Source organism: Anabrus simplex, chromosome 2, assembly GCF_040414725.1.
Source record: "Anabrus simplex isolate iqAnaSimp1 chromosome 2, ASM4041472v1, whole genome shotgun sequence".
Lineage (NCBI taxonomy): Eukaryota > Metazoa > Arthropoda > Insecta > Orthoptera > Tettigoniidae > Anabrus > Anabrus simplex.
The window spans coordinates 772,971,455-773,115,633 of record NC_090266.1 but is presented as its reverse complement, the minus strand read 5'-3'; the positions used below and the strand labels follow the sequence as shown (position 1 = coordinate 773,115,633).

At 41.4% G+C, this 144,179-nt stretch overlaps 1 protein-coding gene across 2 annotated transcripts; it reads right to left on the bottom strand.

The window, feature by feature from the left end:
* Positions 1–35,690: 35,690 nt before the first annotated feature.
* Positions 35,691–129,381, bottom strand: LOC136864448 (cytochrome P450 4g15). Of its 2 annotated transcripts, none has more exons than XM_068226284.1 (13): positions 129,310–129,381; positions 54,094–54,311; positions 53,896–54,005; positions 53,529–53,619; positions 53,145–53,333; positions 52,766–52,835; positions 51,383–51,509; positions 46,646–46,823; positions 46,446–46,555; positions 45,090–45,158; positions 44,792–44,960; positions 44,516–44,701; positions 35,691–36,002 (listed from the first exon to the last, which is right to left on the bottom strand). In XM_068226284.1, exons 1-13 carry the CDS (start codon positions 129,351–129,353, stop codon positions 35,824–35,826), a joined length of 1,740 nt encoding a protein of 579 aa, XP_068082385.1. In that variant the 5' UTR covers positions 129,354–129,381; the 3' UTR covers positions 35,691–35,823. The 2 variants fall into 2 exon arrangements, with proteins under 2 accessions (XP_068082385.1, XP_066997554.2); XM_067141453.2 differs by lacking the exon at positions 129,310–129,381 and adding an exon at positions 64,505–64,633.
* Between the last annotated feature and the right edge of the window lie 14,798 nt (positions 129,382–144,179).

The window sequence follows — 144,179 nt, the reverse complement described above, 5'->3', positions numbered from 1 at the left end:
ACGACAGATTAAGGAATGTGCTCGTGCAGCAACTTGTGGAACTACAGATGGTAGAGAGGTTCAGTGTACTGCAAGGTCGTCGAAAGGAAGTGAACAGAGAGCTGTACTTGCAGAAGTCGTGGACGTCGGAATTTATCCACAAATAGTGCCGACCCTAAGTAGTTGGGAAGAGACCAAGATGATGATGATGATGATGATGTTTATTATTATTATTATTATTATTATTATTATTATTATTATTTATTGGCCAGGAGATGAAAGGGGTAACTTACATATACAACAGAAACAGGAGGAAGTGTTATAGACCTAGTACTATGTTCAAAGGGGGGGGGGGGCATTACCACTCATCAGAAGGATAACAGTTAGAGGCTGTGCAGAATACCACCAATTACCACTATTATCAATCTGATAAGTATGAAAGAGCATTGTGCGAAATATTAAAAAGGGTTTAGTGCCCAAATATGAATGGAGGGAAGACCTCAGCAAAGACTGTGAGGATTATTTTAATAAATTTACACCAGCTGAAACAAATCTGCGAGTGCAAATAAAAGGCGTTATTCCTTATATAATAACGTGCAGCTTCTCGAATCGAAGGCAATTAATTATAAGAGTTAAAAAAGGAATAATTGAATATTTAACCCAGTTCTCAGCAATTATCTTCCTTCACACGAAACGTTTCGTAATGAATAATAACCAAATATATCGTGGTTTAACAAGATTTAATATTAACAAAATTAATTCATATAATTCGTATTGGGTTTGTAATTGTAATAAATGACTACAATATGATTTCTACAAGGTTAACAAATAATACATATTGGACGATCTGTTCACGCCATGTGCGTTTGGCCCAATAGGCATTCACCGTTTTCCCCAGCAGTCCTCCAGTTTACCTCACGCTGGAAGTCCGAGAGCGCAGGACCGCTGAGTCCAACAGTCGGCTGTGTCTGATGAGTGATGACAGACTGCAATGTGTGACTTTCCCGGGGGTCGAGCCCGCAAGCCCGCGCGGCAATCAACACATGCTAAAGGTTCCCACATCCCACATGTCATCTTACATGTCCTGGATTTCTTTACGATACGAAGTATTGCCCATCCAGTCTTCCTCTATGAGATTTTAGAATTCCAACCTGGCGTTGAGATTTGGTATGTGCCGATTAGATGCCATGATGATTACGAGTGATAAAAGAGATACATGTCTCGTAGAAGTCTAGTAGATCGGAAATGTGCATTTTTGGTGGGGGCAAGATCCCCAAAATCATGGCAAGAAGGAATCAACTGTCCTGTAGCTTACATAAGAAATATGGTGACAAATCTAATCCAAGTAACTATAGAGGGATAACATTGTTAAATTCATTAATCAAGATATATACAGGGGTGTTGGCAAAAAAAATTTACAAGTTGCGTTACGTCGCACCGACACAGATAGATCTTATGGCGAAGATAGGACAGGAAAGCCCTAGGAGTGGGAAGGAAACAGCCGTGGCCTTAATTATGTACAGCCCTTGCATTTGCCAGGTGTGAAAATGGGAAACCCCGGAAAACTATCTTCAGGGCTGCCGACAGTGGAGTTCGAGCCCACTATCTTCCGAATACTGGAAATTGGCTGCAGTTAAGCGACTGCAGTTATCGAGCTCGGTATTTATTGGTAAAAATATTAATGAATTGGGCAGAGGAGTCCTCGACGCTGTCAAGACTCCAATCAGGATTCAGAAAGGAAATGAGGACAAATGATAATACCACTGGTAGAAAAAATAATAATTGATGCATATATTAGAAAGAAAAGAGGCAAGATGTACATCGTTGCAATCGATTTAGAGAAAGCTTTTGATTCGTTGAGCAGACGGGCTGTCATCCGCAAGCTGGGCAGATCGGAGTATCAATGAAAATGATCAAGAGCAATTGAAAATGTCTGTCTGTCTGTTAGGTCATCAGCCCAGAGGCTGGTTGGATCCTCAAATAACACCATCAAGGGCTATGCGGTTATAAGGAAACCGCAAAAACCAATGGTAGCACCAACATGAGGCGTACTAGGAAAAATGAGGAGTGAGGTAGTTTGCCATTGCTTTCCCCACTGGGTCAGAAAGTACTATTGCAGCAAGACTGACCCTATGAGCAACACCTTTCATAACACTCAGATGCACTCGTCGTGCTCTGAATGTCAGTACTCAGCACTACCCATATCCCAGCAGCTTCCATATTGTCACAGCCATGGATGTTGGCTGGGACTTCAGCGGAAGCTACACTTTACTCTGGCCTGTGCCAAGAGATGGATGCAGAAGTACTGTATCCATCAAGAAACGGCAGCAGGCAGCAATTGAAAATACATATTCGAACTGTAAATGTTCTATCAAAGTAAAAGATGGTGTTGTAGTGGGGGTGGGGAAATAATTTCAAAACTGGATCCTAAACAAGGCTGTAAGCTGTCACCTATATATTTTAAATGTTTATTAATGATATATTCCAATCGAAAGGCTTTAAGAAAGGAGCTTCTGCATGCCTCGTGAACGAAGATATTCCAGGCCAAGATATTCCTTCTACTCTCATTAACACCTGTCAAGCTACAAAATAGTATAGAAAACTATTGTAAAGAGTGGAATCTACAGGTTAATCCACAGAAAACCAGAGAATGGTTTGTAGAAAGAGTGAACAGCGGTGGATGGGTAAGACAAAGGTAGCGACATGTGGTCATCCTTGACTGGGAGTGGTGGCTGTTCGGTCGTATGTAGTTTGGTGTTTTCTAAAGCTAACAATGTAACGTTCCAGACGTTACAGTGTAATTATGTTAATTGTATTATGTGTAATTAATTCAGGAATTTAACGTCATGATATTTATTTTGGTATGTAATTGTATTATAATTCATGTTTAATCATTTGCTCACTATCATTTCATTACTTTGTAACTACGACTTGTAAACTAGGGCTGAATATCCTAATATTCACTTAGATTCTTGCAACATTCGTTTAAAATTAACTTGCAGTAGATTTCCTCTATCTTGCCACATCACCGAGGAAGAAGGAAGGACAAATTTAGACACCAAGTTCTGGGAAAAGCGAGCACGTGTTCAAGCGTTCTAACGTAAGCTACCGTATTTCGACCAGAATTATTCAAACTGATCACCGCCTATATTTTCAAAGGAGCGTCATGTTGCCATGGATACTGAGTGAAAGGACTAATAGAAGAACAGTTGATATCAGGGTTAAGACCCGTCAACTCTAATATCTGGAGTGGGGAGAGACGTGTCATCTGATTGGACCACGTGTAGCGACCTGTAATTAGCGCCAGAGAAGGTTATAAAAGGGCGTGTTGGAGCTCTTGGCTTCATCTTCTACTGGTCTTCTACGAGAATTCTACGTGATTCTGATCGATATTATTCTACATTATTCTACTTGATCTTCTACTTGATTCTTCGTCTCGATACTTAGAAATTCTGAATGAGGGGTGTATAGCCACTCTCATCAGGAAGTACGTACAGCTCGGCTACAAGACCGGTTTGAACCAGTCTAAGTCAATAGGTAGTATTAATCTAGATAGAAATGAAACTTCAGAGAACATTTTCAGTAAAGTTGGAAGGATTCTTAATTGAGTATCCTCTCCATATAACCCAAGGTGGTTCTTCTAACTATGACTTAGGGCTTATCTCCAATATACGGGATAAAGCATAATAGGGAGTGTTAGTTTTGAAGTCATCTTCCAATTAGTGGTGGGTGCAATTTGCAAGGTAGGAATGGTACTTAGCTGCAGATGAAGAGATCTCAAAGACGACCGGTGATGTTCCCGCTACAAGGATGGAAGCTTTCCAAGGACCAGCAGAACAAGACAACATGGTGAGCAAGCGAGTTAAAGATATTGCAAGTTTTCGCGAAGTAGAGTCATTCAATTTTTTGTTAAATTCATTTTCTATTTTAAATTCAGTTCTCGTTAAACCGTCGTCATTTATATTAAATATAATAAATAGTATTTTTCTAGTTCACTTTAATCAATCTGTCTTAATTAGCCTTTTGATTTCTAATTCTCCTGCTTAATGATTAGTGCACTATCACCCCACCCCTGTGATAAGAGTCCGTCCAAGCTTGATTATAAATTTTTATCTTTAAGTCCTCAACTTAAAGATTGGCGCCCTTAGCTTGAATGGTTGCATTTCTCGTTCGATGATTGTTCTCCGAGAGGGGAAGTTACATAAATGCCGCTCCAACGTGTGGCGAGAAAATCATTAAGTACGGAGCAGTTAATGACAGTAACGATATCAGAATTCGTATTAAGGGCAAAATTTGGATATCCACGTTGCATTAGGAGTGTTTGATTGTGGGAAGGGTCATGGCTGATCAGACGAAAGAGGAGAGGATGTTGCGCAGTGGACGGGCGATAAAAGGCAATAATGTATTGAGTTCAGAGGAAGAGTTGTGTAGTCTAGTAGAGGAAATTGAAGATAGAAGTGTAAGTAGTATGGAGAGTGAAGGCAAGCAGAAAGAAGTCAGTATGGAGTCAGATGATAGTAGGATGGGGGGCGAAGCGGAAGTAAACACTAACAATGAAAGTAATAATAATGATCAGTTAATGGGAATGATGCAGTTAATGTTAAGTAAGATAGAGGACAGTAAAACTGAAATAAAAAGTGAATTAGAACAAATTAAAACAGATGTAGAACAAACTAAATCTGAGCTTAAAGGTGAATTAGAACAAACTAAATCTGAGCTTAAAGGTGAATTAGAACAAACTAAATCTGAACTGAAAGAACAGTTAGAACAAACTAAAGCTGAATTAAGCAGGGAGATGAGGGAAAATAAGGAGGAAGCGAATCGGAGAATGGACGAACACAGTAGGCAGTTACGCGATCTGGTGGTAAAAAATGAACATTTTAATAAGCGATTAGAGGACCAGAAAAATGAATATGTACGGCAAGGGAAAGAGGTAGAAGAAAAGTTTGCGGAGCAGAGAAGTGAATTCCTGGAATTAATGGGGAAGGAAAACAACTCTACTAGGGAGGAAGTAATGAGGCAGGTCACTAGTATTGATAAGAGAGTTGAGACTCAAAGAGGGGAAATACGGATATTCAAAGACCACGTCCAACAAGAGATTGACACGGTAAAGCTTAGAATAGAAGATGAGACCCGGGCAAGTGAAGAAAGGTTTGCGATAGCTGAAGAGAATAAGATTGAAATTAGGACATTGAAAGAGAAGCAGGTTAATTTGGAGAGAGAAATTGATAGGAGAGACAGAGATGTAGAATGTCGGATGGAGAAAGCAGAAAATAAGTTAAAACAGGTGGCAAAGGATAAACAGGTTTTCACGGGAAGGCAATGTCTAGGAAATAGCTACATTAGGGAAATTGAACTACCTAAATTTAATGGGAAACAAACGAACCCGCTAGATTTCCTTAAGATGATAGAAAAACGATTTGAAAAGCGTCTAGAGGAAGGGTCTATGGACTGGGAAGACGTTATGGAAAATATTGACCATGCTTTTGTAGGAGAAACTCGGTCTTGGTTCATGGTATATAGGCAGACGATGACGAACCTGAAAGAATTCAGAAATAAGTTTAGAGAGAAATTCTGGAATGAAGCGATACAAGCTCGGGAGAGAGAAAGGGTGGTATTTGGGAGGTACAAACAGCATGAAGGAGTTACTATGACCGAGTACTTCCTGGCACATGTCATGATTTGTCAGAACTTAGATGGTATAACCGAGGGGTCTGATGTAGTAAGACTACTTTTGAGACATTTTCCGGACAGGGTGAGAGAAGCGGCCTGCATGCAAAAAGTTGGAACTATTCAGGAGATGGAGAACCTACTAGGCAGTTTTGATGCGTTAGGTAACCTTAGGAGTAGAACGGAGAATATTCAGAACTTTAGTCATCACAACGGAATGAGACATAACGGTAGAATACAGAATCACGAAGCTCGCAATCAGTTCAGACCTCAGCAGAACAGCAGGAGCGGAGCACCTGAATATAGGACAGGAAATTCCCAACGGAGGCCAGAGCAATGTACTAATGAGTCCAACGTCAATAAACAAAGGGAACCTTTAAACTAACTAGAGGCTGTAATGTTAGGTCAGAATTCCAGCCTAGTACGAAGGTAGCGAAGTGTCTTGCCATGAAAGTGTTACCATATGACCTAGATGTTAGAGACGATTTGTTGTATGAACACGAGCAGAATAATGGAGATTCAAGTAATAAAGTAGTCAATCCCGTTGTTAAATTGAAAGTCTGGGGGGCGTGGGTTAAAGTTTTGATTGATTCTGGTAGCCAAATATCATGTATTAGTTCTCAGTGGTATGAGTCATTAGTGAAACAGGGTATTCAGTTGGAGGAAATGCCTGTTAAGTCTACTTTCATCATTACGGCTGTTGGAAAGAGGTCTAAGCAAATTTGTAAACAAGTAGCTGTCCCGATCTGCATTAATAATTCTATTAGCGTTCAGATATGTTTGGTAATTCCGCATTTAATATTTGATCTTATCTTGGGATCTGACTGGTTAACATTAAAATTGGCTCAGTTAAATTACAATGATCTAGTGCTAAATTTGAGGTGGAATAATGAGGATATCAAGGTCAAGTTTGAGGAGGAAATTCAGAGGAAAACGGAAGTTAGTACAGTGTGGAGAATGAGAGAGGTTTCTAAAGTAAATGAAGAGGCTAGTGAGGGCCTGAAGTTGTGCCAGTTGTGGATTAATGAGGATAAAATATGTGGCTTGAAAGAAGCCGTAAGTAGAAATCAGTTGAATGAAATCCAGAAGGACAAGTTATATGAAGTGTTATGTGAACACGTGGAGATTTTCTCCGAGAAACCTGGTGTTACCCATCTGTATGAACATTCTTTTTCTGTGCTGGATAAGACTCCATTCAGCGGACCGCGGTATCCGATACCACACAAATATGCCAAAGCCGTAGAGGATCAAATTCAAGCTATGTTAGCAGACGATGTGATTGAATTATCAAACAGTCAATATGTTAATCCCTTAATTGTCGTGCCGAAGTCTGATGGATCAATACGTTTGTGTATTGAATGCGAGAGCGTAGTGAGAGTGTTAGGTTTGCCTGAGGAACCACCTCGTAATGCTGAATTTTTCGTCCGACTGGCACGGGAGAACCTGATTAAATCTGGAGGTAAACGTAAAAGGCAGCAGAAACGTAAGGTACTGGATAACTTTGAGGTAGGTGATATGGTTTTGGTGAGAGTTCCAATGTTGTCAAATAGTGAGGATAAGGTAACAAAGAATTTTTTTCTTTTATATCAAGGCCCTTATAAAGTACATAGAAAACTAGGACCCTGTGCTTACAAGTTAGCGGATGGCGAGAGCGTAATGAATGGTTCATATAACATTAGTAGTTTACGGAGATACCTGTCGTGTGAGGTGGCTGAACCGGATTGTGAGATATAGGTCAGTAACTCGGGGAAGTTGCTACTTGTTATGTCAGACTACGAGCGGAATGAGTTTACGTCTCAATTGTGGTGGTATTTCCTAGTTGTGTTTGTAAACAAGGGAGGTGTTTGTGTGGCGGTAGATTTACGCTCGTTCATTGACGATAGATCATCTGTTTTCCGTATGTGAGGCCATGAAATTTTATATATTTGTTTTCTGAGATGTTACAGAAGGCTAATTAAAGCTGACGACGGCAAATAATTAATTTTCCCGTATGTGCATTTCTAACTTGCAATAATTTTACCGTGAGCTTAAATCACGTGTGTATTCATGTGAAGTGTATTGCATCCTGCTTCAAGATAAGGTTGAAACATTCGAAAGAGTGATAAAAGTGTAAATTGTTTGTATCATTTGTTTTCCATGGTTCTAATTTAAAAGATTGGAAGAGAACGTGTTACTGCTATCTAGCAAAGAATGTCGGAGAGATGGGGAGTAAAAGGACAAATAGACACTCGGCAGAGTCTGTAATCTGAATTGTATATATATTATGTTATATTCTCTAGGATAATCTTGTTTTTTACAAAAATGGAAAGTTGCTTGTGTTGGGCATAATTTAGTATCTAAACCTCAAGATGAACTGAAATAACAGACATTCGCAATGGTAAGCAGTCTAAGAGAGATATGGAAACAGTGAGATATAATTAATTGTATGAAAATAATGTCGCTCGTTATGGGCAGGTAATAGAGGTATTTCAAGTCAATGTGGGAGTAAGTGTGTGAGTTCTCAACTCATGTGATATTTGTTAAGAACTCATGGGGGCGTATGTAACGTTCCAGACGTTACAGTGTAATTATGTTAATTGTATTATGTGTAATTAATTCAGGAATTTAACGTCATGATATTTATTTTGGTATGTAATTGTATTATAATTCATGTTTAATCATTTGCTCACTATCATTTCATTACTTTGTAACTACGACTTGTAAACTAGGGCTGAATATCCTAATATTCACTTAGATTCTTGCAACATTCGTTTAAAATTAACTTGCAGTAGATTTCCTCTATCTTGCCACATCACCGAGGAAGAAGGAAGGACAAATTTAGACACCAAGTTCTGGGAAAAGCGAGCACGTGTTCAAGCGTTCTAACGTAAGCTACCGTATTTCGACCAGAATTATTCAAACTGATCACCGCCTATATTTTCAAAGGAGCGTCATGTTGCCATGGATACTGAGTGAAAGGACTAATAGAAGAACAGTTGATATCAGGGTTAAGACCCGTCAACTCTAATATCTGGAGTGGGGAGAGACGTGTCATCTGATTGGACCACGTGTAGCGACCTGTAATTAGCGCCAGAGAAGGTTATAAAAGGGCGTGTTGGAGCTCTTGGCTTCATCTTCTACTGGTCTTCTACGAGAATTCTACGTGATTCTGATCGATATTATTCTACATTATTCTACTTGATCTTCTACTTGATTCTTCGTCTCGATACTTAGAAATTCTGAATGAGGGGTGTATAGCCACTCTCATCAGGAAGTACGTACAGCTCGGCTACAAGACCGGTTTGAACCAGTCTAAGTCAATAGGTAGTATTAATCTAGATAGAAATGAAACTTCAGAGAACATTTTCAGTAAAGTTGGAAGGATTCTTAATTGAGTATCCTCTCCATATAACCCAAGGTGGTTCTTCTAACTATGACTTAGGGCTTATCTCCAATATACGGGATAAAGCATAATAGGGAGTGTTAGTTTTGAAGTCATCTTCCAATTAGTGGTGGGTGCAATTTGCAAGGTAGGAATGGTACTTAGCTGCAGATGAAGAGATCTCAAAGACGACCGGTGATGTTCCCGCTACAAGGATGGAAGCTTTCCAAGGACCAGCAGAACAAGACAACATGGTGAGCAAGCGAGTTAAAGATATTGCAAGTTTTCGCGAAGTAGAGTCATTCAATTTTTTGTTAAATTCATTTTCTATTTTAAATTCAGTTCTCGTTAAACCGTCGTCATTTATATTAAATATAATAAATAGTATTTTTCTAGTTCACTTTAATCAATCTGCCTTAATTAGCCTTTTGATTTCTAATTCTCCTGCTTAATGATTAGTGCACTATCACCCCACCCCTGTGATAAGAGTCCGTCCAAGCTTGATTATAAATTTTTATCTTTAAGTCCTCAACTTAAAGATTGGCGCCCTTAGCTTGAATGGTTGCATTTCTCGTTCGATGATTGTTCTCCGAGAGGGGAAGTTACAACAATACTAGTTGGATGTGACTGTGATGCTTGCGATCGACGGGTGTTCTCTGCCCCTCTCCAACAGTTAATGCTCATCCGTGACTAGGGGGAAGGGGGAATTCTGTCCAATTTCTTCGTCCACTCATATACAGTATGAATATACAAAATGAGGTATTCTGGACTCTGTAACATGGTCAATGCCTAGGAAATGACTCAGAAGGCTAAGGTTGTAAAATATTTATTACCGAGCTCGATAGCTGCAGTCGCTTAAGTGCGGCCAGTATCCGGTATTCGGGAGATAGTAGGTTCGAATCCCACTGTCGGCAACCCTGAAAATGGTTTTCCGTGGTTTCCCATTTTCACACCAGGCAAATGCTGGGGCTGTACCTTAATTAAGGCCACGGACGCTTCCTTCCCACTCCTAGCCCTTTCCTGTCCCATCGTCGCCATAAGACCTATCTGTGTCGATGCAACGTAAAGCAACTAGCAAAAAATATATATATATTTATTGGGTATGTAACATAATTATATTTCAAACATTATTGTAACATTTCACTAATTGGTAATTTGTAGTACTATCAAAACTAATATGACACTGTTCCAAAACGTAGCACACGAATATTTACACTGTTCTCTACTACTATTCTGCGTTGGCAGTTTGTTATAACAAAGTACCTGACATTTTCAATGACCAATAAATGCACTTCTAAAAGTGTTCATACGCTCACTCACTTAAAACACGCACTCTCAAAACCTCATTTCAACCTCGTGGTAACACGATGATCTTCACTTACATGAACCTTCTTATCTTCCAGAATTCTAGGGTGAAAACTTGAACAATATGAGAGCGAGCCTCTATTGTACGGCAGCTTTCCTCGTGGACCAAACATATTATGAGCAAAGATATTTGACTTCAATATCGGTTCTGACATCGTTTAAATGAATATATTATAGTTATAGTATACTCTAGAAACACGTGTTAAATAAACATCATCATGGAACATTTATAAGACGGTTCATTTGAGGATACAATACCTACCAATCGAGAAGTCACCCTTACTACTCCGTCGATCGAGCCTCGAAGTGGAATGAGAGGTACAAAAAACAATTAAAGTCTTCCCAATTCAAAATTAGCATCAACCCTCACGGTCAAGTATAATTAACATTCTGTGTCCAGGAACTTCAAAATCAAGAAGAATCAATATCCAAAGTCCAGAAACCTCAATCACGGTGTTAACGCACGAAGAATTGTCAAACCGATCCAAAGAATGAACTTGTTAAAGAAGGAGGATGTAACATAGATGGTGACACTGCTCATGTAATTATTATTATTATTATTATTATTATTATTATTATTATTATTATTATTATTATTATTATTATTATTTTTGTTATTTTTGTTAAGTTTTTCGAGGACTGATTTTAGAAGCTCAATATCGCCCGCATTATAGCACGCCATACACTGTTTGAATAAGCTCACACGACTGGGTTGTTTGTTATTTTTGCCAATAGTTTTACGTCGCACCGACACAGATAGGTCTTATGGCGACGATGGGATAAGAAAGGCCTAAGAGTTGGAAGGAAGTGGCCGTGGCCTTAATTAAGGTACAGCTCCTCAATTTTCCTGGTGTGAAAATGGGAAACCGCGGAAAACCATCTTCAGGGCTGCCGACAGTGGGATCTGAATCCACTCTCTCTCGGATGCAAGATCACAGCGGCGCGCCCCTAACCGCACGGGCAACTCGCCCGGTAACTGGGTTCTCTAATGAACACTTTCTCCATGGAGCTCTTACTCTCATCACATTTGGAAAAATACTCCTCACTGTTTCAGCAACACGGTGCATAGCGTACGCTAAACAGTTAAAGGAATTATTTTGCTATACGTAACTTTCAACCCTTGGCGTGCTTTAAACATGTAAGGTGCAACGACTGTAATTAATAGATGCACTTTATCATATCGAATGTCATCAGGTCAATGATGAACCACAGAGTCATTAAAAATCTTTAGTTAGTGTACGGCTGTTAGTTTTCTCAAGATAACCGTTGTCAGATTTATCAGCAGCAAGGAATGCTTGACAAATATCTTGTGCAGGTTTCTGGACCAGATCGCACATCTTACATTTCGGGAAGAAAATGTGATGGATCGCATTTTAACGCACAGGCCGTGACGTTGGCTACGTAATGACCAGTAGCGTCAGTTGTCTCCTCCATTGTAATCCATAATTTGTTGTCATCAATTTCACCACCAATTCTGTGTAAAGAGTAAAGTTTTGGTAAATAGTACTTTTTCAGTACTAAGTCGTCAGCGAGAGGAAGTTTGACGTACCGTATATCACTAACATTTCACGTAGTACTCGATTATGCAGTTTAAGAGATTTATCAGCAGCAAGGAATGCTTGACAAATATCTTGTGCAGATTTCTGGACCAGATCGCACATCTTACATTTCGGGAAGAAAATGTTCTGTCGTCTTCTTTAACGATGCGCATTTCACGTGTTTTGCTCTCGCAATATGTCGCGTAACTTGCGAACGCATGTCTACAGCTATGTTGCAAAACAATACAGTTCCATCAGTTTTAAAAACGTTTCCAAACTCCCGCACAAAACGGTTAAAAGTAACTCTCTTCACACTTCTGGGACGCATCTTATTCGCGGAAGCGAGAACTACACACTGTCAGTCTGTCCTACAAGTTTGGCAGACCACTGCAATTTCAGGTAGAATTTCCTGTCAACGTACCGACCAGTGGAGGAGCAAAGGAGGCTCAATGAGACTGATGGCTCCAGCCCCCTGCTGTCCTTAATGACAGGGGAATTCCTGACTTGAAAATACACAGACAAGGGTTCACTGAACAAACAGAGATGTCCTTTGCCAGAATTGCCAATGTTCGAAAATGTGAGTGGGAGACATATATGAAGTAAAACACACCACCGAATATAGGATATATATGCTTATGAATAAATACGCCAGAATATATACTGTATTTAATTATGAAAAATGCAAATAGATAGTGTTACGGAGTTTCCGTGGAACAGAAAGAGGTGAAAGAAGGTGCTGGGTGGAATGGGTCTATCTACTATATCAAAGCTTAAGTTAAAACTTTAACATAGGTTATATTTCTTTTCCAATCATAACTTAACAAAATTTTCACTTAGTGAAATAATAGGTTTACAGGTACAAATAGCAATCTTGAAACAAGAATTGGAAAACCCAAGATTAGAGAATTTAACAGATTTGGGCTTCGAGCCCCTAATTTCCAACTTTACAATATCGCCAATTACTGTTTACATAGACAAGGAGAAATCTCCCAAAACAAGAGCACATTGCTCCAACCGATACAAATTTACAGCCTTCCAGAGGCACCCCTCAATATTACAGTTGAATTTAGAAATCACAGAAAAGAGCTTACATGCTCTCCCACTTTAACCAAGGAGACTGCGCTCCCAATTTCTTACAGCCTACTCAAATCGACATTATACCAAAAATCTTACAAATTTCTGGCCTCTCTAGGCCCAACTTACACTTTTACAATTTTGTACACAGGGGTAACTAGTACCCACACTACTGGGCCTTCGTGGAAAAGAAAAACAGGTTAAAGTACTGGCCCGAACACAAAATGAATGGAGGCGTACAATTGCGCAATCCCCTGAAAAATTTGAAAGCATTCTCGTAACAATAGAATCACCAGAACATGTACTGTAGATATAACTGAGAAACACCTCCAACCAATAATCCCAAGTATACAAGCCCACAGCACAAATGCAGTTATCAGCACAGAACAAATACCGTCAACTTCAAAGGGGATACAATTTAAAACACAGCGACGATTATTTTCCACGAAAAAGCCCCATAAGAAAACTTCTTCGTCGTTGTCAAAGCCTGCCGATAGCGAACAACAGATAATTGCTGCAAACTTGTTACTCCGCTAAACAAAATGTGTTATAGGCCCTAATTTAATACAATAAACTGTTTTATAGGAGCAATCCTAAAGACTACAGCGACGGTAACAACTACTGTATGGGTGAATTGGGTAAATATTTTGTGAACTATATCTATAAGCTGTGACAAAACTAAAGTATTCGTGAAAAGAACTTCTGATGAGCAAACAATGTTAAACAGCAAGCATTGTTCAGCTGAAGGGGCCCAGAATTGTATTTACGTAAGTTTCATGCTATCACATTCAATTTGTTCTGTTGTATGTTATGTGCTTACATAACATGATTTAGTATTTAAGTTATTAACAACAGCGCTTTTCAGATTTACAAGTGACCCCACGAGGTAGTCTGTCAAGTGAAATACACTAGTGTCCCAAAGTTAAGCATAAGTTACGAGTAAGCAGGGCAACAGGAAATAGACCGCAAATTGCACGACATATGCACCTACCAACCTTACGTGTACGCTCTGTATAGGAAAGGAGTGTTCCCTGCTTCGACTAGCGGCGTAACCGCAAGGTAAACACAGCCAGTGCCTGCGTCCAATATTCCCTCACTCGTGTTTGCCCTGTTATAGCGTGCGGAGTGTAGCCTCGTGGTGAACGTGACAACATAATGGCACAACGACGCCATTTGGACCCCGTTTTGCAGGGTAGAATACTCGGCCGCCTGGAAGCAGGCCAGACACTGGCCGAAGTCGCCGTATCCTTGAATGTGTCGCAAAGTGTCATTTCCAGGCTTTGGAGACGATTTCGAGACATAGGAGATGTTAGTCTTAGGCCAGTACCAGGTCGACCAAGGGTAACCACCCCTCAGCAGGACCGAGATCTGGCCTTAACTGCCCGACGAAATCGGAGTGCACCTGCTTGCAGCCGTCTCAGGGGTTGCCGTTTCCCGGCAAACTGTGTACCGGAGGTTCAGAACAGCAGGGCTGTTTGCCCGGCGTCCAGTGGTGTGCGTCCCGCTCACTCCAGGACAGAGACGAGCCCGTTTACTGTGGAGCCGTCAACATTGAAACTGGACCATGAATGAATGGAGGCATGTGCTCTTCACAGATGAATCTCGCTTCATTTTGCTGAACGATTCCCGTCGCACTCTAATGTGGAGAGAACCGGGTAGCCGATACAACCACAGGTGCAATGGGACCAGAATGGTGGTGGTGGCGTCATGGTGTGGAGCGGCATCATGTTGAATGGCAGTACGGACCTACATATCTTCATGGGTGGTCCGAGGAACACTGTTAATGCTCGGAGATACAGGGATGAGGTACTGAGACCACATGTTCGAATCTTCAGAAGTGCGGTTGTTCCAGACTTCCTCTTAATGGACGATAATGCCCGACCACACCGCGCTGCTCTGGTGGATGAATTTCTGGCCGGGGAAGACATTCGTCGCATAGACTGGCCAGCGAGGTCTGCGGATCTGAATCTTATAGAACATGTCTGGGATGCATTGGGGAGGTGAATTGCATCCCGTCAGCCTCCACCAAGGACCCTCCAAGAGAGCATGCAACGTCGCTGCGAAGCATGTGTGGCCGTTAGGGGTAACCATACACCCTATTAACAGCATATTATGTTGTGGAAGACATTGCCAAATTTTGTTAGTTGTTGTCAAAGGTGTACCTTAGCTATCAGAACCTTTCTGACTCTGTTTTTTGGACAAGTTGTGTGACATATGGTGTGTGAGTCAGCTTCCGTTTGTTCAGCAGTCCGTCTGACATTCCTATCAGGCGGTATGGCCTCGTTTAGTGATTATCCTTAACTTTTGGACACTAGTGTAGAATGTACTCTCTCACTTGTGTCTAGGGAATGACGAGACCAACATAGGAATAACTGAAACATACTTATATAAATTACACTATCAAAAGAGATTCTGTGACTATTACAATGATTACCTAATTTTAAAAACTAACAGCTGTTTGCACTCATGCTACTGGCCATTGAATAAGTGCTGCTGGCTGCACGTACAGCTGTATCGGCTGCACTTCGCGGAAATGCTTGATGGGAAGGGCTAATTTCCTAGATTCCTCGAGCAGTTCCGAGTATAGCCGATTTTGGCTGCACCTCGTCATTCCCTAGACACAAGTCCAATGAATGCGCTCGTCATAGCCATTTCATAACAACACTGTCAGCGTATGAGCAGACAACATGGAAAGCAACCGTAAGGAACAGCGCTATACGACTTGGTTTCTATGGAAAGAAGGCGTGACCGCTGCAGACATTCATCGGCGCTTTGTAGCAGTCTGTGTAGAACATGCGCCATCACGAAAAACAGTTTACAACTGGGTGGAAGGTTGGAAAACAGGGCTCATGATAATGGAGCCAAGTCTCATCACCAGTCACAAGCCTAGCCATGAAGTCGGCTGGATCTAGATCATGGCGTACCAAAAGTTCTCTGCACTCGTCCACACGCCTCTGCTTTTCGTCTACAGACAAGAGTCTAGGCACACACGTGGATGACACCTTCCCCAACTGTAAGTGGCCGTGCACGATCCGCTGCAGGTGTGTCGGCTAATTCCCGTGGCTGCCTCCATTTCTGTAAATGTGATGCATTTGTTTCCTTGGATGGCCTGTTCGACTCGGGCAATGTTGGCTGGTGTTGATACTGACACATTTCTTCCAGAACTGGTTCCCTTGTCACCGATGTGCGCCTCGTTTTCCAATCTTCCACCCAGTTGTAGACCGGTTCCATGACTAAATGGTTAGCGTGCTTTCCTTTGGCTTCAGGGCTCCCGGCTTCGATTCCTGGCAGGGTCGGAAATGTTAACCATCATTGGTTAATTTCGCTGGCAGAGGGACACTGTTTATGTGTCATCTTAATCATCATTTCATCCTCACCATGGCGCGTGGGTCGCCTACGGGCGTCGAATCAAAAGACCTGCACCTGGCGAGCCGAACTTGTCCTCGGACACTCCGGGCACTAAAAGCCATACGCCATTTCATTTCACCCAGTTGTAAACTGTTTTCCGTGACGGCGCCTGTTCTCCACAGACTGCCAACAACAGCTGATGGATTTCTGCAGTAGTCACGCCTTCTTTCTATAGGAACCAAGCCGTATAGCGCTGTCCCTGACGGTTGCTTTCCATGTTGTCTGATCCTACGCTGACAGTCTTGTTATGAAATGGCTTTGACGAGTGCATTCGTTGGACCCAAGGTCTGTCTAGGGAGGTCAAGTCACGAATGCTACTTATGGAGCCGCCATATTGGGTCCTTCAGCGAGCGTAACCAAAGGTAAGTGTATTCGAATTTAGAGGATTTCGGTACCGTGCATTAAAATAAAAACAAAATACCAACCAATTTTGATAAAGAATTTAATTGGGCATCTCCTGGCCATGTATATATAACTGTATAACACTTAAATGATATGAATACATTCACAGCTATTTGAATAGGAAGATAATTAACAGAGCCTGAATTTCTTTTTCTTTTTTCTTTTTTGAGAAACAAGAATCAACAGAAAAGCTCATGTTCTTCTCTTTTACTTCCTTACAAGTTGGTCTTACTGTGTTTCTTATTAATATCATCTGTCAAATACGTAATCTTATTGACAGAAACATAGAAATCTGTACAGTACCTGTGTCATATTATGATTACCGGTACATGAAATACTGAACTTGAAGTACTGTATTTAAAGTACTAAACGACGGTTGTAATAAATTACCTTCAGTATTTTCTTTATTCATCATCATCATCATCATCTGTTTACCCTCCAGGTTCGGTTTTTCCCTCGGACTTAGCGAGGGATCCCACCTCTACCGCCTCAAGGGCAGTGTCCTGGAACTTCAGACTCTTGGTCGGGGGATACAACTGGGGAGTATGACCAGTACGTCGCCCAGCCGGCCTCACCTGCTATGCCGAACGGGGGCCTTGTGGAGGGATGGGAAGATTGGAAGGGATAGGCAAGGAAGAGGGAAGGAAGCGGCCGTGGCCTTAAGTTAGGTACCATCCCGGCATTCGCCTGGAGGAGAAGTGGGAAACCACGGAAAACCACTTCCAGGATGGTTGAGATGGGAATCGAACCCACCTCTACTCAGTTGACCTCCCGAGGCTGAGTGGACCCCGTTCCAGCCCTCGTACCATTTTTCAAATTTCGTGGCAGAGCCGGGAATCGAACCCGGGCCTCCGGGGGTGGCAGCTAATCACGCTAACCACTACACCACAGAGGCGGCGTTTTCTTTATTAAGAGAGTAATTTTCGATACTGCGTTTCTAAAAGGTTACCCCAGTATGTTGACAAACTATGAATGCCTCTTGAGTTGAGTGCATTAAATTATGTATTGTAACTATTGTTATCCATTCGTGTGGTATTTCTTTCGGTTCTAAGGCAAAAATATTCTGCACGTATACAACAAGAGTGATGTTCTTAGCTACTCTTAACTAGTTTATTGATAACCCATGCAGCTATATAGTACAATGTGGTGGTGGTGATTATTGTTTTAAGAGGAAGTACAACTGGACAACCACCCTCTATAAACACCAATCAGAAGAAAACAAATGGAAGGGGACCAAAACTTCGAAAAATGAAGGTATCGGCAAAAGAAAGATGAAGGTCACAAAGTGCGTGGAAATGAAAAAACTTCCTAGGCCTCGAATGCGCTAATGCCTTCGAGGTCGGAAAAGAACAAGTGTTGACCAGGGGAGGTCGGATGGGCTAGAATAGTGAAAGGAATGTCAAGACTCAGCTAAGGGCCTAGTAGTCACAACCCAAAATAGATTTCCCCCGTGGGTGGGGGCAATAGAACAACAACCACAGTATCCCCTGCCTGTCATAAGAGGGGACTGAAAGGGGCGTCAGGCTCTCCTAACCAGGGAGCGTGAGTTGGCGACCACGGGGCTCTTAGCTGAGTCCTAATATTCGTGCATATAATAATGATATTAATTGTTAAGAAAATTAAAGCCATTGGTAGACACGATTTCATAAGAAATAGAAATTCAGTCACTATTAAGTTGAGTTAACCTAGGTTAGGCTATTTTAGGGATTACATCAGGATATTATGTTAGGCTACGGTACATTAAATTACAGTAGTTGGTTAGTGCGAGTGAAGCGAGTGTTGTGATCTTTAAGTATTTGTCCAGCCATATAATGTACTCTATAGAGCATTTAAGATGAATGAAATTTAGCTCTAAATAATAACTGTAGTACAGTATAAGACTGCTATTATCAATACAATTGTTGTAATGATGGCCAGCTGGACATAAATTGTTGGTTTGAAGTGATAGGCCTATTGTTTGTTGTGATTATAATTGGTAACTGAACAGGAACAAGCATTTCAAATATCTGTGAAATATTTCTACATTGCATGTAGGGTTAGAATGATACTGTCTGTAGTTTACATGAAAAGGAATGGAATGAAATGGCGTTTGGCTTTTAGTGCCAGGAGCGTCTGAGGACAAGTTCGGCTCGCCAGGTGCAGGTCTTTTGATCTGACTCCCGTAGGCGACCTGCCGTCGTGATGAGGATGAAATGAAGATGAAGACGACACATACACCCAGCTCCCGTGGCAGCGAAATTGACCAATTATGGTTAAAATTCCTGAACCTGCCGAGAATCTAACCTGGGACCCCTGTGACCAAAGGCCAGCACACTAACCATTTAGCCATGGAGCCGGACACATGAAAAGGAAATTTTCATAAACATCAATACTAGTATTACACATTACCTGTTACTTTTCTTGCTTGTTTTGAAAGACAACTCTCTTTCTTTGGGAGGTTTCCTATTATATGTCGAAGACTTAGGTGGATTAGGGACTTTGAAAATTGTTGGGATGGAATTCCACTTGAGTAGTTTCCGTCCATCTGCCCTCTTTAGTTCAAATTGCGATTCTTCAAAATGATGCTAGAAGAAAATACACCGGGCGAGTTGGCCGTGCGGTTAGAGGCGCGCGGCTGTGAGCTTGCATCCGGGAGATAGTTGGTTCGAACCCCACTGTCGGCAGCCCTGACGATGGTTTTCCGTGGTTTCCTATTTTCACACCAGGCAAATGCTGAGGCTGTACTTTAATTAAGGCCACGGCCGCTTTCTTCCAACTCCTAGCCCTTTCCTCTCCCATTGTCGCCATAAGACCTATCTGTGTCGGTGCTACGTAGCCTAAAGCCACTAGCAAAAAAAAAAAACCCACAATCAAAACATAATAAGACCTATAAATATAAAACATCGTTCATATAAACATACTGTTATTCAGGAATAATACGAATGTATAACTTCACTAACCTCGCCCAAGAAGCAATTATCTGTAGGTTGCCATTTGTCACGCCTACAGTTTTGTACCCACTGAGCTCTCCTTTGCTTATCTCTCGGGAAGCGAAACATTTTAATTCCGTCAGTTGTCTTATTTTGACAATTTGGCGCGGCGCAGTATCCCGTTTTCCGTCAAAACACAAGTAATAACTCACATCATTACACCGGGCACGCCCACGTAACAACGATATTTGAGACCCAATATGGCCGCCACCGCAAAGGATTGTGGTAGCGTGACCAGACCTCCCTAGACAGACCTTGGTTGGACCCTGTGCGTGTGCTGCTACCAAACGGTGGAACAATACACTACTTACACGTCACCACCTTCAAAAGTAAAATGTGGACCATACCCGGACGCACAAAAATGAAGTGTAAAACAATGTAGTACGCCCTTCGTATTTTCAAGTTCCAAGATATTAGACTGCAGGCTTTCGGCACAATCTGCCATTAAGACCAAGTCGCCAGCTTAGGCCAGACTGCTTACTATATTTTCACATAATTGAATCCCTCCCTGCCAGTTAATATCTCTCAGCAGATGATCCATGTAAACTACGAACAACAAGGGCGAAAGAATACAGCCTTGTCTAACCCCTGTAAGTACCCTGAACCAAGAACTCATTCTACCATCAATTCTCACTGCAGCCCAATTGTCATCATAAACGTCTTTGATTGATTTTAATAATTTATCCTTAATCCCACAGTCCCCCAGTACGGCAAACAACTTTTCCCTTGGTACTCTCTGATACACCTCCTCTAGATCTACGAAATATGAACATAACTGTCTATTCCTCTAGTAGCATTATTCAATTACCTGGCGCATACTGAAAATCGGATCCTGAAAGCCCCTCAGTGGTCCCCTCAACCACTGATCGCACCCTCCCTTCCAAAATGCCAGTGAACACCTTGCCTGGTATACTGATCAATGAGATACGTCGATAGTTGTTGCACTCCTTCCTGTTCCCTTGCTTATAGACAGGTGCAATTACTGCTTTGTCTAATCAGAAGGTACCTTACTCCATGCTACTCTTATTACTCTATGAAGCCATTTCATCCCTGCCTTCCCACTATACTTCACCATTTTAGGTCTACTGTATTCCTGCTGCTTTATGACAATGGAGTTTATTTACCATCCTTTCCACATCCTCAAGCGTAATTTCAACATCATTTTCCTCCTCACTGTGAGCTCTGTTGTTCGCGATGTCACCAGGAAGATTTCCTTTCACGCTGAGAAGATTTTCAAAATACGTATTCCTTTCACCTCTTCAGTAATTCCTTGTGATCTATTGTGAGTTCACCTGATTTACCCAGAACACTATTTCTTTCCTTTTTCTCTAACAGTCTTTATTACTGTCCAGAAAGGTTTCCCTGATGCTTAACTTTGCCTTTCCAGGTTATTACCAAATTCTTCCCACGACTTCTTTTTGGATTCAGCAATTATTTCTTCGCTCTGTTTGTGTCATCTGCGTAAAATTCCCTGTCTGCATCAGTCCTTGTTTTTAGCCATTTCTGAAACGCCTTATTTTTACGTTTACAAGCTGCTCTTACTTTATCATTCCACCAAGCTGTTCGCTTTTTCCCATCTTTACACACAGTTGTTCCCAGGAATTCCCTTGCCGTTTTTACTAGAGCATTTCTGTATGCCGCCCATTCCTTTTCTATATTCTAAACCTGCTTACTGTCCATTGTTTGAAAATTTTCACTAAACATATCTATGCACTTCTGTCTAATTTCCTCGTCCTTGAGATTTTGTGCCCTTGTTCGTCTGCAGACAGATTTTACTTTCGCTGTCCTAGGCCTAGAGATACTTAGTTCACTACAGATGAGATAATAGTCTGTATCAACAAAAAATCCCCGGAATACCCGCACATTCCTAACAGATTTCCTGAATTCAAAGATGGTTTTGATATAATCTATAATGGATCTGTACCCCTATCCTCCCATATGTAGCAGTGAATATCCTTATGCTTGAAGAATATATCCTTAACTGCTAATCCCATACTAGCACAGAAGTCCAACAATCGCTTCCCATTCCTACTAGCTTCCATATCTTCCCCACGTTTACCAATCACCCTTTCATATCCGTTAGTTCGATTTTCAACTCTCGAATTGAAATCGCCCATTAGCACTATCCTATCATTGCTGTTGACCCTGCCTACGATGTGAGTGAATGCTTCATAAAACTTGTCAACTTAATCCTCGTCTGCACCCTCACATGGGGAGTACACCGAGAAAATTCTCGTCCTGATTCATCCAACTGCCAAATCTATCCACATCATTCTTTCATTTACGTGCCTAACATAAACTATGTTGTGTGCAAATAGTATTTCTGATGAACCATCCTATCCGTAATACTGTTTGTAATGTCCGTAATAATGCACGTAATCTTTTGATTGTAGACCTTCAACAAATCCTGACAGGCGGCTCCCAATTTGTAAATGGATTAAACAGGTTTTTACGGATTTTCGTTACTCGCCTTGTGCATTAAGCAGGTTATGCAGCGGAGCCTCACATTCAACAGTCTTTTAACATGGCTAAATAAATGATTTTGATACAGACGTTCGCGTACTTCAGTAGCTTACGTTCCTGACTTCCAGTCACCAGTAGTAACCCAAATTGGCTAAAAATACATTAAACAGGTTTTTGCTCCGGAACCCCTCAATTATCCAAACCTAATAATAAATGCATGCATATCGAACTTGAATTAATTCAGGCAATTAGTGGTTTACGGCATGCTTTCTTTGCTGCAAATTCATCGATCACATCTTCATAGTCTAGTGGTTGTGTTATGTCGGAATACATGGAGAGGATGGCAAGACTGTTGACTCGATCTTGAGACATGGGTGATAATAATTTTTGAGTCCATTGAGGAGTGAGAAAGAGAGCTGGGCCGAACAATTGGTTGCAGCCGTTGACACAAATATTCGTAATGCAGTCTTTAAAGTAGGAAACATTTCTTGAATGTGATTTCCAGACAACACTCTATATAATGCACTTGATTTTTTTTTACTTCTTTGCTCTTAATATATGTTTTAAAATGAATAGCCTCGTCACTCCAAAATTCTTCCTAGTTGTCTTTGTAACGCTCTTGCAGTTTTCTAGCACATTTTAATAGTTCAGTATTGTCTCGTCCAGGCAAATTACTAAGGAGCTCAAATTTGCTATGAACATCTCCCAACGTTTTTTTCTTTAATTCAGATATCAGTCTGTCTATAAGAACCAGAATTGTATCTTCCTTTCCTTCAAAAGTAGTATCAAACTCGACTGTTTCGTCCAGTTTCAGTTGTCTTGACTTTTTCCACTTTGTGGCAGTTCTGTATATGTGTAAGTTTCTCTGTTCATATGTCTCATACGTATAACGATTTTCTCGAAAATATTCAACTAAAGACTTGTACAAGTATATTACAGTGCCAATATGGATATCAATACTTCGCAACAATTTATTAATCTTTTCAATATCGGTGACCAAACAGTTGTCACTATCGCAGTCACCATAGCATTCCAGTCGCCTCGCATCTTAGTGAAGCCTTTTATATTTCTTCATTTTGAATAACTTCCCAAATTACCCAACTGACATATAGCAGGTATCGTGACTCTCCGAACATTGTATTTCTGAAGTTCCTTTTAGGGAGACTAAACTATTTCATTTTGACTACAAAATATTCAAACGACTAGTCAAAGCAAGTCAGAAGGTGTAAATATGTTGCAATAAAATGAAAAAAGGAACTGCTTAAAGACAGCATTCTGCTGCACATAATCCTACTAAGTTTATCGCCGTCACAAAGACGCACACATGGGATGCTGTCAATCGTGTACACTATTTTATTTTAAAATGATATGCACATTATACGTGCATTCGTGATGGCACTATCCTGTTATTGATAAGTTGTTATCAGTCAACTGCTGTAAGTCAGACAGTTAAGCGAGACGTGCAGAGAGGACTACGTACAATACGAAGCACCCGCGATACCTCGCAGACGCGTTATAGACGCGTTAATGAACCGCCATCTTGAATAAACACTTGACTGCTACATTAGCATGTCAACGATTACCAACACAACAGAATCACAACATGAGTTCACACACTCGACTGACGACTTTCACTAACTAACACCTCAAGTTTCAATACGGTCCTTTATATACCTTGCCTTGCCAGGCTTCTAGAAAAGTATGACACAACATGCTTTCTCGTATTTTCTCGAACCTCCAATAACCTATGTACAAATGAATAGAACATTCTGTAAAACTCTAGTGACGAAGGTGTATTGTTCTAGAATTTTACCCTGTGTTGCCCAACATTACATCGGATTTATACATCATATTTACAGGTAATAATAAATTATATAGACTACTATTAATTACGTGTTCTTACATTAAATAAAACCGAGCTCGATAGCTGCAGTCGCTTAAGTGCGGCCAGTATCCAGTATTCGGGAGATAGTAGGTTCGAACCCCACTGTCGGCAGCCCTGAAAATGGTTTTCCGTGGTTTCCCATTTTCACACCAGGCAAATGCTGGGGCTGTTCCTTAATTAAGGCCACGGCCGCTTCCTTCCCACTCCTAGCCCTTCCCTGTCCCATCGTCGCCATAAGACCTATCTGTGTCGGTGCGACGTAAAGCAACTAGCAAAAAAAAAACATTAAATAAAGTCTTATTAATATACATACAGCAGACGAATCGCGACATGACCTCACATGTTTTGTTACACAAGACAGATCATACAACACACACATAATAAATGATACGACCACGATTTATACCAAATAAAGTCCGTATATGACTACGTAAATAATAATAATAATAATAATAATAATAATAATAATAATAATAATAATAATAATAATAATAATAATAATAATAATAGACGTAAGCAACTTCATAAACACATCTCACAAGTATTAATAATAGTAATATCACCTACTAATCGAGCTCGATATTTCACTACTTACCCATGGATATAGTGAATTGTTTCCAAGTTATACTAGTCCGTTACACACTTGCATCAAGTTAAGGGAGTGTGCTGCACACGGAATATACAAAGCAGCAGGGTTGGTTTGTTTAATTCCAGCTTAGAAACCGGAGTAAGTACCAGCCATTATTGCTGGCATTTCCATAAGATTGACCCCTGCTCAATAGAATGTCCAAATAATATACACTGCCTGACAAAAGAAGTTAAGCACCCAGAAGGAGTGGTCCAATATTATCCCATTTCGATATACATGTATACCATTGATGTATGAGCAAATGGTTAGATTTACAAGGATCTGTAATGTGTAGAACGCCCACCAGAGTTCATTCGTGATGGCACCGTCCTGTTGTTGATAGGTTGTTACCAGTCAACAGCTGTGAGTCAGACAGTTAAGCAAGACGTGCAGAGAGGACTACGTACAGTACGAAGCACCCGCGATGCCTCGCAGACGCGTTAGAGAGCCTATCCACCAAGTGACAGCATTTATAAGAAGCCGCATTGTGGGACTACATGACGCTGGTTGGTCGTATTGTGCCATTGCCGGGCATGTGGGTCATTAAGATGTCACAGTGGCCCGATGTTTGACTCAGTGGGCACATGGAGGCATCCAATCACGTCATGCAGTTTCGGGTCCACCAAGAAACACCACCCCGAGGGAGGACCGTTGTATGGAGAACCAAGCATTGCGGGATCCCATAACTTCGGAACCCGCTATCCGCGAACATGTACTGGAGACTCTACAACATCCTGTGAGTTCCCGCACAGTGTCTCGACGACTCTTATTCGCCGTATTGGTGTACTACCGCCCCATGCTTTGGTTGTCATTGACACCTGAACACCAACGCCTGCGTTTGGAATGGTGCCTTGCCCGGGAGGCATGGACAGAAGCCGACTGGCGTCACATCATTTTCAGTTATGAGTCCCGCTTCTCCATAACCTCCGATGACCATCGTGTGCGGGTTTGGTGGTGTCGAGGGCAGAGGGCAGACCTGCCCATATTGTGGAAAGACACAAAGGCGTAATCCCTGGCATCATGGTGTGGGGAGCCATAGGATATGCGTTCAGGTCACCTCTAATAGTGCTTCGGTAGACTTTGACGGCACAGCGACACATCACAGACATTCTACGTTCGCACGTCCTACCCCTTATGCACAGCACCCTGAGACAGTGTTCCAACAAGATAATGCACGTCTACACACAGCACGTATGTCTATGGACTGCCTAGAGCATATTGAGGTCCTCCCGTGGCCAGCAAGATCCTGGGACCTCTCCTTCACTGTACACGTGTGGAATAACATTAGAGGGTACTCCGTCTCAGTACCAACCTGTGGGATCTGGAGGGACAGCAGCAACACCTGTGGACGAACTTGCCCCAGGAGAGGATCCAAAGGCCCTTTGACACCATTCCAAACTGAGTAAGGGCATGCATTGAGGCCAGGGTGCGGGCGGGGCTGGGGCGACACCCTACTGACCTGGTGCCAACGTTCCACCTGTAACTGCCAACAGCCTTGTATTTTTCATCCCATATTGTAATCAGTTCAATAAAGGCATATGGTCTTTCAGCGTACGTAGTTTCATTCACTTTCTACCACTCCATCTGGGTGCTTAATTTTTTTGTCAGACAGTGTATTTTTTATAAAATATGAATGCTTCAGCCATTTCTTCTGATTTGTGCCCTGAATTTGAGACAAAACAGATAAATCCTGTAACAGCAAATCCATATTTTGATAACTATCTTATAACAAAAAGACAGCTGATCTACATGTGTAAGATCGGGATGGAGTCTAATACGGTGGAAAAATATTTAATTTCCTTCAGTTCATCTATCTGCCAGAACTGATAACTTTTCACACGTTTGAAAAGAATGATGTGATGTGCTCCCTTTTCCTTTGTTTACATAAAGTTCTGTATGTTTAGCTAGAAAAGGATCGAATTCTGCTATCAGCTCAAGCATCATATTGAAGTATCTAGCATTTGTTGATGCAAACCCATAGTTGTAACCCCTGAAAGATAGGCCTTTTATGAAAGTTCTCTTGTCCAAAGCAATGACTCTTTTTAATATTCCCTCCAACACTTAACTTCTGTCTCATGCCTAAGATGTTAGATTATTATCTATTCTCCCCATGATTTTTCCTATAGTTTTTCTATGTTCCTGTGTTCAGCTGAATTTACATAAGTAGTTAATGGGTCCTTACATGTCTTTCAAACTGCAATATTCCATTATAATTTTTTTTTTTTTTGCTATTTGCTTTACGTCGCACCGGCACAGATATGTCTTATGGCGACGATGGGACAGGAAAGGCCTAGGAAATGGAAGGAAGCGGCCGTGGCCTTAACTAAGGTACAACCCCGGCATTTGCCTGGTGTGAAAATGGGAAACCACGGAAAACCATCTTCAGGGCTGCCGACAGTGGGGCTCGAACCCACTATCTCCCGATTACTGATACTGGCCGCACTTAAGCGACTGCGGCTATCGAGCTCGGTCATTATAAAATAAACATGGGAAACAAAATACACTACTCTTGCTTTGAGAGTATAATAAAAATTGTTTCTGTTATTCCTAGCCATTTTTCACGGATCTTAAAAAACATTTAAGTACCTCTGAAAGTCAGTATATTGCCTGCATGACTTTCTAAAATCACTAAAATCACTGCCCATATTTTGCGAAACAAGACCTTGTTTGACGATATGATCTCGAAGGAATTCATTATTTTACTGTCTAATTTGCAGGATCGTTGGAAACTGAAACATTATAATCGTTTGCTCTGTACGTGTCATTGGGCCGATGACCTAGATCAGGGCCTCTCAAAGGCCCAAAATCTCACGCGTGCAAACTGAGGCGGAGAGGTCCTGTGCACAGTGCATCGGCCCCACTCGGCTCGGCTCGGACCAGCGCGTCGTTTCGGGGCGATTCGTCTAAGCTCGGCTTAACTTGGTTCGGATTTGGAGCGCTACGGAGCAAGTGAGGAATAGGGAGACAGGCGGAGCGAGTGAGATAGGCGTGGGGGAAGAGAGAGACAGCGCTATTGCTCCAAATCGAGGAGTGGGGGTCTGCACTCTGGTCAACCAAGCGAAGTCGTCTTTTGCACCGTGCACCACGCAATGCACTGGTGCATGCACCCTGTGAGGCCCTGACCTAGATGTTAGGCCCCTTTAAACAACAAGCAAGCATCATCATGTATGTGTCATTTAGATAAACTGAAATGATTGTTTCTGCGTCATTATTATTGTTTCCAATATCTGAAATGCCTGACTCAGATAAACCACACACTCCAACATTTTCGATGCTTTTTGCCACATTACTACACACTGACGTATCTGGACCAAAAAACTGGAACAAGCTGGCTGCGTTTCTTTTTCAATCATTCATCAATGATCCGCATTTAGGTCTGTCGCCCAGGTGGCGGATACCCAATCAATTGTTCACCTAGCTTTTACTTACGCTTTTTCAAAAAACCTGAAAATTTATCGAACATTTCCCTTGATAATTTATTTCAATCCCTAGCACATTATAAAGACAGCTTCGTGATCAATTATACCATTTACCACTTCAGTTTCCCTTCTCGTTTTATCAGCACCACGTATAGAATATTTTCCCCTCTAGCTGGTTCAACCACTTTCTGATTCAGCTATCCATCCCAAAATAACTAATTCACCATTTATTGATCATGCTTTCTGTCATTCACATTCCCTTTCCAGTTAACATTTGGCAAGTTCAGATCACCTGCTACAATAATGTTCCTTTCTGTGTCGTTCCCCACATAGCTGATTATCTTGTCAAATAATTCTGCATCAGCGTCAGCCTTGCCAGGTCTGTACACCCCAAAAACATCACGTTTAGAGATGAGTCTTACACCTAGAATTTCATGATCCCCGTCCTTAAATTTTTCGTAATTTACAAATTATTCTTTCACCAGTATAGATACTCCCCCTCGTATCATTCCTAACCTGTCTCTACGATAAACACTCCAGTTCTGTGCAAAATTTCTGCAACCATGATGTCAGTTTCCAACAATGATTCACTTCCTGTTACGATACTTGGTAAATAAAAATCTATCAAATTACTTAATTCTATTCCTTTCTTTGCAATACTTCTATAGTTTAACACTAATTATTTTATGTCATACTTACTTGACTTCCGAAACCATGTATTGCCCATAATAATTCCATTCCTCTCACAAAACTCAAGTAGTTTCTCTCCTTCTTCATTCCTTTTCCCATATCTATATTGTCCATTTTATTATTCCTTTCCTTGTCTTTCGTTTCCAACATGTGCATTTAAGTCTCCCATTACAATCACTTCCACATCAGTTATATCCTTTTCTAGTTTCTCCAGGAATTCCTCAATATCCTCCTCTTTGTTCCCTGTCTGTGGTGCATCCACTTTAATGCAGCCCTTCACTTGGTTCCTCATTCTCAGTGTAATTTTCATTATCTTGTCGCTGATGTACTCTACCATATCCACATACTCCCCCAGCTCTTTTGAAATTGTCAAGCCCACCCCATTTTTTGCCTCTCGGCCACTATTCCAGTATAGTGTATATCCTTTCCTCATTCTCTTTTCTTCTTTCATCTACCATTTAACTTCGCTCAAACCCATAATTTATATACCTTCTTTCTTCATAAATCCACCCCTTCTTTTGCCCTTCCCGTGATTATGCCCACTTTGATGATGTTGGTGAACAACAACAACAAAGACTACAAAATTCAAATATCGTGGTTCAGTCATTAGCTGTGATGGCAATATCGTTCCCAATGCCTGCAGTAGAGTTAACGCAACCTGGATGAAATGGCGACAAGTCACTGGAGTAAGTGTGATCGACACCTGCCTGAAAGGCTCGATGCCTGTCGCCCTCTACGGAACCATGTGCTAGCCAGCAATATCAAAGCAAGAACGAGCACTCCAAGTGATGGAAATGCGGATGCTGCATTGGAAAATAACACATCTACTTTTGTACTCTTTCTCACAATTTCATCCTTTTCCCCCTTTACTTTCGCGAGTTTCCGGTGTTGAGGACCACTTAGCCTTTTCCAACAGTCGCTCATTTTAATTAAAACCACGTAGGTACTAAACAACTGAACTCTTTCCCGTTTTAAATTAAACTGAACTGCCGGCCAAGCACTCGGCTGCTAAAATGACTGGCTAGTACTTGATTTGAATTTGAAGTCTGGATGGGCATTGTTGAGTGTCCATTTTCTCAACAGTCATTCTCATCCTGAGACGAAGGTTTTCCCAATTTAACTGTATACGTTTTTAAAATTTGAATAACCTTGCTACTTGGATCTATAATAAGCTCATATAACATATTGTAGGCCTGCATGTCAAACATTTCCACGGGACTTCCAGTTTTACGTGGTAACTTACCCACAGACACATGATTTAAGATGTATTTATCTCTTTATACATTTTCTTACAATTTGCTTTACGTCGCACCGACACAGATAGGTCTTATGGCGACGATGGGATAGGAAAGGGCTAGAAGTGGGCAGGAAGCGACCGTGGTCTTAATTAAGCTACAACCCCAGCATTTTCCTGGTGTGAAAATGGGAAACCGCGGAAAACCCTCTTCAGAGCTGCCAATATTGGGGTTCGAATCCACTATCTCCTGAAGCAAGCTCACAGCTGCGAGCCTCTAACCGCGCGGCCAAATAGCTCGATACTTACGATTACAAATATCTCACATACATTGGCCGGGATTCGAAATGTGGCCACCTGAGTGAGATGCCAGTCACTGTATTACTCGGCTCTCACGTATCCCTCCCCATTTCTAGGCCATCTGGACGTTGCTATAATTATTTTCCTGGGCTCGGTCCCTGATATCCTTGAAATACTCTCTAAGTGTATTATTTATTGTTCGGTATCAATGTTCGTACGCGTTATTCAATTTTAAATACTTCCCTTATTTGATTACAGCTGTGCATCCTTCTTTTCTACTTATTCATTTTCATTTTCTTGGATTTTTCTTGCGATACATTCTCTGAATGTCTCCAAACGTCGTAATTTCGAGCGTTATGGGTTCCGCATATATTTTGTTTTGAATTTCAGAATTCAGTTTGTGCATGTTGTCAATTGACGGCAAATGCCTACCTTAGTTAATTTTTTTTTTGCTAGGGGCTTTACGTCGCACCGACACAGATAGGTCTTATGGCGACGATGGGATAGGAAAGGGCTAGAAGTGGGCAGGAAGCGACCGTGGTCTTAATTAAGCTACAACCCCAGCATTTGCCTGGTATGAAAATGGGAAACCGCGGAAAACCCTCTTCAGAGCTGCCAATATTGGGGTTCGAATCCACTATCTCCTGAAGCAAGCTCACAGCTGCGAGCCTCTAACCGCGCGGCCAAATAGCTCGATACTTACGATTACAAATATCTCACATACATTGGCCGGGATTCGAAATGTGGCCACCTGAGTGAGATGCCAGTCACTGTATTACTCGGCTCTCACGTATCCCTCCCCATTTCTAGGCCATCTGGACGTTGCTATAATTATTTTCCTGGGCTCGGTCCCTGATATCCTTGAAATACTCTCTAAGTGTATTATTTATTGTTCGGTATCAATGTTCGTACGCGTTATTCAATTTTAAATACTTCCCTTATTTGATTACAGCTGTGCATCCTTCTTTTCTACTTATTCATTTTCATTTTCTTGGATTTTTCTTGCGATACATTCTCTGAATGTCTCCAAACGTCGTAATTTCGAGCGTTATGGGTTCCGCATATATTTTGTTTTGAATTTCAGAATTCAGTTTGTGCATGTTGTCAATTGACGGCAAATGCCTACCTTAGTTAATTTTTTTTTTTTTGCTAGGGGCTTTACGTCGCACCGACACAGATAGGTCTTATGGCGACGATGGGATAGGAAAGGCTTAGGAGTTGGAAGGAAGCGGCCGTGGCCTTAATTAAGGTACAGCCCCAGCATTTGCCTGGTGTGAAAATGGGAAACCACGGAAAACCATTTTCAGGGCTGCCGATAGTGGGATTCGAACCTACTATCTCCCGGATGCAAGCTCACAGCCGCGCGCCTCTACGCGCACGGCCAACTCGCCCGGTCTTAGTTAATTTACGGTGTGCAATATCATTGTTAAACATTCGTGTATTCATGTTGCTGAATATTTCCATTGTCCTTTTCCTTATCGATCGATTGAATTTAAAACTGTTGCTCATTAATCATTTCACCGAAGCAATGCTTGTCTGTTACGCTTAGAGTGAAAGGAATTGTGTTGAACATACAAAATAAACATATTGTATAATAAGGAATGATTTCCGACAATGTCTAGAAGTGATAGAAAGAATGGTTCTACTTCACTGTATCAACATGTTATGTTAAAGTAGCTAGGTATCATACTGAAAAACGTCTGATATATACTGTATACAAAGTCCACCCAAGAATACGACATAAATAAATTAAAATTCATCCACAAAATGTGGGGGTAAATTAGTATTGAATGATGAAGAAGAGAAAAAACGGGTTTGAGATATTATCAAAGCTCCTCGCTCGGAGGAAAAAATAAGTGTTAGTGTGGAGGTGAGTGACAATGTTGCTAGGCTTTCCTTAGGTATAGTCAATCACTTAATCTTAAATTACAGTTTATCAGACGATATTCATATTTTGTTCACGCTGAAACCCAGATTCTGGTCTGTAACATCGAGCGAATTGGCTGCGTGGTTCCCGCCGTGTAGCGGATGGTTTTCATTCGGGACATTGTGCGTTCGAATCCCATTATCAGCAGTCCTGAAGATGTTTTTCTGTTGTTTACCATGTTCACGCCACACAAGTGTTCGGGATGTACCTTAATTAAGGTAACAGTCACGTCATTCACCGTCTTAGCCCTTTCCCAACCTATCGTCATCAAAAACCTGAGTTAGTGCGACAAACATCAAGCAAAAATATAACATCGAAATATTCATTGAATTCTGCCTCTTTCCTTTCTCTTCAATACACAAAATATAAAGCTGAAAGAGAGAGAGAGAGCGAGAGAACTATTTTCATTTTAATTCATTCGGATGTGTGTGGTAAATTCAGACATTTACAGTACATTCATTTTCAGACATAAATATATTGAGATAAAACTTTTGGTAATAGCGTCATTGTAGTCAGTATTTACATAGCTTCATTATTTGGAAAAGGATGAATACTGTGTGATAGTACATATATCACACCCTCGCACTGTATTTAGAAGTGAGAGATATTATTGTCAATATTCGATTTATTATTATTATTATTATTATTATTATTATTATTATTATTATTATTATTATTATTATCATCAATATTTCAGTTGTATTTTATACTTATTACCTTATGCTGGAAGGTATCCATATGTGATATGAGTAATTTCCTTTGTACAAACTTATGGGAAATCATTGCTATTTTAAGTTGGAAATTCAAATGAGTCATGTGTATATCCCAAAGTCTGATGAGGTAGTCTTGTTTTTGTAGTCGAAAAGTTCCGATGACTCATGTGAAACACCCCAGTGTCCGTTGATGGTGTTATTGTCTTGGGGCCAGGAAGAGATTCAGGCCGTGGTCTTGACTAGAGGATCTACTCATGATTGGCTGGCCAGGATGAACCCTGACGGATAATGTGAGAGGAAGGGGAAGGCTGAGATCTATATGTGCAGGTGTCATACGGCGAGGGACGACGACACTGGTACACTTACAACTACTGATACGGTACTGGAGTTACACTGCTGCACTATACTGGACTGGACTTCAAACGTTTGTGGAACGTAGTCTTTTTATGTTCGTGGAACGTGATTGACCTACCAGCTGTGGAGTGCTTAGGCACTTGGTATTTTATCACTCGTGGCGGCTTGGTATTATATGTCGGTGAGAGATATGGAGTGCTGTCTTTCAGACTTTCCATGATGTGGGTTTTGGAACCACAAGCGTGTGTTGCTCAAGTGAATATATCTTTAAACAAGGGCTAGAGTCAGTGAACACAGTGTTATAAGGTACAGCATCTGTGTGATATGTCTGTCTGTTAGGTCATCAGCCCACAGGCTGGTTGGATCCTCAAATAGCACCACCAAAAGTTATGTGGTTATATGGAAACCCCAAAAACCAATGGCAGCACCAAAATGAGGCGTACTAGGCAAGATAAGGAGTGAGGTAGTTTGCCATTGCTTTCCTCACAGGGTCAGAAAGTACTATTGCAGCACGACTGACCCTATGAGCAGCACCTTTCATAACACTCAGATGCACTAGTCGTGCTCTGAATGCCATACCCCAGCAGCTTCCATATTGTCACAGCCATGGATGTTGACTGGGACTTCGGTGGAAGCTACACTTTACTCTGGCCTGTGCCAAGAGATGGATGAAAAATTACTGTATCCATCAAGAAATGACAGCAGGCAGACTGTGTGATATAATAAGTGTAAATTATGAGAATCTACAAGTCGTGTTAATACACAGAGACAGTGAAGGGTACTTATCTACATATATGTGCAGTGTTCAGCGGACCAACTGTTAATTGTGGCTTGGTTCTCGCTTTCGTTTTCCCACTGTTTTCATTGTTGTTGTTGTAAATATGGAGTCTTACAGCAATGTATTGTGTGTGTATTTTATGTATATTTTGTTGTGTTGATGAGGTGCTCATGCACGGATTTTTCTGAGAATATAGTTAGTTATTTTAGAATCAGTGGAGTTATTGATGAGCCTACCTATTTAGTCGTTTTCAGAAGGTAAGGTAAGACCTGAAGCAGATGTACCAGTACGCACCTCATTCTATTTGAAGTTAAAATATGATAATAAATGGCATATGTAATTCGTGAACCTGTGTTAGTAACTAAAACAGCCACAAAAGAGACAGAAATATTTATATTTTCTCTCACTTAAAAGTGTAACAACCGGTAGGTTGTGTTCAAACGTACGACCTCATATACACATACCAGTCCAACTTGTTACCACTGCGCCACAATAGTAACATGCAGAACTCGTCCATTATAACTATAGACATCAGGCCACACCAGACCGTGGCCCAACAACACGTAACAATTCCTGTCTCCGAATAGTAGCGAAGGGACCTGAAGGGGACTTGCGTTCAAGAGAGCGGCAATGCTTTTCTTCCTGACAGTTGTACCTTTTTAGCACATACCAGCCCTCCTGCCAGTCTAAAATTTCGGACAGTACCGAGAATCGAACCCGGGTCTCAGAGGATGACAGCTAATAGCACTAACCACCACGGAGGTGGACGTGAACTCTACGAAATGCATCTTCTGTGCCCTGTAAGATATTCTTCCAATTCAGAGGCAGATGTCTTCTGCACCATTTAAAAGATATTTTTCGCATCATTCCCCTGTGAACAGTTTTCAGTTAACAGGTTTTTACATCGCAGTATCTCACATAGGTTGTCGGCGATGATGGGATAGGAAAGGACCAGGATTTTTGCGAGTCTCCTGAATTTAATCTTTCATATCCGACCACCCTTGGTCAACTCTTGCTCTTCCGAGACGGACGGTATTAGGTTTGCAAGGTGTAGGGAGGTCTTTCATTTTCATGCCCTTCTCTTTCCTTTGTCGACACCTTCATTTTTCTGAGGATGGGATCCTTCCTTTTTCCTCTGATGTGTGTTGATAGAGGATGGTTGCCCAATTATACTTTATCTTAAAACAATAATCGCCACCACCACCTTTCCTATCCCATCGTCACCGAAAACTTCTCTGTGTTAGTGCGACATTAAACCACTAGAAATAAGCAACCACGGAACATTCACCATCTCCCGAATTATAGTTTGCAGCAACGCGGCCCATAGCACGTAGCTACTCCCTCGGTGCCCATTAGCAACTGTAAGCACGTGCTCTAGATGTTGTGTGACACTTTCATCAACATTTTACTTTGCCAATTTTTAAAGTAGGGTGCTGTTACCCCAGTGACCTTTTCACGAAGCAAGTCAAATCCATTTTAACTGATGTTGTTAAAGAGGACGTGTAAATTGTAAGAAGTGAATTCAAGACAATATTAATAAACAAACATGCTTTTATTTTATGCACACTTACATTAATGGAACTATCTTATTACATAATCACGGTAAACACAGTCTTACAGTAAACAACTAATAAGAAAAAACGAATATATTTAACAATATTTCTCATTACGCCGTCACCTTGGCAGGACGACGTGGGACAATTTGCAAACGAAAACCGTCCGTGCGTTTCAAGATGATGTCAGCCTGCAGCCTGAAGTCTTTCTCCGTCAGGTTGGATACCATCTTGTAATGTCTTAGTACTGTAGACAGCAGGACCTTCAGTTTCAGCATGGCATATTTGCGACCTTGAAAAAAGAAAATTCTTGTTACTAGGGGCTTCTTATATAATTTTTATTTTACATATTATTCATAGCCTACTTTAAGAAAATGTAAGAAGCAATATAATAAGAAATGATATTATTTGGGAGAGTCTCCGGCTCCTTGGCCGAATAGCTATCAGTTCCGAGAGTCCGGAGTTTCATTCTCGGCCGGGTCAGGGATTTTAGCCTCATCTGGTTTAATTCCCCTGGCTCACGCCCTGGGTGTGCTTGTCTTAATACACATCAATTCATTTACGTACAACAAGCGTCTTACAGACCACACTACCTACCGTCACTAAAATACGTAGTAGTTGAATAATAATAATAATAATAATAATAATAATAATAATAATAATAATAATAATAATCCCGCAGGAGTTACGTTACGTGCCAGCAATTCTACCGATACGAGGGAGATGTATTTGAACACCTTCAAATACCATCAGACTGAGCCAGGATCGAACGTGCCAAGCTGGCGTCAGAATGCCAGCGCCTCAACCGTCTAAACCACTCAGCCCGGCAATATTAAGTAGTAAGCAGGGTAATACTACTAGTACTACAGTCCTACTAATCATGTTATACGCCCCTATAACTGGTATTGGAAGAAAAAGAGAACAGCATGTTGGAACTTTTTTTTTAAGATAAACGCTATTTGACAAGTCCGTTACTACCGGGCGAGTTGGCCTTGCGGTTAGGGTCGCGCGGCTGTGAGCGAGATATTGGGTTGGAACCTCCCTCGCTGTCGACAGCCCTGAAGAGAGTTTTCTGTGCTTTACCAGGCAAATGCTGAGGCTGTACCTTAATTAAAACCACGTTCGCTTCCTTCCCACTCCTAGGCCTTTCCTATTCCATCGTCGCCATAAGGCCTATACCGGGCGAGTTGGCCGTGCAGTTAGGGGCTCGCGACTGTGAGCTTGCATCCGGGAGATAGTGGGTTCGAATCCCACTGTCGGCAGCCCTGAAGATGTTTTTCCGTGGTTTTCCATTTTACACCAGGAAAATGCTGGGGCTGTACCTTAATTAAGACCACGGCCGCTTCCTTTCAACTCCTAGGCCTTTCCTATCCCATCGTATCCATAAGACCTATCTGTGTCGGTGCGACCGACGTAAACAAATTGAAAAAAGTCCTTAACTATGGTGTCGCGGATATCTGACATTTAAGTATTTGTAAATCCCGTCCAGCTGTGTAGGGTTTCAATATTTCGTTTTAATTGCTATATTTGAGAAGAATATAAGTTAAGGAGGAACGAATAAATAACACTTAATGTAGAGTAATCAGAGTTAAAATATGATTTTAATACCTTGTTAATTTTCTGCATATTAAATAATTAATTCCATTGCGGTGTTATAGTTTTATAATAATTAGAACTTCAGTAATAATAATAATAATAATAATAATAATAATAATAATAATAATAATAATAATGGTGTATGGCCTCCGGAGAGGCCTGGCGCGGGTCTCTTTCTCGTAGACAGCCTATTTGGCGACCTGCATGTCTGTGAGGACGAGGGCCCTACCTAGGATGATTTCTAATGCTGAATACAGCACTGGAATTAACCAATTGAGGTTAAAATCCCCGGCCCGGCCGGGAATCGAACCCGGGACCCTCTGAACCGAAGGCCAGTTCGCTGACCATTCAGCCAACGAGTCGGAGAAGAACTACAGTGATGTTAAATTATAGTTTACTGGATGTGATATTGCTCTAGCTCAACCAGAAGTATAAGCTAGCTGCACATTATGCTGTCTCATTCGCCTCTCTAGTTTGTATTCTGTGCAGTGCCTCAACCGTGACTAGAAATCAGTTCGCTAAGAATGCTTCTGGCGCAAATGATTTCAAAGAAGAAAATCTACGAGATTGAGCTTCTAAAAGGATCTAGATTAAGATGGTAATGTCCTCGAGACAACACGTTAGCTGAGAGTAAACAACACCCAACAAGGCCTATTACATAATTTAAGCTCTTCAAACATCGTGCAGTCTCTCTTACTCCTACTTCATGGGGAGAGGAATTGTTTTTCTCATACACTGCTGACCATGAGCGATGCTACACGTTTTACAAGTAGTACATGTTGATGTTGTCCGCCTCTGTGGTGTAGTGGTTAGCGTGATTAGCTGCCACCCCCGGAGGCCCGGGTTCGATTCCCAGCTCTGCCACGAAATTTGAAAAGTGGTACGAGGGCTGGAACGGGGTCCACTCAGCCTCAGGTCAACTGAGTAGAGGTGGGTTGATTCCCACCTCAGCCATCCTGGAAGTGGTTTTCCGTGGTTTCCCACTTCTCCTCCAGGCGAATGCCGGGATGGTACCTAACTTAAGGCCACGGCCGCTTCCTTCCCTCTTCCTTGCCTATCCCTTCCAATCTTCCCATCCCTCCACAAGGCCCCTGTTCAGCATAGCAGGTGAGGCCGCCTGGGCGAGGTACTGGTCATGCTCCCCAGTTGTATCCCCCGACCAAGAGTCTGAAGCTCCAGGACACTGGCCTTGAGGCGGTAGAGGTGGGATCCCTCGCTAAGTCCGAGGGAAAAACCGAACCTGGAGGGTAAACAGATGATAATGATGATGATGATGATGATGATGATGATGACATGTTGATGTTACATGATGTTACAGAAACCTCACTCTAACATCTCAGTTGTTAAAACTTTCAAGGGTTTCAACTGAAACATAGACCGGTGTCTATAGACACAGTATATCAAAACGACACCTTACTCTGGGGCTTGAGGGAGTCTACAGATCATTCAGGCACCTGTCCCAACACTGAACGAGCTCCTCTAAACCCTCCACCAAGGACTTTAATATTACACAATGTAGGGCGCTGATTGCTGATTGAAACGCTCTTCCACAGCATTAGGAACCGCATCATCGATGGTGAAATGCGTACTCCTCAGACCCCAGGGCTTTTCAACAGACAAAACGTGTGGAAATCTTGGCTGTTAGATGGGTAAGACCCCAGTGAAAATAGCGCCGACTGTCCCTTGTTGCGTTGACAGCGTATTGTGTATAGGATAACAAGCAGCGCCTCAAAGGACTGTCTAGAAGTGAGTGCGACGGGAAGAGGAGGAAGAGGTGTTGTCAGATTTTTTTTCTGTAGTGCAGTGTTTATTTGTTTCAAGTTTGCTGCTCACATAATATTTATTTTATGGTTTGATCAGTTGAGTTGCACATAGTGAGTTGTGAATTCCTTAGTAACGGTATACAGGTCATTTATATCGAACTTGTGACATATATAATAACGACTCGATTGACTTAATAACCTGTAACTTTAATGTAATGGGATCAGCATTTATTGACATGGCAAACAAGACCAATAAGGTTGATGGGCCAAAAGTTGGCGCATAGACCCGTGGTCTATGCAGTGAACATGGGGATGGCATCGCCCCTAGTGCAATGAAGCTGTCATTCGCGCGGCACAAGGCAAGGGACATCAGAGCCACACAGCATGATAACGTTTAGAGAAGCACAAGCACGCTTCGTGACAGTTCCACCGGTCGAAGTATCTTCATTGCAGAGGAGAGAAAAATCTTCGCTGTAAGGTGGGTGATCCATAAGAACCCAGCGAAAATATCCATGTTACATTGTATTCGTTTGGACGTAACTATTAAACACGAATGTTGCTTCAACTTTATTCTCTACTTAGCGAGCACGTGTATCAATCAATCAATCAATCAATCAATCAATCAATCAATCAATCAATCAATCAATCAATCAATCAATCAATCAATCAATCAATCAATCAATCAATCAATCAATCAATCAATCAATCAATCAATCAATCAATCAATCAATCAATCAATCAATCAATCAATCAATCAATCAATCAATCAATCAATCAATCAATCAATCAATCAATCAATCAATCAATCAATCAATCAATCAATCAATCAATCAATCAATCAATCAATCAATCAATCAATCAATCAATCAATCAATCAATCAATCAATCAATCAATCAATCAATCAATCAATCAATCAATCAATCAATCAATCAATCAATCAATCAATCAATCAATCAATCAATCAATCAATCAATCAATCAATCAATCAATCAATCAATCAATCAATCAATCAATCAATCAATCAATCAATCAATCAATCAATCAATCAATCAATCAATCAATCAATCAATCAATCAATCAATCAATCAATCAATCAATCAATCAATCAATCAATCAATCAATCAATCAATCAATCAATCAATCAATCAATCAATCAATCAATCAATCAATCAATCAATCAATCAATCAATCAATCAATCAATCAATCAATCAATCAATCAATCAATCAATCAATCAATCAATCAATCAATCAATCAATCAATCAATCAATCAATCAATCAATCAATCAATCAATCAATCAATCAATCAATCAATCAATCAATCAATCCTAATCTGCATTTAGGGCAGTCGCCCAGGTGGCCGATGCCCTATCTGTTGTTTTCCTAGCCTTTTCTTAAATGACTGCACACAAAAAAATTGGAAATTTATTGAACATTTCCCTTGGTAAGTTATTCCAATCCCTAACTCATCTTCCTATAAACGAATATTTGCACCAATTTGTCCTCTTGAATTCCAACTTTATCTTCATATTGTGATCTTTTCTACTTTTAAAGACACCACTAAAACTTATTCGTCTACTAATGTCATTTCACGCCATCTCTCCACTGACAGCTCGGAACATATCACTTAGTCGAGCAGCTCGTCTCATTTCTCCCAAGTCTTCCTAGCCCAAATTTTGCAACATTTTTGTAACGCTACTCTTTTGTCAAAAATCACCCAGAACAAATCGAGCTGCTTTTTTTTTGATTTTTTCCAGTTCTTGAATCAAGTAATCCTGGTGAGGGTCCTATACACCACAACCATACTCTAGTTGGGGTCTTACTAGATACTTAGTTACCTCTCCTTTACACCCTTACTACAACCCCTAAATACCCTCATAACCAGGTGCAGAGATCTGTATCCTTTGCTTACAATCCCGTTTATGTGATTACCCCAATGAAGATCTTTCCTTCACCTAGGTACTTTCAATGATTCCCATAAGGAACGTTCACCCCATCAACGCAGTAATTAAGACTGAGAGGACTTTTCCTATTTGTGAAACTCACAACCTGACTTTTAACCCCATTTTGTAATCATCCCATTGCCTGCTGTCCATCTCACAACATTATCGAGATCATTCTGGAGTTGCTCACAATCTTGTAACTTATTTATTGCTCTATACAGAATAATATCATCCGCAAAAAGCTTTATCTCTGATTCCACTTCTTTACTTATATCATCCGTTCGGCGCTGTTATTACAAACACCAAATCATGCAGTGCTCCCACTTCTTGGCTGTCCCTATCGTTTATCTGAAGTGTTGCCAGCTCTGTCTAACTATCAGTTGAACAGTCTTTACAACTGTCATATATTTATGTACAGAGTCAGACAATAAAGACGTAAATGGAAGCGATACGGAGATCAATATGTTACGGCGTTTTTCTGGAAGATGTTTGTACAGACGTACGACCAGGTCACCTCAGCTTTGCAGCTAAAGGCAGTTGTACACGATCACATTTTTCTCAAATGCACGAATTTTCAGTACTTCACAAGTTTACTTGTCAAATCACTTACAGTACCTGAGAAGTCTTGAGAAGTCTTCAAAACTCTGCAAAGTGAATTAGAACGTGTTCTAATCGATCAAAGAATTGCCAAGTCTTTGACAGAATGACCAATGGAATTCGAGTATTGACGGTGCGCGCTAGGTCGCTAGGCATGATGGGATCGCCAGGAATTGTAACAACAAAAATGGCTTCGTCTTCATGACCCAAGAATGTTGTGTGTATTAGTTGCTAAGTATGAGGCACAACCCTGCCAATATTCAGTGGGCTCCGTACAGTACCACAATAAAATGTTAGCCTACGAGGAGATTGCAAGAGAAATACCTCAAGGAAGTGGAGAGCTTTTAAGTTTATTACCGTAATAATAGTTAACACTATCAGCCATGTTCAATTTATGATGATCGTCGCATATTATTATTATTATTATTATTATTGTTATTATTATTATTATTATTATTATTATTATTATTATTATTATTATTATTATTATTATTATTATTGAATTCCTAATATGTTTTCATGTAAAAAGATATGAATTTACGTTGCATTGCTATCATTTTTATTTTCACTTGAGTAAATGGAATAGGCTATTTATAACATACATACATACATACATAAATACATGTATTTCTAAATATTTTTAGTGTGATTTGATAGAATCTGATGCGGATCTTTTAAGAACGAACAATGTCATTCTATTTTAATTAAGTTGTTTCTTTTTCAGGTATATTTCTGTTACCATACGTTTTCTGTTTAAGTTAGTTTATAAATTTATTTATTCAAAATTAGATTCGGGAGACTGAGGAGCCTAGCAGTTATAAATTAACTGGGTCGAAACTGAAAAATCATGGCTTCAGATATCACAAAAAAATTTAACATAACATAACCTCTGAAAAACCGAGCTCGATAGCTGCAGTCGCTTAAGTGCGGCCGGTATCCAGTATTCGGGAGATAGTAGGTTCGAACCCCACTGTCGGCAGCCCTGAAGATAGTTTTCCGTCGTTTCCCATTTTCACGCCAGGCAAATGCTGGGGCTGTACCTTAATTAAGGCCACGGCCCCTTCCTTCCCACTCCTAGCCCTTCCCATCGTCGCCATAAGACCTATCTGTGTCGGTGCAACGTAAAGCAACTAGAAAAAAAAAACCTCTGAAAATATGTTGCGGCAGTAAATGGATTGCAAAAATTATGTTCAAAATGATCACATCAATATTTCCCCGTGTAAATGATGGTTTACTGCGTGTTTTTTCTGTTTTTAAGGTATATATCCCACTGCTAGACCACAAACCACAATTGCTGTTAAAACAAAATGCTATCAAACCTTGCCAAATCTTCTGAGATCTTGTCACATCTTCAGTAATGTTGAACATTCTTTGACAAGATTTGACAGTTTCTCTTGTAAAGTATTGAAATGAAGACAAATTTGATGGTGTACAACGGCCGTTATACTATAACAAAGAGGCTTAGCAGTGAGCAGGTGCAAGCTGCGCTCGACGTCGACTCGCTAAAGTCACAAATGGCAGTGATTCGGATTTAGTGGCATGAACGCTACAGGACGTCTGGCTCGGAGCTGTTACCCAAGTAATCGATTTGTTACAGTTCACTGTGTCACTCTGGTGCCAACTGAAGCTCTACTGTTTGGTGCAGATGCAGTACAATCCACCATAGCCATGCGGCGATACGGTGGTTTTCCCTCTCCATAGTGGCTCGTGTGCGGCCGGATCCCGATCTTCTTGAGACAGTACCTTCCTGTGATCATTGTTGCCAACACTGATACATTGTGGATACATTGTTGCCAAGGCTTTCTGCAATATCGCGGAAACAACACCCCCCTTCTCGTAGCCCTATTACACGACCTCGTTCAAACTCAGTAAGCTGCTGTTACTGCCTTCTTCGTCTTCTTAAATGCATGTTTGACTCACATCTACCTCACGTCAACCGGACAATGACTAGCGCTCACGAAGGGCACGGCGCGTATTTAAAGCAAACTTACTTTGCAGGAGCATAGCGGCGCTACTAACTCCACTCTTCGTCGACTAGGCCTAGCGCGCAAATCTTGCACGTGTGCAAACATGCCTCCCAAATTTCGTTTATCTAACACAGTTGCTTGTTGATGTTGGAATTTCCCAGTGTATTAAGGAGGATACAATTTGAACGAATCCGAACAACAGACGTTGGGCCTTTGCGTTTGTTTTTGACCCTCCACTGCAGGTCACGTCTTCAGTGATGCAACTTATCCGGAAGATTAACTTCTTTGATGATACTTGTCTCAGCCTTAGGACAGATGGCCTTATCAAGGATTAACACCACGTAGGAAACATAGTTCTTAAAATGTTACTTTTGAGTGGGATATTTTCTGTACAACACACCAGGTTTTATGGTTTAGAATGCTAACAGTTTTGATCCTGGGTACTTCTCACGTTCTACGAAGGGGTATAGAAAACAGTGATATGTTGATCAACATTCCTGTTTACTACTGTATCTTCAAAAAATCCCCAATTCTACAATTCAACACGATAGTGCACCCTAATCTTTGCATCACTTATCACACAGTCTGCGAGATGTTAACACTGTGGCGTGCATAATCATCGGACTTTTATTTTATAAATTACGTCTGGGATGAGCTAGGACAATATATACTCTAACATACTGTATTCTGTACGTGTGCTATTTCTGAAAGAATAGTAAAGTGTTCATGATAGGATGCTTTATCATGTGAGTACCTTCTTTCTTTTTTACTAGTGGTTTAATGTAGCCGTAAAACATCGAAAGTTTAATTCCGTATTAGGATAACAAGACCATTGTAGGCTCATCTCTCTGTTTATGAACAAGTGCCACCTGATTTTAATATGCTGTAAACTTGAAAACCAACTATTTATCAGTGAGTATGAGGTATAAATCTACTCACCGACGCAACTACGGGGGCCAGCGCTGAATGGTATGTATGAATAGTAATGTCTGCTGGCCATTTTCTCAGGTAAGAAATTGTCTGGATCGAACACATCAGGATTTGGGTAATATTCTGGGGAGCGATGTAGTTTCAGGGTACTAATGACAGCCGTACATCCTGCTGGCATAATGTAGTCTCCTGACACTGCAACAGAATAGCGCAACAAGTAGAAATAATTTCAAAAAGTCACACAACTTTAAATTCGCAATAAGTAATCTTTCAGATGTTCCTCACCAAGTTTAACGTCATGTTTAGGGCGTCTAGCAATGATGGGCACAGGAGGGTACATGCGTAGTGTCTCCAGGATGACTCTCTCAAGGTACTTCATCTCAAGAGTGTCTGAGAAAGTAACGGGCCGATCAGAGTCACCGAAGATCGACTCTAGTTCCTCCATCACTTTAGCCTGAAAACGAAATCATGTTAATAAAATTTTCCTACGAAGTACGTTTGAAATTTTGACTTGTCCCGGATTTTTAAAAGATATTCATTTATATTCTAGTCGAACATTAGATACTATTTTGTTTTTACAAACCTGAACGTCCTGATGGATTCCTAGGAGGCATAGTACGAAGCTTGAGCCGGCAGATGTTGTATCATGACCCTGAAACACAATATACTTCTAAACAACAAAGTTATCGCCTTACTTTTTCTCAAAGGAAAGGGTAGGAGAAATCGATGTATGACTTTCAAAGAAGGTAGAAGCTTGAGATCATACCCAAGGGCATATGAGAACGGACACAACAGATGACAATATCAGTCCGTTCATTTCGTAGGAAGAGTTTCGGGAAAACGAGTCTACATTTCATTCCAAATCTAACTTTGCAATCACAAAACTTACTAATACTAAAAAAAACATTAACAGACTGAGAAATTCAGAATAAAGATCATTAGACAATGAGAAAACAGATTTAGAAGAGGAAGGGGTAGATGCTTGCTTCATTAAAGCTAGCCTGGAAGTTAGAGGTTTAAAATTCCTGGAAGGGGAATCGCAGTATTCATATTGCACCGATTCTTGAAAACGATGACAATAGAAAGTAAAAATTTTGGAACGTAACATTTTCAGTAGTCAGAAACATTCATAATTAGCCACCGTGGTACAGGTAACTACAGCAGGGATGGAGTCAATATACATTTCTATCTCATAAGTACAACACATTTTTAAAGGCAGTTTCTACTGTACAGCGAAAGAAACAATGTTAACATGTTTCCTGGGAAGATTTGCCGTGTCGCGTACCTGAAGTTTTCTTATATTTCCTTTTATTTTATTTTTATGCCTTACGTAAACAATTCATAACACATCTCAGTAATGGTCTTGTGACCGTTTATTTGAGATATCTTCATTTAAATATTAATACCTTGGTCTTTAGTTAAGTAATTTAATCATTTATGATTTCTCCAAGAGTGCATTCATAATGTTCTTTAATAACAGTTTTAAGGTTTACCTTCTTCAAGCTCTATACATGAAAATAATATCTTGTACATGGACGCGAGTTATTAAGTTATAAAATCATATGCCATACTTGGGTTAATGGTTTGGTTTCCAAACATTGTCAGAAACGCTCATAATTAGCCAGTATCCAGTATTCGGCAGATAGTGGGCTCGGAGCCCACTGTCGCCAGCCCTGAAGGTGGTTTTCAATGGTTTCCCATTTTCACACCAGGCAAATACTGGGCCTGTACCTTAAGACCACGGCCGCTTCCTTCCCACTCCTTGCCCTTTCCTATCCATTGTTGCCATAAGACCTGTATGTGTCAGTGCGACGTAAAAGCAACTTGAATGTTCTGCTTTACGAAAACAATTCATAACACATCTCAGTAAATGAGAAGCAGAGCTTGAGAGTTTGTATGCTCTTAAATGCAACTCGTAGTGAAAAGAATGTTTAGATACCTCGAACATGATTGTATCTACTTCTTCCTTGATCTCCTCGTCTGTTAAATTGGCTCCAGCATGACGAATCTCCAGCATTAAGTCCAAGAAGGCTTTACGCTTCTTTTCCCCTATTTCAAATAACACATCAAGCAGAAAATTAGAACATATTTCGGTTTGAGAAAGGTGAAGAAGATTCTCTCTGACTCTTTGTTACTTACCGACATCGTCGTCATCAAGATCGTCCTTAATATATCCTTTCGAATCGAAAAAGGTTCCCGCTATCTTCTTGTCACTTTCTCCCTGCACTTCTTCCTCACTTTGTGTAACGGTAGTCACTGGAGTCGACTTATCACCAAGCTGTCTCTTAGCAAATGCCTCCTTCTTCATGGCAATTACCTGGAAACGGGAATACATTTAAATAAAGCTTTCGAAATGTGGTAGATGATACAAATGTCTTCCATTAAATTGTTCTCTAGAACTACGTACTTTGAGGATTAATAAAACTGCATTAAGAGGATATAGGTGCCAGTAATTTTTTAAGTTCCTGATATTTTCATTTTTCCCGGTCACTGGTAATAATAATGCTATTGGCTTTACGTCCCACTAACTACTTTTTCGGTTTTCGGAGACGCCGAGGTGCCGGAATTTTGTCCCGCAGGAGTTCTTTTACGTCCCCGTAAATCTACCGACACGAGACTGACATATTTGAGCACCTTCAAATACCACCGGACTGAGCCAGGATCGAACCTGCCATGTTGGGGTCAGAAGGCCTCAATCGTCTGAGCCACTCAGCCCGACCCTATTCAATGGTGATATCCGTCAAGTCACACGAGTTCATTTTGGTTGCTGAATTTTCTAATTAGTATTTTCTTGGCAAGTCTCAAGAGAGGAATTTAATGTAAAATGCATTAATACAATATCAGCTACACAGTGCTATTCGAGATACTCTAACGAACTCATTTCATAATTGTAAAGATAAATATTCTTATTCTGAGAGCAGACATTGGCAGCGAAATACTGAAAACTTTCAAACCTGTTTTTCTCAGGAGTAAGATTTTTGACGTAATGTGTTTTGCTTGTAAGCCCGCGGTATGATTGTTCGTACAGTGAAACCCCTCTAAGTTGGACACCTATGGTTCGTTAAAAATGTGTCCAATGTAATAATAAATAATGTTATTGGCTTTACGTCCCACTAACTACTTTTACGGTTCTCGGAGACGCCGAGGTGCCGGAATTTAGTCCCTCAGGAGTTCTTTTGCGTGCCAGTAAATCTACCGACACGAGGCTGATGTATTTATTTATTTATTTATTTATTTATTTATTTACGAAGCACAAGGTACAGCTACCCTGAGCAAATTTCACTTGCACTGTCAACAGACTAATTAACAAATGTAAACTTACGCAATAAAATATAAGAAACAGCAAAAAATACCACCGGACTGAACCACGATCGAACCTGCGAAGTTGAGATCGGAAGGCCAGCGCCTCAACCGTCTGAGCCACTCCGCCCGGCACAGATGTCCTATGCAGTGGGGTGTCCAATGTACAGGGTGGATGTACAGTATATCAAAAGTACACCATAGTACAGGTAAGAAGAAACCCCTTGAGCTAGTGTGTACTGTATATACATAATAAAAACAGTGGTTCTTCGAATTTATGTACAGTCCAGTACACAGAATTTTATGCCTACCAAAACTGTATAAGAACACTACAGTATTGCCCTGTGTTTTATTTTGCATATTGTACTGTACATTACTCACTCTTTAATGCTTAGTAAACAATCAGTCACGAGACTCTGATTTAATTTTTTGATTTTTGAATGTGCCCATTCTGATTCAGTTTTCCGACGTTGTTTATACAAAAATACATAATGTTCCAACTCATTAATAAACTGCGCATCTTTTGATGAGTAGGTGGCTCCTTTTGGACAGCAACTGTTTCTTCGAAGAAATAATTTTTTGTAACACTCCATCAGTTGTTACAGGAACATCATCGCGGATTTCCAACACAATATCGAAATCACTAACAACACCAACACCAACACCTGATAATTCACTGCGAAAGACTGCAGGAAGACATCTCATTAACGAGACGTTATCTATGTGAGATGATCCTTCCTTTTCAATTGATTGGAAAATACAGGAAGACTGTCTGTCTTAACATATTGTTTTTAAATGTTCTTGAGAAGGCAGCATTTCCAATGACAATGTTAAAATCGCTTGAAATTAAACTATTACATAAAGGCAAAACAAAATAAAGTTTCGAACATGTTCAAACTGTCATTTAAGGGCTGTTCATTGTCCATAGGTAAGGGGTGTCCAATGTACAGAGGATTTTTAACTTGTAGGAGTACAGGGAATTAAACGGTGCATTCAACATATGTCCAATCCAAAGGGGTGCCTAGGCTATAGGGTTGTCCAAAGTAAGGGGTTTCACTGTATATTAAAATAATCAAAAATGTCCATTCTGTTTGCTTGGCGAGAAATTTAAAATAGAAAAGTAGACAAGTTAGTAAGCTTTCGCGCCTTTGCCATGTTAGAAAACAAGGTGAAATTCTTTACGTTTCACATAGAAATTTGCCCCGCACCTTCAGAATAAAATCTCGTCTGTTCACGTGCAAAACTTCTCTAATAATGAAGTTTTGAATTTAGGAATACTTTAGCGTTGGTGTAAAGTGGAGCAAGACTTCTCTAATAATGAAGTTTTGAATTTAGGAATGTTTTAGCGTCGGTCTAAAGTGGACCAAGACTTCTCTAATAATGAAGTTTTAGAATTTAGGAATGTTTTGGCGTCGGTCTAAAGTGGACCAAGACTTCTCTAATAATGAAGTTTAGAATTTAGGAATGTTTTAGCGTTGGTGTAAAGTGGAGCAAGACTTCTCTAATAATGAAGTTTTGAATTTAGGAGTGCTTTAGCGTTGGTCTAAAGTGGACCAAAACTTCTCTAATAATGAAGTTTAGAATTTAGGAGTGCTTTAGCGTTGGTCTAAAGTGGGCCAAAACTTCTCTAATAATTAAGTTTTGAATTTAGGAATGCTTTAGCGTTGGTCTAAAGTGGACCGAAACTTCTCTAATAATGAAGTTTAGAATTTAGGTTTTGTTTTAGCGTTGGTCTAAAGTGGACCAAGACTTCTCTAATAATGAAGTTTAGAATTTAGGAATGCTTTAGCGTCGGTCTAAAGTGGACCAAGACTTCTCTAATAATGAAGTTTAGAATTTAGGAATGATTTAGCGTCGGTCTAAAGTGGACCAAGACTTCTCTAATAATGAAGTTTAGAATTTAGGAATGTTTTACCGTCGGTCTAAAGTGGAGCAAGACTTCTCTAATAATGAAATTTTGAATTCAAGGATGCTTTAGCGTCGGTCTAAAGTGGAGCAAGACTTCTCTAATAATGAAGTTTAGAATTTAGGAATGTTTTAGCGTCGCTCTAAAGTGGACCAAGACTTCTCTAATAATGAAGTTTAGAATTTAAGGATGCTTTAGCGTCGGTCTAAAGTGGAGCAAGACTTCTCTAGTAATGAAATTTTGAATTTAAGGATGCTTTAGTGTCGGTCTAAAGTGGAGCAAGACTTCTCTAATAATGAAGTTTAGAATTTAGGAATGTTTTAGCGTCGGTCTAAAGTGGAGCAAGACTTCTCTAACAATGAAGTTTTGAGTTTAAGGATGCTTTAGTGTCGGTCTAAAGTGGAGCAAGACTTCTCTAATAATGAAGTTTAGAATTTAAGAATGCTTTACCGTTGGTTTATATTGTAGTAATTCAATCAATCATCAATCAATCAATACTGATCTGCATTTAGGGCAGTCGCCCAGGTGGCAGATTCCCTATCTGTTGCTTTCCTAGCCTTTTCCGAAATGATTTCAAAGAAATTGGAAATTTATTGAACATCTCCCTTGGTAAGTTATTCCAATCCCTAACTCCCCTTCCTATAAATGAATATTTGCCCCAGTTTGTCTTCTTGAATTCCAACTTTATCTTCATATTGTGATCTTTCCTACTTTTATAAACGCCATTCAAACCTATTCGTCTACTAATGTCATTCCACGCCATCTCTCCGCTGACAGCTCGGAACATACCACTTAGTCGAGCAGCTCTTCTTCTTTCTCTCAATTCTTCCCAACCCAAACATTGCAACATTTTTGTAACGCTACTCTTTTGTCGGAAATCACCCAGAACAAATCGAGCTGCTTTTCTTTGGATTTTTTCCAGTTCTTGAATCAGGTAATCCTGGTGAGGGTCCCATACACTGGAACCATACTCTAGTTGGGGTCTTACCAGAGACTTATATGCACTCTCCTTTACATCCTTACTACAACCCCTAAACACCCTCATAACCATGTGTAGAGATCGGTACCCTTTATTTACAATCCCATTTATGTGATTACCCCAGTGAAGATCTTTCCTTATATTAACACCTAGATACTTACAATGATCCCCAAAAGGAACTTTCAACCCATCAACGCAGTAATTAAAACTGAGAGGACTTTTCCTATTTGTGAAACTCACAACCTGACTTTTAGCCCCGTTTATCAACATACCATTGCCTGCTGTCCATCTCACAACATTTTCGAGGTCACGTTGCAGTTGCTCACAATCTTGTAACTTATTTATCACTCTATAGAGAATAACATCATCCGCAAAAAGCCTTACCTCCGATTCCACTCCTTTAATCATATCATTTTTATATATTTTTATATTTATATTTATTTTATATTTATTTTTATTTATTTTTATATTTATTTTTATATATATATATATTTATATTCTTGCTCGTGAACAGAGATTTTCTTCTAAGACGCGGGGCAAGCAAAATTCTCTGCAAACGTAAAGAATTTCACCTTGTTTCCTGACACGGCAAATGCCCAAAAGCTTATTATCATGTCTACAATTGCGGGCTGTGAATGCATCAATCTAAATATTAGAAAAGTAAATATTTACGGAACTCTGGAGTACATACCTTGTTTGAGAGGCCATGGATGGTGGCAATGAGGCGCTTCTGTTCCCTAGCATACTTGCTGATGTTGAATATTGCGTCAACACGCAGCCAAAACTTGTAGCTACGTTGATGAATAATGTCACACATCCTAAAAATGACGTAACATCTGATGTAGCACATGTGACAATGGGCTCCATAAATTATTAGCAATTTCATATATTTTATGAAAAGAAATGCATGCACAATAAGAAAGAGACTTATACTTAATTTAAATAAATGGTGACGCTACACTCTTAGCAGTAATCACGCTGTAACATATTTCTGTGCATCCTCTGAGAGAGAATTAATAACTTTTTGGAAATAAAAGAGAGAGAGAGAGAAGCCTTCTCTCGGTAATGAATACAGTACTTCTCTAGGCATCTTCATCTTACATTCTTTCTCATTGTATTCGGCGATAATTTAGCCCGGTTAAAGACAGTCAAGAGCGAACTATTTGTTGAATGTACAATTTGTAAACTACTGCAAGGTATGGATATTCGTGAAGAACAATATTTCATTTTTAGAAGAAATTCCTTCAATGAACAGATGATATTCTCGTGATATTCTCGAACTAAAAATATAAGGATGATATTCCCCTCCATCATAAATATTTCCAATACATTGCGCAGTGTGTTCGTTATAAGCCAAATCTTCATCGCGTGAGTGCGTGGGTGGGGGGTGATAACTGAGTGTCATCGTCACTGACTTTTCACCAAGGTGGCTGCGGTTCGAAGCCCGGCCATTGCTTATGGGATTCTTGAAGGAAAAATCACATTCCTGTGGGTCGGGCTTCACGCAAAACTAGAGGTTTCGTGGTTATGATCACGATATCAACAATCCCGAAAATCCACAAGTTTCCTCTCCTCAAACAACCAGTATATATTTTACTGCAGTTTGATATCGCCTTCTACTGTATCTCTATTGCCGAACATTAAAGCAGATTATACCAAGCGTGTTAAATGTAATTAAATGAGTGTATTTTTTGTAAAAATGACCATATTAGGCATCTTCATTTACAATGCTACTGGAACTAATAATACATCTGAACAATATTTAATGGTCATATGGCGTCTCTGAAGCCTCTTGCATCATATCAGTGCAGTTCTGAATAATCTGCTGTATATTTCAGAGTTGCTATAGCTTACACACAATCAGACGAATTCCATTTTATGTAGTTTCATCTTTTGATAGCCTTAGCGGGCAAACGTTCACTGTGTTTAATCCGCGTTTGGCATGGATATTTGTGATGTCCATTTTCAAAAATAATCACCACTTTACATTTTCAAAATCTTCAAAATTGGCGTTATATTAAAAATTAATCTGATACACCTTTGATTTTAGATACAACTTAATTAGGATACTCACTTCATCACTGCCATGGCATATTCGTAGCCAGAGGTGTCTCGCGTACTCCTGGTTATTCCCATTGCCGTTTCTGAAACACAGAAGTAATAGTAGCGATATTTTCATTTAATGGAAAATATCCCGATGGTATTTCTTTTTGGACTTGTTGGCAAAATGATCTTACCTAACTAGAAATACATATTAGAGTAAATCACACATATTTATCCTCCATTCCAAAAAATGAAACGAAAGGAATTTCGTATAACTTAAATGTATTCGAAATAATGTCGTTCAACACTTAAGTTAGAAAGTTATTAATGGTCCGTACCCAGCAAAGGTTATTCCTCTATTTATCTAATTGAACGGCATTATTAAATGATGATATATATTGTTGACATACCCAGGAGAATGTCAACTGTGGACTCAGCCATGTAGTGGTGCACATCGAACTCTTTGCCAGAGTCACATTCCTTCTTCAGTCTTTTCACCAGAACCTTACTGTTTTCATAGAACAGGTCCACAAAGCCCTTCAACACGTTCAAGTGGAAAGTAGGAGCGATCAGCTTGCGGTGAGAGCGCCATTTTCCTCCTAAAATACAATAGAAACAAGGATACATGCATCCATCATCGCAAATGGCGATTTACTGGATATTATTGGTCCAATTTTCCGCTAATGAGCACTTTAGCGGATGTTGTATTTTACATGTCTCATGTCCACGTCTGTGCTGTGGATAGATGATCCAAAGACTATTCTGACACGTGTGTTCAATAGAGTAAAACTTACCTGAGCTGATCAGAAGTCCTTCTCCTAGCCAGGGCTTGAACCAACGGTACTCAGAGGATTTGTCCAGATGGACATTACTGCTGAGGATTAACTGTTAACAAACATTAAACATGGCTCACATAACTACAGGTATTGAATAAGTAAATCATAATAGTATTGGTCAGTGTTTAATGTCCCTTCAGCTACTTTGGACCTAAGGGACATCAGATTGCCAAACATTGACCAGAAAACAGTTCCTACTAGCTGCCGGTATTCTTGTATTATTTTCTCGGTGGGAAACACAAAGAACGATAATCACTGTGGTTTTCTATATCAGTATTGTTTACTGATCCCGTGTAAGCTAAGACAGTATTTTGAAATATTTCACCTCAATATCCCTAGGGTCGCACAGGAAGACGATAAGACGCCTTGGTCCCATCCACAGCCGAACTACGGAGCCAAATTTGACAGCCTCCTTCAGCGCAAATGCCATGAGCTCTGAAAAACACAATGGTGAACGTCAATACAGCGTGGTTATCTAAGCTACTGATCTAGACAGCTAAAAGGTGAACGCAAAGAAACTCACCGTCGGGCTTAGTTCGCCCAATGATCATGTGAGCATTGCCAAAAATAGGTATAGTTGCTGGGCCAGGCATCTTGTTACCCAGGGTAACAAAACGTGACTTTTCCTGACGATAATACAGCGCCCATAAAACAGCAGTTATTATCACCAGTGGGAAGAAGATCAAATTGGGGAAATACTGTCCCTCCATCATTTCAGGGACCACCGACATGTTGAAATGTCTGAAAAATAATAAGACAAGTCCATTTACAGAACAGTTTCATAGAAATTATGTATCTACGATCTGTTGAAGTACTATTAAATTCTTTTCGCGGGTCGAGCAGTGTCGTTTTATGTATACTTGCATACAGACATTCTGGCCCATACTCATAGATCTCAATAGTATTTCTTAACCTAACTTACACAGCCCTTATTGCTTCTATGTATGGCTGGCTTGAAGTAAATCCGGAGAAATAAATATGAATCAATGAACGATGCTACATTCAAGGTAACATGAAGAGTGGGAGAGAAATAGCCTACCTTAATGCCACTTACAATTAGTGGAGTAAATAAGAAGGGTTCGCCTCTGTGGTGTAGTGGTTAGTGTGATTAGCTGCCACCCACGGAGGCCCGGATTCGATTCCCGGCTCTGCCAGGAGATTTGAAAAGTGGTACGAGGGCTGGAACGGGGTCCACTCAGCCTCGGGAGGTCAACTGATAGAGGAGGGTTCGATTCCCACTTTTTGCCATCCTCGAAGTGGTTTTCCATGGTTTCCCACTTCACCTCCAGGCAAATGCCGGGATGGTATCTAACTTCACACCACGGCCTCTTCCTTCTCTATTCCTTCCAAACTTCCTATCCCCCCCCACAATAACCCTGGTCAGCATGGCAGGTGAGGCTGCCTGAGTGAGGTACGTGTCTCCCTCCCCAGTTGTATCCCCCGACCCAAGTGTCATGCTCCAGGCGGTAGAGGTGGGATCCCTCGCTGAGTCTGAGGGGAAAACCAATGCTGGAGGGTAAATAGATTAATAACAAGAAAATTGGCAAATTAAAATGTTATGAATATAATTATTATTATACTCCCGCAGCTATCTCGCCAGCGGTAGTCTTGTGATAGCGTTCTTGCCTTTTGCTGCACTGAGATCGCGTCCCGGTCGTGAAATAAATTTTTGCTTACAATTCCTTCATTTCTTAGTACGTGTATATACATGTTCATTGAATGAACAAACATTTCTTCCACGACCGGGACACGATCTCGGTGCAGCAAAACTCCAGGTGGGCAGGCAAGAACGCTACAGCGAGGGATCCACCGCTACCACCTAAAGGGCAGTGACCCGGAGCGTGATACTTTGGGATACAACTGGGAAGGAGGACCTCACCCAGGCTGCCTCACCTGCTATGCTGAACAGGGGCCTTGTTAGAGGATGGGAAAATTGGAAGGGATAGACAAGGAAGAGGGAAGGAAGCGGTCGTGGCCTTAAGTAAGGTACCATTCCGTCATTTGTCTGGAGGAGAAGTGGGAAACCTTGGAAAACCGCTTATATGATGGCTGAGGAGGAAATCGACCCCCCCCTTCTACTCAGTTGACCTTCCGAGGCTGAGCGGACCCCGTTCCAGCCCACGTACCACTTTTCAAATTTCGTGGCAGAGCCGGGAATCGAACCCGGGCCTCCAGGGGCGGCAGCTAATCACACTAACCACTACATCACACAAGCGGACAGTTTTATCTTTACAACTATAAAGTAATGAATGTCCTGTTCTAATAGTTTGTTCATAAATATTTCTGTTAGAAGTACATACACACACATTTGCTTTACGTCGCACAGACACAAATAGGTCTTATGACGACGATGGGAGAAGAAAGGCCTAGGAATGTGAATGAAGCGGCCGTGGCCTTAATGAAGGTACAGCCCTAGCATTTGCCTGGTGTGAAAATGGAAAACCACGGTAAACCATCTTCAAGGGCTGCCGACAGTGGGGCTCGAACCCACTATCTCCCGGATGCAAGCTCACAACTGTGTGCCCCTAACCACACTGCCAACTCGCCCGGTCTGTTAGAAGTTGACAATCAGAGAAAAATGCTATCGAGTGAGTTGGCCGTGCGGTTATGGTCGCACATCTGTCAGCTTGTATTCGGGAGATTGTGGGTTCTAATCCCACTGTAGGCAACCCTGAAGATGGTTTTCCGTGGTTTCCCATTTTCGCACCAGGCAAATACTACGGTTTACCTTAATTTATTAATGTCACGGCCGTTATCTTCTTGATCTCAACCATCCTCCCGTCGTCGAAAACCTTCGACGTGTTAGTACGACGTTAAACGAGTTGCAAAACTAAATGCTCAATTCAACTTATATAATGAAGACTGTTGAAAAGAGGAAGTTGATATTTTGCAGAAATGAATATCTCTAACCACTTAATGTTTCTAAGATATTACATCAATTAAAAAAAAAAAATCTTTGCACTTCAAATTTCGCATGGAATACCGCACGCTGTCCACAGCACGACAAAATTAGTGATAATGAACAGGAATCCAGCAGTTCCCTCGTTTTTGCTAATAGCAAATTATATTAATAAAATGGACGTTATACAGTATATAAACGGCGAAAACATCAGTACGTGCATAACCTCGGCAAGCGGCGTGTCGGTATACTGTGTGGTTATCGCGTAGTGCAAGTGTGTGTCCCTAATACATATTTTGTGTAGTCCTTGGAAAATTGTATGTACAATGATGGCAAGTATCAGGAAAAACACAATAAAATGTGTTTTCGAAGACAGAATTAATAGGCCTTCGCCTTTAGAAATCCATCGTTGGATTAGTCACGAACTAAAACTCAACAGAGACCAAGTGATTGCAATACAGTTAAATAACGGAGAAAATGCTGTGTACATAAAACTAGTATCTGTAACTCTTTATGAAAACCTTCTAGCACGTTACGAAGGAGGGAAATCTTTTTGTTTAGCTAATGGCGGTACCACTAAAGTAACGATTTCAGCAGCGGACACTTTAACTAAACGAGTACGTATGCTCAACCTCCCTCCAGAAATAAGCAACGATCGCCTTGCACGAGTTCTCTCTACATATGGAGTAGTCAAGAACATCCTGAAAGAACGGTGGAATGAAGCCTGCGAATTTGCAGATGTAAATAATGGCATACGAATTGTATGAATAGAACTTAAATACCCTATCCCGTCTCAGCTTATGCTGAATGATTGTAGAATTCTACTATCGTACGAAGGACAATCAAAGTCATGTTTCTATTGCAAAGAAACAACACACCTTCAAATAGATAGTCCCAACAGGCAAGCCCGTCCCGCGCTGAGTAGTAAACAAACATACAGCTCCGCAGTGGCCGAGTCTGATGGGAGCAGTACACTAAGCAACACAACAGATGCAGAAGTCGGAGCTCTCTCGCCTGAATAATCAACCGTACTAGGGAGCATTACTCACGCTCCGCATAAACAACAACACGATTTTCAAGAAACCTCCCTTCTAGCTGACAGCATAGAGGACACATCATTACCTCGTAGTATGGGAGAAGCAATCGAGACACTTTGTAGCGACAACTTTGAGAAAGAGGGGCACATTCAGACACCACAGGAGACTGTAGATCAGGCGGCAGCCGCAGAGATCCCAGTTAGAATGAAACAAATAATAAATACGCCGATAGAAAGAAAACTATGGTCTGAGGATGTGGAAATTCAGGAAGACACCCATATACCAACAGGAGACACTCAGTTAACAGAAAAGTACACACACCCAGATTTTCCAAACCACCCAATCACAGACAACAAACAAACGAAGTCTGCTTCTTTGCGCAGTGAAGACATGGAGTTTACACCAGATTCAGAAAATCCTCTCATTCCTGACGCTGTAATTGATTCTAACACAACCACAGGACCGAGTGTTAGTGAAAATGCAGTTACCTTGCTAACAGGTGACAAGACTACCTCGAATACGATAGGCAGTAACAAGGACTCTCACAACTTACAGATGAAAGTTGTCAACAAATACGTTGCACATGACGATTCAAAACCGCACAACACCCAAAGACGTAGTACCTCACGCAGTCGGCTTAAATAACTGAAAATATCGACCAGTGTATGCGTGAAAGTGTTTTGACCACAGCAGCTTAATCAAATCCTCCTACCAGGATGACTTCTACTACAATTACCTTGATTCTTCCCTTGTTTCTGCAGATGACTCTCCTACGTTGTGTCACCACCTTGAATGTAAACGGCGTCAAAAGTCTGACCACGCAAGCTCTCCTTCAGGATTTTCTCAGGGCTCATGACATAGATATCATATTTCTTCAAGAAGTTAATGATCCAAATTTAGACTGGCTGTCGGGATACGAACATAAAGTAAATGTTGGTCCATACTTCGAGGTAGGCCATAATACAGTATATAGAGAAGGACTAACTGTTTCTGAAGCGGAGTTTCATCCCACTGGTAGAACTGTTGCTGTGAAATGTGAGGACACTCTTTTTATTAATGTTTATGCTCCGTCAGGTTCTCAAGGGCGCCTTGACAGAGAACGATTATTTGAAGATGACATCAGATATTTTGTGCAGGGCCCTTTTAATAACATAATTTTGCCCGGCAATTTTAACTGTGTATTAAATCCGCGTGATCAAACCCGATATTTCAATAACTGTCGCAGCCTACACAATCTTGTTAAGAGATTACTCTTACATGACGTATGGGAACTTGAACATGGAACAGACGTCCAATTTACGTTCTACCGGGCCGGGTCAGCTTCTCGAATCGATAGGGCATACATATCACGAGAGATGATACATAGGCTACATAGTTCTGAGGTTATACCGGTGTCATTCAGTGACCATCATGCTCTCCTCTTTCGTTACTCAACAAGAGTACGACCACCTCTACGTGGGTATGCATACTGGAAACTTAATGCATCCCTCTTGTACGACTAAGATGTCAAAAGTGATTTTCGAACATTATGGATGAAATTGCGTAGTAAACGATCAAAATACCATTACCACGTGACATGGTGGACTGATACTGTTAAACCAGAAATTAAACGATATTTTTCAAACGATTCACAAACAATGGGCAAAGGAAAAGAGAAATACATTGTATTTTTATTATGAAGTTTTATACCAGCTTCAAAGACAGCAAGCCAATGGAGAGAATGTCACTAATGAAATGAAGGAAATCAAACACACAATCATTAATATTCAAGAGAATCATCTGAAAGGGGTGTTCATCCGTGCAAAAGTACTCTTAGTAGTTGAAGAAGAGCGTTCTTCACTATTTCACATTTTGACTGAAAGACGCAAAGGGAAGAGGAAAGCAATTACTAAACTCCTGGATGAGCATGGCACATAAAGTCGGATATGAAGGACCTCCTTCAAATTGATGTAGACTTCTTCACAATACTATTCAATGACGGCTCACACATTAATCAGCACTTTTACAGCATCCTACAGCATGGTCTACCAACACTGAATAAAGAAGGTGGGTCAAGTTTTATTGCAGATATTACCTCGGAGGAAATACTCTCTGCACTTTCCCAAGAACAGCGTCATCGCTCTCTAGGCCCAGATGGAATAATTTATGAATTCTACAAAATAATGTGGGACATAATAGGGGAAGACCTGTTGAAAGTGTACCAAGAAATACTAGAGAGGCCACGCATCTTAACGGAAGATTTCACGCCCGGAATTATTATCTTACTTCCCAAAACCACAAGACCTCTAGGAATGGAAGACTTCAGGTCGACCACCTTGATAAATACAGATTACAATATCTTCACTAAAATAATAGCATCTCGAATTAAACTGCAGTTGCAACAGATCATCGGACCATGGCAATCGTGTGGGACATCCGGTCAAAATATTATCTCCAATTTGTTCATGCTGAGAAATATCATTCTGTTACATGACAAAGCCTCATCGAACCTGCCTCCCACGACACTCGTCAGTTTGGACTTCCATAGAGCCTTCGACAGAATAAAACATCCGTATCTATGGTCCACAATGCAAACTTTCGCCTTTCCATCTAAATTGATTGAGTGCATTAAAGGACTGTATAGAACAGCCACCTCACGAATCATTATAAATGGACATCTAACTGAAAATACCCATACGGAAATCAGTTCATCAAGGATTCCCCCTCTCTATGCTTCTGTTCATCGTAGCGCTAGAACCCTTTCTTCACCGAATAAATCAGTGTATAACTGGCCTGACACTCAGTGCATAAAAAGTGGCAGTACGGGCGTATGCTGACGACGTGTGTATTATCCTAACAGAACCATCCGACGAAGAGCGAACTCTAAATATAATCCACGAATTTGAGGAAGGTTCAGGATCGAAGGTATACAAGAAAAAGTCTGGAATGCTGCTTCTTGGCCGACATCAGTCACCTGCGCCTAATCGACCACTGCCCATTTCAATTAAGTTGAAGATCTTAGATAAAGATATGCTAAACGAGAATTGGACGTCGATAACTAATAAAGTTAGAAACACCTTACTGCAGTAGCATACTCGGTCTCTGAACTTCATCCAAAAATTATAGCATTTTATTGTCTTTGCTTTATCCAAAATATGTTACTTTGCTCAAGTTCTACCTGCAACAAAACAAATAACACAGCGTATAGAACTTTGTATAGGCCACTATCTTTGGAGAGGTTCTCTGTTTCGGGTGAGACGTGATCAGCTGTACTTGCCGATTACACATGGATGACTCAACCTAATCTGTATAGACCTGAAATGTAAGGCTCTACTGGGATGAGCGATAATTAAATCACTATCAGGGTTGCAAATTCGAACAGAACTGACATTTCTTCAACCTCCGGAGCCTGATGTAAGAGGTGGTCGACATAGGCAAATGCATCCTGCTTTCCGAACCATCGTTGGTATCCTTGACAGTCTCCCGCAGGACCGGAAAGAAAGACAAGAATTTCACTCGACAAAGAATTTCTACACTTACTTGCTGAAAGGATTACAGAGATCAGTACCGATTGAACAAAAATTCCATCAAATAAAATGGAAAATGGTGTGGTCAAATGCTAACGATAAACAAGTACCCACTCAGTGGAGATCATCGGTCTGCTCGGTAATTAATGACATCGTTCCAACAGCAACAAAGCGCTTTCGTCACAACTGGTCTGAAGATAATAAGTGTGGACATTGCGGCGAGCTTGATACCACAGTGCACCGAGTTACATCTTGTCGGGAAGCGCGACCTGTCTGGACATGGACTGTCAGTACAGTACGGAAAATACCAGGTCGTCTGTCCTCTTTATCGAATGAGCAGTTAATGATTGGAGAATTTCAACTGGCGGAAAAATCACAAGTGAATGGTGTAACTTGGTTGGTAGCGGCGGCAGTGCATTGGAATTTGACATCATACGATAAGAGTGGATGGACGTTGGTGGACTTTATCAGATCAATCAAGACTACTCGTTGGGAAATTGTAAAAAACCGCAATATAGAGCAATTTGCGCAACATTTACTACATTTTTAAATGTTTTCTTAAATTTTCTTTTATGTATTTACACGGTGATGTAATGAGACTTGACAACAGTGAGATGACTTTGTATTCTTTCCTTAAGAGTGTTACTCAATTTTTGTATGTCTTTCTTTAAATTATAAAGTGCAGTTTAGTGTTTATATTAGTCTCAACACTCTAAGGCCCGGTTGTATAAAGACATCTGACTGGAGATCAATTAAGAACTTAGTTCTGAAAATGAACTGAGATTACGACCTCGTCGCGTTGTATAAAACTGAACTCGGTTTACACATGTGTAGTTCAAATGTAATCGGAGTTCAAAAAATTTGACGTGGCAACACCGCAAAACAAATGAAATACGAAATAGCTCGGCCCGTTTGATAATACTTAAATAGTGGGATTGACCTGGCCGTGACTGTCAACAAATGAAATACGAAATTGCCGTGACTGTCGAAGAAGGAGAAGAAGATAATATTGTAATCTCGCGAAGTAAACATGGAAGGAACTTCACACAGAAAGAAAAGGGCGATCTGGTGGATATTGTACTATCAAGGTACAAACATATAATATAAAATAAAAGAACCTATATGGTGACATCAAAGTTGAAAGAGAAAGCCGTTGACTTGTCAATGTTAAAGAGCTCTCCAACAACCATTTGAAAACTTACTGTAGCATAAAACCTAAGAGTTGTTAGGAACATACACATGGGTGACAGGGGATAATTTATTTGACTAGGTTTTTGTAGTGTGTCCCTTAACTTTAGTTCCAGTCGTTCCACAACATCTTTCGATAAACGAAATCTTACTTTGAACATTTCACACAATTCAATAACCGGATTCCGTCTGTGCCGAAAGACGCGAGGAGCTCGTTGTAAAATCAACTCTTCATCAGACGAAAAGTCGGAATAATCTGACATCCCTGCTAAAGAAAATATATATGCTTTGTTTTGTAAACTTGAAACATAATAGAAAACTAAGTAAGAACATGTTGGTATAGCAGTAGGCTATTGTTTATATGATATTCACATAACCTCACTTCTGAAAAAATAGAGCGATCTTTAGCATTATTTAACTACTAGCATTCAATATATTTATAACGCACCTCGATATTATTAAGGTACGGTATTCTTACGCATATACGATACAAGGAAACACTTCTCAAGTCTTCAGGTCTAGTTCAATGTTTAATATGAATGATAATGATCTAAGTTCAAGGAGATTAACCGACGAATATTTGGCAGTCAAATCTGAACTTAGATCAAGACGAGATGATCTTAGGTTAGCGTTTATACAACGGAAAATCGAAGTTCAACTTGACTGGTAGCCATTTTTCCTCTTTAAACTCAGATCAAAAGTTTTATACAACCGGGCCTTAGACACTCATACAGGTGTGCTTATGGTTTTCAGCGCACTACATTTTTTTAAACCGTCATGTTGTTTTCTTTCCTTTTAATTGATTAATTTGAAATGTGATTTGTACAGGTGAATTAAAAAGTTCGAATGAAAAAAAAAGAACATCATACTACATAATATTTTAGCTTCCGTTATAAACGATACAGAAGAACTAAAACCCTATATTTATTCACTGAACATGTTAGTAAAATGGGTTTGTAGAGCTTGAACTTCTGTTCGTCTTGTCAAAATCAGATTTTCGGTATAAAATGTTTTATGTAAGTTTAAAACAGAACTATCGCTATATTTCTACACTACATGCGCGGGGTCATTCTACGTCATCATCAGCCTACTGCTCCGAGCTAACCGGCTAATTTTTCAGCAATTAATTTTTGAACTACTGTTGATTTTACGGCGAAATGGTTCTACCGTTAACTTTAGGATATATTAATTACATTTACGCATGTTTCATTGAAATCTGTCTGGTTCAGTGCAGATTCACCCGAAATCGCCGGGATCTGGAACCAGTACACTGGGAGACGAGAGGGTGGACTACCACGCCATCACGCCCCATAAATTCCTTCTTTTTAAATATACAAAAGGGCACCAACCTGACCACACAAATGCAGAGTACCAATCTTACTACAGAACGAGACTGACGTCACGACATCTCCTCCTGATCAATGGTCAACACACACCTGTACCCATCAGTCCAGTTGTCGGTACAAAATCCATACCGGGTGAGTTGGCCGAGCGGTTAGAGGTGCGCGGCTGTGAGCTTGCATCCGGGAGATAGTAGGTGCGAATCCCACTGTCGGCAGCCCTGAATATGGATTTCCGTGGTTTCTCATTTTACACCAGGCAAATGCTGGGGCTGTACCTTAATTAAGGCCACGGCCTCTTCCTTCCAACTCCTAGGCCTTTCCTATCCCATCGTCGCCATAAGACCTATCTGTGTCGGTGCGACGTAAAGCCACTAGCAAAAAAATCCATTGTTTTTGGTTACATTTATTCTAGAAAATGCAGTCTTTCTATTCTCTTTGTGTGCTTCATCGATAGAGTGACAGATAAAAAGGTTTCCCATCACAAGAACTAAAAATGAATGTCATTCATTCACTTTTTCATACGTCCGGTCCCTTCGCTGAATGGTCTTCGGTTCTGAGGTTCCTGGGTTCGATTCCCGCACGGGTTAGGACTTTTAGCCGTGTCTACCGTAGTTTGTTTTCTTCTTGTATTCTGTTTGTATTCTTCTTAAAACTTACACACAACCCACAACAATACCAACCACCACAGAAACACGGAATAGAGAATATATCCCTCGACACTGGATTGGCGTTAGTAAGAGCATCTGTTCGTAAAACTGAGTCAAGTCCACATCGCACTCAAAACTCTACCAGGATGCAGGGAAAGCAGAGGAAGAATAAGATCCACTTTCATACGAAAACTAATTTATAAGAAATATTGTAATTCGGAAATAGACAAATAACAATATTTTCAATATTTTTCGATTGTTCAAACTGACAATGGTGATTGTCTTAAGAGGCCTACAAACTGTTATTTACTCACCTCGCTGAGCTTGTTCAGATGTCAGTTGGTGGCTCGAGACAGTATGAGGTGTACAAGAGCTCGCTGTACGTTTATACAGGTAGTATGTCACGTGAATCACAGGCACAATCAATTCACCCTTGAACCGAGCTATTCAATGCAGATTGCATGTGCATGTATTTGACAGACATCACGTGTACATGACAATTGCCATGCACTATCAAAACATGTTCCCTGAAGATCTCATTAATATGCGCATACATTCTTCTTAATGAGAGGCCGTAAGTCGTTTTCATTCCATTTGATATCACGTGAAGGAATACGTGAATAAATGCGTAACATGCTTAGCCGCGCATTATTAATACATGAAACTTGAATTTCGAGCAGCTCAGAAAATCTGATTCCTCATTGTCTTTCTCTTCTCCATTACAAACTAGTTATTGGGTTTGATTTTTTCAGTCCTCTTTTTTGTTCTTGGAGTTGATGATGATGATGATGGTGCTTGTTGTTTAAAGGGGCCTAACATCGAGGTCATCGGCCCCGTTCTTGGAGTTCATACAGCTGTACTAAAGAAAGACAATTTCATGATGATGATGATGATGTTTGTTGTTTAAAGGGGCCTAACATCGAAGGTCATCGGCCCCTAAAAGACAATTTCATCGATGCGTACCTTAAGCGTAATATCCACTATATTCCTCCCAAAATGCGTAAGTTGCTTATCGAAACTTCAATATTCCCAGTCATCGACTATGGGTCAGTAATGTACACTGATTTATAGAGTTCAAAATGCCAGCGTTCGTTCCTGCCATTGTTCCCACCTATTTTTACCAGCGATCATTCTCTCTGCTTATGAAGAAGATATCATCAGTCCACCCAGCTTTCATTCCCGTAAAGCAAATTAAAAATCTCTGAGTAGTTTTTTAACCTTGTAAAGGGATTTCTTACTTTTTGGAACATGTAAGATACCGTAATTCAAATAACTTCTCCTTGTCCGTTATCTTTATTGCAATCAAGTTAATAGCTTTGTATCTTCGTAACAATTATAATACCGTACTGGAGGTTAACCATCTTCAAAGTATTGTAAGCCGCCTCTGTGGTGTAGTGGTTAGCGTGATTAGCTGCCACCCCCGGAGATCCGGGTTCGATTCCCGGCTCTGCCACGAAATTTGAAAAGTGGTACGAGGGCTGGAACGGGGTCCACTCAGCCTCGGGAGGTCAACTGAGTAGAGGTGGGTTCGATTCCCACCTCAGCCATCCTCGAAGTGGTTTTCCGTGGTTTCCCACTTCTCCTCCAGGCGAATGCCGGGATGGTACCTAACTTAAGGCCACGGCCGCTTCCTTCCCTCATCCTTGCCTATCCCTTCCAATCTTCCCATCCCCCTACAAGGCCCCTGTTCACAATAGCAGGTGAGGCCGCCTGGGCGAGGTACTGGTCATACTCCCCAGTTGTATCCCCCGACCAAGAGTCTGAAGCTCCAGGACACTGCCCTTGAGGCGGTAGAGGTGGGATCCCTCGCTGAGTCCGAGGGAAAAGCCGAACCTGGAGGGTAAACAGATGATGATGACGAAAATATTGTAATGTACTTTATCTACATTTCCTTAATGAAGTTTCTATTGCTATTTATACATACATACATAGGGGCTGCCTGGCCGAGGCGGTAAAGGCGTGCTTGGTTCGCCCGAATGACGTGGGTCCGAATCCCCGTCAGGAAGTCGTAAAATTTAAGAAACGAGATTTCCACTTCCGGATGTGCATATGGCCCTGAGGTTCACTCAGCCTACACCAAAAATGAGTACCAGGTTCATTCCTGGGGGCAAAGGGAGCCGGGCGTAGAACTAACCACTCTACCCCATCACGTGCCGAGGTTAACAATGGTGGAAGCATTTACCTTCCACTTCTCCAAGGGCCTTCATGGCCTGTACGGAGGTGACTTTGCTTTGCTTACATACATGCATTATCATTATAGACTGTTATGCCTTTCAGCATTCAGTCTGCAAGCCTCTGTGAATTTACTAAACGTCGCCACAAACCTCGATTTGCAACTAGTGTTGTGGCCTCATTGAGTTCTATACCTCTTATCTTTAAATCGTTAGAAACAGAGTCTAACCATCGTCGTCTTGGTCTACCTCTACTTCTCTTACCCTCCATAGCATTATTCTCCTAGGTAATCTATCCTCCTCCATTCGCCTCACACGAATCACACTGTCGGCAGCCCTGAAGATAGTTTTCCATGGTTTCCCAGGTTCACACCAGGCACATTCTTAGGCTGCACCTTAATTAAGGGCAGGGTAGCTACCTTCCCAATCCTAGCCCTGTGTTACGTCATCGTCGCCATAAGACCTGTCGGTGTCGATGCGATGTAAAGCAAATAGCAAAAGAAGTTACGAGGAAACTTCGGCTCGTTCTGCCGCAGGTCAACTTCAGCTCTCTCAACTGCAGTGTGGTAAGCCAGGAGACAGGTGACAAAACGAGGAAGCTAGATTACAACGGAATCCGGATCACACACATTTCCGTTACTACCGGCAAATCAAGACTTTCAGCAACTACAGAATAAAATAAGAGTAAAGTAACCACACGAATTCAAATATTATTATTAAAAATACTGTAAGTGTGTTAGCTTTATTACTCAGCATTTATTTCAGATAGTGTTGAAAATGACCTCCTTTCCCAGTATCACATGCCACACGTATAAGCAAATCATTTTCCATTTTCTTTAACTCCGCTTTGTTAATAGACTGTATTGCACGTATTATTTCGGCCTTCAGTTCTTCTATACTACGGGGATTATTTCGGTGAACTTTGCCCTTAGGCAGTACGTTAGGTCGATTGATCTAGAGGGCCATTAAAAATGGACGAAAAATTGTTCTCGCGAGGCCATCGAAAAATATAGACCCAATTATCTGCCGCCCGCTTACCACACACCATACCCCTGTGCATACTTCCTGTACAATACACGGTTTATCAGTACTCCACATTCGCACATTTTGAGAATTTAGTCCGGAAAGGTGGAACCATGCTTCGCGAGATATAAACATTACTTGTGGATCCAAATTTCCATTGTGAACACTTTCAGGAAGCCACTTACAGAACATTATTCTTGCCGTTAAATCTGTTTGGTGAAGTTCCTGCACAAACCCCATTTTATATGGTCGAAATTTCAGCAATGTGGTCGCTTTATGGGCCGACCACGTGGATATGTTCGTTTCCTGCGCTAGACGATTTTCGGGGTCTTGCTTCTAACCACACTCGAATATCCCCAAGTTTATACTCAGATAGAACGTGTCTTTTCCGCTTCCTCTGTACATCAAAAACTGAACCCGTTGTTCGCCACTTTTTCTCAACTCCGAAACGCACGATTTTTGTAGGAATCATGGAATCAACGATATTTACGAGCAAATCTCCGAACGCATCTTCTATAATATTTTTTTCTACATAACATTTCACCAAAAAAATTCACTGTTCAACCGAATACTTCATTTTCTAATCGATTACTTAGTACGCAAGCAATATACACAATAATACCCAAGCAACAGTCGCACCCACTTCGCGGTACAATTGTCAGAAGCAACTATTGGGATATTTTGTCACCTGGCTTCCTCCGCTGCAGTTGAGAGAGCCGGAAGTTGGCCAGTGCAGATTGGTAGGAAGGTTCCTCGTAAAATGAGATCACTGTACATATTGTCCTCGGACACTCCCGGCACTAAAAGCCATACGCCATTGCATTTACTGTACACATATCATGTCCTTATATTAAGCGGAGTTTGGGAATAACTGAGTAAAATTATTATTATTTGTAACGAATACTTTTTAAAGTATGTTTTACTTGTAATCGTTACATTCCAATAAACGTCGTGTAACGTTTGGAAGCAGAAATGAAAAAAAATTAGTGGTGATAAAGATAATTTCTTCACTTTTATTTTAGCAGAAAAAGTGGCTTCAGTAGTGCTTGATGAGGTACTCTCTTACCTCTCGATTACTTCAAACGGCATCACACTTATCCTACAGATGTTCTTGAAAATAAACATAGGTAATCTTTCAAGTGACCCTGTAGAGTATTTTTTTCACCCAATGCAAAAGTGTACTTTTCCCGAAGAGTTTGAGGCTTGGTGATGATAATTATATAAACCAACTGTTTTGTTATGTAAATGGTAAAACCAAACCAAACCCCATGGCACTACAGCCCTTGAAGGGCCTTGGCCTACCAAGCGACCGCTGCTCAGCCCGAAGGCCTGCAGATTACGAGGTGTCATGTGGTCAGCACGACGAACCCTCTCGGCCGTTATTCTTGGCTTTCTAGACCTATGTAAATGGTAAAGTATTTGAAATGCCAAAAGTCACTAACTACAGGAAAATAAAAATGACGGTAAAAAAACCACTTTGAAAATACCGAGTATCATGTTTAATCTGTCAGTGATGATAGATAGCCACTTAATGTCTTTATGATAAATGAACACAACATGAGATTCCAGATTCCCAGTAAAAAAATCCTCCGTCGCTCAGGCGGCAGCGCGCTGCCGGGCTGTCACCGCTGGGTTCCATGGTTCAAATCCCGGTCACTCCATGTGAGATTTGTCATGGACAAAGCGGAGGCGGGACAGGTTTTTCTCCTGTTACTCCGGTTTTCCCTGTCATCTTTCATTACGGCGACACTTTCCAGTATCATTTCATTTAATCTGTCAGTCATTAATCATTGCCCCAGAGGAGTGAGACAGGTTTCGGCAACCGGCACAATTCCTATTCTCGCCGCTAGATGGGGGTTCATTCATTCCATTTCTGACCTGGTCGACTGTCTGGAAACAGGCTGTGGATTTTCAGTTCAGTATCATTCCAGTCCCATACAAAAAAGAAGCTAATGGTATCCTTACGATTGGCGTTCCGTGAATAAATTGTAATTTTACTGACTACAATAATAATGTTATTTGCTTTACGTCCGACTAACTACATTTTACACTTTTCAGAGGCGCCGGGTGCCGGAATTTAGTCCTGCAGGGGTTCTTTTACGTGCCAGTAAATCTACCGACACGAGGCTGACGTATCTGAGCACCTTCAAATACCACCGGACTGAGCCAGGATCGAACCAGCCAAGTTCGGGTCAGAAGGCCAGCACCTCAACGGTCTGAAACACTCATCCCGGCTTACTGATTACAGGTTGAGAAATGAATTTGTAATTCTAATTTAATAAAATATTTCTCAGGTAACTGTAATTCAGCCCTGTTACTTTTTCCTTGTACTTTTCCCATCACTGATATTAAGTTAGTGCATGCTTAGGATTTTAGTTTAAGTTCCTCTTTGTTTTGTAATAGTTGTGCATTTTATTCAATGAAGACGCTACATATAGGCTACACAGCTGCAAACTGTAATCGCCGGGTTGAGGCGATATATATATTTGCTATTTGCTTTACGTCGCACCGACACAGATATGTATTATGGAGACGATGGAATAGGAAAGGCCTAGGAATGGGAAGGAATTGGCCGTGGCCTTAATTAAGCATTTGCCTGGTGTGAAAATGGAAAACCACGGAAAACCATCTTCAGGGCTGCCGACAGTGGGATTCGAACCCACTATCTCCCGATTACTGGATACTGGCCGCACTTAAGCGACTGCAGCTATCGAGCGCGGGAAATCATTTATATTTAACGGACAAGATACGTTATGGAACTGCAAGGTAGACATGGGCCTTCTTGAGTCAGTTTTTTTTTTTTACCGGGCGAGTTGGCCGTGCTGTTAGGGGCGCGCAGCTGTGTGCTTGCATCCGGGAGATTGTGGGGTCCGAACCCTACATCTTCCCGAATGCAAGCTGATAGCTACGTGACTCAAACCGCGCAGCCATTTGCTGGGTAGAACTGACTTTAATAGCCAATCTTCACAGTTTTCAAGTTGTCTTGGATCCGTACACCTCAAAAATGTTCGGAATATCAAGGATGCAATGCAGTAATAAAGTCACAGAATGTTGTTTATTGTCCGCCTCTGTGGTGTAGTGGTTAGCGTGATTAGCTGCCACCCCCGGAGGTCCGGGTTCGATTCCCGGCTCTGCCACGAAATTTGAAAAGTGGTACGAGGGCTGGAACGGGGTCCACTCAGCCTCGTGAGGTCAACTGAGTAGAGGTGGGTTCGATTTCCAAAACATAACACCACCACCTCCAAATGCCAGCACCTCTTTCCACCGCGTCCTTTACGTCCCCACACCCTTTGTCGTCGTGTATCTGGCCTAACTGATGCCTATGTTTCATCTGCAATCATGTCCGCGTCCGTAGCGTAACGGTTAGTGTTATTAGCTGCCGTCTTCGGAGGCCTGGGTTCGATTCCCGGTACTGCCAGGAATTTAAGATTAGCAGGAGGGCTGGTATGTGGTTGGAATGGTACATGCAGCTCACCTCCAATGGGGGTGTGCCTGAAAAAGAGCTGCACCACCTCAGGACGAGGACACGAGTTCACTTCACTTTATCTGCAATCATGACATTATGCCAATGATACAACTCCAAGTTATGACGTTCGATGGCCCATCTTCTCCTCTTAACATGATGATGATTCTCTATTGACACACGTCGAATCGGACGAAATGATCTTAAATGGGTACTATGCAACCGATTGCGCACAGTTTGTGCAGATACACGGACCACGGCTGCCCTCAAGAATTCTTCTCGTAATTATTGAGCAGGCGAGGTTGGTCTCTCCTGCGCTGCCATGCGGATATTTCGATCTTAACTTGGTGTTGTCACCCTCAGTTGACCTTCCCTCGATCTGTCAGTCACATCATTGGTCTCACGGTATCTTTCCCACGTTTCTGAGGAGGCGCTTTGGGTAGCCCCTACGATGCGTGGTACTGCTGTTTGTGAATGTCCACCCTGAACCAGTGCCACAATTCCGGCTGAGAAATATGCATTGCACATGTAATGTAAACACTAGCTGGAGCTCGTACAGTACTGCATACAGTACACTACTACCAGTCTTCACGTGAAATACGAGTACCATAGTTCACTCCGGGCTCAACACAGACCGTAGGCAGCGCCATCTGCTGTATTGTAAACAAGCAACTGTATTACTTGAGTGTACACCCTGCTCTCTACCAGTTACAACAGAACTGCACACGCCCTATCACGAAACATGCCTGATCCCACAATATTAAATAAAAATGATGTGTATATAAAACACATGCACATCAATAGTAGAGGTTAGAAAGAAACCAAAAGGACCCACAGTAGAAAAGTTCGTATTGGTCGACAAGACACGCTGTGGAAATGTACTACACATACGAACTTAGGTCTGTCTCACAGCCAGATGCCCTTCCTGAGGATTGTATTCAACAACTACGTGTTTCTGTGAAGGCTGGTAGTGTTATAATATTATGCCGTGTGTAAAGGAAGAGAAGTATATTAATACAAATACAAACACCCAGACACAGACAAAATCATCAACCCAACCGGGAATCAAACCCAGGACCATCTGAACCTAAAACCATTCTATCAAGGAACCAAACTTGCTTTCTCAGTGCCAGAACATTATTGAGTTGTTGTTGTTCTTGTTGGGACTCCTACCTTTGGTTACGAAATGATGAGTGCAGAGGCTCTCTGTGGTAATGAGCCAATCAAAATGAAATGGCGTATGGCTTCTAGTGCCGGGATGTATCCGAGGACTTCGACTCGCCAGGTGCAGGTCTTTTGATTTGACTCTCGTAGGCGACCTACGCGTCGTGATGAGGATAAAATGACGATGAAGACAACAAATATACCCAGTCCCCTTGCCAGGTGAATTAACCAATTATGGTTAAAATTCCAGACCCTGCCGGAAATCGAACGCGGGACCCCTGTGACCAAAGGCCTGCACGCTAACCATTTAGCCATGGAGCCGGACAATGAGCCAATGACGGTGCTGTTATGGTATGTTTAGCCATATTATTATCTCGTTCTAAGGATAGAAAAGGGTGTATCGTACTTGAAATAAGGTACTCTCAGTACAGTACCTAGATGGTAAAACCATTCCCACGATAACCACTACAACGTAATTCGAAATTCAGATCTCCAAAGGGTATAGATTTTAATAATGCATGCAATAATTTGGGTACATATTTGTGAGTTGCGTATATGTGACTGGCTGCGTAGCGTAGTTGGTTACGCCCTCGCCAACTATATTCGACGTTTCGAGATAAAATCCCGATGCTGGGGCTATACCTTCATTAACGCTACGGCCGCTTCCTTCCCACTCCTAGCCATTGCATATCCCATCGTCGCCATAAGATCTACTTGTGTCGGAGCGACGTAAAGCAAATCGCAAAATAAATAAATAAATAAATAAATAAATAAATAAATAAATAAATAAATAAATAAATAAATAAATAAATAAATAAATAAAATCCCGGTCCAGTTGGTTGGCATTTCAGAGTGCTTAAATGCAGGAAACTAGTGTATGTAGGTTTGTACTGTACGTGAAAGAACCCCTCGTACAAATGGATTTCGTTTTACCTGGTAGCAATTCGCTTTCTTTTCTTCTAGTGGTTTAACGTTGCACTAACTCACGATAAGTTTTCGGTGACTATAGGACAGTAAAGGAGTAGGACTACGGGGCGAGTTGGCCGTGCGGTTAGGAGCGCGCAGCTGTGAGTTCGCATCCGGGAGATAGTGGGTTCGAACCCCACTGTCGGCAGCCCTGAATATGGTTTTACGTGGTTTCCCATTTTCACACCAAGCACATGCTGGGGCTGTACCTTAATTAAGGCCACGGCCGATTCCTTCCTATTCCTAGACCTTTCGTGTCCCATCGTCCCACTATCTCCCGGATGCAAGCTCACAGCCGCGCTCCCCTAACCGCACGGCCAACTCGCCCGGTAGTAATCAAAATAATTGAGCATGCCATCACATTGACCACGTGGAACTCCAATATCTGCGGGCCTGCTAGCTGGACACGCCAAGGTCCTCAATGGACTGCATGTGTCACGAGTGCGTTTGTTTGATCGATCGTTGCATTCCGTGAAGCTCATCATACATTACACTATGCGATGTATTTGTTTCTGCATTTTAAAATACTACCAATAATGACTATAACCCTGCCTGCTGTCATTTCTTGATGGATACAGTACTTTTGCATCCACTCAGCCTCGGGAGGTCAAATGAGTAGAAGTGGTTTCGATTCCCACCTCAGCCATTCTGGAAGTGGTTTTCCGTGGTTTCCCACTTCTCCTGCAAGAAAATGCCGGGATGGTACCTAACTTAAGGCCACGGCTGCTTCCTTCCCTCGCTGAGTCCGAGGAAAAACCAACCCTGGAGGGTAAACAGATTAAGAAAGAAAAAAGACAGTCAATTTTCAAACCTCATTTACACTAGAAAAAAACACACGCTTTGACACAATTTGATTTCACAATATGAAAGAGCCTATAAATAGTTACAAGAAACCTCATCAAACTCATTTTTTTCCATGGGTGGACATAATACGGTTTGGAACTGTAATCTTCATATCCACCTTCATAAATCACTACAATTCTACTTCCACTTACAATACATTTGTACAGAACATTCTCGCTATATCCTCCTTTCACGACTTCAGCGTGGCTGTGTGTGTCTATACCTTCACCTCACCTTCTTTAACCGTGTCTTTCTATTCTCATAGTGCTTTGCTCGTATCTTGTATGTGTATGTTGGGTATTCAGCCCGAAGGCAGGTTGGATCCTCAACAGGTACACAGTTAGATGTCATAGATGACCTAGGTGTCACTGAAGAGGCGAACTAGGGAAATGAGGAGTGAGGTAGTTTCCCGTTGCTTTCCTCACTGAGCCAGAACTTGCTATTTCACATCAGTCTGCCAAGCCCACTGAAATGCGTGCACCAACCGACCCTATGAGCGACATTTTTACACCATTCATAGCAGGGACTGGCTGCATAAGGAATGGCTTTACTAGCGTCACTCATACCTCAGCCATTTTCATATTGTCAAAGCCAAGTATAAGACTGAGACAGGTCAATGAAAGTAACAATTTTATTCTAGCCCATACCAGAAGACATAGTGCACTGTAAACACTACATCTTGCCAGCAAAGGCCAGCTCGTATCTTATCTACAGATTAACCGTACCGTTGAACTAGGACCATTTCGTTAATAATGTTATTCGTTTTACATCCCACTAACTACTTTTTAAGGTCTTCGGAGTAGGACCATTTCATTAGGTATGGTGTAACCTCGGAAAAGTCAAATATGGTGCTTATTATGTGACAATCATTTATCTTTGAATGAAATTGCTTCATGATGCTCCGATCAAGTATCCTACAATACAGTTCTTTTTTTTTTGCTAGTTTATAAGAATAGCCTAGACAAATCAATATTCAATTCATCCACACCTGTTGCTATCTCTTGAGGGATGCAGTACGTTTTTCGACTGTCCCTTGGCACATTCCAGAGCAAGGTGCAGCTTCCACTGAAATCTTAGTCTCAGTTACGACTAACGGGAAGCTTTGGCGCTGAGTAATGCCATCCGGAGCACTACTAAAGCAGCTGGAAACGCAACAAATAGCCCAGGGAAGTTTTCGAGAAAAAACTGCAGAACATTCAAAATCCCCTCGTAAGCGCTCCAGGTCAATATGACATACACCTTGAGGAAGCACAGACCCAAACATATCCTGATAATGAGAGAACACTAGAAAATAGAAATAGGCTTTAAATAACGTAACGATTATTTTAACGACATTATTATACTCTCGACCACCCGGAACATCTTATTGTCGTGGTGGTCTCAATTACTGCCACCGGCATTCTGACATTTGGTGACCCCCATTCTCATGGCCTTCCCGATAAAAGCCAATTATACTGCCTAAATAGATGTCAATGAGTGATGTATTCAATTTTCGTATTGATTTCAGAAGATAGTTGCATTTCAAATGTTCCGTGACTGATTTTCTTATACTTGCAGAGGATTACCTCATTTTTTGCCATTTTAAAACAGCAGTCAACATCATTATCGTCGTCATCGTCGTCATCGCTTCCCATTTAGCTGACGAAAAAGAAAATAAATTCAACACCGCATAATAATGGAAAACATATTTTGCTACTAGTATTTCTAATTGTTTTGTATCTGGAACATTCTGAACAAGTTACTGAAAAATAACAAGCTTGTAACTTGTAATTTTATACGTTACTGACGACGTCGTGATCATAACCATGAGACCTCCAGTTTTAGGTGGATTCCGGAGCACGAGGAAATGACAATTCAAAAATACCACGCCCACTGTCCGGGCTTCGAGCCGCGGTCACCATCGTGGGAAGTCAGTGACAATGCACCTCGGCTATCACGCCCACTCACAATAATAACATCCTAGCCATTCACTACCGGTAATCCCTCTGTAAGTGGCACGACGCAAACACAATATTGGTAAATCCAAATAATAATAAGAAGAAGAATTCTCAACCTTTTCCCAAGTACATGGGGTCGACACTAATGTGGATTAAGCTCAGTTTTACGACCGCCGAATACCACTTGTGTCCAGTCCGCAAGCTACCATGCTGTATGTTCCTGGCCGAAATTCAAACGTGCTCGGCGATGCTCAGGTCGTAATGGCAGACGTCGAAAGGGACATCGCGATGACAGATTCTGTTCTGCCAGGCACCTGGAGATCGTACTGGTGGACACAGGCGTATTCCCAGCTCTGGATCAAGGATCTAAAATAACAAATACTGTAGAGGCGGAAACGCTGCCTGGCTGAAGCTAATTGAACGAAAGTCCACCATGTTTTCAGTGGTCACATAAGCAAGGGTACGTGGCTCTCGAACGAAGAAAAATTTTCAAAATACGCATTATAGAATCGCTGGAGCAAAATTAAAGACCATTAGCCTAAAGCTTAGAGCATTAATAATCATCGAGTGCGAATAGTATCACTTTATTCATGTTGCGACGCGAGGTCAACATCACGACCAGCTGATCGCAGGGTAGTTCGAAAAAGCTATAAGGAGAATCGTTATACAGTGACATACGAACAGGCCACAAAATTGGAACAAGAGCGTTACCCTGCTTGGCTGTTGTGGTTAAGCGTAAATTACAATAAAAACCATGGACATAAGTGAGTATTTATGACGGAAATCCTTCAAACGAAAGGGACCTACGAAAGGTTACAACCTCATTCTGATCACATTTTTAAGCGTATTTCATTCCTATGAGTACCACTATAATTTATTAATGTAATTTTTTATTGTAATTGTACCTGTCCCGGGCATCGACAGAGCACTACGTAAAAAAATTCTATCTCACAAATGTGTCACGGATGGAAGTTTTATGGATGAAGAACTTCGGAGAAACGAACCCGGGTATCGAAGTTCCATCCCCCCTACTTTCATTCAAAGCAACGGCTACGCTCGAGAGCAAATGAGTCATGGTACTGTCCGGCGAAATAAAGTGGGCATGTAACATAAATATCCTGAAAGCAGGGCACTATAGCAAGAGGAGTATATTATTCTATGAAATAATAAGTATGGATTTTTACCAAATTCAAAATACAATTTTATTCACTAGATCATTGGTGAGAAACTCTGCACACACATGAGATGCAAAACCATTGCCTGCGTGGCAATTTTTAAGATATGCTACACTTAACTTATCGCATGGTTAATGCCATTTAATGTCTTTATGAGCTCGTTATACACTCTTGAATTGCATTCTGACATTCCCAAGCCGAAACCAATCAACACTGCATATACACTGACTGACAGAGCAAATGCAACACCAAGAAGGAGTGGTTCGAAAGGGATGAAAGTTGGGGAGAAAACAGAGACGGCACGGACGAATAATTGATGTTTATTTCAAACCGATATGCAGGTTACACAATGCGCACGGCATCGACTCAGTAGGATGTAGGACCACAGCGAGCGGCGATGCACGCAGAAACACGTCGAGGTACAGAGTCAGTAAGAGTGCGGATGGTGTCCTGAGGGATGGTTCTCCATTCTCTGTCAACCATTTGCCACAGTTGGTCGTCCGTACGAGGCTGGGGCAGAGTTTGCAAACGGCGTCCAATGAGATCCCACACGTGTTCGATTGGTGAGAGATCCGGAGAGTACGCTGGCCACGGAAGCATCTGTACACCTCGTAGAGCCTGTTGGGAGATGCGAGCAGTGTGTGGGCGGGCATTATCCTGCTGAAACAGAGCATTGGGCAACCTCTGAAGGTACGGGAGTGCCACCGGCCGCAGCACATGCTGCACGTAGCGGTGGGCATTTAACGTGCCTTGAATACGCACTAGAGGTGACGTGGAATCATACGCAATAGCGCCCCAAACCATGATGCCGCGTTGTCTAGCGGTAGGGCACTCCACAGTTACTGCCGGATTTGACCTTTCTCCACGCCGACGCCACACTCGTCTGCGGTGACTTATCACTGACAGAACAGAAGCGTGACTCATCGGAGAACACGACGTTCCGCCATTCCCTCATCCAAGTCGCTCTAGCCCGGCACCATGCCAGGCGTGCACGTCTATGCTGTGGAGTCAATGGTAGTCTTCTGAGCGGACGCCGGGAGTGCAGGCCTCCTTCAACCAATCGACGGGAAATTGTTCTGGTCGATATTGGAACAGCCAGGGTGTCTTGCACATGCTGAAGAATGGCGGTTGACGTAGAGTGCGGGGCTGCCACCGCTTGGCGGCGGATGCGCCGATCCTCGCGTGCTGACGTCACTCGGGCTGCGCCTGGACCCCTCGCACGTGCCACACGTCCCTGCGCCAACCATCTTCGCCACAGGCGCTGCACCGTGGACACATCCCTATGGGTATCGGCTGCGATTTGACGAAGCGACCAACCTGCCCTTCTCAGCCCGATCACCATACCCCTCGTAAAGTCGTCTGTCTGCTGGAAATGCCTCCGTTGACGGCGGCCTGGCATTCTTAGCTATACACGTGTCCTGTGGCACACGACAACACGTTCTACAATGACTGTCGGCTGAGAAATCACGGTACGAAGTGGGCCATTCGCCAACGCCGTGTCCCATTTATCGTTCGCTACGTGCGCAGCACAGCGGCGCATTTCACATCATGAGCATACCTCAGTGACGTCAGTCTACCCTGCAATTGGCATAAAGTTCTGACCACTCCTTCTTGGTGTTGCATTTGCTCTGTCAGTCAGTGTATTACAAGTTCACTGCCAAATATTAGGGATTTTCCCTTTCACTTGATAATGATATCATTTGTATATCCATCTTATTACGCGGGTCAATGACCTTGTTTGCGGTATGGAAGATATACCATCCACGTATTATTGTAAAAGAATAACATAAATTACACAAATACGATGGCATTTCTAGTTGATTTTATGATCGTGATTTTGTTTGTATGTAATAAGCACGTTCCACAAACATTAACATTTTACCTAGTCATGAAAGTTCCGCCGTTGCCTATTACTAATGATTCCTATAATATCACATTACACATTACCACACTACCGAAATAAACGTGTCTCTCCGGAGTGTGAAAACTTATTACTAATATTTACAATGTGGGCATTCGCTGATGAGCTTATAACTCCAAAAAGAATTAACACACAATTACACAAGGCATAAACAAAAAATACATAATACGGTGGAGCATTTCCCGTAAACAAGACAATAAATACACTCCAATACTCTCCAGAATCCGTGACCCCACAAAGGTCTCCTGGTATTGACCCAAGAACTTCGATACCGGTCGGGTATCGAACCACGCCTTCCTGACTCTAGGTGCTAGCTGAAATTCCCTAACTATGAATTTATTTTAATACCCTAAAAGGCTCATTGAATACAGAGCCTTACGATGGTAAAGACAAATTACAACGCAAGTGAATATTTTAAGTACCATGCGAAAAAATTAGCGAAACTCTCTTTGCAGGTCAAGAACATCATCTGGGAACAGGACCAGCAACAAGAAACAAACACGAATGAAAGGTCTGGAGCCTCGACCTCTTCTCATCCCTCCACTCTGAGGTCGTATTTCACTCGCCTAGGGAACTTGCCCTGGCCGAACAGCTGAGCGGTTGCTCGCAATTCCATCCGGAATAGACGATTAATTATCCATTCATCTATCACATGTCTTCCGGGCATATTATCCTCCGCGGACATTCTTCACATAACATTCACTTTATTCTAATGCCTCTGAAAATTCCACTGCTGGCTTATATTATTATTATTTCTCATGTCCTGCATATATTTCACACTCACTTTATTCCAGTGCCTCTGCAAATTACTCTCTTTATCGCCTTCAATTTCAAACACATGTACTTAATATCCACACTATCCCAAACCTCTAGAATATATTAAGATGACCCTTACCGACAGGGAATTAAAGAATAATACTTCACACACTCGCGTATCTTACTAGGTCATTAGTTCGCACCTCGAGTCATCATTTTCTTTCTTTACTTATCAGCACCCTTAAACTAAAGGAGGATGTCTATAACCAAGCAAAATTGAATCTGTGGAGCACCTGTAAAATTAATAGGAAATTAGGAAAATCCTACCAGCTGATTTAAATGGAAATATTATGGAGATCAACCGAGCTATTTAAATCCACCCCAGCTACGAGTGCTTCACTAAACACACATAACAATATACAGGGCATTGTGGCGTATTTGTCAATGTGGGGTGCTAATAAATATTATGTTCATGCAAATGGGTAAAAGGACGAAAATCTTAGTATAGATAATGATAGGATGGTCGGCCCACAACATCAAAGATCGTCAAACGGTAATCATTAGGACACCATAACGCTGGAAGCAAGCAAATGTTATTTCACTGGTGGTGACTTGTCGGACTACGGAAAGGCATGCGCTTGATGCCTCATTGGGTCAAACCTAGTATATCAGACTTATTATTCATCAATCAGCAGAGTCAGTGGACGCCACGGCGGGCTAACCGAGAGGGCTGTCCGTGGTAAGTACAATGTTCAAAAAAAAGGAGAAGGAAAAGGTAAAGAGTGAGAGAGAACGTACAACGAACCAAATGTAAGAAAGGTGAATTGAAAACAAATTGTATTTAAACTTCAAATGACTAGAATAGGCAGTGTATAACAAACAAAGAATGAGAATTACAAACATTTAGCAAGGGGTCAGCCCGTTTGACAACCAAAATACAATCAATATGAATAATAATTAAGAATTCTTGGGAATAACGATTATGATTTTCAAGAAAAGCCCAAGGCCAGAGTTCGACAGAAAAAACCAGAATTAGCACCTATTTAAATTTACTACTACTTTTTTAAAAAACACATTGGTTAAGAATCAAAGGGGGGGTACATTAGTATATTTGGAAATAATGATTTAAGGCCACCCTTACAATCTTCATTTGAAACCCAAAAGAGGGCAAGAGAGTTAAAGCACGTCGGGAGGCAAAATTTTTACAACACAATACCGGAAAAGAAAAAAGGGAAAGAAAAAGAAACAGAGTGAGAAGGGAAGAAAAGAGGAAAAGGAGGGGGGGGGGGATCCTTCCAGGCTGCTTAAACGCTATCACGTTGGCAATGTAAGCGACCACTCGGGCCTGTAGAAAAAGTCCAGGATGTGGCAACACTTCTATCACTTGTCCAAGCACAGTTTATTTTGGTGTATGAGATTGATAAAGGTATCAGTCTAAAGGACTCAGTTAGAATGGAGACCATGAAGCCACCAAATAATTTAACATTCAAAGTTCAGATCTTGATATAAACCACGAAAGATATAAAAAGTTGTAACATTTTGCTCACCCAGTCTGTTGATAAACAATGCAGCTATTCACAAATTAAAAGTAGGTAAAACGTCGCAACGGGCCAGCCGCTAGCGAACAGTTCCGCTCTCTCCACTCGTGTTGTTTTCCAACTCAATGTCTGACCGGGGAAACTAAGGAATAGCTTGCTTATATACGCGGTGAAGAGATTCGAGAAGTTACTCGATGAAAAATACGTAGGTGTGACGTCACAACGAGGGAGCAGCAACAGTGCCGGAGAACAGGCCAGTCAGTAAACAGCAGGGCGAGCAAGCAGATGGACGGTAGAATGCGACAGAAGGCAGAAGGTAAGATGTAGTAGAACGGTCGTAACAGCATTAAACACTAATTCAAGCATATTCACGGAGATAACTTTGTGATTAACGAACAATCACCCAGAAGACAACAAAAATGAAGCTAATAAAACGACTATACCCCTTTGACACTCGCATATCTCGCTATCTACACACTATACATGAAATCAAAATGCATGCTCTTGAATCTATCTGCAAAGTTAAACTATCATATTAATGCGACCTTTGACGGATTTTCATGCTAAGATATCATGGGAATATACTTATCGTTTCGGTGTGTAACCTGCTGTCATCTGGCGATACCCATATGGATTTAGTTATCCATGACCGCCATCTCGCTAATAGAAGATCCTGGGTTAATCTGGCTCAGCGCTGACTCCGTGATGTACTGGAAACTGCTACCTTCAAGCCGTTGAAAATCCCACGCTGTCCATCCACTCAGGAATACCGCTGGCACATAGGCGCGATCTGGTAGTTAAAGGTAATGGGTTCAAGGGGCACTCACATACATGTGAACAGAAAGTAATGTAAGTCGGGTTATTCGAAGTAATGTTTATCTGACTTCAAGATAAAAGCGATTATGGTTAGTGACCACTCATAGTCTCGAGATGGACCACCACAAGTGGCGATTAATATCCCTGAAGATCGCCACTCGCGCCCCGTTCGTTACAGATAGCGATACTAGCGATTCAAAATTCAGTTTACTCGTCCTTGACTAATATGACTGCATTTATTTGATAGCGTTTATAGCCTCTGATATCTGCACACGTGCTAACTATAGCACAATAATATTTAGTTCTCTGTAATCACTGCCTCATTATACACTGACGATTACAGACAGCGTTACCTGGTCTCTAAATGAAACCCATTTATTTAGCCTATATAAAATATCACAATAATATCTTGTGTTCACTCCATCACAATAGGAGTACTGGTCACACGTAAATTATGTCGATATCACACACACCTATCACACAATGTATGTAGAGATGTGCACAAAGAAACACTTTATTTGCACTCTAACGTGAACCACACAAACCATTATATAGAATAAGAAGAAATGTAGAGTGTGAAACGCTTTATATAGTCGACTAGTGGAGTTCGCTATGGAAAGGGAACGCCCCTTCCACTTGTACATATTCGCTCCGCTATCAATCATCTTCCAGAATCGAATGGATGCTCAATTTGTAGCTCTTTGCACCCTCTATCTACTGAAATATTTTAATTCAAATCGGATCGCGTACTTCTCGGTAATTGCGACTGTGTCCTTTAGATTTTAGGCGCGCGTAGTGGGGGTGATAGGAACTCCCAGCTCTGAGTTAAGAAAACCCCCAAAAGCCATATGGCCTTTATCACTGCGATGATGTCTTATGTGGCGTCATTAAGAATGCGTCGAGAAGTAAATCGCATTTTTACATCATTAGGTACTTCAAATTATGCGGAGTTTATTAATCTCTCTTATGTAGTTTTCCCAAGCTTGTGATGAATTTTCATTATTATTATTATTATTATTATTATTATCATTATTATTATTATTATTATTATTATTATTATTATTATTATTATTAGTTAACCCGCGAATTCTGTGGGTTGGTATCCAAGAAATAGGCAGGGAAAAGATGGTAATATACAATTCTTAGGTTGAAAGCCTGTAACTTAGCCACGCCTTCTGACACAGGCAGCATTTTAAGCTTAGCGATATATCGTTAGCTATCCTGCACGATAGAGAGAGTAATACCAAGGTCACGCTGTATTTAGAGCTTCTCTCTCTCCTTACGCGTAATTAGGGCTCCAGATTCCGAACTCGCGCAGCGTCGTTCGTATCCGGGACAGGGCATAAAATGCTATTTGCAACCAAATATTTCATAAATTGGTGCGGAAAACGGCACGTATATCTTACTAGGCTTCCCGACATGTTTAATGACGTGGTATTGATCGACTTCATAATGTAGGGGACCTATCAATTTTTTCCCATTACCGTAGGATACTGGGATTACTAGCTGAAAGGTAACCTGGAAAGTTGTCCATTATGAAGTGCAGACTAGTTTTAAATATTAATGCGACTGATATCTACAATAAACACTTCATAAATTTCACAAACAGCAGTAAAATACTCCCTTCATCAAACAAATTCCCAAGCACACGACACAGAGAGTGACACATAGACTTCAAGACCATTAGGGAGAACAAACAAAAAGAAAGAACCCGAATATCAAACTTCAATGAACCATACACCACGAACAACAGATGGCAACAAAAGTGAACTCTCAAAGGCAAAATAAACAAGTGCCAAGAAATGAAACTTAGCCTGTTGGTAGGGTATGTGATGTTATTCCAGTGTTTACAAAATCGAGTCAAATTTACAAAGAACATGGCAGTGCGAGCCCTTTTATCAATATGGCATTGACACCCCACCGCCCCCTCTGGCCTGGATGCATGCACTGATTCGATTGGGAAGGGTGTCATAAAGATGTTGTGCCCTTTTCTGCGGCAACCTGGCCCACAACTGTTGTAACTGGTCCTTGATATCCTGGATACTGGCACTGGCACGGAGTTGACGTCCGAGCTGGTCCCACATATGTTAACGGGGACAGATATACGGATATTGCTGTCCACGGCAGTATCTCAATATCACGTAGGCACTTAATGGAAACATGTGCCGTGCGTGGACGAGCATTGTCCTGTTTAAAAAATGGCACAAAGGTACTGCCGCATGGGAGGTAACATATGAGGACGCAGCATGTCCCTTGTGCCGTCAAAGTTCCCTCAATCACTACCAGCCGTAACCTAAAGTCATACCCGATGGCTCCCCACACAATGACACAAGGAGTAACATCGCTGTGCCTCTCCAAAACCCTGGAAGAATGGGACTTCTCCCCAGCTCGCCGCCATACTCGCAGACGATGGTCATACGGAGTAGTACAGAACCACGATTCATCGCTGAACACAATGCAACGCCATTCATCAGCAGCCCATGCTTCCCGGTAACGGCACCACTCCAAATGCAGCCGTTTTTGTTGTGTGTTAACGGCTGCCTACGCATGAGCCAGTAATTCCTTAGTCCGGGTGCTGCTAGTCTCCGACCAATGGTGCGAGATGGCACAGAATGTTGCAGCAATTCGATTACTTGTTCTCGGATGGTAGACGCAGATGTGAAGGGGTTACGATGTGCTTGGTGCCGAATACAGCGATCCTCCAGTGTGGCGGTCAGACGTGGTGAACCGGAAGCTTGACGACGAGTATACCTGCCCTCACGTTCCCACGCAATCCAACATCGGGCAACTGTCTTATCCGAATGCCCCACAAAATCTGAATATTGCCGATTCGACTAGCCGGCCAAATGGAGACCCACATCGAGGCCCCTTTCACACTTTGTCAGGTGCTGTTGAAAAATGAAATGGCGTATGGCTTTTAGTGCCGGGAGTGTCCGAGGACAAGTTCGGCTCGCCAGATGCAGGTCTTTTGATTCGACACCCGTAGGTGACCTGCGCGTCGCGATGAGGATGAAATGATGATGAAGACGACACATACACCCAGCCCCCGTGCCAGCGAAATTAACCAATTAAGGTTAAAATTCCCGACCCTGCCGGGAATCGAACTCGGGGCCCCTGTGACCAAAGGCCAGCACGCTAACCATTTAGCCATGGAGCCGGACGTCAGGTGCTTATTTTTGTTCGTATCAGAAGCATTAAAACTATAAATACATATACATATATACTCTTACTAAATTATATATATATTATATACAGAGTCACACTTATCAAAAAAGAAAGGTCTATACTACTTTTGCCCAGAAATTGGCGACATCCAGCATTTTCTGTTGCCTGAAGTAGATCTTGTACTGTGCATGTTTTAGGGAACCTACTACACTGCAGCAAATGAGACGTCGTCTGGATTGCACTCACACAATGATGACTCGATGCTGAAACCCCACTTCTGCAGGTTGCTTTTACATCTTGTCACGCCTGCCCGTAATCTGTTCAGTGATCTCCAGGTACTCCAGTTCTCCATGTGACCAGGTGGTAATTCTTCACTTGGTATCAACCATTCTTCGGAGCGAGTGCAGCTTGCGCGCCACATATCGATTCGGGTTTGCTGAGGTGTCCCGTTAAGAGTCTCTGTTGTTCTGAGGAAACTTTTCCTTGATTTGAGTCTTGAAGTAACTGGCCTGTACCCATACAGAGGGTGAGCTTCAGATGTTCCCGCCTTCTTTCTTTCGATTTCTGTTGCAACCTCTCGACGGATATCAGGAGGGGCAATACCAGCAAGACTATACAATATGTTCAACGGAGTAGGTTTTAGACAGCCGGTAATGATGCGACAGGTATCGTTTAGAGCAGCATCTACCTCCCTGGCGTGACTTGACTTGTACCATACTGGGGATGCATATTCCGCTGCAGAGTAACATAGAGCAATGGAAGAGGTTCTCACAGTATTGGGATGTGCCCCCCAAGTAGTACCCGTTATCTTCCTTATAATATTGTTTCTGGCTGCCACTTTTTGCTTGGTGTTCGAGCAATGTTTCTGGTAAGTGAGAGCACGATCAAGAGTAATTCCAAGATATTTTGGTGTGCTGCAATGTTCTAATGTGGTTCCTTCCCAAGTGATTTTGAGAGTTCTGTTTGCCATTTTATTTTTGAGGTGGAAGGCACAAGTCTGGGTTTTACTGGGGTTCGGTCTCAGCTGATTGTCCTTGTAGTAAGCAGACAGCACTGAAAGTGCATTAGATAATTTCCGCTCAATAGCGTCAAAGCAGGTGTCTTGAGTGGTAATGGCACAGTCATCTGCATAGATAAAGCTCTGTGTTCCTTCAGGTAGCGGCTGGTCATTTGTGTAGATGTTGAACAATGACGGAGAGAGCACATTTCCCTGAGGTAATCCATTCCTCTGTGATCTCCACCTGCTTCTTTTCCCCTGAAATTCAACAAAAAATCTTCTATTTTCAAGGAGGTTCCTAATGAAGCAGGTAAGCTGGTAGTCATTAGTTGCATTATATAGTTTCATAAGGAGTCGTCTATGGTTGACGGTATCATATGCAGCTGTAAGGTCGACAAATACAGCTCCAGTGATCTGTCTGTTAACGCTGTATCACACTTGTACGTGGCATATCCGTGTCCTTCACAGCGATCACTCAACATCTGACGCTGTTTACGCCCCTCCAGGCCTGGTAACAACACTAAACACGAACCATACTAACGCACTCTTATGGCCGTTCTATGTGTCACAGAGAATTGCAACTCTAATTATTTACATACCCGCCGATGGTGAGTGCGTGTACGAAGTTACATTGACACCCGACCATTTCTTCTGGGTACTTCAATTTTTTTTTTGTCAGGCACTGTATTTGCTATCATGTCAGATCTATAGCGAATCTTTGTTGAATTCAGTTTAAAGTTGACAGCACCGAAGGCGCCACTCGGTTCTTGTTTGTACCGAAGTTGAAGCTCTTTTACTACCGGTAGTGACTAGTGAATGATTTTAAGTAGGCATAAGCCACATATGCTGTTCGCTTTGTGTATAACAGTGAGTTATACTGTTATAATACATATTAATGCCAAAAGATAACTTTAAGTGTGCAATTGATAAATATAACCTCAATCCCGTTAACTTGTGCTACCGATACTGGAGGCCTAATCAAAGTAGGCAACTCCTAAAGCAGGGAAATAATGGCATAATAATACAGTACAGAGTACATAACCAACATAGCTTCGAATTAAAACAAGAATTTCATATTTATTTTTAGTTTCGCCTGCTTTTTTTTTCATCTCTCATGGTGGGCGTTCTGATATAATAGACCATACGAAGACAAACAAACATTAGAAAAGCAAAGCCGTGCGGCTAGTTTTTTGAAAATGACAGTAACCTAACAAATGCAGCAGCAGAAGCTGCTTATTCATTTCACACTGTCAAACACCACTATAGTTTTAACTCCGCAAAAGCATTCCTGCGTGACTAAATACCGGCACCTCGGCGTCTCAGGAAACCGTAAAGTAGTTAGTGGGACGTAAAGCAAATAACATTATTATTGCTGTTCTGGCAAACTTATTACAAAATAATTCCATTGACTTCATTACAGCAGCAAATTTCTCATTTGCAGGGACAAAATGTGAGGCAATAGTGACCAACGTGATTGCACCTGAGTGTCTGAATTAATTAAAAACAAAACCCTTTAGAATCAGTCAATTTCATTGGTATCAGTTCTGACGTCAGCGATCATGGGAATGAAAATTGTTTTCCCATAGTAATCCAGTTTTCTCCATGTGTAAGGGGTATGCAAATGAAACTAATTGATTTGCAAAGTCCCCCAAATGAAACATCTGAAACTGTTGCAGAATACTTGCTGATAACAATCTTCAAGAAATGTAGACGATGCTAACGTAAATTTGTATGGTCTTAATTGGGGTGGTTCAAATAGTGTATTTGGAAGACTGGGTGATCTTGCATATTCTCCATAATGCTGGGAAAGCTGCGTGTGGTATAGTGCAGTTCGACGTGGAAGTATTCATTCATAAAGTGTTTTCACATTCTTCAAACTACGCTGTGGGTGTGCAGATTAAATGAATGAAAGGCAGTTGAAATGGTTTGGGCACATCCAATGCCGAAAAGAAAATCACGTTGTTCCGGAAGCCCTAAGTATCAAAGAATCACCGATAAGAAAAAGAAGACCAAAGAGACACGCGGAGGAGATCCTGCGAAAGACTTCTGGAAAACAGAAACCTACCTCTGGATTGGTCACACCAAAAAAACGAGAACTCCCTTCGCATCTGCCGACCACAACGGAAGTAGCTAGCGCTAGCTCAGGGGTTTCCAAATGGCGGCCCGCGAAACTATATTTTGCGACCCGCGAGGGCTTTAAAAATGTTTTAAGAAATGTGAAGAAAATTTACAAAAGCTATTTCATAGCTCGTCCAAGAATGCATTAATTTTTATACCCTCTATAGACACAAGTCAGAACTAACTCACACTCTAATATTATTTCCTGTGTTTAAGCATTCACGCCTGCCTTTTACCCGGAGGCCCGCGGTTCGATTCCCGGCCAGGTCAGGGATTTTTATCTGGATCTGAGGGCTAGTTCGAGGTCCACTCAGCCTATGTGATTACAATTGAGGAGCTATCTGACGGTGAGATAGCGGCCCCAGTCTAGGAAGCCAAGAATAGCAGCCGACAGGGCTTGTCGTGCTGACCACACGACACCTCATAATCTGCAGGCCTTTGGGCTGTGTAGCGGTTGCTTGGTAGGCCATGGCCCTTCGGGGCTGTTGCGCCATGGGGTTTGGTTTGGTTTTTTTTTAAGTATTCACTTGGGCTGAATAGATTATTTTTTAATTAAAAAATAAAATCCAAACATTCGCGGAAAATGAACCCTCACAAATGGCAATGCTAGGTCTTAAACGTTATAAAAATGGCTATGGCTCCATACCAATTCTTGAACTTTATGCCATCCTCACTGTGGACATATTATGCAACGTAAGATGCAATGAATAACAAGAAATACTTTAATTGCCTTTTGAAGTAAAAAGCTGTTTCAGTTCTTCTCTCACTGGTACACAGACTGCAAACTCCTGGAAGTACATTGCTGGGATTTTAGGCTCTTACAACTGTATGTCATTGTTCCCTTCAACTACTTCCACTAAATTGTCTTTCTGTAAGTTTTGTTTTGACTAGATTATTAATTTCAGTTTGTCTATCGGCATTTTATTTTTAACTTTCTGCCATGTGTCAAATATTAATTCAAATGAACTGACATTGTTGGGTGCTCTTCAAAATTCAATTGTCCTGGGTATAATAGTGTTGATTTTTAATTTCACTCTTTTATGCCATTGTAAAATACACTAGTGTTTTAAGCAATTAACATTATTAAAACTTCATTTGCATTGAACTATGCATATTATTTCATACTGGTACCTTGTTCTATTTACGGAATTTTACGAAACTTGGCCTATTATTAAAGTCGGTCCACGATCGTGCCTAGGGTCTCCAATGAGGCCCTCGCGCCCCTACAAATTGGAAACCTCTGCGCTAGCTACTCTTACGGCACAGGAAACAGGAAGACTGTGAGAGTCCAGAAAAAAACACCTTACAGGAAATTTGCCACGTGGGCAACAGCTCTAGTTGCAGATTGATTGATTGATTGATTGATTGATTAATTAATTAATTAATTAATTGATTGATTGATTGATTGATTGATTGATTGATTAATTAATTGATTGATTGATTGATTGATTGATTGATTGATTGATTGATTGATTGATTGATTGATTGATTGATTGATTGATTGATTGATTGATTGATTGATTGATTGATTGATTGGAGGTTGCTTCACTGGGATCGCATCCCAGTCGTGGAAGAAATGTTTGCTTGCAATGAATTTATTTCTTTGGATTTGAACGTACACATTTTTTAATTTACAGAAACAAAACGTCCATCAAATAGAAATATAAAAGGATTCCAGTTCCTGACTCAAACCAGCCACCACAAAATCCGCAGGCAGAAGTACAAGATGTTACGCTGATGTGCATGCACCGCCGGTACTATGAATACATCATAAAATAAGTTCAGTACTATGTATTATATGAATGTGAATCATTACTCTCTCACAAATGGTTGATAGGCACACTGTATTACTTTAAAACATGTACATATAGCCTTCTACTGAAAAACGAAGTTCAAAAAAATTGACGTCGGACGGTCTCCTTGTAAGTCCGACGATCCAGCCTCTCTGAAGCTCATCTGTCTGGTCAAAAAGGCCTATCGAATGCGTCGGCGGGTCATGCTGCGTGTTCACTCAACTTAGCTCTACGGCCTACACTGCTCACACTGCTACTGAGGCCTTATTCGGTACCTTGCATCTATGAATGAGGGAGGAACATGTACGCCCCCTACTGGCACTTCCGCGCAAACAATCAGCATTAAAAGCAAATGTCATTGGCGTACGCCCCACTAACTACTATTACGGTTTTCGGAGACGCCGAGGTGCCAGAACTTAGTCCCGTAGGAGTTATTTTACGTGCCAGTAAATCTACCAACACGATACTGACGTATCTGAGCACCTTCAAATACCACCGGACTGAGCCCGGATCGAACATGCCAAGTTGGGGTCAGAAGGCCAGCGCCTCAACCGTCTGCACCACTCAGTCCGGCAAAAGTCCGGCTCCATTTCTAAATGGTTAGCGTGCTGGCCTTTGGTCACAGGGGTCTCAGGTTCAATTTCCGGCAGGGTCGGGAATTTTAACCATAATTGGTTAATTCCCCTGGCAGGGGGACTGGGTATATGTGTCGTCTTCATCATCATTTCATCCTCATCACGACGCGCATGTCGCCTATGGGTGTCAAATTAAAAGATCTGCACCAGGCCTCTCCGAAAGCCACACGCCATTATTATCAAACCGGCAATGAACGCAACGCCTATGACGGTATTGGCGAAAACTTTGGTTGTACTCACACCATTCGTTCGTGGTGTGCAAATATTTTTTTGCAAATGAGTGGAAATATCATCACTCAACGATAAAATCAAGCAAAACGTTAAGCACGAATATTTTGGATATTCTGTGCAGTGGACTTTAAGTCACAATTACAGCATTCTCAAACAGGAATACCCCTTAATGAATTTTACCACAACCTTTCAAACAATCTTTCCGAATTTAGTAAATATAATCGTAATGTATAGTTGAAAATCTTGCATTAGTAAATAGAATGTAAGAACTCTGAATGCGCAGTGGAGTGATTTAATTCTGAAGATAAAGTGAATTTGAATAACGTATATAAAAACTCTGTGAAAACATATATGTTTTAAGTGACAGTATTTTGAGAAAAATTATACTTCTAATAATAATGTTATTGTTTTTGCGTCCCGCTAACCACTTTTAACCGTTTTCGGATACGCCAAGGTGCCGGAATTTTGTCCCGCAGGAGTTCTTCAACGTGCCAGTAAAACTACCGACACCAGACTGACGTATCTGAGCACCTTCAAATACCACCGGACTGAGCCAGGATCGAACCTGCCAAGTTGGGGTCAGAAGACCAGCGCCTCAACCGTCTGAGCCACTCAGCCCGGCGGAAATTATACTTCTAAATGAATTAATTTCATTTCTGAAGTTTCAACAAGAAGTTTTATTCAGAATTCCGGGCTCGAATGCTTCCGTTGAGCACAATCTTCCATTAATGCACTCCAAGGCGTACTGATGTGAGAAACAGAAGCTCGCCTTAATGGTGTGCCAGATGCGATCGTGCCGCATGCGACCTGTGCCACTAGCGACCGCATGATCTGTAACCGTGCCGCATGCGACCTGCGCCACTAGCGACCGCATGATCTGTAAACGTGCCGCATGCGACCTGCGCCACTAGCGACCGCATGATCTGTAACCGTGCCGCATGCGACCTGTGACACTAGCGACCGCATAATCTGTAACCGTGCCGGATGCGACCGGTAATGACAACGCAACTTTCATTTTAATAAGCTATGTCATCATCCAATATAAGGTAAGTTAAATTAGAACTAGAAAAGGTTAGAAAATAGGCTAAACATTTACAGCACTGCTTACCGGGTAGGGAATGAAATTGTTCTTTGTTCTGTTTTAAGTTCCGTTCAAATAGAGAACTACAATAATCGCAAACCGTGCACAGCATTTAAGTGTGTAAGCCTACACTAAATTAGTCGTCGGGAAATACAGCCTATACAAGACTTTACCGAGCTCGATAGCCGCAGTCGCTTCAGTGCGGCCAGTATACAGTATTTGGGAGATAGTAGATTCGAACCCCACTGTCGGTGGCCCTGAAGATGCTGGCAAATGCTGGGGCTGTACCTTAATTAAGCCCCAGCATTTGCCTGGTGTGAAAATGGGAAACCACGGAAAACCATTTTCAGGGCTGCCGATAGTGGGATTCGAAGCTACTATCTCCCGGATGCAAGCTCACAGCCGCGCGCCTCTACGCGAGGTAATATCTAAGACCTCAAGAACTCGTCGTCGGAAACTAAATCAGTGTAATGTATAATTTGGAATGCCATAAAGAGAGATATTCCTACATACATGTATGTATGCATACATACATCTTCATTATAGACTGTTATGCCTCTCAGCGTTCAGTCTACCAGCTCTGTGAATTTACTAATCACCGCCAAACTCCTATACTTGTAACTAGTTCTGTGACCTCATTTATTATATATCTCTTATCTTTAAACCGCTGGAAAATGAGTCTAACCATCGTCGTCTTTGTCTCCCTCTAACCCTCTTACTCTCCATAATCGAGTCCATTATTTTCCTAGGTAACCTACCCTCCTCCATTCACCTCTCATGAATCCATCACCGAAGCCGGTTTATGAGTACAGCTTCATCCATCGAGTTCATTCCTAAATTAGCCTTTCTTTCCTCATTCCGAGTACGCTCCAGCCAATGTTCCCACCTGTTTATACCACCAATCATTCTCGCTACTTTCATGTCTGTTACTTCTAGCTTATGAATAAGATATCCTAAGTCTACCTAGCTCTCACTCCCATAAAGCAAAGTCGATCTGAAAACAGACCAATGTAAAGGTAGTTTGGTCCGGGAGCTGACTTCCTTCTTACAGAATACTGTTGATCGCAACTGCGAGCTCACTTCAGTAGCTTTACTGCACCTTGAATCAATCTCACTTACTGTACTACCATCCTGGGAGAACACACATCCTAAATACTTGAAATTACCTACCTGTTCCAGATTTATGTTCCCAATCTGACATTCAGTTCTCTTGGATTTCTTACCTACTGGCATCAATTTAGTCTCAGAAAGGGTAATTTTCATACCATATTCATTGCACCTATTTTCAAGTTCCAAGCTATTAGACTGCGGCCTTTTGGCACAATCTGCCATTAGGACCAGGTCGCCAGCATAGGCGAAACTGCTTACTAGATTTTTACCTAACTGAATACTCCCCCTCCCCCCTGCCACTGAATACCTTTCAGCAGATGATCCATGTAAACTATGAACATTAAAGGTGAAAGATTACAGCCTTGTGTAACCCTTGTAAGTACCTTGAACCAAGAACTCATCTACTGTCAATTCTCACTGGAGACCAATTGTCAAAAACATGTCTTTGATTGATTTTAATAATTTACCCTTAATCCGATAGTCCCCCAGTTTTGTGAACATCTTTTCCCTCGGTACTTTGCCATATGCCTTCTCTGGGTCTACGAAACATAAACTTAACTGTTTATTCCTCTCGTTGTATTTTTTCAATTACTTGCCGCGTACTGAAAATCGGATCCTGACAGCCCCTCTGTGGTCTGAAACCACACTGGTTTTCATCCAACTTACTTTCAACCACTGATCGCATCCTCCCTTCCAAGATGCCAGTGAACACTTTACCTGGTGTACTGATTAATGAGATACCTCGATAGTTATTGCGATCGTTCCTGTTCCCTTGTTTATATATAGGTGAAATTACTGCTCTTTTCTAATCTAAAGGTACCTTACCAACACTCCATGCTAATATTTTTACTCTATGAAGCCATTTCATCCTTGCCTTCCCACTATACTTCATCATTTCAGGTCTAATTCCATCTATACCTGTTGCTTTATTTCATAGAGTTTATTTACCATCCTTTCCACTTCATCAAGTGTAATTTCACCAAAATAATTGTCCTCTTCCCCATTAGCTTGGTTGCTTGCGACATCACAAGGAAGATACCCTTTTACGCTGAGAAGATTTACAAAATATTCCTCCCACCTCTCCAGTGATTCCCTGGAATCTATTTTGAGTTCACTTGATTTACCCAAAACACTATTCATTTCCTTTTTTCCTCCTTTCCTCAGCTTCTTTATTACTGTCCAGAAATGTTTCCCTGCTGCTTGACCTAGGCTTTCCATGTTATTACCAAAATCTTCCCATGACTTCTTCTTGGATTCAACAACTATTTGTTTCGCTTTGTTTCTTTCCTCTGCATACAATTCCCTGTTTGCATAAGTCCTCGTTTGGAGCCATGGCTCATAAATAATGCAAGAGATATTTTAAGGTCAAAACCCTAAAACTGTGGGGGGAGGGGTGGGAGAATATACAATCAGGTAATTCTGATTACTAGAATAACCTGAGTTCAGTTATATTTTAATGAATATTATATTTGTTTTTCAGTTACCTTATCTATAAATACAGTTCTTGGGGATAATCAGGATCAGTCCCTGCATTTTCTAGAGACAGACATGATAGAACAGCATCTTCCTAAGTAGTTTTTTTTTTTTTTTTTTACAATTTACTTTACGTCGCAGCGATACAGAGAGGTCTTATGGCGACGATGGGATAGGAAATGCCTAGGAGCGGGAAGGAAGCGGCCGTGGCCATAATTAAGGTACAGCCCCAGCATTTTCCTGGTGTGAAAATGGGAAACCACCGTAAAACATCTTCAGGGTTGTCAACAGCGGAGTACGAACCCACTATCTCCCGAATGTAAGCTCACAGCTGCGCGGCCCTAACCGCACGGCCAACTCGCCTGCTCTTCCTAAGTTGCTTTTTATGAATTTACTGCGAAGTACCAGAACTAAGCTCAATGTCACTTGAACTACTCCTATAAGCAGCTACTGCTCCGACTTTACGTAACACTCCTGGAGGAAGCCGGTAGTTTTTACAACACGAAATATGGTGATGCGTTTACGTTTTATCCTAAACACTCCCATGCTTCCATGCGTTGCAATGTCTGGAAGACAGTATCAAACAGGTTATCTCAGTACGTTACGGCACATGCGGGAGACGGCTAGGTTAGAATCCCACGTTGGCCATCCTCGAAAACGGTTTTCCATGGTTTCCCATTTTCATCTCTAGCCAAATGCCGGGATGATACCTTTCTCATGGCCATGACGACTTCCTTCCCATTCTTAGCCCGTACAATTACACCTATACCCACGGACAACACCCTCGCACAGTAGTACATATAGGTCACTCCCATGGGGTGTACCGAGAAAAGCCGAACATGTCCTCGGACACTCTCGGCACTAAAACTTATGCGCTGAAAAATACAATTTTAAAACGTTCAAGGTAACCATAAGAAGAGGTAGTATTTATTCAGATACCTTGAAGTTTCTTGAGATCATGTTGCATAATCAAAGCACATTCCAGTATGAAACAGGATGGAAGGTCACTGATGCACCAAATTAAGACAAGAGATCTTGGAGAGAAGATCACAATGCCGTAATTTTCAGATCTGTAGCTTGCACGGTTACGCTAAGACTTGGGAGAAAGAATACGAGCTGCTCTAATAAGCAGTATTGTTCCGAGCTGTGAGTGGAGAGATGGCGTTAGCAGGCGAATAAGTGTAATAATAATGTTATTTCCTTTACGTCATACTAACTAATTTTTGGAGACGCCAAGTTGCCGGAATTTAGTCCCACAGAAGTCATTTGCGTGTCAGTAAATGTACTGACACAAGGCTAACGTATTTGAGCACCTTCAAACACCACCGGACTGAGCCAGGATCGAACCTGCCACGTTGGGGTCAGAGCACCAGCGCCTCAACCGCCTGCGACTCTCAGCCCGGCACGAATAAGTTTGAGTGGTGCTTTTAAAAGTTGGAAAGATCACAATATGAACATGAAGTTGGAATTCAAGAGGACAAATTGGGGCAAATATTTGTTTGGAGGGAAAGGAGTTGGGGATTGGAATAATTTACCAAGGGATATGTTCGATGCATTTTCAAATGCACATAAAGTATTCAAGAAAAGACTAGGTAACCAGCCGATATGCAATCGATCACTTCGGCGACGGCCCTAAATACAGATCAGTGATGACTAATTGATTCATTGACTGATTGGTCGCATGCTGCACGTTGCTTAATCCATTCGGTCGCTAGCGGCACGATTTTGGCGTGGTCGCATCCGGCACGGTTGCTTCTGGCACGTAACAGGGTTAACAAAAAAATAGCTGTGAACTTTGACATGTCCTGCAAGGAATCTTATGAGTGTATATATATATATATATATATATAAGAACTCAAAACTATTAAAAGAATCAAAACCTTCAGAAAAATACAATTTAAAGATAATTCAACAGTTCATTTCAAACGATTTTGTTCCTGCTTTGAGGAACCATTTTTTATGGAATGCTTTGTTTTCAACGGTAGTTATTCTATAGGATTACGAGCAAGATACCCGTGCTTCGCTACGGTATTATGTCAATTGGGAAGGTAATGCGAACGACAGGAAGCATGACCAACAAATAGCAAATAAGTTAATATGGGAAGGGCACCTGATTCAGAAAGTGATGGAACCAACTAGAGGGAAGAATATTCCGGATGCGGTGCTGGTAAAACCAGATGAGCTCTATAGAGAAACCGAAGTAATAGATGGTATTAGTGATCACGAAGCTGTTTTTGTGGTAGTTAAAAATAAATGTGAAACAAAGGAAGAGATTAAAATGAGGACTGTTAGGCAGTACTTTATGGCTGATAAAACAGGCATGATCAACTATGATCGGTGGAAAACGGTAAATAAAAATGTAAACAGACTCTGGGATGGGTTTAAAGCAATTGTTGAGGAATGTGAAAATAGGTTTGTACCTTTAAAAGTGGGAAGGAATGGTAAAGATCCACTATTTTATAACAGGGAAGTAAAGAGACTAAGAAGGAGGTGCAGGTTGGAAAGAAATAGAGTTAGAAATGGCTGTGGAAGTAAGGAGAAATTGAAGGAACTTACTAGGAAATTGAATCTAGCAAACAAGTCAGCTAAGGATAACATGATGGCAAGCATAATTGGTGGCCACACTAATTTTAGTGAAAAATTGAAGAGTATGTATAGGTACTTTAAGGCAGAAACAGGTTCCAAGGAGGACATTCCAGGAATCATTAATGAACAAGGGGAGTGTGTATGCGAGGATCTTCAAAAGGCAGAAGTATTCAGTCAGCAGTATGTAACGATTGTTGGTTACAAGGATAATGTCCAGACAGAGGAGGTGACTAATACTAAAGAAGTATTAAAATTTACCTATGACAGTAATAACATTTACAGTAAGATACAAAAGTTGAAAACTAGAAAAGCAGCTGGAATTGATAAGGTTTCGGGGGATATACTAAAGACAATGGGTTGGGATATAGTACCATATCTGAAGTACTTGCTTGATATTTGTTTGCATGAAGGAACTTTACCAAATGAATGGAGAGTTGCTATAGTGGCCCCTGTATATAAAGGAAAGGGTGATAGGCAATAAAGCTGATAATTACAGGCCAGTCAGTTTGACATGCATTGTATGTAAGCTTTGGGAAATCATTCTTTCTGATTGTATAAGACATGTTTGCAAAATTAATAAATGGTTTGACAGAAGGCAGTTTGGGTTTAGGAAAGGTTATTCTACTGAAGCCCAACTTGTAGGATTCCAGCAAGATATAGCAGATATCCTGGATTCAGGAGGTCAATTGGACTGTATTGCGATTGACTTATCTAAGGCATTTGATAGGGTAGATCATGGGAGACTACTGGCAAAAATGAGTGCAATTGGACTTGACAAAAGAGTGACTGAATGGGTGGCTCTGCTTCTAGAAAATAGAACTCAGAGAATTAGAGTAGGTGAAGCTTTATCTGTCCCTGTAAAAATTAAGAGGGGAATTCCTCCAGGCAGTATTATTGGACCTTTATGTTTTCTTATATATATCAATGATATGTGTAAAGAAGTGGAATCAGAGATAAGGTTGTTTGCAGATGATGTTATTCTGTACAGAGTAATAAATAGGTTACAAGATTGTGAGCAACTGCAAAATGACCTCGATAATGTTGTGAGATGGGCAGTAGGCAATGGTACAATGATAAACGGGGATAAAAGTCAGGTTGTGAGTTTCACAAATAGGAAAAGTCCTCTCAGTTTTCATTACTGCGTTGATGGGGTGAAAGTTCCCTTTGGGGATCATTGTAAATACCTAGGTATAAATATAAGGTAAGATCTTCATTGGGGTGATCACATAAATATGATTGTAAATAAAGGGTACAGATCTCTGCACATGGTTATGAGAGTATTTAGGGGTTGTAGTAAGGATGTGGAGGAGAGAGCATATTTGTCTCTGGTGAGACCTCAACTTGAGTATGGTTCCGGTGTATGGGACCCTTACCAGGATTACTTGATTCAGGAACTGGAAAAAATCCAAAGAAAAGCAGCTCGATTTGTTCTGGGCGATTTCCGACAAAAGAGTAGCGTTACAAAAATGTTGCAAAGTTTGGGCTGGGAAGACTTGGGAGAAAGGAGACGAGCTGCTCGACTAAGTGGTATGTTCCGAGCTGTCAGTGGAGAGATGGCGTGGGAGGACATCAGTAGACGAATAAGTTTGGATGGTGTCTTTAAAAGTAGGAAAGATCACAATGTGAAGATAAAGTTGGAATTCAAGGGGACAAACTGGGAGTTAGAGATTGGAATAACTTACCAAGGGAGATGTTCAATAAATTTCCAATTTCTTTGCAATCATTTAAGAAAAGGCTAGGAAAACAACAGATAGGGAATCTGCCACCTGGGCGACTGCCCTAAATGCAGATCAGTAGTGATTGATTGATTGATTGATTGATTGATTGATTGATTGATTGATTGATTGATTGATTGATTGATTGATTATAATGAAAATTATAATTGCATGCTTAACGTTTTATATATAATCCGCCGAAATTCGTGATCTGACTCCTTTTCTGAGAGAATCCGCCAAAATTCGTGATGTGACTAATTTTCTGAGACATTACGGCAAAATTCCTCCAATTTTTTCAATCTTTCTTTCCAGCAATCGATTTCATACTTCCCGGGCTAGGTCCAGGTATTCCACCCGGTCAATTGGGTCCCTCAATCTTTTTCCTATAAGCATTTTTAATATGTATCAAATCCTTGTGGAGATCCGGCATGGTGTCGTCTTGGGTGCCTTGGCGGCACTGAACCAGCGGCCGGACTGCAGTCGTAGTCATTACCCGGCCAGGACCCGTTTTCAGCTCGGTTCGCACATTTTGACGACGGTCCAGAACATTATTATTATTATTATTATTATTATTATTATTATTATTATTATTATTATTATTATTATTATTATTATTGATGTGCTGGACCCCACAGCAAGATGCAAGACCGTTACTTGGCGGTAAATTACATCTGCTGCCATTGTCATTGATGACAATGTGACCAGCACTATTGTTGCGCGTAGGCAAGTGCGTGGGATTTCTGGCGATACGAATGATATACTTCTGTGCATTATTGACATTATTATAGAGGTGAACAATTGCACGGTCAATCTCATTCCTCTCGTTTATTTCAAATGTATTAAGTTTTTTATTTATATGCCAGGAGAATCTACTGTAATCTAACTTCAAGCTCTCCAAAGAAAAAGATGGCCCTTGAAAACAAACCCAGGAAAGATTAAAAATGATCGCTTTATGATCAGAATAAGTACATTATGAACAGTAAAATCAATTGGTCTCAACTCTTTTTTCCCTCCACCGCTGTTAAGTTGATTTATCCCACCTTCTAAACCCTCCCCTCCCAAAAGGCGTGTTTCTTTATGTTTAAAGGAGATTAAAAATACCAATGTTCACGTATGTTACCTTCAGTTTTGAGATATAAGTATCACCATAACAAGAATTAACTTTTTTCACTTATTTCATTTCAGCCCCCCCCCTCCCCCCCCCCCCGTTATGTGAATTTTCCGGCAAAAAAACTTGTTTCTTTAATAGTAAAGGATCTTCTAAATACCAATTATCATGACTCTAACATCTTCAGTGTTTGAGACATGTGTCCTCATAAAAGGAACTCAACTTCTTTTCACCTTCACCCCCTAAGATGATTTCCCCCCAAAACGCGTTGTTCCTTGTTTTTAAAGGAGATCCAAATACCAATTTTCACGTCTGTAACAACATTATTATTTATTACACGTACGTATCGTCATACAATCAATTCAATTAATTATTCAATTATTTCTCCTCCCCCCCCCCCTTCATTTGATTTTCCGAGAATACGTGCTTATTTACTTTCAAAGCAGATTCCAAATATCATTTTTCACGTCTGCAAAAACGTTTTTCAGATAATAGTATCTTCATACAAATAATTCAACTTTAAGTGGATTTCTGAAAACAAAAAATACGTATTTCTTTATTTTTAAAGGAAATTACAAATACCAAATTTCACGTCTGTAACATCTTCAGTTTTTGAGATATCAGTATCCTAATTAAAAGAATTCGACCCCTTTTTCAGTCATTTTACCCCCCCCCCCAAGTGGTATTTCAGAAAACAAAAAATACATGTTTATTTTTATAGAGATAAAAGACAACGTTTTTCACTTCGGTAAAATGTTAAATTTTTGGGATATACCGTAGAAATGCTCATTTTAAAATTTCACCCGCATTTTAGTTCCCCTTAATTGGAGGTTTCTGAGATATACTGTAAATATATTCTTTCTAAAAATTCACCCCAGTTTGTCACTCCTGTTTAATCCCCATTAATTGGATTTTCCAAAAACAAAAAAATACGTGTTTCTTTATATTTAAAGGAAATCCCAAATACCATTTTTCAGGTCTGTAAAATCTTCAGTTTCTTAGATATAAGCATCTTCATTACAGGCATTCAACCACTTTTACACCCTTTTTCACCCCTCCTATTGGGATTTTCCAAAAACAAAAAAATACGTGTTTCTTTATTTTTAAAGGAGACTCTAAATACCAATTTTTACATCTGTAAACTTTTAAAGTTTTGAGATATAGATACACTCATTTTAAAAATTCACCCCCATTAATTTGTTTTTCTAAAAACAAAAAGATACGTGTTTCTTTAATTTTAAAGGAGATTCCAAATATCAATTTTCAGGTCTGTAATATCTTCAGTTTCTTAGATATAAGTATCCTCATTAAAGGCATTCAACCCCTTTTTCACCCCTTCTATTGGGATTTTCCGAAAACAAAAGAACACGTGTTTCTTTATTTTTAAAGGAGATTCTGAATATCAATTTTTACATCTGTAAACTTTTAAAGTCTTGAGATATAGATACATTCATTTTAAAAATTCACCCCCTTTTCACCCCCTTAGCGAGGGAATATCAAAAAATCCTCCCTTAGCGAGCACCTACATTGTTATATAAATGTATCCTCAAAATTTCATTTCTTTATGTCCAGTAGTTTTGGCTCGGCGATGATGAGTCAGTCAGTCAGTCAGTCAGTCAGTCAGTCAGTCAGTCAGTCAGTCAGTCAGTCAGTCAGGACAAGTTATTTTATATATATAGACTAGCAAGATACCCGTGCTTCGCTACGGTATTATACTGAAATTTATATTTGAATGCTTATTGTTTTACATATAATCCGCCGAATTTCGCGATCTGACTCTTTTTTTCTGAGAGAATCCGCCAAAATTCGCGATCTGACTCGTTTTCTAATAGATTACGGCAAGTTTTCTCCCATTTTCAATCTTTCTTTCCAGCAATCGATTTCGTACTTCCCGGGCTAGGTCCAGGTATTCCACTCGGTCACTTGGGTCCTTAAATCTTTGCCATCTTTTCCTATAAGCATTTTTAATATGGAACAAATCCTTCAGGAGATCAGGCGTGGTGTCATCTTGGGTGCCTTGGCGGTACTGAACCCACGACCGGACTACATTTTTAGTCATTACCCATCCAGGACCCGTTTCCAAAGCGGTCCGCTGCCGTTGTCATTGTTGAGAATGTGACCAGCACCATTGTCGCGTGTAGGCAAGTGTGGGGGATTTCTGGCCATACGAATGACATACTTCCGTGCATTATTGACCTTATTATAGAGGTGATAAATTGGACGGTCAATCTCATCCCTATGGTTTATTTCAAATGTGTTTAAATTTTTATTTATATGCCAGGAGAATCTACTGTAAGAACGTTCTCCAAAGGAAAAGATGGCTCTTGAAAACGAACCCAGGAAAGATTAAAAATGATCGGTTTATGATCAGAATAAGTACATCGAAAATATACAGCCTGTTTCCAGTCATTCGACAGGGTCAGGAATGGAATGAATAAAGCCCCCATCTAGCGGCGACAATAGGAATTGTGCCGGCAGCCAAAACCTGTCGCACTCCTCTGGGGCAATGATTAATCTATGACAAATGAAATGAAATTATATTGGACAGTGTTGCTGGAATGAATGATGACAGGGAAAACCGGAGTATCCGGAGAAAAACCTGTCCCGCCTCCGTTTTGTCCAGCACGATTGTCACATGGAGAGACCGGGATTTGAACCATGGAACCCAGCTGTGAGAGGCCGCCTGAGCAACGGAGGCTCCTTATAAATACATTATGAACAGTAAAATCAATTGGTCTCACCTCCTTTTACACCCCACCGCCGTTAAGTATAAACCAACCCCCCCCCCCCCAAAAAAAAACTAAAAGAAGGCGTGTTTCTTTATGTTTAAAGGAGATTCCAAACACCATTGTTTACTTCTATTCCCTTCAGTTTTGAGATTAAAATAATTCACTTTTTTCACTTTCACACTCCCCCACCCCCTCCCCAAATGAATTTTCCGGCAAAAAATACTTGTTTCTTTAATATTAAAGGATCTTCTAAGTACCAATTATCACGACTGTAACTTCTTCAGTTTTTCATTTATGTGTTCTCCTGAAAGGAATTCAACTCCTTTTCACTCCCGCCCACCAAGATGATTCCCCTCCCCAAAACGGGCTCTCCTTTGTTTTTAAAGGAGATCCAAATACCGAATTTTCACGTCTGTAGGCCCTAACAACTTTAGTTTTTATTAGATGTAAGTATTCTCATACAATTAGGTCAATTAATTTTTCAAACCTTTCATCCCCCCCCTCCCCCAATTCGTTGGATTTTCCGAGAATTCGTGTTTCTTTACTTTTAAAGCAGATTCCAAATATCAAATTTCACGTCTGTAATATCTTCATTTTTGATATAACAGTCACCTAATTAAAAGAATTCAACACCATATTCAGTCACTTTTACCCCCCCCCCCTTCCACCCAAGTGGTATTTCCGAAAACTAAAAATACACGTTTCCTTATTTTTAATAGAGATAAAAATAACATTTTTCACTTCTGTAACATGTTAAGTTTTTTTAGATATACTCCCTAAATTCTCATTTAGAATTTCACCCCCTTTTTAGTTCCCCTTAAGAGGAGTTTCCAAAAAGAAATCGCCTATGTTTCTTTACATTTACAGGAGATTCCAAATATCACTTTTTACGTCTGTAACATTCCACGTGTTTCAGATATTCTGTACATATAGTTTTTCAAAAAAATCACCCCTATATGTCACTCCTGTTTAACCGCCATTAATTGGATTTTCCAAAAACAAAAATACGTGTTTCTTTATTTTTAAAGGAGATACCATATGTTTTCAGTTCTGTAATATCTTCAGTTTCTGAGATATATGTATCCTTATTAAAGGCATTCAACCGATTATTCAACCTTTTATTTCCCTCCTATTGGGATTTTTCGAAAACAAAAAATACATGTTTCTTTATTTTTAAAGGAGATTCAAAATACCAATTTTCACATCTGTAAACTTTTAAAATTTTAAGATGTAGATACACTTATTTTAAAAATTCACCCCCTTTTTAACCCCCAACATTATTTGGATTTTCCAAAAACGAAAAATACCTGTTTCTTTATTATTTTTAAAGTAGATCCCAAATACCAATTTTCAGGTCTGTAATATCTTCAGGTTCTGAAATGTAAATAGCCTCATTAAAGGCATTCAACAAATTTTCACCCTTTTCTTCCCTTCCTATTGGGATTTTCCGAAAAAAAATATACGTGTTTCTTTATTTTTAAAGGAGATTCTAAATACTAACTTTTACATCTATAAACTTTAAAAGTTTTGTGATATAGATACACTCATTTTAAAAATTCACCCCCTTTTCACTCCCCCAGTAATTGGATTTTCCAAAAACAAAAAACGCGCGTTTCTTTATTTTTAAAGGAGATGCAAAACACCAATTTTTAGGTCTGTAATATCTTCAGTTTCTGAGATATAAGTATCCCCATTAAATGCATTCAACCCCTTTTTCACCCCTTTCCACCTTTACTGTTGGGATTTTCCGAAAACAAAAAAATACGTGTTTCTTTATTTTTAATGAAGATTCTAAATACCATTTTGTACATCTGTAAACTTCAAAGTTTTGAGATATAAACACATTCATTTTAAAAATTCACCCCCCTTTTCACCCTCCCATTAATTGGATTTTCCAAAAACAATAAAATACTTGTTTCTTTATTTTTAAAAGAGATCAAAAGTACCAATTTTCAGGTCTGTAATACCTTCAGTTTCTGAGATATAAGTACCGGTATCCTGATTAAAGGCATTCAACCTCTTTTTCACGCCTTTTCTCCCGTCCTATTGGGATTTTCTGAAAACAAAAAAATACGTGTTTCCTTATTTTTAAAGAAGATTCTAAATACTAATTTTTACATTTATAAACTTTTAAAGTTTTGAGATATAGATACACTCATTTTAAAATTTCACCCCCCCCCTTTTCACCCCCTTAGCGGCGGAATATCCAAAAATCCTCTCTTAGCGAGCACCTACATCTTAATATGAATGTATCCTCAAAATTTCATTTCATTATGTCCAGTAGTTTTGGCTCGGCGATGATGAGTCAGTCAGTCAGTCAGTCAGTCAGTCAGTCAGGACAAGCTATTTTATATATATAGATGTGGTACAGGTTTCGTGCCACCTAATTTCTATGTATGAAATGTAACAGCAAAAATTCTTCCATTTTCTGCGAACAATCAGGCAACTCTACCACAATGACGCATTTGTCAGTTTCCTTGGCTGAGTAGACTTCGTAATGGCCTTCGGTTCAGAGACTCCTGGGTTAGATTTCCTGTCGGATAGGAGATTTTAGCTACACCTGGTTAATTCCTCTAGCACGGGGACTGGGTGTTTGTTTTAGTTTTGGGCAACCACAATGGAAAAACGCAAATAATGAATATATTCCTCCACATAGGGTTGGCATCAGGAAAATTGGGCCAAGACCACGTGTCCTACGCAATGCGCATCCGCAACCCTTTCAGGCTGTGAGGAGGAGAAGAAGGGATGGGAAGAAGAAGAATAAGAATTGTTTACTCCATATAAGGTGTTCTGGGTATATAATTCAACAGTGAACAGTGCTCCGTACTTTGTGTGGGTGAAAGTTGTCTGACCATCTGTCAGACTGTGGCGTCTGTACTGGTTGTGCATTTGAAATTTATCGAGGCGTGGTTTGAGAAGGAATCCGTTGTGAACTGTGTTTTAGGTACAATCCCCTGATTTACCTGGTGATAATGCTATTTTAATGACTTCACCTCGTTTATCGAATGTCATTAACCTTGTGCGTGTTAGGAAACACATGATCACACGCCAGTAACCTTGACGTATGTCATCGTCACATGAGCAGAGGGGCATTAAAATTAGTTAAATGCTAGTAAGCTTATCTCCGGCGAATTTTATAGTATGTTACATCAATATTTTTATTGATATATTAAAGTTAATCATATGCATGCGGTCAAGTTACCTCGCAACTATTCCTGAAATTCAATAATAGACTTGGGCGCATTTCTAGCCCGATCCCGTAGAGAAACGGGACAAGGGTTGCACACGCTAATAGGATTAGAAAACTATTTAATGCGATAAAACAAAGTATTCGCATACATTACACTGAATCAACTTAATCCACTTCACTTACTGACTTTTTATGCGAGTTGGACCGAAGACAGTCCTGCAGTGGTCTCAGTGGCTCAATAAATCGGTCTGCTAACTCATCTACGTTGAGAAGGTCCTGTAAATCTTGAGGTGTGTGACATAATAATAACAACATGATTCATTCTCTTCTGTGTTATGATTAGGGAAACGATTTTAAGGTGAAAAGTATGCTCAGAAAAGGGCGAAAAAGGTTCTGAAAATACATATAAAAAGGTGCAAAAAAGGTGTTGATGAAATCACGTTATTAAGGTTTAAACTAGTTACATGAACTTTCCTTATCCCATTTACTGGGTTCTAATAACTTTTTTGCTAGTGGCTTTACGTCGCACCGACACAGATAGGTCTTATGGCGACGGTGGGATAGGACAGGTCTAGGAGTTGGAAGGAAGCGGCCGTGGCCTTAATTAAGGTAAGGCCTGGTGCGAAAATGAGAAACCACAGAAAACCATCTTCAGGGCTCTCAACAGTGGGATTCGAACCCACTATATCCCGGATGCAAGCTCACAGGCGCGCGCCCCTAACCGCACGGCCAACTCGCCCGGTCTAATAAAATTAATGAACTTGTTATATTGGATTGCACACAACATTCCGATGTTTTTGACAGTAAGTCGCTGGTGCTTTGAGGTCAGTGGATTCTTATATAGTGAGAGAAACTTCACTTGACAACTACAGAAACCAATGAAGCATATCTTTTCAGCACTCATAAAGAGAGTTCAGTCAAAGTTGCAAAGGTTTCTACATCTGGATTGTTCTTCAAAATTAATTCGAATTTGTCTTTAGCAATTCGCTCACACTCATCAACTTCTTCCAAACTCTACAGTAAATAACATCAGGCAAACACTTGTAGCTACGCACTGCAAGAAGTTCCAACTCTAGGTCTTTGTTGTTGAGTAATTGTCGGGCCTGCTTGATGGCTTCTGCGTCCGTTGAGTCTAGGGCACATATTATGAAGCATTTGATTTTATCAAAATTTTCGCCCAAGAAAATCTATTGAAGCAGAGAAAAACGATTCTGTCTAATCTTCTAAAAACCCAAATAAAAGTGGGGCGATGCTGTAGCATGAAATAGAAGGGAAAAGGTGGCAGCAGGTAGTAATCTCACAAAAGAAAGGTGCAAAAGGTGCAACAAATTGTGTTTGTTTTGCTTCATTTCATGTCTCCAAATACATATATTGACCTATCTGTATGAAATTAGCTATATTTTTGGAAAGTTGCTGCACCTTAAAAATCGTTTCACCAGTTATGATGCTCTTTAAGTACGTTTTCAGTTTTCGAAGGGAGATAAAGCTCCATTCAGCTTCGCATGAAGAAAGAGGCATCACAACGAAACGAAGCACTAAATAATCAACATTTTTGAACGTACCCCAAACTTCTGATGACATTTATCGTTATACTGTATATTGCGAACATCACTAAAACATGATATATCATTATTCCGCAGAAACATTTTCACCTCAAGAGAAAATGACGCGGATCTATTTTTTGGATTATTTTGAAGTATGTTAACAGGCACTTGTTCAACCGCAGTTCAGAACAAGGTGGCCTATTTTCTAGTTGCCGATGATAGAGGAGATCCAACTGATTATACTCTGATTCTAGACCTTGTGACAGTACACATATAATACCCCGCGTTGCATTTATTGCAACGTATTATTATTATTATTATTATTATTATTATTATTATTATTATTATTATTATTATTATTATTATTATTATTATTATTATTTGTGTATTAATGTAGTAATATCAGAAGCTGGATTGTCTCTACATTACTTCCTAGTAGTTCATTTTGTACAAGTAGTTAGAAAACCCAGTTATTTCCAGGGTTGGAAATATATCACGAGAAACTTTCGGTGAGCCTACCACCGACCACAGGAACACGCAATAGTAATTACATCCCTCCACATAGTGTAGGCGTCAAGAAGAGCATCCGGGCTTAAAACAAGGCCGAATCCACATATGTGTGACATAGTTCGCACTCGCGACCCTACAAGATGTGGGAAAAGCGATGGTGGAAGAAGAAGAAGAAGAAGAAGAAGAAGAAGAAGAAGAAGAAGAAGAAGAAGAAGAAGAAACTTTTTATGAGTCATCGAGGAGAATCCAAGTTTTGAGCGAGGCAAATTCATGCTGCGAACCCGTAGTGAGCTATTTTAGGAAGTATGGTCATCTGACTGAACTGAAAAGCCGTGAATTCAAGCCATGGAAACACCGGGTTCAGGGTGTGGTCGCTGGATGGCCATGTTGGAACCTTGTGCGGTAATTCTCTGGCTCCTGATTTGATACACACTAGCCCAGTGGACTACGGCATATCGGCTACGGAGCTGGGAAGAAGTTTATATAACGCATGACGAAGAAGCAAGAAAAAATATATATTGGACACTTTAAAGTCCTTCGTATGATAACCTTCCTTACCTATTAGCAAATCAGCATGAGATCTTTCTCTTGGGTTGTCTACGGGTTCTTCGTCACTTGCTTAGGTAAGAGGCAGGTTTCAGTAATTTAAACTATCTACTAAATGAGAGGAGTGAGTCAAAAGAAATTCATATTTATTTATGTTTACAATGAGGTCGAAGAAACTCATGACATCATATCATCCCTAAACCATGAACTCAAGTCTTGTCCATTAAAAAAATAACAATAACGATGATGAGAGATACTGGCTTTGGAGACCTTAACTCAACTGCCTGAGGGGCATCCTTACTAGAAACCACTGTCGTAAGTTAAGACTGGAATAAAGAAAGTCTGAGAATCCCTAAGATCGGCTTCCGTGTGAGACTGCATGCACCATCATAATGATTCGTGATGATCCAGCCCCCGTAGCACGAGCTCTGGACTCTTGGTATAATTAAGGCAGTTCAATCAGTATGTGCCACACCGTGGTTGTACGGCATGGACCCTTAATTGAATGGATGTGACCTGCGACTATATCATGGACCGACATCTAACTTTGTAATTTACGTTAAAGTAATTGTGGATGATGACCGCAAGGAAAATGATGTTATAATGGTGGATGGCCCTAATCTAAGTCACTGAGTTTGATGACCCCATGACCACCCAAATTTCTAAGCTGAGGCTGTACACAATTAAGTTACAGTAGTTGATGAACAAGGTTTCCACATTAATAAAACCCCAGCACATCTGATGCTCAACAAATCAAAATAAAAAATGAACAACAACACAACAACAACAACAACAACAAACGTTCACAACACTTCTGGCAGTAAAGTCCCTTTGCCATCGGACATGTCCCCTTAATCGTTACGTTAATAAGTTGAGATTTCCCAGCAAATAAAACTAAGATTTCCAGAATATATTTTCATGTTAATCACTTGGATTTAAGCTAATTCCTAAAATATGATTTCGCTGAATTAAATAAATTAATAAATCAAGTAATCTCATAATCCTAATTACCAACAAATTTTATGTACTCCGGACGAATGGTTTCTTTGTAATCCCTAATGATTTAATTAAATATTGTTTTATGCTCATATTTTTTCCTCGCCGCTGAAAATGGGACACATTGTCGTAATTACCAGTACTATTTATTTATTTCATAACGTCACTCAACAAGCTTACATTATAACACTAACAATTATTACGAGACTAGCTTGGATAATCCTAACATTAAATCCTACAATCTGCACAAATTTACACACTACTCAAAATAAACAATCCACGTCACATCGCTTCGTGACATTGAAATAAAACTTTGTACAACCCTCAAATAATACTCGTATCAGACAACACCACTACCGATTTTGACATCCCTGAAAATGGTTATTTCAATAAATCGTACCATCGTCTCATTTCCGTCGAGTCAAAAATGAATTCAAGTTTCTACTTAAACGAATCTCTTCTAAATAATGAAATCTAATTCCAAACATTTTACTTTAAATGACAAATCTCAGTTTCTTTCTAGCAGCGAACTGGCTCGACTACCTAACAGCTGGCTGGAGTAACGGGACAAGAGCTCTTCCCTGATATCTCGAGACAAAACACGCATGTTATCTAACTTGCGTGAAAAGGGGAAAAATCTCCTCTCGCTGGCAATTCACCTGAAATACAATTATTGACCCACATAGATTATGCGAAGTGATTTAATTTAAGACGTCACTCAAATATTCTTAGCCATCACGGTCCTACTGTTTCACGTGGAATCCTAACTATGGACTGACCCTATTTCTATCTCAATAAATTACAAAAAATAACTCCTCGGCTTTCCTACACTGAACATCCCCGCATCAACACTACAGGATTTCAACAACCTGATCCACAATCCTTCATTCCTTTCTTCCCATTTTCCAAGACTTGAAACACTCGCTATCACAAATTCTCTACACGACAACGTGTGTTATTTTTGGTGTGTATCTATTAGACCGTAATACTAATAATAATAATTTGTCTAAGCATTTAGCTTCGTTGGTAATCTTTGAGCACAGTAGTTCTTGCAAATTTCATTTCTGTTGTGCTTAGTTTAGTGACATACGGTTCGGTACCGGTATCGTAATTAGGATACGTCTGATAGTAGTTTAAAATTACTGTAGTGTACTGTACAGTAGTATACGAGTAATATCCTATACGAATTTAGTGTGATTATTTTATTATTGTAAAATATTTGTGTAGTACTGGTGTAGTAGAGGTATCCGTAGAAACTCTTACTAAAATAGGTCTACTGTTGTTGTATTTAGAATAGGCTTAATTGCAGTTTGGAATTGTGTAGTTCTTGTGTAGGCTATTACTTTCTATATTCAGTAATTGACAGCAGTTTTTATCCTGTCAGGGGTTGTAGGATTAAAAAAATAGAGCACGACTAAGTAATATTGTAGTGTAGTCGTATATTAATTACTTTATTGTTGTGTACTATCCCAGACAACATATCCCTCCGTTCATTTATTTTTTGCAAATAAGTTATTTTATTTTTAATTTCATTTTTTCCCCGTAAAGAATGGCTAAGGAGCGCGAGTGTACTTACTGTGGGTGTAGCGAGGCATTGAGGGGTATGAGGGACGAGTTGGAAAGTTTGAGGGAGAAAATTAGGATTCTCACAGAAGACAGGAAGAAAGATAGGACTCCCTCAAACAATGTACAGGTTACAGTAGGTGTACAAGAGGGAGGGGAAGGAAAGGGAGGAGTTGTAGAAGACAGGTGGTCAAATGTTCTAAGGGGAAGGAGATTGCAGGCTAAGGGCTCTATTCAGGATCAGAATTCAGGACAGGTGTCTGTGCGAAATCGGTACGAGTCACTCCAGGTAGAACAACAGAGGGAAGATGAGGGACAGGGAACTGTTGGTGAGATGTGTGGAAGTAGGAGGAAGGGAAAAGGTAGGAAAGGAAAACGTAGAGTAGAGGATAGGAAAAGACAGGTGGAACAGGGTCATGGGAAGGAGAAAAGGGAGGAAGAAGTAGCTTCTGCAGCTATCAGGAAAGATAGGGCTGACCAGGAGGGGAGGGGATCAAATGAGCTGGGTAGGGTTGAGGCTCTGGTCATGGGGGATTCCATCGTTAGACACGTGGGGAAAGTGTGTGGAGGAAAGGGTACCAGGGTGGAGTGTTATCCAGGAATTAGGTTGACGCAGATGTTGAGGAAAGTAGACGAGAGGGAGGAGGGGAAGGAGAAGGTGGTAGTGTTTCACGTTGGTACCAACAACGTAAGGCAAGCTGATATAAGTACCAACATAGTTGGAGATGTGTGGGATCTGGTAAATGCAGCACGGGTGAAGTTTAAGAAAGCGGAGATTGTTATTAGTGGAATACTGTGTAGAAGGGATACTGACTGGAGGGTGATTGGGGATTTAAATGAGACTATGGAGTGGGTATGTGGGAAACTGGGAGTGAAATTTCTAGATCCTAATGGGTGGGTAGGAGATAGGGATCTGCGCTCAGATGGCCTTCATTTAAACCGCAGTGGTACGTATAAGTTAGGAAATTTGTTTGGAAGGGTAATAGGAAGGTACATTCAGGGAAACGGGATGGCCTAGAGAGCGGTGATAAGGGAACAGGGAACTGGAAATCAAGTAGGGATGACATAAAATTGTTAGTGTTGAACTGTAGAAGTATTGTAAGGAAAGGAATAGAATTAAGTAATTTAATAGATATATATTTACCAGATATTGTAATAGGAGTTGAATCATGGCTGAGAAATGATATAATGGATGCAGAAATTTTCTCACGGCACTGGAGTGTGTATCGTAGAGATAGGATACGAAGGGTGGGAGGGGGAGTGTTCATTCTGGTGAAAGAAGAATTTGTAAGCTACGAAAATTTAAAGATGAGAAACATGAAATTCTAGGTGTAAGGCTCATTTCTAAAGATAATAGGCAACTTGATATATTTGGAGTGTACAGATCGGGAAAGGGTAGCACTGACGCGAATTCGGAATTATTTGATAGCATAGTCAGCTATGTGGGAAACGACATGGAAAGAAATGTGATTGTAGCGGGAGATCTGAATTTGCCAGATGTCAATTGGGAAGGAAATGCGAACGACAGGAAGCATGACCAACAAATGGCAAATAAGTTAATATGGGAAGGACAGCTGATTCAGAAAGTGATGGAACCAACCAGAGGGAAAAATATCCTGGATGTGGTGCTGATAAAACCAGATGAGCTCTATAGGGAAACTGAAGTAATAGATGGTATTAGTGATCATGAAGCTGTTTTTGTGGTAGTTAAAATAAATGTGATAGAAAGGAAGTTCTTAAAAGTAGGACTGTTAGGCAGTACCATATGGCTGATAAAGCAGGCATGAGGCAGTTTCTAAAAAGTAATTATGATCGGTGGACAACGGTAAATAAAAATGTAAACAGACTCTGGGATGGGTTTAAAGAAATTGTTGAGGAATGCGAAAACAGGTTTGTACCATTAAGGGTGGTAAGGAATGGTAAAGACCCACCTTATTATAATAGAGAAATAAAGAGAATAAGAAGGAGGTGCAGACTGGAAATAAATAGAGTTAGAAATGGCTGTGGAAGTAAGGAGAAATTGAAGGAACTTACTAGAAAATTGAATCTAGCAAGGAGGCAGCTAAGGATAACATGATGGCAAGCATAATTGGCAGTCATACGAATTTTAGTGAAAAATGGAAGGGTATGTATAGGTATTTTAAGGCAGAAACAGGTTCCAAGAAGGACATTCCAGGAATAATTAATGAACAAAGGGAGTGTGTATGTGAGGATCTTCAAAAGGCAGAAGTATTCAGTCAGCAGTATGTAAAGATTGTTGGTTACAAGGAAAATGTCGAGATAGAGGAGGAGACTGAGGCCAAACAAGTAATAAAATTTACATATGATAACAATGGCATTTACAATAAGATAAAAAGTTGAAAACTAGAAAACGGCTGGAATTGATCAGATTTCTGGGGATATACTAAAGACAATGGGTTGGGATATAGTACCATATCTGAAGTACTTATTTGATTATTGTTTGGTCGGAGGAGCTATACCAGATGAATGGAGAGTTGCTATAGTAGCCCCTGTGTATAAAGGAAAGGGTGATAGACATAAAGCTGAAAATTACAGGCCAGTAAGTTTGACATGCATTGTATGTAAGTTTTGGGAAGGCATTCTTTCTGATTATATTAGACATGTTTGCGAAATTAATAACTGGTTCGCTAGAAGGCAATTCGGTTTTAGGAAAGGTTATTCCACTGAAGCTCAACTTGTAGGATTCCAGCAAGATATAGCAGATATCTTGGATTCTGGAGGTCAAATAGACTGTATCGCGATTGACCTGTCTAAAGCATTTGATAGGGTGGATCATGCTTTAGACATAATATTCGTTTCTCAACCATAAAATATACTACTCTACAACACTTCACACGCTAGTTTCGCGACTTTCCCGACTATCCAAGAAACATAAAAACAAATGACCTTTTGTCATATTCCTCTGACATTTTCACGAAATAAAAGGTTGACCAAAATACGTCACAGATACACACACAAAAATGGTGACACCATGAAACAAATAAAAGCACTTTATGAATGTGGTAATTCACATACTTGTAGTCGTACGTCGTCTCCTATCATTACAGGCTCACCAGCCTCTCATTCCTTATTTAGCCATCTCGACAGATAGTGACTTTAAAAACATATTTTTCAATCCTGTTTTTATTTCCATTCACCTCAAAATAATGACATAAAAATATAAATGCCCTTCACACGTTTCTTCCTTGCGCAGATCGAACACGTTTGTCGAACTACCGACCCGTACACGCAACACTTTATAATACAACAACTATACCTACAGCTTCAATTGCAGGAATTGCAGGATCGCGGCATTAGAATGACCGTCTGTTGCCTGTCCATGAAATTACGTGATGATTCCACATTTGGAATACCGTCGATTGACTTTATCGGAAGAATACCTTGACCGACTGATTTACGTTACGCAAATTTCAGCAACTGCCCACTTCAACCCTACAACACAACATTTTAAATCGTAGTTCATAGAATGTTTGCGATTTCGTACCTTTTAAACCTATCACCACTTGGAGATGATGTTACAGCCATCTTCGGCCAAAATCTACCTTCCCATTTGGGACTTAGTCTTCCAAACGCTGGTTTACAAAGTTATTCTCTGAAATGCGTGGAGACGCCTCGAATTCACTGGACACAATGCGGGTTTGCAAATGGCGCACCGTTCCTTTATATCATTTACTCCCACTCTCATGTCATTTGCATTTACCGCCAAATTGTTTTACAGACACTTTTTCTACCCCATAAAAATAGACTGATAGCAGATCACGATGTAACACATAGTTGTTTAGTTTAGTGGCGGTGTTGATGATAAACATTTAAGGATTTCTCTCAATCATCTAAATTCTTAAATTACCTCATACGATAGGTACTATATTAGGTCTATGTAACAGAGTTCGAACGAACAGGCGCGTCTTTTGACAAATTTCCTTCTATAGATATTTGGTGGTCTAAAATCTTTATCATTAATGACCAAATTGTTTCACTTACAATTTCTTAACGTTAACTACGGCAGTTTCGTCGCCAACACTTCTTAAAATATATTTTAATAGAAAAATAGTTCGACATATCCTTGCAGATTCTACACGTGCGGGTGACGTAATTTCTTTAGCGTGAGAATGAGAACCACCATCTGTTCCTTCACGTGCCGTCTCTGATCAGAAATAAAGAAATGTAGCTAGAGCTCATGACTTGTAATTTATAATGGAACCTCATGTAATGACTTTAGGACTCTGGTTCCTAATGACACAAAAGTCATGGGCTCAATATATACTATGTTATATCCCATGTTACGGCGACATGTGTGAGAAAGAGGCAACCACACTTCAAGAAACGGAGGGACAACTGTCACATATGATTGGTGCATTGAGACAAGAGAGAGGAATCGAAAGGCCCGCATTATAAACGTGTACATTGTAATCATTGCTATTAAATTCTATAATCATTGTTATCTCTGCATGCATGCTGTGTGTTTATATTGTACCAGGAAATGATTATGGGGCCAGAGCATAGGAAGGATCTCAGGTAGTGTTCGGTTACTTATGGGAGCAGGTACAGAGATGGATAGTTTCGCAGGGCGAATAAGAAATGGTAAAATCTTTTTGACAATATTTTTTAAAAATATTCATGTAAATCACCCTGCAGTTGAATCGTCAAAATTAAATTTTCAGTCAATATTTTCAAAAAATGCAAAAATAAAATATCGGTGCTGTTGTATTCTGAGATATCCACTTGGTCAAAAATGTCCAAAATAAATATCACTCTTTTAGAGATCGTAAACACCCTACAGTTCATGTAAGATCTCTTAAATGGATTTAAATACCAGAATAACACTTTGCACATTGAATTTCAATAAGTCCATCACTTGTGATGCAGACCTACAGTTTTCTAATATTTTTGAACATAATATTAGCACACGCTTCCATGAATAAGTTGATAGTTCAAATAAAAATATTTGATCACTTGCTGTATACTCCTACAGTTCATCTAAGTTGATTTTATAAAATAAAATAATGCACTTGCAAACCCTAAAGTTCATCTACGTGAAGTTACTTCAAGTTATAAAGGATTTTAAAGAAGAATTTACAGTTCAAAAGCAAGACACGGAGTCTTCTTAAATTATTAGGAATAGCAAGCTGAAATTTTTCTATTGTTGGATGGAGCACTATGAATAACTCAGTGCTTTGTTAAAAGTCAGTTAGTGTCTAAGTGGAATTACTCACTCAAAATATAAGAAAATCACCTGCAGTCTGCTTATAATGGTTGGTAAAATGCTGTCCTTCGGCTTGGTGACTGGAACATACTGCAGCGTGCAGCCAAGGCTCGAACTCAGCACCAGCAGCGTGACAAGTCCGTTCATTGAAGATACCACGTTAATATCCCTCGTCGACGTCCCTCGATGGGTACCATGATCGAAGAAACCACGTTAATCCCACGCTGGAAATGACGTTCGACGCACCAGAAACTCACAACACTTTGCCAAGATTTCCGATGTTCTTTTAGAGATAATGTCGGAACACGGAAAGTTCAATTGGCACTATAGAGCTCTCAATCATCATTAAAATTAGTATTATTCACTAATACGAGTCTCAATGCACAGTTCGTATTCTCACGTTTGTTTTACGGTGTCGAATACGTGACTTAGAATATCACAGTCTATGCGACAGTATGATTTGTAAGTCAGGTTAATGAAGTAATGACTTACAATCGTTTTCAAAACGGAAAGCACAGTTTTTCACACACACAGTTTGTAAAATAAGGATTGAACACTGTCACAGTTCTTAATAGTCACTGATTATGTCTTAGGTTCGACCGTAGAATAATCATCACAGTCCATAAAACACTTGAAATAAAACTGCCATTAATAAGACCTCTACAACAGTCTCTGGAATAATACGGTTCATAGATTAAGAAGATTTTATGACTGTATTTACATATCACGAGTCCGTACGACTTAATATTGCCATACAAAGTTCTTAATATTCAGTTAGTTTCTCGTAGTAGTTATCGAAAGTTCTAGAAAATACACGAAAAATATAGTCACATTTAGCCTTATTATTTGTTGAATGTTTAGTGGAATAGTATTTCACACAGTTCACAATTGGACTAGTATAGGGGAAATGTGTCTCAGAATCATTAAAATGGTCATAAATTTGAAGTTTAGTTTATCACAAGCATTGTCTTAGAATACTGTCACAGTCAATGACAAAGTTCAGAATTACGTGAAAATGACAAAGTCCACAATACCGTCAATGGTAAATGAAATACTTGAATCCACAATTACACTTCAATTCACAATTTCTATTGTAACGTCACTCGGCTAGTACACTCCTAAATATTATACAATGACGATTTAGTCGGAGAAAATTTTATAACATTTCATTCGTCACGACGCGGTAGAAACTTTACTTGCGACATCTTTGCACAATTTCAAAGTGTTCGAGTGTAACTTCTACGTCTTCGCGGAGCGCGTCGGAGCATACCGTCGTTCTGTCAGAATCGTAGAACACACTGGACACTGGCTATACGCTCGGTTCGTTGACCTATTTATATCCGGCTGCGAGCAGCAATCTGAGTCGGGTGACGAAGGGGTGATAATACTTCCCAAATTTTAACTGGTTATATCTTGGAAACCACTGGACGGATTACTCTCAAATTTTCAGGGTTGTACTTTTAAAATATGGGCTACAATTTAGTGTATTTATTGATCCAGTCGTTGAGAAGTTTAAAAATGGTTTCGAGAGAATTCTAGGGGAAGGCAAGCTACAGGCAGTGCTGACGTCACTTGACCTTGCTCCACTCATGCGGTCTCCCTTACGCAGTGCAGTGAGAACGAAAACCTTCTCTCACACAGCTGTTTGTACGTCGTAACTTAGCCGTTCGCTCATGAATAAAGATTTATAACTCGTATGTGCCAGGGCCTATGCCTTCCTGGTACAATATATTAGAACAGAAGTGACATGGGTGACCACCACTGCATCGTCGGAACATCCAAGCAAAGAAGACATTTGAATGTTATTTGCTTTACGTTCCACTAACTACACTAGTTTCGAAAAGTTAAGCATAAGTTACGAGTAAGAGGGAAACAGGAAATAGACCACAAATCGCACGCCATATGCACCTACCAACATTACATCTTCGCTCTGTATAGGAAAGGAGTGTTCCCTACTTTGACTAGCGGCGTAAACTCAAGGTAAACACAGCCAGTGCCTGCGCCCCATAGTCCCTCAGTCGTGTTTGCCCTGTTATAGTGTGCGGAGTGCAGCCTTGTAGTGAACGTGACGACGTAATGGCAAAACGACGCCATTTGGACCCCGTTTTGCAGGGTAGAATACTCGGCCGCCTGGAAGCAGGTCAGACACAGACCGATGTTGCCATATCCTTGAATGTGCCACAAAGTGTCATTTCCAGGCTTTGGAGACGATTTCGAGACACATGTAATGTTAGTCTTAGGCCAGTACCAGGTCGACCAAGGGTAACTACCCCACAGCAGAACCGATATCTGGCCTTAACCTCCCGATGAAATCGGAGTGCACCTGCAAGACAATTGTCGGCAGAACTTGCAGCCGTCTCATGGGTTGCCGTTTCCCGGCAAACTGTGTACCGGTGGCTCAGAACAGCAGGGCTGTTTGCTTGACGTCCAGCGGTGTGCGTCCCGCTCACTCCAGCACAGAGACGGACCCCGTTACTGTGGAGCCGTCAACATCGAAACTGGACCATGAAAGAATGGAGGCATGTGCTCTTCACAGATGAATCCCGCTTCGGTTTGCAGAACGATCCCCATCGCACATTAATCTGGAGAGAACCGGGTAGCCGATGCAACCACAGGAACATCGTGGAACGGGACCAGTATGGTGATGGTGGCGTCATGGTGTGGGGCGGCATCATGTTGAACGGCCGTACGGACCTGCACATCTTCATGGGTGGTCCGAGGAATACTGTTAACGCTCGGAAATACAGGGATGAGTTACTGAGACCACACGTTTGACTCTTCAGAGGTGCGGTTGGTCCAGACTTCCTCTTAATGGACGATAATGCCCGACCACACCGTGCTGCTCTGGTGGATGAATTTCTGGCTGGGGAAGACATTCATTGCATGGTCTAGCCAGCGAGGTCTGCGGATCTGAATCCTATAGAACATGCCTGGGATGCATTGCGGAGGCTAACTGCATCCCGTCAGCCTCCACCAAGGACCCTCCAAGACCTTCGCATTGCCCTTTCGGAGGGATGGGATCGACTGCCACAAGAGCTCTTGGACCATCTACAGAGAGCATGCCGCGTCGCTGCGAAGCATGTGTGGCCGTTAGGGGTAACCATACACCCTAATGGCAGCATATTTTGTTGTGGAAGACATTGCCAAGTTTTGTTAGTTGTTGTCAAAGGTGTACCTTAACTATCAGAACCGTTCTGACACTGTTTTTTTTTGGGACAAGTTGTGCGACATACGGTGTGTGATTCAGCTTCCGTTTGTTCAGCAATCCGTCTGACATTCCTATCAGGCGGTGTGGCCTCGTTTAGTGATTATGCTTAACTTTTGGACACTAATGTAATTTTACGGTTTTAGGAGACGCCGACGTGCCGGAATTTAGTCCCAAAGGAGTTCTTTTACGTGTCAGTAAATCTACCGACACGAAGCTGACGTATTTGAGCACCTTCAAATACCACCTGACTAAGCCAGGATCGAACCTGCCATGTGTGGGTCAGAAGGCCAGCGCCTCAACCGTCTGAGAAGAAAAAGAAGAAGACAATAAAGATGATAGCCGCAACGTTCTTGCAGGCGTGGCTGATAGTACTCCCTTCTCTGTGTACGAAGGCCTTGGCACCAGGGAGGTCTGGCAGTTTGACAATGGGACTTATCCTGTAGTCCCACAGCCCGGACGCTACTGAACCCGCGCACGGAATCCCGCAGTGCCAAGATTGCTGATCCCCCTAACAAACGAACTTTCCAGGAAAATGGGCATGACTTGTGCATGATACGTACTCTTCACTAACATAACCTGGAAACTTCCAGCCCACATCCTTCCATGTGCTATCAACAATTTGTCAGATTTTACTTCTAGGCATTCCTTATTTCTGCCTATGTGGTTTTGTCCTCACCCTATTCTTACTTTTGTGTTCCAGTCTAGTAAAGGGACTTATACTCATTATGGTGTGATGTTCCAACCACTAATTCTTGCTAATTGTATGTTTCGATATTTCGTCTAATATCTTATTGTCAGAGATTATGTGCTTTCCTTTTTTACAGATTTTTTACAGTAGGCTTACCTAAGGTAGAAGATCTGCTATCTACGGGTAACCATAACTATGTGTCAAGGGCAAAAGTGCTTAATAATCTATGGCTCGGTTTCGAGGTAGAGATCAACAGCGTGTATTTGCTCCAGTGAAAGTACAGTATAATATAAAGAGGTGCAGTATATTTGTATTTGAAGTCTTCTCAGAATACAATGTGTCGATAGTGAGATTCTGCAACTGACGTTGACATACAGACACTGTGGAAGGCAAAATATATGTATTGTATTTATTGTTGTCCGACTCAACGGCTGAATGGTCAGCGTTGAAACCTTCGGTCCAGAGGATCCTCGGTTTGATTCCCGGCCGGGATTAATTCTTCTGGCTCGGGGAGTGCGTGTTTGTGTTTGGCCCAACACTCTCCCCTTCATATTCAGACAACATACTACACTACCAACCATTACAGAAACACGCAATAGTGATTACATCCCTCCAAGTAGGGTTGGCGTCAGGAAGGGCATCCGGCCGTAAAACAGGGCCATATCCACATGTGCGACACAGTTCGCACCCGCGACCCCAGAGGTGTGGGAAAAGCGTAGGGAAAGAAGAAGAAGAAGTATTGTAGTTATTTGGTCATCGGGCTCATTACAAATGGTAGTGCAGTACTCGCTGTCGTTTCCCACTGTTTTTTTTTTTTTGCTATTTGTTTAACGTCGCACTAACACATCGAAGGTTTTAGGCGACGGAAGGGTGGGAGATTGGGAAGGTAGCGGTCGTGGCCTTCATTAAGGTACAGCCCCAGCATTTGCCTGGTGTGAAAATGGGAAACCACAGAAAACCATCTTCAGGGCTGCCGACAGTGGGGTTCGAACACACTGTCTCCCGAATGCAAGCTCACAGCTGCGTGACCCTAACCGCACGGCCACTTGCACGGTTCCCACTGCTTTTGTTTTTAGATTATTTAATGTACGTAGGGAGTCTTCCAGCAGTTGTTAACATTTTGAATGTATATTGCGCATTTTTGTGTATGGAGGAGGTGTTCGTGTACTAATGCAAGTCAGAACATAGTTAATTTTATCATCACTTGAGAAGTTATGGGATAACCTAGGTGCAGTTCCTACCTGTTTAATCGTTTTCAGAGAGTTAGGTTAAGGCCCGCGACGGTTGCACCAAAACGCAGCACATGTATACGTCCCGGGAGAGGAGAGAACATGATTGTGCTCTATCAAAATTCAGGGATCCATTTAGTGAACCCCGGCACCCAAATTATGTACATTTTGCTAAGCCATTTTATTTTATTTTATTTTATTTTATTTTATTTTAGAAAATAATTTTATTAGTATTTTTGGCTCCCAAGTGAGGGGCTAGTGAATTTAGCAATATAATCTTTAGTTACATTCTTAGTTTCCAAGCATGGGGCGAGTGAATTTAATAATAGTAAACAATTTAACACTTCTGTCGCCCAAGCCTGAGGCAAGGGATAGGAGATAAATAATTTTAATTTCCCTGTGATGTTGTTGACGAGTTATGTTTAAATTTTGCAATGATGAATAATCCCTTTGTTTATATAAATTGACAATATATTGCAATATTTCTTCCTGCTGTGACTGAATTTGTATTAGTTATTTATAGGTTTGCCTTCGGACTGAGCAGAGGTTGCTTGGTGGGCCATGGCCCTTCGGGGTTGGCTCCTTGGAATTAATTAGTGCAATATCTATCTAATAATAATAATAATAATTAACGTAACCAATGAAACTAACCCCATGGCACTAGAGCCCTGAAGGGCCTTGGCCTACCAAGCGACCGCTGCTCATCCCGAAGGCCTGCAGATTACCAGGTGTCATGTGGTCAGCACGACGAATCCTCTCTGCCGTTATTCTTGACTTTCAAGACTGGAACAATAATAATAATACGAGCACGTTCTACCAGGGTCTAATTACCAGCATTTCTGGTCAGCACTTGTGAAATTCTAAGTAAGGTAGTGTGTTTCCGTGAAAGTACATTAGTTCTGAATAAGAGTGGGAGAGCTTCTTGCGTGGCTTACTGTACTGAGAATGAGGATAGCAATAATATTGTTGAAAAATGAAATTATGTTTGTATCATCGTATGAGCTTCCGATCTTAGACGCGCCCCCACTTTGTGGACCACAAGTGAGGAAGGGTAGCACGGGCATATTTTTGTCATGGTCATTTACTCTCAGGTATGATTCATTCGCTTGTCGCACGCATTCGTCAGTCTGGTAGCCTCATTCAGTCAATGTCCCTGTATAACTCTATGTAGTGTCCGTTACTCTGTTAGTGTGTAGTCAAATGCTAAATTACTTTTTATAGTATAACCACGCAGTAGGCCTACTTCTCTTTAATTGTAATACATGCGTAACTGTTCATTGTGAGGCAAGAAACGTGAAGAATCCTTTCCAGTACTAATGACAAGCTAAATACACTGACTGACAGAGCAAATGCAACACCAAGAAGGAGTGGTCAGAACTTTATGCCAATTGCAGGGTAGACTGACGTCACTGAGGTATGCTCATGATGTGAAATGCGCCGCTGTGCTGCGCACGTAGCGAACGATAAATGGGACACGGCGTTGGCGAATGGCCAACTTCGTACCGTGATTTCTCAGCCGACAGTCATTGTAGAACGTGTTGTCGTGTGCCACAGGACACGTGTATAGCTAAGAATGCCAGGCCGCCGTCAACGGAGGCATTTCCAGCAGACAGACGACTTTACGAGGGGTATGGTGATCGGGCTGAGAAGGGCAGGTTGGTCGCTTCGTCAAATCGCAGCCGATACCCATAGGGATGTGTCCACGGTGCAGCGCCTGTGGCGAAGATGGTTGGCGCAGGGACATGTGGCACGTGCGAGGTGTCCAGGCGCAGCCCGAGTGACGTCAGCACGCGAGGATCGGCGCATCCGCCGCCAAGCGGTGGCAGCCCCGCACGCCACGTCAACCGCCATTCTTCAGCATGTGCAAGACACCCTGGCTGTTCCAATATCGACCAGAACAATTTCCCGTCGATTGGTTGAAGGAGGCCTGCACTCCCGGCGTCCGCTCAGAAGACTACCATTGACTCCACAGCATAGACGTGCACGCCTGGCATGGTGCCGGGCTAGAGCGACTTGGATGAGGGAAGGGCGGAACGTCATGTTCTCCGATGAGTCACGCTTCTGTTCTGTCAGTGATAGTCACCGCAGACGAGTGTGGCGTCGGCGTGGAGAAAGGTCAAATCCGGCAGTAACTGTGGAGCGCCCTACCGCTAGACAACGCGGCATCATGGTTTGGGGCGCTATTGCGTATGATTCCACGTCACCTCTAGTGCGTATTCAAGGCACGTTAAATGCCCACCGCTACGTGCAGCATGTGGTGCGGCCGGTGGCACTCCCGTACCTTCAGGGGCTGCCCAATGCTCTGTTTCAGCAGGATAATGCCCGCCCACACACTGCTCGCATCTCCCAACAGGCTCTACGAGGTGTACAGATGCTTCCGTGGCCAGCGTACTCTCCGGATCTCTCACCAATCGAACACGTGTGGGATCTCATTGGACGCCGTTTGCAAACTCTGCCCCAGCCTCGTACGGACGACCAACTGTGGCAAATGGTTGACAGAGAATGGAGAACCATCCCTCAGGACACCATCCGCACTCTTATTGACTCTGTACCTCGACGTGTTTCTGCGTGCATCGCCGCTCGCGGTGGTCTTACATCCTACTGAGTCGATGCCGTGCGCATTGTGTAACCTGCATATCGGTTTGAAATAAACATCAATTATTCGTCCGTGCCGTCTCTGCTTTTTCCCCAACTTTCATCCCTTTCGAACCACTCCTTCTTGGTGTTACATTTGCTCTGTCAGTCAGTGTATCTGTGTCTGTAGGATATTGAGCACTCTTTTATTTGTACTAGCCTTAGACTTACTGCGTAGAGTGGTTGGTTAAGGCGCTCGTCTTCTGTTCTCAACGTTCCGGACTGAATCCCGTCTAGAATTGGTAAAGACTCGGAGGCTCATATGAGATTAAATGGCATGTTGAAGAACCCTCACACACTCCGACGTCTCACAATCGATAGGAACTGAAGGGGTGGTTAACATTATTATTATTATTATTATTATTATTATTATTATTATTATTATTATTATTATTATTATTATTATTATTATTATACTCTGCTACCATACTTGATTCATATGTTCAACTATGTTCATTTTACGAATATAACTCGCCTTTTAGTGAGTCATTCATGATACCTTCCCGCCAATATTTCCACACACACGGGACAGCCATCATTCTCGATACCGTACGTTCTGGTCTTCAAATTCGAACGTGTATGTATGTATGTATCGGGCTGGATCCTCAACAGCTCCGCCACCAGCTGTCATAGATGGCCTAGGCATCACTGAAGAGGCGATACGCATGAGAAAATTCTTGAATCCTCCCAGAGTTTGCCTGTGTATGAGGGAATCGGCTTGAAAACTGATGCCTTCGACTTCCTTCTTGCAAAATATAACTGACTTCAAAATGATGTTATACCAGGCGAATTAGCCGTGCGGTTAGAGGCGCGCGGCTGTGAGCCTACATCCGGGAGATAGTGGGTTCGAATCCCACTGTCGGCAGCCCTGAAGATGGTTTTCCGTGGTTTCTCATTTTCACACCAGGCAAATGCTCGGACTGTACCTTAATTAAGGCCACGGCCCCTTCCTTCCAACTCCTAGGCCTTTCCTATCCCATTGTCGTCATAAGACCTATCTGTGTCGGTGCGACGTAAAGCCACTAGCAAAAAAAAATGTATACCTTGTATATTTATGTAATGGGTATTTTTATATTCTTATCGTCACTATGTAATGGACGTCAGCACTGAAGGGTATTGTTTGTTTTGTGTTAATTGTACTGTATTGCAGAGTTAACCAAGTAGATGGTGCGTCAGGAATGGATGACATTTCTAAAGAGCGAAAAAGAAAGCTAGAAGATTTCATGGTTGCCTTAGCAAGTGTCAAGGGGCTGCCTAACCAAGGTGAAGTTGGAAAATTTAGAAGCGAAATTTCCACTTCTGCAAAGGACATAGCCCTGCGGTTCACTCAGCGTACATTACTTATGAGTACCAGGCTACGTCCTGTAACTTGTGTTATCATGATGTTCTAAACTACGAGAGGGTAGATAATCTGTCTGGTCTAATGGTATGTCCGGCTCTTTGGCTGAATGGTCAGCTCTTCCGTTCAGAGGATCCCGGGTTCGATTCACGGTCGGATCGGAGATTTTTAACCTTAAAATGATTAATTCCCTTGGCTCTTGAACTGGGTGTTTGTACTGTCCCCAACATTCCTGCAACTCCCACACCATACACAAAACTATCGTCCACTACAATAACACGCGGTTTCCTACACACGGCAGATGTCGCCCACCCTCGTCGGAGGGTCTGACTTACAAGGGCTGTACCAGGCTAAAAATAGCCACACGAAATTATTATAATGGTGAGTATAGTAAGCTGCTGTCCCAAAGGTCCCTAGTTCAATCCCGACTCTGTCACAAATTTAAAACAGGTTTGAGGGTGTTCAATTACTCTTGTGAGAAGTGAAGACATACAAAGGGGCTAACAAAGCCATTTCTGTCAAAACTGAGCTTATACTACTTCTTTGCCCATATTAGCGTGCCATTGTGAATGAACTACTTTGATAAATTAACTGAATGTCAAGCTATCTACAAGAAATATATTATCCTAGAAGTGCTACTTTTATGATATTTTAACTTGCTATTATTGCTGATCATACGAGTTGATGAGACAGTTACATTAATGCCTTAGGATAAAAGTTACTATAATCAATAAAACAAAATAAAATTACTATATCTGGAATATTTGGTTTTAGCACTTAGTTCCTTTGGCAGTCTAAGTTTACAACAGAGGAGCCATCTGATCCGAAAAGATGCGACTCTGATCTGCCATATCAGAGGTGGTATTCTTCGCGCTGATTATACAACATCCAATTATACTACATGCAAGGCAGCCATTGGTTGGTAGACAAAGTTGTAAGAGGTCTTTCTTGCCAGGGGTTTTATTTGGTGTTGTTCTGCGCACAAGAATCGGCAATTGTGACTATTTGGGCCTAGATGGGGATAGATGTTCTGGAGCTTGATGTATGGTTCTATATCAGCATTTTATTTAAGCGGATGTGAAAGAATCCGAGAAAAACTACCCTCATATTAGGGATCACCATGATCTGCGTCAAAATACTCATATTTTGGTTCCTTGTCGTAATAGTAAAACTTATGTATCTTTGCTTGTTTTTTTTTGTTTTGTTTTTTTGCTAGGGGCTTTACGTCGCACCGACACAGATAGGTCTTATGGCGACGATGGGATAGGAATGGCCTAGGAGTTGGAAGGAAGCGGCCGTGGCCTTAATTAAGGTACAGCCCCAGCATTTGCCTGGTGTGAAAATGGGAAACCACGGAAAACCATCTTCAGGGCTGCCGACAGTGGGATTCGAACCCCCTATCTCCCGGATGCAAGCTCACAGCCGCGCGCCTCTACGCGCACGGCCAACTCGCCCGCTTCTTTGCTTGTTAGGCTATGAATGTGGGGGTTGTGACTACCCCCATTCTCTTAGTCAAGTGAGCAGCCCAGTCTGACTGACGAAAACAGTGTTCTCCGATTGGATAACTACATAGAAATAAACAAACCTGCCTAGAGTAGGGGAGGTGGCTTTTCAAAGAAAATGCATTTATATTCGTATGGTTTTCTAACGTCTCGATTCTCTTCCTAGACATCCCTTAACATTATTGTATGACTCTGAGAGAAGGAGATTCATAATAATAATAATAATAATAATAATAATAATAATAATAATAATAATAATAATAATAATAATAATAATAATAATATGCTGTGGTTGTGTATGTCTTTTCTTCATACACTGGTTTGATGCAGTCCTCTACACCATCCTATCCTGTGCTAACCTTTTCATTGCTACGGATTTACTACACATTGCATCCACTCTAACCAATTTGTCATATTCATCTTTTGGTCTACCGTTCTCACCCCCTACAGTTCCCTATAAAACTAACTAAACAAGTCCTGACTGTCTCAAGGTGTGTCCTACCAATATCTCTCTTCTTCTGGTCAAATTTCGCCAAATATTTCTCTTCTCGCCAACTCGACTCTGTATCTCTTCATTTGTGTTCCTATCTACCCATCTCACCTTCAGCATTCTTCTGCAACACCACATTTAAAAACTTTCAATTATCATTCTTTCTGCGCTAGTTATTGTCCACATTTCACATCCATACAATGCCAAGCCCCACACAATTCTTTAAAACATCTTCCTAATATACATATCGATATTTGAAGTGAACAAATGGTAATTTATTATCATTTGTTTGACGTCCTTCATTTGCTGCAGATTTTAAGAAATGCTAGGATGTTGGAATACTGTCCTGCAGGAGCTCTTGAACGTGCCGGAAACCAATGATATGTAGTTGTCGCATTCAAATGTCCTCCGCTGGGATCGAACCCGTTGCCATGAGAACAGAAAGACAACGACTAATTTAGATCTTTTTTTGCTAGTTGCTTTACGTCGTACCGACACAGATAGGTCTTGTGGCGACGATGGGACAGGAAAGCGCTAGAAGTTGGAAGGAAGCGGCCGTGGCCTTAATTAAGATACAGCCCCAGCATTTGCCTGGTGTGAAAATGGGAAACCACGGAAAACCATCTTCAGGTCTGCCGACAGTGGGGTTCGAACCTACTATCTCCCGAATACTGGATACTGGCCGCACTTGAGCGACTGCAGCTATCGAGCTCGGTGGTAACTTGTTTACCCATTAATTTTACAGCATCACACATTGCCTAAAATTATAACTTTATTTTAGCTTCCTTATATTATCAGTTGTACTCATCTTATTTATGTGTATGTTTAAGTAATTAACTGTTTATTGTTTGTTATTATTGTTATGTCGTTAAGTATAAGAGGGAGCCAGGAGCCATAACTTCGCCATGATCAATAAATACATCCAATAATGATAACAACAACCAACAGCGCCAATCAGAGCAAATGCTCCAGATTGGTCGTTACTGAGGGAGCATTTTGGCCATTGGTCATTGGTCATTGTTGATGGAATACAAAACGTTTTCGGTAAATATTAACTGAGGAACTGGAAAATTTTTACAGAATCGTACTGATTGTTTCGTTCGTTAGAGTTTATCAAAGCATAAAAATATCATTCGACATTTTTCTTCACCCTTCCACTGCAATTTGGAAAGCTCTCCTCAAGGCTGGAACGTGATAATTTTGTAAATTATTATGTGAGTAGTCTGAAGAAAACATGTGAGGATGTATACCTGTATGTTTATCTATATACGTATATTCGTATATATTATTTAATTTTCTATCACATCATCTGTAATTGGGACACACTGTAGGTGATAAATAAATCTATTCTATTCCTTAACTAGATCGTGGTATTCCTGTTCATTTTATAAATGCTTGAAGGCATTATGCCGCATTAAACCCCCCCCCCCCACACTTGAATGGTGTTGGCCTGCTGAGCGACCGCTGCTCAGCCTGAAGGCCTGCAGATTACGAGGTGTCGTGTGGTCAGCACGACGAATCCTCTCGGCCGTTATTCTTGGCCTTCTAGACTGGGGCCGCCATCTCATCGTCAGATAGCTCCTCAATTCTAATCACGTAGGCAGAGTGGACCTCGAACCAGCCCTCAGGTCCAGGTAAAAATCCCTAACCTGGCCGGGAATCGAACCCGGGGCCTCCGAGTAAGAGGCAGGCACGCTACCCCTACACCACCGGGCCGGCCGCATTAAACTCGTTTCAAAGTATTTTGGGAAGATTCTGAACCTAATGAAACTCTTACACCGCGAAATCTCTTGTTACTTGAATATGGAATAATCGAAGGTAAGTCCTAATTCAGATGAGCTGTTCAAAAAATTCGTTGCCTGTGGTTGAACCCCCAACGTCCTCTCACAACACGTACGCCAAAGGATAACTGAAGATATCGATATACAATGTTATTACTTACCGCAGTGAGAGTACAAGGTTGCTCCAAAGCTTGTCATAGGCCATGCCAAGGCGAAGTGGTTGCACAAACACAGCAGTGGCCGAAGGCGGTGTTGTAGATGAAGATCAGTGCAATTTTTAAGCTGAGCTGTCACAGTCAATGGCCACGGGATAGCATTGCTTGCATTCTGAGGATAGACTGTGATATCGCAGTAAGGAGTATTTTCCGTCAGTATGCGCACTTTCACTGGAGAATAAGGCAGTCCTTCCATACAGCCTTACTTTCATGTGTTCAAGAACAACCAACTTCTCCCGATTGCTTTTGTAAACAATGCCTCAGCCACGGTCCCAACCACGACCACAAAACCTCTCTTGTTGACCATCTTTAATGATTTCACTCTTTACTTCAAAATTGCCATAATCACTTCCCGTAGTTCTATTTACATCCTCATTCCCCTCTCTCTGAATTTTGTGATCTGAAACATAAAAAAAGTTTCCTCTTACATTGATGAGGTTTTCATAATAATCCTTCCACTTGGCCAGCACTTCACAACGGTGTACATTAAATCCACCTAACTTATCTAAAAGGCTACCCATCTTCTCTTCCCCCTCCATTTCTAAGCTGAAATGAAATGGCGTGTGACCTCCGGAGAGGCCTGGTGCAAGTCTTTTGATTTGACTCCCGTACGCGACCTGCGCGTCGTGATGAGACTGAAATGACGATGAAGACAGCACATACACCCCAGTCGCTGCGCCAGGGGAATTAACCAATTATGGTTCAAATTCCCGAGCCTGCCGGGAATCGAAAGCGGGATCCCTGTGACCAAAGGCCAGCAAGCTAACCATTTAGCCATGGATTTCTAAGCTTATCCATTACACTTTAGAAAAGTTCATCTGTAGTATCGAATCTGTATCGACCGAGCGAGTGGCCGTACGGTTAGGGTCGTGCAGCTGTGAGCTTGCATTCGAGAGATAGTGGGTTCAAACCCCACTGTCGGCAGCCCTGAAGATGGTTTTCCGTTGTTTCCCATTTTCACTCCAGACAAATGATGGGGTTGTACCTTAATTAAGCCCACACCCGCCTAGTTCCCACTGCTAGCTCTTTCCCATTCCATCGTCGTCGTACGTCCTATCTGTGTCGGCGCGGCGTAAAGCAAATTGTGAAAAATAAATCTGAATCGATCCTTTTAGAACAAGGGCATATAGATAATCAGTAACCTAGGGGAAAATGAACTTTCGCTGTAGTGAAATATTGCCACTTCTGCTTTAGTGAATGATCATCACTCCACTGTGTCTCTGCTATGTGCACGGTGAAGAATCCTGAACGTCCTGTTTAGAGCTATGATACTCAAATTTCCAATTCGGTGGATTAAGAAAGTAATTAAACTGACTACGACAAGGGACTATAATCCATTATCACGGGAGCTGGAGGAGTCCAAATTCCACCATCGGAAATACTTCCGTTGTTTCACATTTCATTTCAGGGCAAATTCTAACACAGTGACATCCACTTGCTACGGTCACTTCCTTCTCAGATTTCCATCTAGCCCACTGTGTTTTCTCTTTCTCGTGAAGTCCCCGTGTCATTCAAAGCACAGATGAGATCACCTGAGCCAAAATTTGATCACAGACCGGGCGAGTTGGCCGTGCGGTTAGGGGCGCGCAGCTGTGAGCTTGCATCCGGGAGAGAGTAGGTTCGAACCCCACTGTCGACAGCCCTGAAGATACTTTTCGTTGGTTTCCGATTTTCACACCAGGCAAACGCTGGGGCTTCCTTCCCACTCCTAACCCTTACCTGTCCCATCGTCGCCATAAGACCTATCTGTGTCGGTGTGACGTAAAACAAATTGTAAAAAAGAAAAAGGAAACCTCATCACCTTTCCCGGTTGTATTCTCTTTCAAGTGAATCATTAAAATGCATATATCTATATCTGATGGAGAATTGAACACACATCAGCCTTGGCGAACTGAGCATGCCTTCACTCTCTCAGTTAGGCAGTTACTTGCGATATCTATAACTTCGGTACTAAGTAGGATACAGAGGTTACCTTTATGCCCGGCGACCTCTGCCATTTGGAATAAACCTAATATTCTCATCTGGTGAATCAACCCCATTAGCCATATACCTCTCCGGAAGTGGAAGTCTCACTTCTAAATGCTCGACTTCCGTACAGGGAACCGAACCCACGTCGTTCTGAGTTAATCGAATACGCCTTCACCCCCTCGGCTATATAGCCCCCTCCAACCCCAAGAAACTTCAAGTGTAGGTACTGTAGATGTCAAGAAAAGAAATACCTCTAGCTTACTCTATAAATGAAGGCGAGTCTCGGGAGCTATTTGGTGGAAAGAAAGAAAATAATTTAATTCAAGAAGAGGTGCAGTAAGCTGCACAATCGTAAATGGAAGCTAACATCGTCTCTACTTGTAGAATACTAGAAATAGGTTTCCTATTAACTAAAAGAAAGCTTGGACCATTTGGCCCACAGCTTAGAGCTGCCAAGACAACTGCTGCCCAGTTAGAATGGCCTGCAGGTATTGGAGATTCACGTGGTTAGCTTGACGAAACCCTCAGCCATATTGCTTGGGTTTTATGATCAGATCTGATGCCTCTCATATTAAAGAGCTCCTCTCACTGGACTTAGCGAACCAGCCCTCTATCCAGAATTAGAATCCTTAGACTGGCTGAAAATCGAAGCCGGAGTCCTCCGTATAAGACGTGACCCTTACAACACAATGCCGCCGTCCCACTAAATGACGTAAAAAGTTAACTGTACTTATCTACTGACTTGTTTGCTTACATGTAATATCGGTTCCACGGAATAAATAAAAAGGAACCTTAATTAGGGCCAAGGCCGCTTCCTTCCCAATGCTGGCTAGTCCTTTCCCATCCTCTTGTCGGCGAGAACCTTAAATATACACTGACTGACAGACAGAGCAAATGCAACACCAAGAAGGAGTGGTCAGAACTTTATGCCAATTGCAGGGTAGACTGACGTCACTGAGGTATGCTCATGATGTGAAATGCGCCGCTGTGCTGCGCACGTAGCGAACGATAAATGGGACACAGCGTTGGCGAATGGCCCACTTCGTACCGTGATTTCTCAGCCGACAGTCATTGTAGAACGTGTTGTCGTGTGCCACAGGACACGTGTATAGCTAAGAATGCCAGGCCGCCGTCAACGGAGGCATTTCCAGCAGACAGACGACTTTACGAGGGGTATGGTGATCGGGCTGAGAAGGGCAGGTTGGTCGCTTCGTCAAATCGCAGCCGATACCCATAGGGATGTGTCCACGGTGCAGCGCCTGTGGCGAAGATGGTTGGCGCAGGGACATGTGGCACGTGCGAGGGGTCCAGGCGCAGCCCGAGTGACGTCAGCACGCGAGGATCGGCGCATCCGCCGCCAAGCGGTGGCAGCCCCGCACGCCACGTCAACCGCCATTCTTCAGCATGTGCAAGACACCCTGGCTGTTCCAATATCGACCAGAACAATTTCCCGTCGATTGGTTGAAGGAGGCCTGCACTCCCGGCGTCCGCTCAGAAGACTACCATTGACTCCACAGCATAGACGTGCACGCCTGGTATGGTGCCGGGCTAGAGCGACTTGGATGAGGGAATGGCGGAACGTCGTGTTCTCCGATGAGTCACGCTTCTGTTCTGTCAGTGATAGTCACCGCAGACGAGTGTGGCGTCGGCGTGGAGAAAGGTCAAATCCGGCAGTAACTGTGGAGCGCCCTACCGCTAGACAACGCGGCATCATGGTTTGGGGCGCTATTGCGTATGATTCCACGTCACCTCTAGTGCGTATTCAAGGCACGTTAAATGCCCACCGCTACGTGCAGCATGTGGTGCGGCCGGTGGCACTCCCGTACCTTCAGGGGCTGCCCAATGCTCTGTTTCAGCAGGATAATGCCCGCCCACACACTGCTCGCATCTCCCAACAGGCTCTACGAGGTGTACAGATGCTTCCGTGGCCAGCGTACTCTCCGGATCTCTCACCAATCGAACACGTGTGGGATCTCATTGGACGCCGTTTGCAAACTCTGCCCCAGCCTCGTACGGACGACCAATTGTGGCAAATGGTTGACAGAGAATGGAGAACCATCCCTCAGGACACCATCCGCGCTCTTATTGACTCTGTACCTCGACGTGTTTCTGCGTGCATCGCCGCTCGCGGTGGTCCTACATCCTACTGAGTCGATGCCGTGCGCATTGTGTAACCTGCATATCGGTTTGAAATAAACATCAATTATTCTTCCGTGCCGACTCTGTTTTTTCCCCAACTTTCATCCCTTTCGAACCACTTCTCCTTGGTGTTGCATTTGCTCTGTCAGTCAGTGTATTAGTGCGGCGTTAAACCACTAGCATCGAGCGAGTTGGCCGTGCGGCTAGGGGCGTGCAGCTGTGAGCTTGCATTGGGGAGTTAGTGGGTTCGAACCCCACTGTCGACAGCCCTTAAGATGGTTTTCTGTGTTTTCCCATTTTCACACCAGGCATTATTAAGGCCACGGCCGCTTCCTTCCCACTCCTAGTCCCTTCCTGACCGATCGTCGCCATAAGACCTATCTGTGTCTGTTTGCTGGTAAAACATATCTCTAGTAGCTCATGATGTAAAACATATACGGAAGACAATAAATACTCATTTATTACCCATATTTAGATCATACAGTTCAGAAGTTCAGAAACACAGCAGTGTGCGGCGATCATTGCTAACAGCGCGATAAGCGAAACATCAAGGTTCTTAAACACTACTAAAGGTTGGGCCCGACGCGAGACGAGCTGCTATTGGTTAACGAAATGACGTCACAGTAGGAGCAAAGCAGCCGAGCCCAGAGCGCGCAAATCAGTAAGGAATTCCATAATACCAGCAAACATTACAGTCTCTCAGAACTAACTGCAGACCAGAAATAAAGATTACTGCTTTTATAAGATTGAAAAAGAGTACAGCATAGTAAGTTTTCATTATTTCTACTATGAATAAGGCATAAATGTAACGTGACGGTGCACTGACCAACGCTTGAAATTTATTAACATTTCCAAGTTCCTCTATTTAGTTTGAGGAAGGTTACGCGCTCTCAAATCTGTTAACATAACTATTTAGAGATATGAATTGTTTGTAATATTAAATCTTGACAGCAGAACTTCCGTAATGGAACTACCATATGTTAACATACGATATACTGACTTACTTCCGCGGGTATCGAGTTTAAAGCCTAACACATATTGTAAGCAGAAGTGAGTTCATATTCGGAACCATGCATAGATATTCCTACTTTTAAAAATTAAAGAATAAGAAAGAACAGTAAAAACACTTAATTAGAACACAGTCCTACCCGTGAGATCAGATGCCATGAAGTGGTTGCTTTTGAAGATGAAATCTACTATCGTGCCTTTCGCCGATGAGCTGCTATGGATTTTTCAGTTTTTGCCCGAATGTTCATTTGTCGTATGCGTATAAATGTTCCCGTTGTAATACATTTTTACTATTTCTTGTGATACAGCAGGGAATTTACTGCTAATTATTTGACACACTTTGCGTATAATATTAGGTATGCGTCACAGTTCAGCGCCGGCCCCGTGGTGTAGGGGTAGCGTGCCTGCCTCTCGCCCGGAGGCCCCGGGTTTGACTCCCGGTCAGGTCAGGGATTTTTCTCTCGACCTGAGGACTGGTTCGAGGTCCACTCAGCCTACGTGATTAGAATTGAGGAGTTATCTGACGGTGAGATGGCGGCCCCGGTCTCGAAAGCCCAGAATAACGGCTGAGAGGATGCGTCGTGCTGACCACACGACCCCTCGTAATCTACAGGCCTTCGGGATGAGCAGCGGTCGCTGGGCAGGCCAAGGCCCTTTCAATGGCGTTAAGTACCGTGAATGTCCGTGAAAATGAACTCAGATTTATTTGGTTTACTATTCTTCCGATGGAACGAGTAGACCTCCCCGAGATAACCTCTATTCATCCCACAGGGGCTGTACCATAAGAAATTCGGGGCATTACCCCAGTGGGACTTCCCATTAACCTGCTATATTTTCTTCCACGGAAGGCGGTGTAGCCGGCGAGATATCGAAATCCCTCTGCTGAACAATCAGGTGTCGCTGTAGATTGCGGCACGGTTTTCTATCGCAATGATACTATGAACACAGAAATTTCACTCCAGCTACTATTACACTGTTCACGCAACTAACGGAAAGAAATTAAGTGCACCTCACTGCACGAAACACAGCAACTTAACTGAGATCTCACAGAAACGAACTACGACACACACGCACACACACACTACGCAAAATACAGTAGGCCACTATATAAACCAACAACAATATACAGAAAGAAATTACGTATAGATATTACGTGGAAATCCTTTCTTTATATGACAGACATCTATAAAGAACGATATAAGATACACGTGCGGTTGTATGCTACACAGTCACGGTGCTCCTGCGATGACGTCACGAGCAGGACGAGGGAAAACTAACATCTACTGCGCAACCAATCTGGGCCACCCGTGGCGAAACACAGTAGTTCAAGTTCAAATCTACAATCTATCATTGTTGCCAAGACAAGTCCAACAGCCTCCTCAGCCCACTTTTAAGGACGTACAACAGAGCAGCCGAGCGGGACACACGAAAACCACTTCAATAATACAAATACCACAACAAATACAATAAGAACGTCACTGTCCCAACGGTGTCGGTGCGACGTAAAGCCAACTGTAAAAAAAATACCACTCTAGCACAAACACAAATGGAGCAATGAAGAGAGTAAACGCGTTCTCGTGCGCCTTGACAACTTTAAAGCTTCGCTCATATTCTTACTTGTTGTTTTATATGTTCTCACCACACCATTTTGCATAATTAATTCTGATTTTGAACAGTTCATATATGTAGGAAAGTAAGTCAGATTACCATCATTTAAATAATTTTGCCACAGGATCAACGTTTTTTGAGAAACTAATCAGCGTATTAAACATGTGAGTTATCAGCTGGTCTCTACCTTGTAGTTTGATGTTTAGATCATTTCACTGCCCTGTTATTTCTACTATGAAGCCCAGATCTTGTACCCATCACAGATTCTTAATAACAAATAAATCCTCATTTTTTCATTTCCAGAAACAGTATTATTTCTTCCAAAACCAAATAAAATCTCTTTAGTACGTTACGGCAAGACAATCAGCGAACCTCCGTGTAGTACGGCACCCCTTCAAATTCACTGTGCACATCCTGAACAAGTTTAGTAAACTGTCGGTGGTAAAACCTCTGAATCGAATGCAGTTCACTGTTTTGCACGCTGTCCTGAGCACATCGTCCATTTTCATCACTTTGGAACAAAGGCACTGATAATGAATAAGGCAATGGGAAGTTTTTTTTCTGAATACTCGCCTTTCAGCTTTTTACCTCGCATTGCTGCAGATTATCCGTAGTCACAGCCACGAGCTGCTGGAGAAGATTTTATATTTGTAAAATTTCCCACACAGTATGAAAAATGTCTTCCACAGGAGTAGTTCTATGGGTGGGAATCAATTACAAAAACTCTTCACTTACTTTGAAATTATCGTCGCAGGCTCGAAGAAACAACGCAATTTGTGCCACATCCACAACGCCATTACTTTCGACAAGCGCTATTGAAAAGTACTGAAACGATGAAGATTCTTCTTGTAGTTGTTCACGCAAGTCGTCAGCTATTTCAAATATTCTGTGAGCCACTTTGTTTCTTGACAGCGACATTTCTCGGAACACTTTCACTTTATCGGGACAGACGTTTTCCACCGCTTTTATCACGTATTCCTTAACCATGGGACCATCTCTAAAAGGTTTGGAATATTTTGCCAGTAAACGGCTGATTTCATCACTGGTTTTCACTGCTGGCTCACTACCTGCAATCATGTTCATAAATACCCTTTGCTCGGTTTGCAATGTATTTTTCATATCCTTTAGTTTTTCTTCCTTTAATTTACCCCCAAAGCAGGAAAAAGTTCCTGTATGAGTTGTATCATAGTGCCGTTTAACATTATACTCTTTCACACCACTTATAGATGCATTGCAAATAACACGATACAATTTTACCTCCCACCTTCTTGCAAAAATAATTGAGCTCCCATCTTTCTTACAATTTTATCTTTACATCAATAATCTTCCTTTTTCTGAATGGCTTGGAAAGCGACATCGCGCCGGAATTACATAAATAACTCAAACTGTAACGAATAGCGGGTTGCGTACTAAAGCGTACTGACTCGCACGTTGTCACACGTGAATTGCATAGTAGAGCGTACTCGAGTTTCAAACTGTCCTCCTGTGCTGTATGTTTGCTAATCGCATAACTTCATGGAACCGTGAATTCCCTACGCTTCATAGATACAAGTGATCTGCACAGTATGCTAAAATAACATGTTTTTATAAGTTTCCCTAGACAAAACCGACAGCTAACCGAATGTACATACATTGCAGCAACTTGGCTGCATATAACCAGTTGAGCGAAGAGGATACCTGTTACGACTAATTATTACTCTAGATTTCGCCAGCGAGTAAGTCAAAGAATGTCCGAATTAACGAGTTAAATTAAATTGCGGTTATATTTCCCGCGGGCCGCCGATTTGACACACCCAATTCAGAGCTTTTTATAAAATAAGAGTTCTGTTGTGTGTGTCCTCTGCCGCCTGCAAGCTCCACAACCCGCCCAGCATCGACGCTTCTAGATATTACGAGGTGTAGACTGCAGCGCGCTGACGTAATCGTGTGTGACGTCAGTCAGCGGGTTTAAATTGGGTGACGTCTTCTCCACTGCAGGCGTATGGCATGATGACAACAAATACCTAGAAGTAGTCCTAGACAGAAAGCTCACCATGCTACACCACGTCAAAGATATCCATAGAAAAGCACACATACGACTATACTGAACAAAAAGTCCAGTATAAACACGGAAGTAGCCATAAACATGTATAAGGCCCTAATTAGACCAATAATCATGTACGCAGCTCCAGCGTGGGAGTTCACTGCAATGACGAACCTGGATAAGCTGGAATTAATACAAAATAAATGCATACGAGCAGCGGCCAGACTCCCTTACGACACGCCAATACGCCAACTACACGGTATTGCGAAAGTCAGCTCAATAAGGCACCACATACGTAAACAGACACTAAAAATGTACAGAAAGTCATGGAGTAATAAGATCAACCCGTTAGTAAGCGGGATCGGACGCTACGACATCGATCTTTACACAAAGTATCCCACACCGAAGCACATTCTGTTCAGCCACAGGGTTGGGTGTGCGAGGGGCCGATACCCAACCCCCTCCCCCCCCTAAGCTGACACCTATATACCACATAAACCCACACACTGCAGACACCTATGTAAATATGTTTCAGCTGTCCTAGACCCAGGGACCAGGCGAGGAAGATTGATAAGAAGTACAACTTAAGAAGAAGACGGCAACGCAGCCAGACGGCCAAGGACGTATCAATCCACCCCCGTCCCCCGACAGAGCCATGGGAGCGGAACACCAGCCCGCGCCCTACAAACAGCACTAATATCTATCTGTTTAATGAGTTATTTCACTCCTATTTAGGTAGAACGCTGGACATGAGAGCAGGCAAACAGCCGGCACTCCAATGAGAACCTGTATATACATATGTTATTAATAACCTTAGTTTTAGATCTACAGTGACAAGTGTGTTCCAATAACACCGCATAGAGGGACATTGACAGGCGGAAGAAGATAGCCGCTTGCATGCAAGGCTTGGCTCTAATTCCCCCCTCTCCAAAAGGAGACTTGGCACCAGGGACTGCTGGATAATGGGACGAACCTGTGGCCCAAAGCCCAGACGCTAGCGGACCCGAGCCGACCCGGCAATGACAAGAAGGACTGATCCCCATAATAACAGAAAATGGCAAGGAAATTGTTATGATTGCATGACACTTATTCCTAACTAACACAACCTCTGGTCTTTTTCCAGCCCACATCCTTTCATGTGCTATCATGTCAGGTTTTACATGTAGGCTCTTTCTTCTTTCTGCCTATGTGGTTTTTCCCTGACCCTTCAATACCATACCTCAACACCACCTAACCAATACAAACTCTTGCCGTGGTAGTGAGTCTAACTCGGAAACCGGCAGATACTCCTTGTATCACTTCCCACTCTCCCTGCTATCTCTTTTCTACTCAGAAAGTAATAGCATGTCGGAGGCAATGTAGATTGTGTCGATTGCCACGCCGGGGGAGCGGGCTACGGGGGCACCCCGTAAAAAAAAAAAAAAAAAAAAAAATCCACTGCAGGCACTCCCACAGTGTCCAGCGATCAGACTACACCGTATGTCAGACACGGAGGTACCCTCTTAAAAAATGTGTTCTGAACAGGTGGGCTAATTCTGGTCTGGAGGTCTCACCTCAGGACATCTCCGCCTCAAGTATCCTGCCTCCCGTATCACCGACATGCGTCCTGTCCTAGCAGTCTGCTACTCTTGAACTTTACCACAAGTTCCCTGCAAGTTCTCCAATTTCGGCCTAGCATTCTGCTACCACGAACTTTAATCCAAGTTCCCTGTATAATTCTACAAACTACAGATAGTCATCAGCTATCACGGACATTCGTTCCTTCAAGCGTCCTATCTTATCAAGATAGACAGCATTGTACATATGAATATTAATATATATGATTGTACATATTTCTCAGACCATCAGTCTACTAGTTTATGTCATGATTTAACGTGTGCAGCGCTTCAAGCATCAAGTCAGTTTTCGTTCCTTTTTTGTATATACTGAGTAAAGATTTACAAATAATAAAGTTTTATGTTGTGCTTTGTATATCGAGTTCCTTGTATACAACAAGTGTTGTCTGTACATTGCTCAGACTTTGAGAAGAATGGTATTTCTGTATTGGTCATGTCCACAGTAACAACGAAACGCATTTTTTTACTTTTCCGTAATTTATGTCTGTCTATCTGTCTGTATGTATCTAGACGCATCACGAGAAAACGGCTGAAGAGAATTTAATGAAAATCGGTATGTAAAGTCGGGTGATGAACCACTACAATCTAGGCTACAAATTATTTTATTCACGCTGAGTGAAATGGTAGTTTAGGGGAAGGCCTGAAATTCAATTCTAAAATATTTATGTTATTAGTGGTCGTGTCTTAATGAAAATCGGTATGCAAAGTCGGGGTAATAAGTCGACATAATCTAGGCCATAAATAATTGTATTCACGCTGAGTGAAATGGCAGTTTAGGGGAATGCCTAAAATTTAATTTTCAAATATTTATGTTATTAGTGGTCGTATCTTAATGAAAATCGGTAGACAAAGACGGTAAATAAGTTGCTACAATATAGGCTATACATAATTGTATTTTTATGCTGAGAAAAATGGTAGTTTAGGGGAAGTTCTAAAGGTTAATTCTCAAATATTTATTATATTAGTGGTTGTATCTTCACGAAAATTGGTATGCAAAGTTGGGGAATAAGTTGCTATAATCTAGGCCACCAATACTTTTATTCACACCGAGTGAAATGGTAGTTTAGTAACTTAAACATTTCCGTCAGTATTTGTCCTATCACATTGAAAACTGGCATGCAAAGTCGGAGAATGAGCCACTACAATCTAGGCTGCAAATAATTTCATTCACGCTGAACAACATGGTAGTTTAGGGGAAGGCCTAAGATTTAATTCTCAAATATTTATCTTATTAGTGATCGTATGCTAACGGCCGTAGCCGTGTTGAAACACCGGATCCCGTGAGATCTCCGAAGTTAAGCAACATTGGGCGTGGTCAGGAGTTGGATGGGTTGACATGCGCTGTTGGTTGGGGGTAAGGGAATGGAGGAGCGGAAAGGAACTGGCCACCCTACCGCACGTAAACTCCGGCTCAGGAACACCTCTGCGGAGGTTCGGACCTGCCTTCGGGCAGAATAACCCTTACCTTACCTAGTGATCGTATCTATAAATAATACATAACCAAAGTTATATAGAATTAAGTTTCCGACCATTATGTCTTATACATTTTTACCGTGCCGGCTATGATAACAGATATGCATGAATTTGTATTTTTGTTGCCAAGTCCACATCGACGCCGAGCCACGAGAAAATGGGTTAACAGAATTTAATGACAATTGGTATAGGCCTATAGAGTCGGGGAATAAGAAACTACAGTCTAAGCTGTAAACAATTTCATTCAACCTGGATGAAATTGTAGTTTAGGGGAAGGCGCCTAAAATTTAATTTTTAAATACCTATGTTTTGGTCCTATCGAAAAGTACTACATAACAAAAGTTACAGATAATACAATTTCCGATCACTTATGTTTTATTCAGTTTTACCGTACCGACTACGATGAGTGGTATTTCAGAGTCGGAAGAAAACTAAATGTGAAGGCCTACAATATCGAAAGCGCATAACATTGATCAACAATAACATTACATTGACCAGTGTTTGTTGTGATATTCTTTGTCCCTTATGCTGCCTCTCAACTCCGATAGATGGGATTACTGCTGCGTACCGAGTATAATAGCCTGACTGAATATTGGCGGGAAGTAGCCGGGGAGTTAGAAAACATTTTTCTTTAGCATGCCATTCCTCTGGTTCTTACATTTTCTGATACAGCTGGTACGTAACACACTGGTTCTTCATAGTATTCCAGTTATTCGATCCCTACTCTGACGCGTTGTTTTGAATGAGCAGCGTGCATACTTAAGACAGAGGCTGACTTAGTAGTAGTAGTATGGCCTGGTCTATAATAACAATTTAGGCCTATTCCATATTATATCACCACAACTCACTAAATAACTCAAAATTCAACCCCGAAAAGAGCCGTTTCTTAAGAAAAACTTCTTCCTCTTCACTTTTATTAAATTCTACATTCATTTTATTCCAAATTATCTCCTCTGGCTTGGAAGAAAAATTTGCCTCCAAGTCAGATAGATTTTTCCGCCGCCAGTGTAGTGAACTGATATTTTCCGACTCATCGGCTACTCCTAGGAAGCATATTAGTAAAAGGGCATACTTTTTGCCCTGGGAGTCTCCACTATTCGACCCTCTCTCCGCCGAAAAAAGACGAAGAGCGTTCACAAATCACGGCTGTCTGCGGCTTGGTCATTCCAGCTCTGGAAATTTGGACTGTTAGATCGGCAGTGTAGTCCTGTTCGTTAAAAGTGAGAAAATGTGTGGTGTTTCATTTGATCGAGTATTTCATATGAAAGCATTGCTTTTAATCGTGCCATTCCTACTGACGTCATTGTAATGTATGTTCATTTCAGTTGGGAAAACCACTAAGACAGTTTTCTGAGGATGTAAAAAGGCAGGTGGAGAGTGAGTGTCTACCATTATAATGAAAACTCCCCAACCTGACTGTGACTGATGGTATGCAAGCGGGTCTACCATTATAGTGAAAATTCTCTAACTCGGTTTTCATATGAGAAAAGATGTTTGGTGAATTCCCCGTCGCGTTTCTAGGGTAACGCTAAGAGCTATGCAGTTTAATACAATCTTGCTCACAACGTGTACACTAGAATTCCGTATACAGTGTAGAATTCCGTGGCGAAGTACGGGTACATTAGCTAGTCTTCATTATATTTACAATGTAATTATTCAAATGTTATGAATATTAGCAAGCATTGTTCTTTATAACATCATTCAGTAGATAAACTTCAATTTACGCTGTACAGCGTTAGTTTAAAGACAAATAGGAAATCAAACTGCGTGACGTCATACAAAAACGCTATTCGTGCGCCGTAGCCTGGCAGTCTCGTGAACCATGTCAGTAATAATAATTTCGTGTGGCTATTTCTAGCCGAATGCAGCCCTTGTAAGGCAGAACCTCCGATGAGGGTGGGCGGCCTCGGCCTTATGTAGGTAATTGGGTGTAATTGTGGTGTAGGATAGTGTTATATGTGGTGTGTGAGTTGCAGGAATGTTGGGGACAGCACAAACACCCAGCCCCTGGGCCATTGGAGTTAACCAGTGAAGGTTAAAATCCCCGACCCGGCCAGGAATCGAACCCTGGACCCTCTGAACCGAAGGGCAGTACGCTGACCATTCAGCCAACGAGTCGGACAACCATGTCAGTTACATGAGGTCACTGCTGAAGAGGTTTTCTTCACACTTTTTGTTGGACAAAGGCATCGATCACATCATCAGTCTATGGATTTTAAGAGTTTACTCTCAAGACACAGAAGAGAAATGTCATATAAGCTTTCCTTAGAAAGAGAAGAACGAAAATATGTTTTGATTCGTCGCAATGAGGAAAATAAACGTTCGACTGAATTATTGGATACAGAGGTGCAATGGTACAAACGCAATCTTATGTCCAAACGTGGATATACACTGACTGACAGAGCAAATGCAACACCAAGAAGGAGTGGTCAGAACTTTATGCCAATTGCAGGGTAGACTGACGTCACTGAGGTATGCTCATGATGTGAAATGCGCCGCTGTGCTGCGCACGTAGCGAACGATAAATGGGACACGGCGTTGGCGAATGGACCACTTCGTACCGTGATTTCTCAGCCGACAGTCATTGTAGAACGTGTTGTCGTGTGCCACAGGACACGTGTATAGCTACGAATGCCAGGCCGCCGTCAACGGAGGCATTTCCAGCAGACAGACGACTTTACGAGGGGTATGGTGATCGGGCTGAGAAGGGCAGGTTGGCCGCTTCGTCAAATCGCAGCCGATACCCATAGGGATGTGTCCACGGTGCAGCGCCTGTGGCGAAGATGGTTGGCGCAGGAACATGTGGCACGTGCGAGAGGTCCAGGCGCAGCCCGAGTGACGTCAGCACGCGAGGATCGGCGCATCCGCCGCCAAGCGGTGGCAGCCCCGCACGCCACGTCAACCGCCATTCTTCAGCATGTGCAAGACACCCTGGCTGTTCCAATATCGACCAGAACAATTTCCCGTCGATTGGTTGAAGG

What these genes read in the sequence shown, in the direction of transcription:
- LOC136864448 (XM_068226284.1), bottom strand. Translation starts at nt 129,353, where the DNA reads ATGGCCTATGACAAGCTTTGGAGCAACCTTGTACTCTCACTGCG. An exon ending in TATGCCATGGCAGTGATGAA is followed by an intron (nt 51,510 to 52,765) that starts GTGAGTATCCTA and finishes CGTCATTTTTAG; the next exon opens with GATGTGTGACATTATTCATC. An exon ending in TGGCCCCCGTAGTTGCGTCG is followed by an intron (nt 36,003 to 44,515) that starts GTGAGTAGATTT and finishes TCTTTTTTCAAG; the next exon opens with GTCGCAAATATGCCATGCTG.